Source organism: Pseudorasbora parva, chromosome 5 (assembly GCF_024679245.1).
Source record: "Pseudorasbora parva isolate DD20220531a chromosome 5, ASM2467924v1, whole genome shotgun sequence".
Taxonomy (NCBI): Eukaryota; Metazoa; Chordata; class Actinopteri; order Cypriniformes; family Gobionidae; genus Pseudorasbora; species Pseudorasbora parva.
Genome location: NC_090176.1, coordinates 42,980,129 through 43,124,307, shown reverse-complemented (window position 1 = coordinate 43,124,307; position 144,179 = coordinate 42,980,129). Strand labels below are relative to the sequence as shown.

At 38.1% G+C, this 144,179-nt stretch overlaps 2 protein-coding genes across 8 annotated transcripts in view; both read left to right on the top strand.

Moving 5' to 3' along the window:
- The window catches only part of znf385b (zinc finger protein 385B), a 206,337-nt gene extending 138,305 nt beyond the window's left edge, over positions 1–68,032 (top strand). For 5 of the 7 annotated variants that reach the window (XM_067444429.1, XM_067444432.1, XM_067444433.1 and 2 more), the window contains 8 exons: positions 14,078–14,217; positions 36,870–36,980; positions 45,970–46,008; positions 47,836–48,019; positions 55,179–55,490; positions 56,912–57,096; positions 57,386–57,487; positions 67,015–68,032. In XM_067444429.1, coding sequence (XP_067300530.1) covers positions 14,078–14,217; positions 36,870–36,980; positions 45,970–46,008; positions 47,836–48,019; positions 55,179–55,490; positions 56,912–57,096; positions 57,386–57,487; positions 67,015–67,227 — 1,286 coding nt within the window. In that variant the 3' untranslated portion in view covers positions 67,228–68,032. The remainder of the gene's footprint in view (positions 1–14,077; positions 14,218–36,869; positions 36,981–45,969; positions 46,009–47,835; positions 48,020–55,178; positions 55,491–56,911; positions 57,097–57,385; positions 57,488–67,014) is intronic. The other 2 variants (XM_067444430.1, XM_067444435.1) reach the window with 2 other exon arrangements.
- A 26,193-nt stretch (positions 68,033–94,225) lies between these two features.
- sestd1 (SEC14 and spectrin domains 1) lies at positions 94,226–142,648 on the top strand. The gene is made up of 19 exons (XM_067444428.1): positions 94,226–94,345; positions 96,111–96,174; positions 100,600–100,685; positions 103,961–104,069; positions 105,788–105,878; positions 107,731–107,844; positions 117,259–117,372; positions 122,849–122,943; positions 123,075–123,130; positions 125,116–125,336; positions 128,937–129,059; positions 132,756–132,950; positions 135,027–135,141; positions 135,840–135,999; positions 136,098–136,179; positions 136,268–136,390; positions 138,332–138,523; positions 139,747–139,868; positions 141,489–142,648. The coding sequence occupies exons 3-19, from the start codon at positions 100,631–100,633 to the stop codon at positions 141,643–141,645; spliced, it is 2,124 nt and encodes a 707-aa protein (XP_067300529.1). The 5' UTR covers positions 94,226–94,345; positions 96,111–96,174; positions 100,600–100,630; the 3' UTR covers positions 141,646–142,648.
- The last annotated feature ends 1,531 nt before the right edge of the window (positions 142,649–144,179 follow it).

The following is a 144,179-nucleotide window of genomic DNA, read 5'->3' as shown; positions in this document are numbered from 1 at the left end:
TCCTTTTGTTGGCATAGGAAATTGTCCTCAAACTGTCAGCAATGAGGGTTTCTGCGATTTCAGAGTGTTCTCCTGTTGTTTAATTCTGCAAGCTGCATCCCACCGTAGCCTTTTTTTTAGTTCCCCGTTCAGTGGGTTTCTATGCTTCCAATAGTAACAGCCAGAAAAAATATGAAGTCATAACCACAGTATCTCTTTTCCCCTGTACAAAAGCTTAAGAAACATTACCCCAGTCTAATAACGTACACTCTTTGGAAAGGCCTTTTTTAGGAATTAGTGATGAAATCATTCTCTGAGGGCTATTTAAAAGGAAAAGTCACTCTCACAGTTGGGTTTGGAAGACAATCAAGATTTAGGAGGGCTTAATTTACTCAAAGTACTGGACTTGCTTGTTTTTCCAGCTAGATCTTAAAAGCTTTGCCACCACCCTCATTACTGTACTTTACTATAATTGCATAAATTCAGCTGCTATGTTGTCTTGTGGATGTCAGTATCTGCCAAATCAGGACTGTACTTAGTAAAAAAACACATGCTGTGTTTATGATCTCTAGAAACACCCTTGCTGTAGTGTTTACTGAAATGAAAAGATGTGGTTTTTCATTACAGCTTGGTTTAGATTAGGTTTCAAATGACATTTGAGCTGGAGCAGGTTCAATATGATTTCTCTTCGCTGCTCATTTGTTGCAGCAGGTGGCTAGAGACCTGCAGGGTGCAAGTGAGTGACCACATCTCAAGATCTCCCTCGCTCACTCTATCTCTCTTTCTCAGCTTGGTTTCTTGCTTCCAGTACAAGGATTAAACAGATTAAATCCCACCTGCCAAAGATGCACCCCATACCTGAGGAGACCCCCTTCCCATGCAACCTACCTCAACATTTCCATTCCCGCCTGGGAGAGCGAAAACCTAGAGCTGACAAACGGCCTGAACTCAGAGACCACACATTATTGTGAATGAATCGTTTTTTTGAGAATGATCTTTTCAGTGAATCGTTTGAATCAGTTTGTGGTTTTAAATCATTTGTTTATTAATGATTCACAAATTACATTATTTTAATATAATACAATGTATAAGAAATATGACCTGGCTGTATGATGCACTTATGCAAAAGAGCTGGTTTTCATAAATTAATTTTTATTTCAATTTTTTTAAACCAAGAGATCAACATTTAATTTTAGTTTAAAAATAATAATTTTGGGTTGGTAACATTTTTTGAAAGCAGGCTGCATTTATTTAATCGTAATAGCACTAATTGTTATATATTATTATAATTTAAATCTGTTTGCTATTTTAATATATTTAATGCATTTTCAACATCATCAGTGTCACATGATCCTTCAGAAATCATTCTAATATGCTGATTTTGTGCTCAAGAAACATTTTTTCTTATTATCAATGTAGAAAAGAGTTGTTCTGCTTAATATGTCTGTGGAAACTGTAATACATTTTCTCCGGGGTTCTTTGATTAATAGAGTGTTCGCAAGAACAGCATTTAATTAAAATGCATCCTTGCTGAATAAAAGTATTAATTATGTCATCTAGTATCACACACACACGCTCTCTCTCAGCTGTAGTATGACTGAACCGTATCCCTTAAATGTCAGTCTAGTTTGAACTTGCCACTTGCTAGCAACTCCTCACTCAATGTGGTAGTTTTGCATTTAAAGACCTAATAAAATATTTCAACCTAATATTGTCTAATTATTTACTTATATGGCAAGTAGTCGTGTATGCAGGATAATGTATAGCAAGCTGGTTGTTATCGCAGAACAAAACCCTTCAGGGTGATGCAAGACCAGCCGGTTGTTATCGCACACACTTAGTTTGGGATCTAAATAACTATACCAGCTGAATCAGGTCTGCTACGAAATGAGCTAGAAAATATGAAAATACTTTATTGTCTTTAATGTAACATTTTAAAGCATGCAATATACCATGCTGGGCATCAGGGCATAAAGAATAATTTATTCCTTTTTTGAACCAATTTATTAAGACAAACTGTTAAAAAGAACTGGTGTCAGTTGCATTAATGTAGCCACATGTTGAGACAAGAGGTGATCAGTCTTTTACAATTCATATGAGACCGATCTACCTTTTTATGTAACAGACTTTAAAAAGTTATAAAAAATGGTCTGAGCAGTTTATGCAACCAGTCGCTGATTTGCAGTGAGTCAGAATTCCCATCATTGACAACGAAAGTTCATGTATATCCGTAAGATTATTCACAGAGTTGTCTAGTAGACTCCAAATAAGACACACAGAAAAGTTACCCAAACTTAGACTTTTGACTCCAAAAGCTCTGCACCATTCCATGAGTTGTTCCAAATTGTTACAATTCAGTCATTGTGATTAATGGAGAGTGAATTTTTGGCAGTTGTTGTTCTCTATGCACTGAATTAATGTTAGGACTCTATTCAAGGACACATATCCTGTGTTTTATGCTGCAGGCTTCTTTTTGCAGTCACATTTCTTTGATTCATCAGCAGGTATTTATATCGTGTTTCTTGCATTGTGTGCTTTGGAGGGTAATTTGGATGTGGTTCACCGGTCAATTTAAGGTGAAATGTTTAAGATTTGTGTATGGAAAACATAACAGATAGCAAAATGAGTTAATCGTTTATCCTAATTTTTGTCAAAAGTGAAAAGCTTTTTGTGAGATTTTGACTTTCACGTCATTAGAGCATGCCCTCTTTTGAAAATAAAGTTGCTGTAGAGAATCCCTTTGCCCAACTCTTAAGATGGCTAAATTCAGAATGACGTCTCTAGTCGTGTTTTTTTCTCCGCTTATTTTTATCTCCCAGAGTGCCCCAGTGAGAGAAGGTGCATGTTGGCTAACCTTTGGGAAAAGAGCAACCTCGCACAGCACACCATTTGATTTGCCGTTGTCAAATACAATCAGACGGAGGGACTCAAAATCGCAAAAGGGTGAAGGTGAGCCAAGGGGCTCTCACCAGCTTTCGTTCCTGCTCTGCGGGAGTGTCCAACCTCTCACTCCATCAACACTCCAAATGTCACGGCGCTCCACCCGACAAGGCAAAGTACTGATAAGCACTCCCGCACTGACCTACGGTCGCCCCAAAAAGGATTTGGACACTTAAGGCACACTTACAACTGTACAAATGTCACTGTGTTAGATAGCGAAATAGGAAAGAAAGTATCTGCAAACAACTTTTCTCAAAACTTCACTATTTTTGACGTTTAACTGGCATGAGGGTGATTTTTTTTGTTGGTACAATCACATAGGCATGGGTCCTTTCCAACTGGAAGTGTCCATTTCCCTTTTGTTGTCCTTTTGCACAGTATATCTATTATTTTGTAATTTTAAACCCTGCTTGTGCTGTTTTTCTTTGATAATTGTAATACAATGCAGTTATGTTCAAATATTTTTGAGTGTTACTGTGTCCAAATGTTTTTTTGGCTACTGTATGTTGCAATTTTATTAATACCACTAAAGTCTGCTGGCCGTTTGCTCAAAGAGGAAACCTCTGAGAGACAAGTGGCGCTGCCAGATGTTGCTCAGGCGTTTCATTTCTCGAATCGGACTTGGATACACGTGGCTAGATGATGAAACGGAGTTGAAAGAGAAACTTGGGTCAAGGCTGAGTTGAATATCATTTTTTCGCTTCTCGATTTCAGACTTCATTCTCTGTGAAAAGACAGACAACTTTGAGTTCAAATATCCCATTCTTTTCAATAGAAGATCTTTGACTGGTTCTGTGAGCTTTGGTTATAGACTCTTCAGTAACTCTTGAATAGAAGTCATCCACCTAGACTGACTTTTGAACTAGTTTTCATGGCTGTACACCTTGGTATGCATGCATTATGGCAGACTTGCTGCTTTTTTTCACCATTAGAAATGGCCTGTGATGGTTTGTTTCTTTGTGCGTCTGTGGCTTACGAGTGCTTTGCAACTCAAAGTCTTTCAAGACGAATATAGTCTGACGCCTATATAGGCTTCTCAGACTCCTGACCGTCTGATGCATATTGCAAAACACAAAACGGCAAGAGCTACTGTAGATGGAATCGCAAGATATTCTGATCGCTGGAAATAAGGAGTGGAATCAACCTGGAAACAAAGTCATGTTTACAGGGTGTAGTGAAGCACTTTTGAGGTAGAAAAGTCAAAATACAATGCGTTTCTCAACAGCATCATGAGCTAAATTGGTCATGGAGACCATTAGTGCATATGGTTCTACATACCAAAGATGATAATTATAACCACAACTACGACAATAATGGAATATCAAGCCGTTTTGACTTTGAATCATTCACAGGATATTAATTATTGTTATCCAAATATTCCTATGTGAAATACTAATTTTAGATACCAGAAATACAATTCTTACTAGTACACTCTAATATGGACAAACCCAGCAACTGGGTTGTTTTAACCACTTAAACTCTACGAACCCTGTACAGGGAATGACATCATCATGTATATACTTTCCATTTAAAATGTCTGTGGAGGAGCTCTGACCTTATATATGATACCATTTGAAAGCGTTGAGTCTCTTCTTTCTGGAGATATAAATCACCATTTGTTTTAGACAAAGTAATGTATTTAGACTAAATTACTCTGGTACCATTTTCACCTGGATTTGGCCTACCCAAATTGAAAAGCTTCCCATACACACATACAGTGGTCTAAATTCAAAATTGTGGTGTCATTTTATAGGAAACCCTTTGATGTTACATAAAACACTGCTAAAAGTGATAAACATGTAAGTATAGGTTGTCTGAGTTTGATATTGAACGCAACAGAATAGCGCTACAGCCAACCAGAGCAACGAAGGAGGTGAAGCGGAGCAAGATGATAGATTAAACTTTTCCCGTATCCAGTCGGCACAACTCCGAACACATCCTCCTTTTTTTAGTAGTAGCACGCAGAACCGTCACAACTCTGCCATCATTATGTTAAGCCCGCCCACCGACTCTATACACAATGTGATTGGCCTGACTTGAGTTTGTTTTTCCAGCTCGCAAGCCAACAGAGACTTGCTAGACTACCCTGGCTGCAAATGACATGTGCTGCTGCTAGGGTGCGTCTAGATTTCTATGCTAGGCTTTGCCACTAGTAACCACGTAATTATTGATATCAACATTTATGGTTTCTACTTGTAAGAGTTCTGATATATGAAACAAGAATTAGCCTTTTAAGCCATCCTGTGAATGATTAAAAGTCAAAAACATAAAAATGGCACAGAGAAATTGCACCATTGGAAGGACTTTTTTTTCCCAATTGATGAACAATAAAAACATTAACAACCATTCAGAATCCATCCTGCTTTAAGATCTTGAGCATTTAAATCAACAGACAACAAAACTACAGCGTGCTTAGAATGAACAGTATGATCGTTCGCTGGTGTGGATGCTAATATTGTAATCTATGGTGTTTGGTATGAATGGGCATTTAGGCCTTTAATTTTGGTCATACAATGTTTTTGAAAAAAGGAGCCCTGTATATTCTGATTTTATTACAATAACAGACACAAGTTCTGATCAGAAAGTCTATATTTGCAAATGTCTTTTTGTCCAATAAATTTTTCCATGGTGCTTTTATATTGCTAAACTTACCATTTCAGATCAACCTGCTGCTAAACAGCACATAAAGCAACACTTTCATGTAGATTTCTAATCGAGTAGATCTTTGTCAGAATTTCTTTTCTTTTTTTTATTCTTTTTTTTATAAACAAACGTTTTACATCTTCTTTACACATGAAACACCTTTCCCTTTTTTATCCAATTTTACAGCACATTTCCACAAATATTTTTTTACTTTTTTGAAAGAATTATGTTCACCAGGGCTGCATTTATTTGATCAATAATACAGTCAAAAGATGTTGTGAAATGTTATTACAATGTAAGCTATTTTAACTAATTACAAAATAAAATAATAATAATTAATTCCTCTGTTGGTAAAGCTTAATTTTCAGCATTTTTACTCCAGTCTTCAGTCACATGGTCCTTTAGAAAGCATTTCTAACATGCTGATTTGGAACTTCTAAATTGTCTAAAAAGTCAAGCTGAGACGTCAAACCTCATATCCTCTAAAACTGTTAATTTTTGTTCACATTTACCATAACAGATCTTTTCCTGTGAGCAGCTTGCAGTTTAATGACAAATAAGCCTTTACAAAGTGTATATAACAACACGTTGCTAAACATAATGCAATAATGTGTTGAAAGGGAAAAAAAAAATGTTGTCCAAGGAGGCTGAAGAATACCTGCGGAAATCTATTCAGCTTTGCTAACAAGCCAAAAAGCAGCAGGCTGATAACACTAGAGGGTCTTTGTGTTGTTGTTTAAAAACCACCTGTTGTGTACCTGGCTGTGGTATTTCAGTTTTGGATTATATGCTTACATTGATTTTAACCTTTCGTTTACCTTTACTAATGACATGCAGCTCACAAGCTTTCGAGACTGCAGCTGATTTCTTCAGCATCGTTAGGAGGAGCTAACCTTGGAAACAGCTAACAAGTATGATCATTACCTGCATCAACAACTGAATGCAGTTGATGTTAGAGTGCTCTGTGAGTGTACAAGGCTCTATTGCCTGATTCGAGAGCCTTTGGTGGTGTATTTCTCTTTTAAGAGGTTAATTATACGTCATAAACAAACATTTTAAGAGCTTTTACCCCATTTTACCTGTTTTTTAACCTCTAAAGAAAACATGCCCTATGCTCAGATCCAATTATTATCAGCATACGCAAAAACAGAATGGATTCGAAAAGAGAAATTAAGAGTTTATTTTTACCCTCTCCATAATCAGGGGAAATGCAAATCCTGATGCGGCCTTGTTTAAATCACAAACCCAGAATCCACGTCATTTACACGGAACTCGATCTCTCCTCACAACATGCTCTCTGGCCGTCACCACCGTTTCCCAGGTAACAGTCATTACTTTCATCGGTTTCATTCTCAAGATGCTGATGTTGTTTAAGAGATGGTGCTTTTGAATCTATATGAATGACAGATACATTCTGTGCTCCTATACATTGCCTTATAATTGTTGCTCTGAGAGAAACAAATTGATTATCACAACAGAAGCTCACTGTTGATTCATATTCGAAGTCTATAATCTTCTGGAATTAAATAGAATTTCATATTTTACTAAGTGCATTTTGACATGACAATATCTATTCATAATCATTATTCATTATATTTGTGTTTAAATTAGGGGTGTCACGGGTCAAATTATTCACGGTTTGGTTTTTATCACGGTTTTCGGGTCACAGTTTTGGTATCCTTATTTTGGAAAATAAGAACAAATGATCAAATTACAAGCAACAGAGCAACAGAAGATAAATACAATAGAGTAAAGGTACAAATCAAATAAACTGGTTAAAATCAGGTTTTTCAGTTATCTTAACATGCATTGTCTACTTTCACTTAAATTTGGACGATGTCTACCAAATTGGCATCAGGCGATGTCTACAGTTAAACACAGCGATAGACGCTGACACTGGGGGGTTGTGTTTTAGCGTTAAGCTCTGTTAATGTAGCGTGACTGGAGAAAGAGAGAATACGCACAGAGTTAAACTGGCTTGAATAAAGTCTGTGTGGCTTTATATAAAACTACTAGAGGATATAGTGCTGAAATTTTTTTCACAATACAATCTTTTGAGTTCATTGAAATATATTGAATGTAATTTGTATTGTATTGCATTAGGGGTGGGGTTCAACTTCATAAAATTCAGGGGACGGGGCGGAGAAATCAAGATGCCAGCTCAGCATCGTGATGTCTGTCAGCCATCGGTGATGGCCGATGGCATCGTCTATCGGCCCATAACTAACTTAAACCTACTAAGATACTCGCCATGTGAAGATGGTGTAAATGACTGGTCTGAACCGAGGGGGAAGAACGATATTGTTCGTGTATTTTAATGACTTTACTTACTTTTTATACATGTTTTTTTTTTATGACTCCTGCAAATTACATTGTAACACCAGTAGGTGGTAACAAATAAATAATTGAATTAACTGATTCACAAGCGATGACTGTTGGCTACTGCCTTAACCAGTGAGTCATACAATCATTCACTCAAGAGATTCGTTCAAATATTGCTGATACATTCAGGAAGTACACATCTCTACTGTGTCTCACGTAGTATGGAGTTTGTTTTCAATGGCAGAGTTGCAAAAAGTAATTTTATAAGTAATATAGCCATGACAAAACTGAGTGCTCTGAATATTCTGAACAACAATGCATACTCATGTTGCTTTTTGGTTAAAACATATAAAGAGCTTATGTATATTTTTTTATATTGGCTAACAATGTGGTAATGCTTAAATTGGATATTCCAGTGAATTTTAAATGTAAGGTACCGCATCCAAATATATTATTTAGTCTCTTTATTGTGTTAGAATTTTTTATTCTTTTTATGTTTACATTTACAGTGAACATCATAAATCAACACTGACTCTCATGCTGCAGTTTTCTCCCAAACTCTTTATCTGCTGCTTTATAACACCTGATCTGGCCAAACACAGCTCTTTGGCTTCAGAGTGCACAATGAAGAACAGTAATTACTGTAGCCTATTTCACACACACACACTTTATCCTGTCATCAGTTTTAATGATTGGCCCTGACCACAGTCTTCAAACACTGGCATGTCTGCCCTGCAACACAGCATCTTGTCTTTTTGTAATGGTCCTCCAGTATTATTCCCTGCAATTTAGCCCAGCGTTGAGGTAGAGTATAAGAGTGGTAAAATAAGTAGAGAGAAAAAGAGAAACTGTCAGGGGAATACATTTTCCTTTTTTTCCCCTACCTTTTACCTTTTGTTTGATGCATGGAATCCAGCACTTTTCAAAGCCAATTTGACCATTCACAGGAAAAATAATGCTGCCTTCACATGCTTTCAGGATTATCATAAATACCTTGTTACCTAGTTAGTTTCCTAGTTAAAAGTTGGACATGGACGTCCTTTCAAGTCCACTAGAAAGCTTGGTGACAATTTTGATACCCAAGTTCCCAAGTCAGGCTGGCCAGGCCATAAACTTTAAACATGGCGGAAGGGGGAATGATCGCTACTGTGACTATTCGGTTTTAGTTTTTTCCAAGCTACATCACCTTGTTTTATTATTCAAATATTTTACATATTAATAAGCATTTTTTTCACATATTGTATGTTTTATACACAGCGAAAATAGCCTGTATTTTGCACATGAACACCACAAAGCCCTAAATACAGAAGACTTTTGGCTAAATGGCTGAAATAAGGTCTGTGTTGAACAAAAGGTCAAGACATTTTCACCTTTTATTCTACGACATAAAATACACCTGTATTACACCCACATGTCTTGGAAAAAGGCGGTTTCTAACAAATGGCTAAATGGACTACAGAGGCTGTCAGGGAGATTGCACCAACAAGGATTAAATTAAGCTCAGTTTAGAGCTGATCTGGGATTTGTTGATCTAGGCTTTATTTTAAATTGAGTTGTGTTGTACCACTTAATTTTAAATTGAACCTGGCATTAAAACCTACATTTGTATTAGTCATAAGCAACTCTCTGAAACCTGACGACACACCCACTGTTTCTATCTCTGTTCAATCATCTGCGTAGTTTAATTATAGGTGCACTTTATTTTATTTAAACACATGCAAGTTTAAAATGAATCCATAATTGAGATTTAAAGGGATAGTTCACCCAAAAAAAGGAAATTCTGTCATCATTTACTCAGCCTTAAATTGTCCCTAATCTGTATGAGTTTCTTTCTTCTGCTGAACGCAAAAGAAGATATATGGAAGAATGGTTGTAACAAAGCCGATAGAGCAATCACTGACAACTTCTGACTGACTATATGGTGCTTCCAAATATTTAGTTTAAAGTTATGGAGCAACAGGATTAAAGTTAATCTATTTTAAATAGAAATTAAATCCAGGATCAAAATGATGGTTTAAATGTAAACCTGCTTATTTATAAACAAGGTTTAAAGTTTGGTGCAACAGAATTATAAAATAAGCCTTGATTTAATCTAGATTTAAGAGTAATCCTTGTTGGTGCAACCCACCCTTACCCTTCAAAATTCATAAAAGTTGTTTATCTTTGAAAATTATCTTGATGGTCAAAACGTATATCATAAACTTTTGTTGATCAGAGAATTTTTTTTTGTTTGCCTGTGGAAAAATCCTATTGGGTGACTACAAAGTAACGTCATACCTGCACCACTCTATATTCATAGGTCTTTATCAGTGACATTGTCAGGCTTTTTTGTTTACAACAAAATAAGCTAATTCTCTGCACAAAATATAATAGCACTGTAATATAACAGTATAATATTTAACAATAAATAGTTTATAGTGGCTTCATAAATTAATAAAACATGTTAAAAAGCAATACATCCCTGATGCACATTCTTTGTTCTTCATTTTCTAGAAGTAGAGTTTACAACAAAGCACTTAAATGCAACAAGCACGTAATCACAACTTCAGATGTGGGAAGTAGGACATTTCCGATAGCACCTGAAGGCAGCATAATACTTCCTAACCAGCATGGGTGTTGACTTTTGACCCTTAGCCATGACTTTTGTCTTCATATGTCACAGTGGCAGTGTCTGATTTTGCATACCCTCTGAAGTACTGCTTTTTAATAAGTAATCACTTATATCTATATACTATGAATGGGTCCAGTATCCATACGCATTACATTTGCCAAGCTGTCTTGCTGTCCTCCAGTGTCGTAAAGTGTCCACCTGATTCAAAAACGTTTTATGAATACTGTGAATTCTGTGAAATACTATTCACATGCAGTGAAAGTAGAGAAGTATGTGATTTTGGATGCAGCCTATGTTTTTTATTGTATGACATGATAGAAATGGCTGAGAATATTATCTTTGAAATACTGTATTTTTATAGCAGTGGCTAAATGTACAACTGTCTTCAAATGAAGCATTTTGCCAGATAAAAAAAAAAAATCATATTGCTAATGATTCTAGCCTTATTTTGAAGTAGAAATAATCACTGAGAATATTTCCTTTGTGATTAGACAATTCATGCATCAAAGTGGTTAAACTAATATAGTGAGTCAAAACCTTACTGATGAGGACAATCATTACCCATCTGAATCTGCACATCTCTGATGGTTTCATTAAGCTCTGAAATATGCAGCACTTTGCCTTATCTGAACCATGAAAACGCAGTTGTTTTATTGAAACTGAATGTTCTGGTCGGGCCACAGAGCTTCAAATCACGGCTATGAATTTTGATGCCAGTCGGAGGGCCAAGTTCAGTTATTGCATGTGGTTCTCATTAAACTCAGCAAATGGGAATAAAATAAGTCTGTTTCAGCGCTCAGATGTACAGGTGGAGAGGGAGACATCTGTCTAGCGGTGGAGTGTGTGAAATTGTAATAAAGCAAAGTGGACTTGTTCAGGCCTGTGCATGTTTTGAAAAAAAAAAACATCTTTTACATGTAAATTACAGGAGATTTTATTGAAATTGTTGACTTTGAAACACTGAAAAGACTATTTTGAACATCTCTATAATTTGATTTTGTTTTACAGCCACAAATGCAGTTTTATATAACCAAGCAATGTTTGAATGGCAGCCACAAAACATACTACAAGACGCCTCATTGAGCTTGTCTAGTCAGCCTTGACTTGTTGAATGGCATCTGAAAAGAAAGCCAAAAGCATTCCTCATACTCTGCCTTACTCATTTTGCTGTTTAGCTCACACTGACAGCCACGGATTCCTTGTTTATTTTTCATACTTTTGTTCAGACAGACCAAATGACAAGAGAAGAAGCGCATTTGCAGTGTTGTTGTTTTTTTTGGTCTGCAAAGAGCACAAATGTGCCACGCTAGCTTATGATTAAAGCTGCTTTAGTGTGCATTATACCTCCCGGGGTGCCGTGCAGAAGCTTTAGATCCCATGCTAAAAGCATGTTTGCCTTACTGTTGCCATATTTTTTACGAGCATTACAAGGATTTGTTAACCATTACATAAAGAAATTCAAGACTAAAACGACACAGCCGTGGTCTGCAGTTTTTTGGCCGCACTCAAGGCTGATTATGTTTCGCAGCTTGACCTTTGATTCGTACAACGAAGGATCTCCGATCTCTTTTAATTGTGCATCGAACTTGAAATAACCCTTTCCTTTCGTCACATACATGATTAGATATCTCCATGGCACATTACACAAGTTCCTTCTTCATTACATGTCCGATTGGAACTGTCATTGTGTCATATAAATGGACATGGTACTGCTCACACTTATCAAATCATATTAGAGGCCAATTTATTCAGTCATGTCGCACTAACATTACGACTTGGTTCTATTATAGTGGAAGTACGTGATCCAGATGTCCAGTCAGGATGAATAACTGTGAGTAAATAAAAAGAGACTAAGTAAAGGTGGGCGTACAATGTGTTCGGGAGGTTGTGAGCCATTGATAATCACTTAACCTGTGTGTGTGTGTGTGTGTGTGTGTGTGTGTGTGTGTGTGTGTGTGTGTGTGTGTGTGTTCCTTGTTTGGCAATACTTGTGAGGACACAAATGTCCTCACTTACATAGTAAAACATGAAAATGACCCACTAGTGAGGACATTGGACTGGTCCTCACTAGTTAAAAAGGCTTATAAATCAGCCAAAACATGTTTTTATTTAAATCTGTTGATCTGCACATGTTTCTGTGATGGGTAGGTTTAGGGATAGGGGTTGGGTTAGGGGATTGAAAGTATCATTGACCTGATATAAAATCAATGGAAGTCTATGTAATGTCCTCACTAATATAGTGAAACAAACCTGTGTGTGTGTGTGTGTGTGTGTGTGTGTGTGTGTGTGTGTGTGTGTGTGTGTGTGTGTGTGTGTGTGTGTGTGTGTGTGTGTGTGAGTCAAAGCAGGTACACGGCATGCCTGTACTGCACGGCAAGCCGGTGCAATGGTATGAGCTTTTGCACTTAACAGAGACTGGGGCTTTCAGTGTTGCTGCTGTAGTTTCGGACAGATAAAAGAAAGAAAATAAAAAGACAAGTGTGCAAATTATTTAAATTAATGATTTACTTGTAACAAATGTGCATGCTAAAATGACAAGTCACTTAGCAGGCACAAGTCCCTTACTCTAGACTTACTACTCTTGGAATATAACATGGGGTTGCACTGTGTTTTAAGGTATCTTTGTTACAGTACAATTATTATTAATGCTCACATTAATAACAACATTTACTTATTATAGGGTTAGGGTTTGGTTTGTTGGTTAGTTGCATGTAGTTTTGCATAATTTGTAGTTATTAATTTAGTAACTACATGTAAAGTGTAACAAGGACACCAACAAGGGGGTTAGACATCTTGGAAATGACACAATATTAAGAATTCATGGATTATCCCTGACTGGGCTCAAACCTACAACTGTCAGCCTTTAAGCCAAGATCATCAAACACTCCCTCACTACACCCTATTGTACAAATAGTGCTCCTTACATGAGCTTCTTAAATACAGGTCATTTGACGTGTTTTCACTGTTATCCGGTATGAGGGCGCTGTGATGTATCTTCTGAAAGAGTAGAGAATCTCCAAATCAAAACACAGGCGAAAAGAAGCATGAACAAGGGATATCATATAGTTATGTAAAATAACACAATCATCAACATTAAACTACATATAAATCAAAATTGCTTAATACCCTTAAACATGATGCGAAACAAAACAAACTGTGATTGGTTGTGTCTGTCTTTTTGGGCAGTCCTTGACCGAAGAATGCTGCAATAGAGTCCAGACCATTTCTATTCAGCTTTGTAAAATTGTAATGCTTGAACAAATTTTATTTCTACTTTATTTTAACTAATGAAAAGTTTTTAACAGTTGGCGCATACTCTAATCAACAAATGCTTAACACAGTTATTGGGTAAAGTCTCTCACTCATTTCTATCTCTTTTGTGCCAATCTTCCTCCCCAGAGCGCTCAGGTATTCTGCTTCTTTGGCCGACAATGATGAGTTCTTCTTATCACTCTCTAACTTACCTTCTCTTGCTCTCCTCGTCTGTGCACGAGTGAGTGCAGGAAAGAGTATTTTGTCCCTTGAGCTTTGAAATTTTTGTCTTTGCATTGTCTTGACTATCTGCCTCTTTTTCCACTCCAGGAAGTTCCTGTCATAGCAACACGCTCCCCGCGTTGGTTCGGACTCCTCTAATGATGCAGTCCGGTCTGGACATGAAGCCTTTCATGACCTTCCCTGTGGAGAGCTCCTCTCCGGTCGGCCTGTTCCCTAATTTCAATACGGTAAGCAAGCCTGCTTTCATCTCCCTTCTCTTGGCCATCTGCCCCTTTAATGTTGGCCTCGTTCCTGTGTGGGTTGACACTGATGGAATTAAAACCTTCTCTGAAGGTTTAGAAAAACATTGAGTGAGGGTAGATAATGTTCTTTATGCTAGGTGTATATCGTCCTTCACAAACTGCAGCTTGTGTGGTTGTTTGGAAGAGTGTCAAATAATGCTAGCGGCGTTTTGGGTGGCATAGTATACTACACTGGAGCCTTGCCCAAAAATGAGCCATGAGGTCAGCAAACAGCAGGGAATGATGTCGAATGCAAATAACAAAATTTAGCTAATCATATAAACCATGCATTGTCAGGACAGCAAAATAAACTGGCTTTTCAATGTTTAAAATTTTGAAATTTGGGATTTTGTGGCTTGCATAAACCTAGAAAATGTAGGCAATTTAGGCAGATGCCAAAGCGGACAGGTGGGCAGATCCTTCTGAAGGATCGTGTGACACTGAAGTCTGGAGTAGTGATGCTGAAAATTTAACTTTATCTTTACAGGAAAAAATTACAAAAATATATTCAAATATATCTAAATGGGAACAGTTATTTTAAATGTATATTACAACTAAAATTAATATAATACGTTATTTTATGTTATATTTCACAATATAGCATATATTTTGATCAAATGCATGAAATCTTGGTGAGCATAAGAGACTTCAAAAACATTAAAAAAAAATCATACCAACCCCAACAATTTGAACTTTAGTGTACTTGTTCACTTGCAGCTAGAATAAACTAGGATGTTTGCGCCAGACACAAAGTGTTTGTGCAATGAATTAGCCAAGAGCATACAACCAAATGTTATCAATTTTGTAAATAAACTATGCAGTTTGTGGCAATAGTAATACATTTAAGTGAGAATTCAATCTCATTTGAGTTCTTTTTCAGTCAGTTCACTTTTACGTCTACACCAGATTGAAACAGTGTGACGTGGTGCAACAAACCAATGCCTATTATAATCAAATGTACTAATTCCATGCCCTGCTTGAGCTATTTCTGAAACGGGAGAACCAATAGATTTTGAAACGGTCACTTTGTCACATCTGGTTTAGACACGGTGTTAGTTCACTTCTGGATCATTTGTTATTGGTCTATGTTTTTTTTTTTAAACATCCTTAAGCGGTTACTTTTTCTATTCCTAGCATAGCGTAGGTAAATATGACAAAAAGCATTGGAGGCAAGTTGGAATACACAAAAAAGATAAAGATCAGATTCAAAGGCTTTAATAATCCACCCTTGAAAACTCGAATAACTGAAGGTAGGCATTAACGAAAACGGACAACTGAACACTGAAAAGACTTCAACTTAAGTAGCCTACAAAGCAAATGAATGAAATAATGATAAACACCTGGGCTGATTAAATTACCATGAAAACAAAAGAGTGTCTGGAAAACTGAACAAAGGAAGACTGGAAACTGGTGAGAACAACTAAAAGTCTATGATAATGAAACTAAGAATCAGTGTCTGTGACAAAAGTGAGATTTGCTGCTGCTATATTTTCAGCTTTTTGTTCTTGTAACCTTGATATTAAAAAAGTAGCAATAACAGATGTTCAGTTTATCAATTAATGGCAGGTTTTTTTGTTTTGTTTTTTTGTTTTTTTTATTAAAGTATGCAGCCCTTGACGCTGTACATTCCATTCTGAACGTAGCCAGTCTGCAGACGTGTCGACCCCTCACACATTGATTCCAGCCCCTGATCCAACCCCCAAAATGAGGGAGCACAATCGATTTGTGCTTTTATCTCCCCAAACACAGACTGCTGTGGTAGTGGCAATGAAGGGAGACGGAGAGAGAGAGGCTGATGGGATCTGAAATAGAAAGAAAGTCAGTCTGAATTTAGGGCTTGTTTAACCGCTGCTGTTTTATTGTGCCGCTCAAAACCTTCTTCTTTCTTTTCACTCTCTCCCTCTGTCTCTTTCACTTTCTTGTCTTTCTTCTTAGTCTCTGCTATGCACTGTCCTGCTGTAATTCAAAGTGACAGTGCTCTTTAAAGTGGTTAGTGGAGGACAGCCTTGGGTCAGTGTGGTATGAGGGTGATGTGCCATTCAGAATTCAATTACAATTACAATGTCTTATAAAGGTAGTTAATTTTTTTTATTCAATTTCAATTGAGATACCAGACAGTGTGCAATATTAAAATGATATAAAATCTGGTATAAAATCCCAAAATCTGAAGACCAAAAAAGTGCATCCATCCATTATAAAAGTAATCCACACGACTCCAGGGGGGTTAATAAAGGCCTTCTGAAGCGAATCGGTTTGTGAAAGAAAAATATTTATATTTAACACTATTATATTTTATATTTATGCTAGATAAAATATCTAGCATATTGGAAAAGTGAAATAGAAATAGAAAGAAAGTCAGTCTGAATTTAGGGCTTGTTTAACCGCTGCTGTTTTATTGTGTCGCTCACAGTTCTCACAGTTCAAACCACTTACGCTACATCCGACTTCATTATTACACCAGTTACACTTTTTCACGCTATGTCTGGTGACGTCATAGTAAAAATGTAACCTTTCTTCGTATGTTGAATATGGAAGGCTGTCCGCCGGACATGTTAAATATGGATTAATTTTTTTTAAACACACCCATCGATTTGCTTCTGAAAGGCCTTTATTAAAGGGGGGGTGAAATGCTGTTTCATGCATACTGATCTTTTTACACTGTTAAAGACTTGGAATCCCATACTAAACATGGACAAAGTTTCAAAAGTTAAGGTGGACGTTTGATGGGAGTATTTCTTTGTCAAAAATACTACTTCCGGTTAGTCATAAGTTTCGGCAAGTTTTTTGCGATCATGCGTCCCCTTTGACGTTAATGGGGGCGGAATTTCCTTGTATGGGCCTTACGGACAATTCTACCGGAAGCTTGTGAGAGAGAGAGAGGGAGAGAGAGAGAGGGAGAGAGCGAAAGCAACAGGCTATGCCCATCAAAGCGCTGGCTCGTAGGCTGTGTTGCACAGGTAATGTGCACAATTAACAATGACATCAAAAAGTGCGTTTTTGGTTGCCAGACCAAGACAGTCCTGCACAGATTCCCCCAAAACCCCGCGGTAAGGCAACAGTGGATGTAATTTGCTTTTCCGGATCAGCAACTGAGTTGCGCGAATGTTTATATCTGTTCGCTGCATTTCGGTGCCGACTGTTTCATAAATAAGGCCCAGCTTGACGCCGGATTTTCCAATCGCCTAATGCTGAAGGATGGAGCAGTCCCAACGTTAGAACCGCGGGCGGTGAGTTAGACTGCTTCAAATGTCTGTGTCTATGCTCATCAAGTAGCCCAAACATGATCACGTATAGTTACTATATATATTACTATATATAGAAATTGATCAATGGAGCATGCGATGTGTAGTGCGTGTACATTTGTTTAGCTGGCCACTATATGTGTAACTTTATGTTTGTGTATTGTAAAAGCACTCAACAATACACAAAGAGGGGGGAAATATGTTGAACTAAATAAGCACGCTTCTTCATTCAAATGCGCTACTATTCCGTGTCTTTCTATGTAAACACTAACTAATCCTGCTGTGCAAAACCGGTCCTCTTACTGTCTACACAAACCACGCGTAAACACACAAACACACGTGCACAACTGCACTTCCCACATGTACACCTTCAAAGACAAAAATACGACGATATAATTCAAGTATAAATATGTAAATAACACAAGCCGCTAAGCATATTATATAGTTAGTGTATAACTTGTACCACATCCGACGTCCTGCTCTAGTCGTTTTTGCTGCTGCTCCTGTTCAACAGCAGCCTCTGGGTCTGATTCCGGATCATAGATGTATGGCTGTATCTGATTAAAAGCCATATTTTTATTTTGAATAAAGTTTTTTTCCCGCTGTTAGGGATGACAGCTTTACGACGCACTCAACTCAACTCAACACAATAGCAGCGCGCTGCTGCACACGTCATTATTTAGCTCCGCTCACACGACACGCCCCCACCCGCTCTGCTTTTTTCGGAAAGACTCGGAACAGCGCATCTTTCTTATATAATTATAAAAAAAATAAAGACTTTTCGGAGATATGCAGGATGCAATGCTACTCTATAGGTACTCAAGATTGACATGACACTGACTGAAACTGAGTGTTTCACCCCCCCCCCTTTAACTTCCCGGAGCTGTACGGATTACTTTTGTAATTGATGGATGCACTTTTTTAGGGCTTTAAAATTTGGTCTGCCATTATAAAGCTTGAAAGAGCCAGGACATATTGTATTATGACTCCAATTGTTTTAAAAAGAAAAAAAGTAATATACACCTAGGATGGCTTGGGTGAGCTATCCCTTTAATGTCATCATCCATATATATATAATCGAAAGTAAGTGAATTCTTCTTCCTGTCAGTGCAGCATGGAGAACTGTATCGTGTTGTTAATTAAATTCTAATTCCAGCTTTTGAGTTCAAAGGAAGTAAATGTTCTTGAATTCTAACTGATCTGTCTGCAGTTGACCGCACTGTTTTTATGGCCCAGCACCCAATGGACTGCACCAAAAATAAACAAATAAACATGGCAGAAGCTGTCATAATTACTGCTTGACTGTTGGTGCAAATCAAGAGGTTTCTCCAGGCTGCAATCAAGCCACCGCAAAATTAGCGTAATTATACCATCTCCCTACAAGGCCATCAAATGAATTATTTTCTCCTAATGAAGCTAATCACAGTAGTCTCTGTTGAGCTTCCCAGGAATAGCATAGGCTAATGATAGTGAGTGGTGCACACGATTTGCCGAGGTATCACTTGATCAGCGCTGTTGTTTGTTTGTCTCTTATACTAATCTCACCTCTCCTACCGCTCTTGTCAAGCTGACTCCCCTCCAATCAACATCTAAGGTTGTCAGCTGGCTCATTTTTACTATGCAGTACATATTCACATGCCTTTCTCTTAATTAATTAAATAAAACATTAAACTCATTTTTGAAAAAAAGGATTTAAATCATAGGAGTTTTATTTTTATCTAAATATCACAATTAAGTAAACAGATTAATTTTAATCAGCGTATACTATATTTTTTTTCCTAAGTGAATTAAAAATGTACCTAACCCTAACCTTCTAATTAAAATATTTCAAACAAAGTGTATTTGTAATATTGTTTTAATTAATAATCAAGTGATCAACCAAATAACCAGTTTCGCTTTACATCCTGTTAGTCTTTTGCAATATTCATTTATAAAACATTATTCATGAAGTGATATCATTTTGGAGGGAAAACATCAGTGACTATTAAATGTGTCATGAACTGGCTTTTTATTTTTTTTATACTGTTGACTTTTATACAGAGGTCAACTAATTATATTTGTGTTGTTTTTACATTCAAAACATTAGCCAGCTATTTTCTACACTGGTTTTGAGGCTCTCTCCTAAACGCTGGGTTTTGATGGGCGTGCTGCACTGGAGAATTGGAAGTAAACGCCCACGGATAGGATTGGATAAGATTTGCATGTTTAATGAGCTTCTGTTACCCTGTCAGTTGAGGGAGGGTTTGTTTTGAAAGCAACAACCGGAATTATTCTCTCACAGGCCTCAAAAAACATCTTTATCAAACAAACACAGTGATTTATCTCTCATACGGTCCGCGATTGATTGGAATATTGTTTTTTTTATTACTTGGCCCGCCCAATCAGAGGATATAAGCGCGAATTACAAACACACACACACACACACATACATGCACACACGCCCTTCAAATAACAAGTCAAGATAGTGAACAATGCAGAACAAAAAAATATATTATTCCACTTTTTAAGATTCACCGGCCTTACGTTTTGGTAGTCGTCTGGAAAACACTTGGCCTTGGACGTTGGGCTTTGAGAGCCCTGGCCGTACATGTCCGAGTCTGATCCCGAATCACAATATACCAACACCACAAATAAAGGATTATCCAGCCTGTGACAGCGTGCTAAGGTATGTTCTGTTAGACATGTACACATAATCAAAACAATCTGTAACAATGCAATACGGTCACATTTTTACTTTTACAGTTTTACTCACATGTTACACCATTCCTGTTGGGTCCAATATAGAAGGCACAGATTCGTTTTAATCTCAATATGTCTGCAAATCTAGTATCAACCTGTGTTTTATTCACAAGCAAAAAAAAGAAACAAAGCAATATCTTGCTATATTCGGCATGTTTATTGCTCGGTAGGGCAATCCGTTTAGCTCCAAGAGTCAGTGGGTGAGGCTACAGAAGCAGGCATACATATTTATCTGTTGAGGCGGCGTTTCCCCGTTCTATTGCGTCATTGATCAATATATATTTAAAGGCTCTCGTTTTCTGGGCCTGTTGTCTTTAAAAGCTCTTCTTTGACTAACAAGGAAGTTTTCAGCTTTGAAACTTACTGGATATTATTATCACAATGAACTTTTGTATATCAAAGGCTCAAGGGAAAGTTCATTTCTCAATTCACATACACACTGCAGTTTAATTCATTTGTCAGTTTAACTTTTAGTGCTTAATCCCGTTCTATACACATACTGTTCAAAAATTTACAGGAGTGACATTTGAATTAACTACAACTGTATGAATTCTGAATTGAGCAGAACAACTAGTTGTTAATGGCATATCTAAACGTGCATTACAGATGTATCTCTCTTCTGTATGTGTGAGGTACAAGAGAACTACTGGGAAAGTGGTATGAGTGTTGACTCATTCGCGTAGCTAGATCTTTTTAGAAAAAAACAACATACAAGAACATGCCCACAATAAACCAACATGAGTCCAAATGCTTTATTTTGAAAACAACCCACACCTGCTAGCTTTAATATTCCCATAAACTTGATCGCTTTATGAATCAAACCTAAACAAGCCCAAAAACGCTTATAATAAGTGCACATGGCAACACTTCAAAAGCTTGCTTTTCAAAGCAGCCTTCCAAACAGAAACAAAACACGACGCCTCTGTGAACGGAGCTTTATTTAAAATTGCAGAGCATAATCGCTGTAATTTTACTTTTGTCAAAAATAGTGGATATCAAAGATGTGAGAGGCCAGAACTTGGTTGTCATGCTGTCAATCATTGCAGATTTGGGAGCAAATATTAAATGTGGTTGTCACTCCTGGATATTTACAGTGTGTACATGGCCAATGTGATGCATTCTGTGATATTTTGTGAGATTATTGTTTTATCTAAAACATTTCATCCTCCTTTATAAAATCACAGAAATTGGTATGATGTCATAATTTTGAAAGTTAAAAAATATCAAAATTATCTTCAGTTGAGTCCTTGCTTCAGTTTTAGCTCTTTCTTTATATCTTGTTAGGAATCATGTTTCTTTTCTTGCCTTTGAGTAAAATCAATTGTTAGATTCTCAGCCTCAGCTTCTTATCATATTTCTAAATGTTTGGTGTATATATATATATATATATATATATATATATATATATATATATATATATATATATATATATATATATATATATATATATATATATATATATATATATATATATATATAATTATTATTTATTTTTTAACATTCTTTAAATTCTAGCATAAATATTCTTTTAAGTTACAGAGTTTTAAAAGTCCTGAATAACACTGCCATTGTGTCATAATAACAAAGAGTTCTGCGTGTATGTGCTCTGACATATGCCTCTCCTGGCACACCGTCAGAGCTGACTGTTTGTGGAACATTATGAGCAGGTGTCCTTATGTATAATTAGTGCTTCTTCCACTCCACATGCAGAGAAAGCCTGCAAGTCCTCCCAAGCTGCTATTAACACCGTCTTACTGAACATGATATCTAAAAAAAACACTATGTACACTAAAGATGTGATTCAAGAATGTAATCACATTATGGATCCATTAATGATTCAAAAGCACCCCCCAAAAAATAATCACAATTATTATTCTATTTACTATATTTTGTTTAAATACACTTCTGTTTAAATGTTTGGGGTCAGTAAGATTATTATTATCATTTTTTTTAAGTGATACTTTTATTCAACAGTAATCTCCTATCGTCAGGGTTGTTATTTTGGTCTGTTTATTCTTGGTTTAGTGACAGATCTCTGACACTCTTATTGTCGTTGACTCATATTGTTGTATTGAGTTCAAGGGCCGTGCACCCTTCTGTCCATGTGAGTTGTTTTGTGTGAAGAGCGTGGTGTTCGGATCCCGGCACTTCTGTAGTTTGGTTTTGGTTCTGTGTCAGGGTTCGGACATTCATGCTCCGTGTATTTGTCGTCCGTCTTCATGTTTGTCTTCTGCATGTTCAGTCTCCGTGCTCTCTGTGGTATTCTTGTTGTTTGAGCTGTGGGTTTGAGTTTGCTCAGGTCGTTCCCTCTTCTGTCCACTTGTGGTGTTGTGTTCTGTTGTGTTCTGTGTAACACGTGATTTATGTTTACATCGGCCGCATGCTTTCATGTTGTCATGTTTTATGTGGATATGCAGTCGGTGACGGCTCTCATTGGCTGTGTGTTAATGTCTTGTTTTGTTCGAGCGCATGGCTTGTGATCGTGTTCGCTGGCCATGTGCTCTTGTTTTTGTTTGGTTTGAGCACATGGTTTGTCAGGTTTGCATTGTTGTGCCATGTGCTCTCATGTTTAATGTCTAACCCGCCCTGCTTGTTATCTGATAACATTATTAGGTTATTTTGCCCCTACTTATCCTCCCTTGCTACATACTTTGTTTGCTGTCCGTGTCCAATCCTGTGCCAGTTTGTCATTTAATGTACCAGTGTTCCCAGTCGGCTCCTCTCTGGTCTTGTCTTGTCCTGCCCAGTCCAGTCCAGCTGCCAGTTGTGTTTTACCCATGGATCAAATGTTCTGGCCCCATCCCACACCCAACTCTGACTCCAATAAAAGGTAGCTCAACCATTATCTTCTGTAATAATAATAAGAAATATTTCTGAAGGATCATGTAAGAGTGGAAACTGGAGTACTGGTTGCTAAAAAAATATACAGCTTTGCATCACAAATAAATTAATGTTTAAAATATATTAAAATAGAAAACAGTCATAACATTTACATTTCATAACATTTTAAATAGTAATAATATTTCACAATATTACTGGTTTTACTGCATTTTTATCAAACAGATAAAACCTTAGTGAGCATAGTATTTTTTCAAAATCATTACCATTCAAAAGATTAAGGGACGATTTTGTGTGTGTGTGTGTGTGTGTGTGTGTGTGTGTGTGTGTGTGTGTGTGTGTGTGTGTGTGTGTGTGTGTGTGTGTGTGTGTGTGTGTGTGTGTGTGTGTGTATAATATAAACAAACAAACACATAAAATGGTAAACAAAAATGACCATTCATCATTTTATCTGTTTATGTTTATTTTAAGCGGAATACACTGATAAAAAAGGTTGCTGCCTAAAAGTTTTACAATCAACTTCTAATCTAATTCATTACAATTTAAATTACATTAAACTGTTAAATTTTGTAAATTTGTTGATTATTTTGAGTTAAATTAATGTACAATTACCATCACACACCTGTAGCTAATGAATAGATGCCTGATGATGGTCATGAGACCGAAACGTTGCTAATAAAAAGTTTCTGAAGTATTTTTAGTGTGCGGGCTTTCCTTTTGTTTGTTTATTAAGTTAAAATAATGTAAAAAAGATTTGCTGTCATAAGCTATTGATTTTTTTTTTTTACAATGTACTAATGAGCAAACATTTTCTATATCTGTGACTTAAATGAGAGTTGTTTTAATGCTTATAGGAGCCATTCATTTGCGAATAAAAAAGTGGCATTTTTACATGCAAGATGTGCTGTACAAGCAATATGGTTTGTGTTCAGTGTTTTATTGTCCCACAATGGCGAAATAAACGTTTAAGAAACAGTAAGACAAAAATCACATGGTTTGGCTATCGAAACCATTTCAGAAGAACCAATTCTCAGTTTGCAAACATAACGAACACAAATGATAACAACAGAGTAGAAACTGACTAATTTGTCTCATGATGATTTGTGAAATATATTGAATAAATCTCTGCAATGGAGGCAGTTGAGGCAGCATTGGATAAAGAGGAGTTAGTCATCAGTGTGATTGTGTTTATGTGCTTGAGAGGACTGCGCCCGATGAAGGATTCCAGCGTGATTACAGCGGGCGCATAGTCACGGCTCTCTCTCTCTATGACTGAAATCAATGCTGCCAGAGTCACAACAGACTGAGGCCAGTTTGTGCTCAGCCAGGTGTTCTCAGCCATGAAGAGAATCACCACATTATCCATCTGCTGTGCTTTCTGTTCTTCAGAGACGGTCTCCGGCCTTGGCAAGGTCACAGCTATCGGCTAACTTTAAGATATTCTTGCTAAAACAGAGCAACAGATATCATTAAGGGAGCTCGTAAATAGGTTCATAGACAGCGACAGAGAAAGAAATAATAGGAATAAGAGAGATTGATGTATCCTAAGTGTTGTCGCAAGAGATGGTGGACGTTACGTTAGTGAAAACTTTGCTTCTCTGGCTGTTTTCTCTTTCAGGTCAACTAATGTCATGGTCTAGCAACACTTTGAAGAGAATTTCATAAGATTTCAGGTTTTGCGTTTGTTTTCGTACTTGATATTGCAGGTATGTGAGTGCACTCTTGTCAGGATGATTTTCCCTATCAAATTTCATGTTTGTTTACTTGATAGTAATTGACAGAGAAGTGCAATTTAAATCGATTCGACAGCGACTAATTAATTAAAACAATATAAGAATAAAAATAAAAAATATACATAAAAGAGAGCCTGTTTTCCCATTCATTTTTTGTAAAAATTGTATAGGGTCGCTAATGACCCGAGGTGTGTGAGAGTGTATATATTTTTTTCTGCACAACAATAATTGAGGAAAAGAACAGGGTTAACATTAACATTACTATTCTGAAACAAGTGCAGTCATTGCCTACATAAGCCATCATATTTTCTGTTTAACTTTTATTAGACTCCAGGTCGAAAGAAAAGTGTGTTTTTACACTGATCACATTCTCTACAGTCCGAGTGCGATGCACGAATACACTGCAAGCTCATTTTCGCTCATATCCGAGTGGTTATTCATTAACACCATCACCACTTACAGTACATGTGTCTTATTAAACTAAATAGGTGTTAATCACAATCGGCTAATCTGCTCCCGAGTCCGTGGTTCTCACACTGTTCACGTGAATTGCGGCACAGCTCTTAAAGGGGCCACACTACATTCCTACTCGTTACAACCTCCTCCAGGTATGGTGTGGTACTGATGCGCTCAAGCTTTCACATTACCAATTTTTCATACGAACTGTGCCCTGTTCTGAACTAAACTGCCAGTGTAAAAACTCCCTTTATTTATATTCTTAAAATGAGAGAAATTACTGCTTATTCAGAATTTTTAGGCTTAGGCTTAAGAGACATGAACATGAATTCTTTGAAAAACATCTGTGACCTTTGATGCATGTCTAGTCTTTATGCTCTGAGTATGGTTTCACTAATAATAAATGTACATTTGCATAAAACATGCATATGTGTACATACCCATGTTGATTAAAGTATTAAAAACTTGAAACATATTAATTTAAGGTACATTTACAGCTGATAGAAATGTGTGATTAAGTTTAGCCATTAATCACGAGTTAACTCATAACGTCATGCGATTAATCGCGATTAAATATTTTTAGCGATTGACAGCCCTAGTAATAATGATTGACCACACAGTCATGCATTTAAGGGTTAACAATGCCTGATTGACCAGTAACTCTCATGATATGGGGCTCCACCCACAAATTGTGATATTGTTGTTTGAATCAGAGATAAACTGTTACTGTTGGAGTCACTCATGTTGATTTGAGCAATTTAGCCCTCTTCAAATTATTCGAAGGGTGCTCTTTGCAGCCTTTATGAAATGTAGTTCAGCTTCACATGTACGTAGTAACGCCCACAGACCTGAACGTGGCTGAACGTTTGAGGCATATGGCACACAATATTGGAAACAGATCAGGAGTTGAATTCTATAAGAGATACAGAAGATGTGTGCGTCATATTTCCACCTGGAAATAAAGCCATCATGATGCCGAACCCCCACATGGAAGAAGAAAGCTGTCATGTTTATATCTGTGATAATGAGTGCTTATCAGGAGCAACTAAACATGGGATTTTCAAAGGAATTTGAGGTATGGGACATTTTAGAGACATCGATTTCATATTTTAACACCTCTAGACATGTTGTTGAACAAAGCAAACTGTGACTTTACATGTTAGTCAGATGGTCTCTGGGCGGTCATTGTCCAATGAAAGCTGCTATTGAGTCCAGACTTTCTGTCGTCAGTCTGAAGGCCAGACTACGACCTAGTCCACACGGACAAGGGTATTTTTATAACTGGAGTTTTTCCTCCTGCGTTTAAAAAAAAAATCCCATCCACACATGCTTGGTTTTAAAGAAATCTCTGTCTGCATGAAAAACAAAAACCCGCTATCAAGCGCTGTCAAGAGCATGCCACATCAGCAGGCAGCGATATCACCCTAATCATAAAGGCATGTTGGCCAATCAGAAGCCTAGGATTTCATTCTGACGCCTCTGTTCCGCAATATAATAATATACCAGAGCTGTGTACATGATACAAGCAGCCCTGTTAGCACAGTTACTATCAGCAATATGTGGGCTAAATCCGTCATTGCACAGAATCGTCAACCATAGGGTCGTCATCAAAGCAGTCAGTGGCAAACAATCTGACGTCAAACACAGCGGATAACAGCGCACACTCTGACGTCGCAAGGCAAAAACGCCGGTTTTACTGTCCACACGACAACACTGCAAAATCCTCACCCTGGCAGGGGTTTTCAAAAAGGTTCGGTTTCAGTGACCTGATACTGCGTTTCCGTGTGGACGAACAGCCGAACCGTGTAAAAAAAAAAAAAAGTCACGGTTATAAAAATACCTGTGTTCGTGTGGACAAGGCCTACGTGAGACTATATGCAGTGTGGTCTTTAAATATTGAACCTACATTACTGATTAAGGTTGTAGCTCTTGTTTTAGTATTATTTCAAACAGTTAAAGTTGTCTTTTTGCCTATGCATAAAAAAAGTCTAAATGTTTTCGATCTAGACAGTTTAAACATAAAAAAGGAAAATTGTCATGTTCAATTGATCTTGAATTGAGCGAAATTACCAAATTAATTCAAAAGCAAATTCAGTTTACAGTTCTGATGGTTTAACATTTATTATTTTATGATTTTATTATGTTATTTCTGATCTCATAGTATTTTGACGTTTGACATTTAAAAAATTGATTGACCATTTAATGTGCAATCATATTGTTGACATTTCATTTTTGGAAAACTCTTAGCAATGTCAGTACAAACTGATTAATATTCATGAGCTCATTTTTTTGCCACATTGCCATCCATCTTCATCCCCCCAGAGCCCCCACCCCTCACCCCCATGCGGAAGAGCGCAGCAATCCCGCCAGCTGTATCTTCTCACCTGACCTCTCCACCTCCCACAGTCATTATATCTTTAGCCTGTTACTTCCCACACTGATAGCTGTTGTGGTTGTTGTGGTGGGAGAGCGAGATTTTAATTACAGATTACCGCTGTTCGGCGTCATGCACAACAGGTAGCGTGTCAGAGAACTGTCAGACTGCAAAAGTATGGACAAAAAAAAAATGACAGTCAGGTTTCTGTAGTTGATTCTGTAGTTCTGTGGTGGGTAGAATGAGGAACAGCATTAGTGACCCACAGAGGGCATAAATGGATGGCTGCTACTCCACTGTACCGTCCCCTAATCAAATAGAGAGCACTCTTACCCAAGGATAAAATGGCATCAGCAAAATGTACCAAGTCTACTTGAAAAGGTATGGTTCATGTGAACTCACAATTAGTGCAAAAGCAGTCTGGCCTAACTCACAGAGGTGAACTGATACGGATGACATCATTTATATGTACGCTCTAAACATGTTGGGTTAAAAACAAACCAAGTTGGGTTGAAAATGGACAAAACCAGCAATTGGGTTGTTTTAAATGTTTGCTTAAAACAACCCAACTGTTTTTAACCCAGCCTTTTTTTTACCCAGTATATATATAGATAGATAGATAGATAGATAGATAGATAGATAGATAGATAGATAGATAGATAGATAGATAGATAGATAGATAGATAGATAGATAGATAGATAGATAGATAGATAGATAGATAGATAGATAGATAGATAATTTTATTAATTCATTGTTTAATCTGCTCACTCTCTGCCACTGTAATTGGGGCTGAGATTAAGCTAAATATCTAGCTGGTTAATGCAAAATTCAAAACATCCATTTTAGTTCAATAAAGTCAAGGCTTTGGGTGCAATCCATCCAACACGAAGGGTGACTGTCGTAAATTCTTAATGGACCAAGTTCATACAAACTCTTATCAGGAGTGAACAGAATTTGCCATGTAGAGTTGACTCCTGTTTACCCAAGCTCATCAGTTATTCAGAACTAATCAGCCTGAGATGCGAGGATCAGCAGGCAGGCAGGGTGACAGCGAGCGAGCGAGTGTGTTTTTGAGAGAGAGAGAGAGAGAGAGAGAGAGAGAGAGAGAGAGAGAGAGAGAGAGAGAGGTGTTGGCGTGAGAACAGTCCTCCAGTCCATCGCTGCCGGAGCGCAAGCCACACCAAGTCTCTTTCCATCTCCCTCTCCACTGGACTCCTCTTTCGGTTATTTTACACAAAAGTGCGCTATGGACACTCTCCATTTGCTCCAGGTAAAATATGCCAGAATTGTGTCTAAAGTTGAATATGCAAGTTTTTTGTGTGCTTTTGTCTCTATTTTAAATGAGCTATAAAATGCCTTCCTATTAGAGAGACGGCTGTTGTGAGTGTGTGAAATGGTTAAATTACTTGGAGGCAAACTCAGAAGTCAGCTCTCTCATGCCAGGGTTTCATGCATGGCTTCTAGAAGTAGTGAACTACTGTGCGTAATCCTATTGGATGCTGCACAGCACATTTTTTAGAGCTTGTTAAATTTTGTCCGTTTATTTTCTTGTCTCATTAAATTCTCAGATCCATGAGCATAGATTTGGGACAGAATGGGAACGTGTCCCTACCACAGTTAGAAACTACTGAATAATTCCAACATTTCTGATCATTTCTGCTGCAACTTTGTTATTTACGCATTGAATGTTGTTTTGGCATACTTTTATTTGTTAATGGGGTCAAGAACTGCATTGATTTATTGTTTTATGTTGTTTCCTGGGGTGCACTTATAATGTTAGAATGCTTTTTACATCAAAAATGGTCAGAATTTATAAATAAAAGGCATTTTAGCCCTCTGGTCTGAACGCTCTGTTTTAAGGGGCGTGTCTGCTGTGAGAGTTCAGTGTAAACGCCCACTGCTGTTATTGGCTAACGCCTTTCCATTTACTGTAGTATTACTCTCTCTTTTAGTTTCTTTTTAGAAGTACAGCTCTCATGGTTAGCTAATCGTGAAAAGTGTTGCATTATATTTAAATCTTTGGCATTTACATTCAGATCTATAGCATTATATTAAGATCGTGGCATGAAAGGTTGCAGTGATGATTATTGTAGCCGATCACACACACATCTCGAGCTCATGAAAGCAGTGATCTCATCATTGATCTCATCATCTCTTTTTGATTGACAGCTGCAGTGTGCGCTGCTCCAATGATTCCAAAGGGAGCTTTCTTTAATCATTTTGTTTATAGAATTGAATTCTGTTAAATAACAGATTATTTTCATAAGAGAAAAAAACACAAGGTGATGTTTAGTCACTGGTTTGATTTACTGACACACAGGCAAAGAACATCTGACTGTAGCTTACTGTATCATTACATTTCCAGATCAGGCATTAGAATGAACACAGTTATTACATGTTGCATTACTGTCGACCCCAGGCACTGCACAATATTTTTAAATCCTCAACGGCATGTTTATTGCTCGGTAGCTCGATCTGGTTTAACATTAGTCCTTTGTTACACGCTGACGTCAAGGTGTGGCATATTCTGAGATTGAGCTTTTGCGTGGCCTGGTGTCAATAAAAGCTTTTCTTTGACTAATAAGGAGGTTTTCAGCTGTGAAACTAACAGGATATTCTTATATCACAATTAACTTTTATATATTAAAGGGATATTTCACCCAAAAATGAAAATGTAATGTGTATCTGCTTACCCCCAGGGCATCTAAGATGTAGATGTGTTTGTTTCTTCAGTAGAACACAAATTAAGATTTTTAACTCCAACCGTTGCTCGTATAATGCATCCCAATGGGGTGTAATTCTAATTAGACCCCACTGAAGTCAAAAATCTTAATTTGTGTTCTACTGAAGAAACTTTTTCAACAAAAAACTAGTTTTTTTGTTTTTTACTCTTTTTTCATCTTTTTTTTAAATTATCAAGCAGTATCGGCTCCTGACTGTAAATGACGGTAGAGCAGATTCAAGGTCTTAGCACTAGTTTATGTTAAACATTTTTGAGCTTTATATTCTAATCGCTGAATATGTAAACCCAATTTTGAAAGCAGTCTAGTGTTTTTGCGCAGTACAGCCTGAGGGTGGCGCTCTAATTTTTACTAGGCCTACACACAACATACGCATATAATGATTTATTATAATTGCTTCAATGTAGTATTGATTGCTTCAGATTATTGTTTTAGAAAATTATTAGAGGAATTCCAGGGAAGGAAAAGAAAGCCATGTCTATTCTCAGAACAAACATAAAAAACGAACACAACAGAACTATATAAAGGCTATTCACAAGAACATGTTAATCAGCTTAATACACATTGCTGAAGCGGTGTCATATTGTCTGGGTCTTAAAGGGGTGATGAATTGAGAAATCAACTTTCCCTTGAGCTTTTGATATATAAAAGGTCATGGTAATATAATAATACCCTATAAGTTTCAGAGCTGAAAACTTCAATGTTAGCCAAAGAAAAGCTTTTATAGACACCAGGTCCAGAAAACGATCGTGTGTGCAAATGTCATCGCGCGACGAAACACGCCTCTGCAGAATAATAATCACGTCTAATTGACCCTTCGCTAAGCCCTGCCCTCCTTAGTTACTGTTGCTACGCCTGTCAAGCTTTCGCTTTCGCTCCTGGCACGTGTATTACAGTATGGATGCGCCGGTGTCAGACATTTCCAAGCCATTCTGAGCCATTCATCAAAAAAAAACACATTTACTGAAATACAGCCTTATAACAGAAAGTCACTCTCTCAAACATGATGGGTTTCATTAATTTTTATAAACACAGCCACTGCAACAATTCTTATGATGAGGGTCTTAATTTGCACACAATTTATCTAAACAAACTATAATACAAAACTATAGAGTTTTGATAATAATAATACTTTTTATAGTCTATAATATAATGCATCATATGTAATAATTTGCATCAATCACGTTTTTTTCAATTCGTTGACGCAAACGTAGGTGATTTTGTTAATCCTGTTGATATTTAACATTACTTGTGAATGCGGCCCACACACCGTTTGATTTACACCTGGCATTTCTTACTTTGGGTTTCACGTTTGGGGAAGGAAAAAAATTCCACCCTCCATCCAAACTTGTAGGATAGGTATCAGATTTGCACAATCCACATGCACAAGTTCGCATCGGCATGTTTCCCTCGCTCGAAAGCTTGACAGACCTTCCGCGCCTAGTAACGGTGGCTAAGCCACGATCGGCCTGTGATGGTTTTCGGGCATGGCTTAGCGAAGGTTTAATTCAGTAGCCCCACCCACCGACTCATGGAGCTAGCCAACAACAATAAACATGGCGAAGAATATAGAACACAGTCACTGCATAAGCTTCCTTCGGATCCTAATCTTAGGAATGCGTGATTATTTTTAATGAATTTCCAGCTCATGTGGGGAAGACATGTACGTGTGTTTACTTCATTTCACTGCGGAATCGTTTGTAAACAAATCTCTGGTCGATACTGGATTTGCAGACATTTGAGATTAAAACACAATGCATTGCCTTTTATATTGGATCCAACAGGAATGTTGCAACACACTTATGAGCGTAAAACATGTTTTCTTATATATGCAATAATATTGTATTGTTATAGATCGTTTTGATTATGTGTACGTGTGTCTAACAGAACATACCTTTAGCTCGCTGGACTCAGACATGTATGAGTCAGGGCTCACAAAGCCCAACATCCCGGGGCTGTGCATGTGTTTTCCAGACGGGGTACCAAAACTTAAACCAGTCGGCAGGCCGATTAATCTCAAATAGTGAAATAATATTCCTTTCCTGATCTGCTCGTTTCACCCTTTCTGAAGTGCGCATGTGTGTGTGTGTGAGTGAGTGTGTCTGCGTGTGCGTGTGCGCGTGTGCGTGTGTGCGTGTGTGTGTGTGTGTGTGTGTGTGGGTGCACGTGGTTAGCGCTTATATAGACCGATCGGGCAGGTTAAGTAATACAAAAATAATAGTCCACAGTGATAACCCACTATATCAAGGCAAATGCCAAAGAAGAAGCAGCTTGTTGTGTACATTGTTGGAGACAGCAGCAGTGATTTTTGTGTCGAATTCCGATCCTCGCCAAATTATTACCCCCTAGTATTGGTAGGTTTAGGGTTAGTTGTGGGGAAGGGGTTAGAATCAGGGGAGGGGTTAGGATTAGACAATCAGGTAGTGACTTCAAAGAGGAAGCTCTTTTAGAGAGCCATTTTTGCACATCAGGCTATGTATGCTACACACAGCCTGTGACGTTGCTATGGTGTAGGTTCGACACAGAAGTGTAAATCAGCATTAAGTGGGGCATGCAGTCTGAAATCTGACCCAATGGCTCTTAATTAGAGTGCGCTGCAGTTCTATTGTTCACCATAGATTTACATTGGAAAATTGTGGGGAGCTGTAGAGCATGCCTGCCAAAGCCATTTGTTAATTAATATATCCCGCCCACTTTATGATTTAAAATAATCTAGAAAATCTGAATAATATTTGATGCAAAATGGAGGTTTTTATTCAACATACAGACAGAAGCCAATATTTATATAAATTAACTGGTTTGAAAACTTCTGTTTCACTCTTTTTCTGAAAATATGTGTTCATTTGATTACATGTTTAAAACCAATGCTAAGCTTCTTGTTTTGCATTAATAAAGTAAATATGTGGTCATTTGCTCTCATATTTTTAGCATCCAGAATTTCATTGAAGAAATTGAGTACATATTTGTAAAGGTTTATTAGAGGCCTTTGTTTGCTTGGATTTCTAATTATTGTTTGATGAAAGTATAACAAGCTGGCATAACTTCAGGAGCTGCAATTGATCGTCCACAAAGGTGCTTGGTTGCTCTCCTGTGCTGATTGTGCCAGTGTTCACATTCGCTTCCTAGTCTTCATCCTCCTTGGTTCAGTAATCAGAGTATCTATTTCTATCAGGTTGAGCCCAGGAGAACAGCAAGGCTGCCATTGATTCTCACTGTTAAACAGCTGTCTTGCCTGCAGCTTGGGATCCTTATTGCTCTCATTTCCACCTTGCGTTCAGGGTCGTGAAGACTGAATATTGCAGAGGACACTCCACTTGTGTCTGATTCATGTCTCTCTAACTCACTATCCTTCTAATGCTGTTTTCATACTTAGTTCATTTTGTCTTCAGTTAATTTTAATTCTCTCTTTGCAAATTATACTTTTCAGTCCAAATCGTGGTGCGTTCATCGGTGTAACTGCATTGTGAGTACTAGCAGCCGTTGTGTACCACTGTAACTAGGTAATGACTTGGGAGAGGAAGATGCCATCACTGTTTTATTTATGTTTTTGTCACTTTAAATTTACCACTAAAACTTTACATTCACAGAACACAGGTGCAGATGTTTTACAATAGAAGCAGCTGTTGAGCAGAGATGTGCCCCTTTCACACAGAGATTCCATGGGGAAAAAAATCACTGACAATATGTCCCTAAATTTGTCTGTCGTTAATAATTTTTTTGTTTATTACCACTGCCATTGATTTTCTGGAATCTGTGCATGCATTCACAAACATCCCGTAAAGGTCCCGTAAAGACACGTGACATAAGAATGTGACATGTAATGTCTAAATACACTCACTTAAAGGGTTATTAGGAACACCACACTAATACTGTGTTTGACCCCCTTTTGCCTTCAGAACTGCCTTAATTCTACGTGGCATTGATTCAACAAGCTGCTGAAAGCATTCTTTAGCAATGTTGGCCCATATTGATAGGATAGCATCTTGCAGTTGATGGAGATTTGTGGGATGCACATCCAGGGCATGAAGCTCCCGTTCCACCACATCCCAAAGATGCTCTATTGGGTTGAGATCTGCAGACTGTGGGGCCATTTTAGTACAGTGAACTCATTGTCATGTTCAAGAAACCAATTCGAAATGATTCAAGCTTTGTGACATGGTGCATTATCCTGCTGGAAGTAGCCATCAGAGGATGGATACATGGTGGTCATAAAGGGATGGACATGGTCAGAAACAATGCTCAGGTAGGCCGTGGCATTTAAACAATGCCCAATTGGTACTAAGGGGCCTAAAGTGTGCCAAGAAAACATCCCCCACACCATTGCACCACCACCACCAGCAGCCTGCACAGTGGTAACAAGGCATGATGGATCCATGTTCTCAGTCTTCAACTGTCCAATTTTGGTGAGCTTGTGCAAATTGTAGCCTCTTTTTCCTATTTGTAGTGGAGATGAGTGGTTTCCCCGGTGGGGTCTTCTGCTGTTGTAGCCCATCCGCCTCAAGGTTGTGCGTGTTGTGGCTTCACAAATGCTTTGGTGCATACCTCGGTTGTAACGAGTGGTTATTTCAGTCAAAGTTGCTCTTCTATCAGCTTGAATCAGTCGGCCCATTCTCCTCTGACCTCTAGCATCAACAAGGCATTTTCACCCACAGGACTGCCGCATACTGGATGTCTTTCCCTTTTCACACCATTTTTTGTAAACCCTAGAAATGGTTGTGCGTGAAAATTCCAGTAACTGAGTAGATCGTAAAATACTCAGACCGGCCCGTCTGGCACCAACAACCATTCCACGCTCAAAAATGGTTAAATCACCTTTCTTTCTCATTCTGACATTCAGTTTAGAGTTTAGGAGAGTGTCTTGACCAGAACCACACCCCTAAATGCATTGATGCATTGCACTGACCCCATGTTACATCCCAAAATCGATCCCGGGATCAATCCCAGCATGTCTGTGGATTCGCACAGAAGGCATTCTAGCAATTTTCTGAGATTGACGCTCTGTGTGAAAGAGGCTATGGAAAGTCAAATCTAGTGGCACTTTTCACAAAATTGACTTGCAAATCACCAACTTATAGGCAATTTACTTGGGCTCCAAATTAGTGTGTTTTTTTTGTTTTACAAGGAATAATTATTATTGTTATTTACATGTAATATTTTTTAAATATCTCTTGTACTCGACAAAGCTGCATGTAGTTGATCAATAATACAGTACAAACATTCATTTTGTAAAATACTGTTGCAATTTAAAATAATCATAGTCTATTTTAATCATTTGAAATAAAAATTGCAAATCTGAATTTTTCAGCAGTATTTGGTGCTCAATAAACTTACATTTTATAAATAAATTGATTATTATCAATGTTGAAAAATGCTGCATAATAATTTTGGATAATCAATTTAGTGATTTTTTTTTTCAATATTCCTTGATGAATCAAAAAAGTTCAAAGAATAGTATATATTTTAAATAGACTTTTTTTGTTACATCATAGATGCATTTACTGTCGCTTTTGATCAAATGATTGCATCATTGCTGGTTATGAGCAATGCTATGACCAGTATGACCAGAAATTTAAATATTTTAATTCAACATTTATTAAAGCTACACTATGTAACTTTTCCGTCCGCTAGAGGGCGCCTATTCAAAACAAAGTCGTAGTTTGATGACGGCAAGTTTGAGTGCAGAATCTTGGAACATGTGGTCTTCACCTCACAGCTGGTGGAAAAGAATTGGGATAGGACTCGGGCAGAAATCAAGTTTATGAATGTGATTATTAACGTTGGAGAGATTGTTACACAACATATGGCTTGCGCGAGTCTACACTTTTATTATGAAGGGACATAGTCGCTGGCACTATTGCTGCTTTTCTGGTCATGAGTATAAGGTAACGCAGCTCTGTTTATCATATTAGATACATTTTAATATGACGTTACTCTGTGTGTTCGCTCACACAGCGGCTGCTGTGGCACTTGTTGCACACTGCTAAGAGTAAAACGATTCTGCCCAAATAAACCGGAATCCGAGGGTAACGCATATATGACGCAATTGACAGGCGACTCCCTCAGACGCTATGCTCAGACGTCCCAGCTCCTTGGTTAAAATAGCAATTTTCTCACAATTTACAAATAGTTGGAAACATTTGGGATATTGTAAGAACTCGACTGAACAAAATATATAAAACTGGCCTGGTGGTTTTTGGATATTTAACTACAAAAATATTACATATGGCACCTTTAATAGTGTTGTATGTCCATGAATTCACATATTACCTTTATACCATTTTCAAAATGTACCCCAAACCAGCTTTTTTTTTTTTTTTTTTGTTAAAGAAGTTGGTTAAAGTGCACACCCAAGTCTAGAAAACCCCTTTCACATCGGCCACATGATTCACACTCTGACGACAAACAGACTCTGGTCCACAGCAAAATCTCTAGTGTGAAAGCACTCTAAATGTTCCTCTGCTCTTTGTCTTCCAGATGGACCCTGTCCAGAAAGCGGTAATCAACCACACATTTGGAGTCTCCATTCCTCCCAAGAAAAAGCTAGTTATTTCTTGCAACATCTGTCAGCTTCGCTTTAATTCAGATGTGAGTACAAAAAACAAACTCTCTGGCTATTCATGTGTGTTTATATGAGGGTGTGTAAATGTTTGTCTTTGGTTTGTGCATGTGCTGCATCTCCTACTAGTATACCCCTTTCTCTTAAATATGGAAAGAGAAGTGAACTTAGCCCATTCCAGTCCTGCCTGTGTATAAGTGGCTGTTATAGTGCTGTGTTTCGCTCTGCACGCTGATGGCTGATTAAAACTAGTCCCAGTACAGCCGTTTAGGGTGCAAGTGGCAACGCTCTTCATTAATCATACAAAACAAGGTAAGTGCGCTAATGTATGGTAATTTTAGCAGACGTGATGCTGCCAGTTCACTCAGCCAGCTTCTAATGAACACTTCTCAACCATTTTCAACAAGAAGTATACTGGATAATTTAAACCGTTTCATTTAAATCAATTGTTATGTTTGAAGTTTTTCAGAGCTCTATCACATTCACTTCCTTTACCTGTGTTGATTGCAAGCCGAGCCATTGAGCCCATAATAAACAATTCAGCACAGATACTAAAGTACGCCTTTATAATACCTTTTTATGTTATTGGTTGCATAAACAAAGCCTAAGGGTTTACATAAGGTTGCGAATCAAGTCTCTTTCTTACTTAATATAACTGAGTTAGAAAGGGTCTTGATTCCCAACCTTACACTCTAAAAAATGCTGGCTTGTTTTAACCCAATGTTGGGTCAAATATGGACTAACCCAGCAATTGGGTTATTTTAACCCAGCGATTGGGTTTTTTTAATCCTGCGGTTGGATTAAATATTTGCTTAATACAACCCAATCGCTGGGTTAAAACAACCCAACTGCTGGGTTAGTCCATATTTGACCCAACATTGGGTTATTTTTTACTCAGAATTTTTTAGAGTGTATGTAAACCCTTAGGCTTTGTTTGTGCAACTAATAACATCAAAATTGTATTATAAAGGCATACTTTAGTAAAAAAGTGGAATGAATGAAAATGAAAATCCAAATCATTTAAATGATGTTCGGTCCTTGATGCCTTTGAACACTTCTTGATTTCTGCATCATGAATTATGGCCAACATTTATGTAAAAAATAATGATGTTTTAACTAAGTTTACAGATTATAATTTAGTTCCTAAATTTAAATTAAAGTACCAAATAGAATTGCAGAATTGCAATTCAAATTTGAATGCAAGGAAATGAATTCACTGCAAAATATGCTTTTCTTACTTAGTATTTTTGTCTTATTTCTAGTCCAAACATCTTAAAATTCATAAAACAATTATTTAATAGACAAGCAAAAGTAATTGTCTTGTTTCGGGAACAAATAACTCAAAATTAAGTGAGTTTTTGCTTAAAATAAGATAAATAATCTGCCAGTGAGGTAAGCAAAATTTGCTTATTTTAAGCAAAAACTCACTTAATTTTGGGTTATTTTTTCTCCAAAACAAAATAATAATTTTACTTGTCTAGTAAATGTTTCTTAATGGAAGAATTTTTAGATATTTGGACTAGAAATAAGACAAAAATACTAAGTAAGAAAAGCATTTTTGCAGTGTTGATGAATTGAGAAATTATTCATAAAACTAATTTTTAATTAGACGTTTAAGTTATTTGCTTAGTAATTGTTTTGCCTTGTTTGAAAGCTTCGAAAACAGCATAAAAGCCGTGAGGTTTTATAGTTAGTTGACGTTTCTGAGAGAATTTCATTTTATATAATTCCAGTTCAACTTTTAAATTCACACTCATGAATTTTAAAAGTCTGACAATCCTCTTCATTCTGAATTTTGCACAACCCTGGTTGTGAGCTTGAAGTAGACTGAATATTATCAAAGAAAAAGAACAGCACTTTTGACAGCACGTCTTTATTTTGCATTACCATCACTATTACACACTGTAGTAACATTGTAGTCCATTTCATGAATTACTATTTTGAGCAGATTATTTTTTATTATACATCAAAAACTCTGTGAAACTACTTGTATAGTCACCCAATAATTTAAGTTGCCATCATTTGCCCACCCTCATTTAAAAAAGAAAAGAAAAGAAAAAATATATATTATATAAAAACGTAGTATGGTTAGTTGTGGTCCTCAACTCTTGATTGGCTGCGAGTTCATCAGCATCATGCGATATTCCTGCAGCATCAGCACTGTTTACCATTTGATCTTAAAAAGTTTTTATTAGTATAGTACAGTTAACATCGGTTTTATCCGAATATTTTATGTCCCATAGCACCTAATTATATTTCCCCTTACATTTTGTAATCTATAGTAGATTTGAATGCCTAATGTCCAAAATAAAATGTGCCATTGTTTATTCACTGGCAGTGCAGTAAAATCCCGGCGGTTGCATTTAACAGTACCGTTGTGTTTACGAATGTGCACACAGGTGTTGGGCTCTGTGCAGAGGTAGCTGGCAGAGGCTTGTGTTGTGTTGTTCTCTATGGGAGAGGGGTAATTACTTACTGTACTGCCATGTTGTTCCACTCTGTCTTGGCATTGATTAAGCCATTTAACTTAAGATGAATGGCACAGGGTGGCAATAAGCCCTGGCTGACAGAGGGCTCCCACTGCGAGCAGTAATTGAGAAAAGGTTTCTCTCAGAGTGGAAAACAGACGCAGGAGCACCATTGTGCATCTGTTTTGTCTCCTCAAGGTCTTTTTCATCTTTATCATGACAAACAGGCAGGAATGCGGCACAGGAACCCGGGGAACCCCTTTGGACATCTGAGCAAAGGCAGACGTGGTCCTGTTGGACTCTGTGGGGTGGCCACTGGGTGTCCCAGCCGGCCTGTTGTTCCCTCCTGCGGTGCATAATTGCTTGATTGCGATCGAGTTTGAAACCCTTGTTTCCAGCAAAGCCTATGTGCTTCTGAATTGAAGCGACTGTTAGAGATTAACTTGCCTAGGCTTCCTGTTATCGTCTTCCACTCTCTCTCTCTTTCTCTCTCTTGTCCTCCAAACAAGCACAATAAAAGCGGAAAGTGAAATGACTGCCATTCTTGTGATAATTTAAAACAGTTTCCTTTCGCAATCGCCCATTTGAACAATGCTTTTAAGATTAAGCGGCGTATCTGAGCTAGCGTGGGGCGAGCAGAAGTGTCAACGGATGTTCCCCAGACTGCCAAGCTCTTTGATGCTAATTCTGGGTGCATGTGTTGCCACGTTGTGATCTCCACCGATAGAGCTGTCTCTCCTGCTCTCCGTGCTCCCTGGAGATGCTCATCTGCAGGCCCAGTCCAAAGCGCATCTTGCTTAAGTGGAAGTGATGCTCTGGTTGGCATGTCAGAACGAATCAGCCCGCATCCCATGTTTACCTTCGTTCTCCGCAGGCCTGAAGATGCCGTGTTTGTCAAGCGTTGTGCGGTTACTATTTCATGTTCCAGAAGAACAGAGATCTGCACATATTATGCACAGGCAAAACGGCCCGTATTTGGTCTCGCAGCTTGCTCACGTATATTAGCTTTCACCCTCGAAATCTACAAACATTATACTCGACTTTATTAAAAGTCAAACGCCTCAGTCCGGCGATGTAATTTAATCCCATACTTTAGCGCACGCTCTGGACTCACTGTGTCATCCAATCCTGTTGCCAGAGGGGGAAAACATTGTGTAACTAAAGGTTGAACACATCCTCGTCCAAGTTTCGAGGGAAGCAGTAGCTTCACCGTGTGTTTCTTTTCTTTCCGTAATTAGTCCTGTGTGCTACTGTGAAGTATCTTATTGCCATTTTCTGTAAAATAAAACGGCATAAGCAGATGAGATAAACAGGGTGTGATATTCCTCTCTTCTTGTACTGTGAAATATGCCCATAGTAGCGTAAAATAACAATGATATTCAGATTTGTTCAGATCAGTGGTTTTCAAAAAAATGCTGTATAGAGACATTTTTTTTAACAGATTGCATATTTATGGAATTCTGTGCATATTTTCTAGCATATTAGTATGTCTTCTTATTTAGCTGTACATTTATGCTATGTCTATTATTTTTGCATGTATTTTTTACATTGTATAATGAATGCATGTTATGAATACATTGCAAGCATTGTTTGCCTGTGAAAAACGTTAAGGTGTTTGCTGCATGGTATGGTGCTAAAATTTAGGATAATTTTTTTTAAAGAAATTAGTTACCAAATAGAAATTAGTTTTTAAAGAAATTACTTTTCTTTCTTTTTTAGCAAGGATGGATTAAATTGATCAGAAGTGACAGTAAAGACGTTAACATTTTTACACAAAATTTGAATTTCTTATAAATTATCTTCTCTTAAACATTCTATTCATCAAAGAATCCTGCAAGCAAATATTCCAAACTTGAGTTTCTTTCTTATGTTGAACACAAAACCATATATACTTTGAAGAATGTTGGTAACCAGACAGCTGACGGCACCTATTGACTTAAAATATAGGAATTTGTTCAACAGAACAAAGAAACAGCTTTTTTGTATAAAGTATCCCTTTATAAAGCACGACTGCCAGTTTTTTTCACATGAATTATTTACATATATTAACACACAAATTGCACAGTTTGTACTGTATTTTTGTTCAAATAAATGCAGCCCTGTTGAGATATTTTTCAACGCTTGTGTAAATGCTGTCAAACTACACATTTGACTTGATGGTGAGCATAACCAATGCTCTTGGGTTAATGTGTACTTGGAAACAGTACATGTTCCCTGAATCACTATAGATTAGCTCTAATTAATGGCTCAGATCAATGTGTGCAAAAGCCAAAGCTTAAATGGCATTAATGTCCATTATGAAACTTTCCTAGGCGTGTAATTACGGACTTTAACTATTCAAAACCTTCACGCAATTTACTGACCCCGTGCAACTTTACAGTTCAACTCCAGCCTCTAAAATGCCTCATATAAATGACCTTACCATTAATGTGTTCTGCATTATATTTTATGTTCTTTCCACAAACTAAACATGCTCCCATTTTCTGTTGAATGCAACTTTTTTAATGCCGTAATTACACTTCAGGCGAGGCCTACAGGCAGCTGACAGTTCTATTAAACTGTTTTTGGTTTGATAGGGTTTTTTTATTTCATATTCTGTCTCAGAAATCTTGGACCTCGGTTTAGCTCTTAAAATAAATTTTTGCAGATGTGGCCTGAATAAACTTTGGGATTGTGGGAAAATTGCTGCTGAATTTTTAAGCTTTTCACTCCACTGGCTTTTTCAAATACATAAAAACTGTTTATACTAGAACTTTTTCCCCCGTTGGCTTTGTCTTACATTACATTGTCTGAATTTCTTTTTTGCCTTCATAAGGTGTTTGTTTTTGAAGGTGAAACAGCCATTGTGTGCTCTTTTGAAGACTGCATTAAAGAAATGAGAATAATGGCTGGAGTATGCTCTTAGGTTTCCCTTATCTTCTGTAAATGAGCTGTTTTATCTCCATTTGCGCTCAGTGTAACAGAGAAGCCCCGGCCATTTCATTTGAAGTTACCTGATCTAAAGGTGTGTGTCCTGCTGTGATGTGACATTAGGTGAAGTGGAGGCTTCTCTCCAGAGACCTACAGCCCTTATGTGAGAACAAGTCAATATGGCCGATAACCAGCACATCTCATTAAAGCTTTATGGTCTCTTATAGATGCTGTGTCATTACAGCCCTCACACCCCCGCAACACGTGTCTCTGTTGAACTGGTGTGTCGTTGCTCGACTAGCGTTACCCAGCAGCATAAGGAGAGCTTGGTTTCAAATTTCAACACAACTTAGACCTCATTTACATCTATCTATCTATCGATAGATAGATAGATAGATAGATAGATAGATAGATAGATAGATAGATAGATAGATAGATAGATAGATAGATAGATAGATAGATAGATAGATAGATAGATTTCTGTTGATTGTTTCATCCATCCATCCATTTTATATATTTGTACAATTTGATTGTTAAATTGATCAAAAGTGACGGAAAAATATTAAGCAGCAAAACAATATCAACAATTGATAATAATAGGAAATGTCTCTTGAGCAGCAAATCAGCACATTAGAATGATTTCTGAAGGATCACGTGACACAGAGGACTGGAGCAATGATGCTGAAAATTCAGCTTTTCATCAAAGTTATCATGTCTAGGACTTCAGTCTGCCAGATTTTAGGGTTCCTCCACCTTCAAAGCCTTGAAACCATGCTAACAGGTGTACACTGTGATATTTTACGGATGACTACTTAGGATCAGCTCACTGAGACAGATCTTAATGCCTTGTAAGTACGGGTCTTACATAGGATGAGATAAGAAGAAATCTGGAAATGGGCATCTTTCACTACTTTGAGATTTGTAGCAGTTCTTGTGAACTTTATCTGTAGGTCAGGAAATCACAAATCAGTTCCATTTAATACTGTTATTTTAAACTTTTCTTCTAGTTGTTAACAGGCTTTTCACAATCTGCATTCTACTTCTGAAATTAAAATATGCTACTAGTATACTGTAAAATGGCTGCATTCAATTCAATTCACATTTATTTGTATAGTGCTATACAATACACATCGTTTCAAAGCAGCTTCACATAAAATGTATCAGAGGTGATGTATGTATTTAACAAAATACAAATCACACAGTTGGCTAGAATCATGTGTTCACTATATATATATATATATATATATATATATATAAAATTTGCCAGTAGTGTATGTTGATTCAGAGTTGGCATCATCTGAAGTCCTTGCTCATCAATTCACAGGTGTTGCTATTAAATCTACATTACACAGCAAAATTAATCATGTGGAATTTAGTTATAAAGACTTTTATAAAAAGTTATAAATAACAAAAAGCCTAAATATATTGCCAAAAGGTATCTTTTTTTGTTTAATATTTTTAGTTTAAGTTTTAAAGTTAGAACAAATTATAAGAATAGGTGTTTCTTCAAAAGTACTAAAAGAATCAATAAAGGCCTTGCAATTCCAATCCCTATTTAAGAGCTAATTCTTTTGTCTTTTTAAAGTAGTTATTTGAAAGAAGGGTTGCCAGAGGGAGTTCAGATCAATGTTCTGCTAAAAGATTAATCTGGAGTTCACATATGTAAGGAATCTTCTGATGTCTTGAGCTTTGAGTAGAAGGTGGAAATGTAAAAAAAGGAAAAGGAAAAAAAAGTGCAGATTTATTATAAGCTGAAAAAAAACACTTTTATCTGTGCTCTGAGATTTTAAAAAAAGTCTGGAAATGGTCTAATAATCAGGTCTTAGCATTTGGCATGTTTTTCATCAAATTAAGGTTGTTTTTGTGTTTAAAAATTATTTTAAAGGCCGAAGAGAGGGATGAGGGAAAAGAGTAGGTCATAATTGCTGTATGACTTCATGCTTTGAGGGAGTTTGTTAGCAGATGTTTTGTGGCAGGGACCTGTGGCCTCGGAAAAACAACAGAAGTAGGCACTAATAACGCTTGTATTGCATAATTGGCTAAATCATTTGAGACTGCTATTGCAAGACTAAATTTGTTGCATGCACAACTAAAAGCACACACACCGAACCAAGAATATTACATATAAATAGTTTCCAAACAGGGTTTCTGAGCCCTCCACCCATCTGCAAAAGGAGCTATGCTTAAAGTATTTCATATGGCTCACTTATAGGCCTTTCTGCAACTAGGACTTCCTATTTTAACATAGAAGAAAAACTTGTATAAGACATATTGTAGTGGGATCAAAAGATGAGAGAGAGAGAGAGAGAGAGAGAGAGAGAGAGAGAGAGAGAGAGAGAGAGAGAGAGAGAGAGAGAGAGAGAGAGAGAGAGAGAGAGAGAGAGAGAGAGAGAGAGAGAGAGAGAGAGAGAGAGAGAGAGAGAGAGAGAGAGAGAGAGAGAGAGAGAGAGAGAGAGAGAGAGAGAGAGAGAAATGGGAAAGCAAATACATTTCTGACAGTGATGCCCCATCTGGGACCGGTCTGTGTATTGCATCAGCCAGGCCTGTGAAAATCACAAAGTCAAAGCATGTATGCATGAGCAGCAAATAGACTCCCTAAAAGATCAACTGTGGACTTTCATACAACAAGCTGTTACAATGTGTAGGTGTGTATGTCTTTGACAGGTTTCTTGTACAGTACATGAGCGCTGAACGGGAGGATACAGAGACAGCTGTAGGGTAATGCACTGATATTGCTGGCAGCTCCTATTTGCAAATATCAGCAGAAAGGCTTACTGGTGCTAATTGCCTATGCAAGCCTTTTTATGTTTGCTCGTTCGTGTCCTGCTCTTGTTGCAAAGACATTTTTGCAACATAGCTATTAATAAAACTTGTATATGTCTGACTGTTCACGGAAGAATGTCATATACGCTCAATGGGCCTCGTTCATGATACACGAACGGAACAAATTTCGGAGTGAAAAAATAGTTCTGCAACCCATTCTCGCATAAATTGATTCATTTTGATAATCTGTATAGACCAAGTCTGGGGTCAATAAGATTTTTATATATATATATCATAATACATTTGGAAATACGAACTGCGTCCTTGCTAAATAAAAGTATATATATATATATATATATATATATATATATATATATATATATATATATATATATATATATATATATATATATATATATATATATATATATATATATATATATATATATATATATATGAATATATATAGCGTGAATTTTTAATTTTATTTTAATTACTGACCCCAAACTTTTGAATAGTAGACTATATCAAAGGGTTGTTTGATTCCATGATTTTTTTGGGAATCAGCTCCCAGAAAATTTCCAAATTATTTTTTGCAGTTCTTAGTGGGGTGAAGTGAGAACTTAAAATAAACAGTGAGATATAAACTTTACACATAAGATTGATATGGACGTTAATATATTGTTTAGCTACTGTGTGTTTAAAATCTGGAATATTAAATTTATCGGTGACTTTCTTCTGTGAAACACAAAAGAAGATGATTTGAAAAATGCCTCAGTGTTTTCCCCCCATACAGTTCCATTCAGTTATAGTCAATGGAGTCCAATGTTGTTTGGACCCCAACATTCTTCAAAATATCCTCTTTTGTGTTTTGCAGAAGAAAGAAATGTGCATACAGGTTTGGAACAACATGAGGGTGAGTAAATGATGACAACATTTGAATTTCTAGGTGAACTATCCTTTAATGTTCACAAAACATAAACAGGTTTGAACGCCCGTTCTATGTTTGAAACAATTTACAGAAACATTTGTGCTGCTCATGTTCCACGAATGAGGCCCTGTAATTGCTAGAGCTAAGTTGAAAGACACTTGATGTTATAAAGACTGAAATTATGGTCCATTTGTGAATGTTTTTGTAAATATTGAAATGGGCTCACACTTAGCTTGGGAGAAAGTCCATTCATAAATGTCAAGTGCACTTAATCCAGGTCACAGGAGCTGCTAACATTTGCACAGTGCAGAGAAGACAAAACGCCCCAGGTCGTCACATCATTCTCTCCTGTCACTGTCTGCAGCAGCGTCCTGCGTGTCATTATGACTCTCATGCCTGTCACTTGAACAAGCTATCTGTGCTGTTGGTGCGATGGATGTTACGCACCTCATTTTCGCTTGGTCTGTCTTTGTCTTTCTTCTCTCCTATCATAAATCATGTTTTTTCAGCTCTGACTCAGATGGTTCAACACACATTCACAAGATCATAAGAGAACGGCAGCCATTTTGTCTTTGTGACAGAAAAAAGAATAAAAAAGCCCAATCTTTTTAATCCCAGCACCTTTACAACATAGTGTTAGTCGCATGCTTTTTAATAGATATTCTTTTGTCTGTCTGTTTGTGTTTTTTGATCAAATGTATATATGTATTAACTAGTAAAGTTAATGTTTCTTTCAATAGAGGCACATCCAATACTGTTCTGAAATCACTGAACTTAGTACTTAGTACTTAGAACTAAGTTTAAAAAAAAACTTTTAGTGAAGAAAAACTTTCTAAAACTCTTAGTGTAAGTATAATATAATTCAATGCAATTATAATATATATAATTGCAACTATAATATAATATATATATATATATATATATATATATATATATATATATATATATATATATATATATATATATAATTAGCTTTAAAAAAAAATCTCCAGCTCTGTCAGTGTGAATGGCCTTTATCTGAGATGCTTGTTCTTTGATTTGTGATTGAAACCTTAATGATTTAAATGTAATTCTGTTGTTGTTATCTCATTTCGGAGGGACAATAATGACTATAACACAGCAGTGGCATGTCATTACATTCCTGTAATTGCTATTTAAACACCTCACAAGCAGAAAACTGCAGGCTTCCTCTTTGAATAATCTGCAGGAAAAACATCCGTGAGCAGTGCCGTCTGGCTTCTCCCGGCACTGTCAGAAATCCCTTAAACTTGCAGTTCGTGAATGTGACAGAGTATCAGCATTTGTAGAGAAAATCCATCTGCAGGTCTTTTGGGACTTTGTCACTTTTGATGTCATAAAAATGAGAAATTGAGCCCCTAATTCTTAGCAGTCAGATATTCAAAGGAATCCTAATCCCTCATAAGCACTTTCTCTCTCGCTCCCTCTCATTTTATTTAAGTGTGAAGTAGTCATTTTCCCTTCAAATCTTCACTTGGAAGTCAAACAGCTAAAGAAATGAGTAAACTCTCTATTAAAAGCCTCAATGAGTGCCAACTATTGATGTCCATTTAGTTTTGCTCCATTGAGAATCAATTCTCTCTGAACGCACCATGTCCGGATCTGTTTCTTAGGCTCTGGAAAATTTGCTCATCCCAATCTCATCTTTACCTTGATTGGAACAGTGCCTGCTATTGAAAGCATGTTTGAAGTGTGTGTGTGTATGTGTGTGTGTGTGTGATTGCAGTCCATGATGGTAGAAGCTAGTTGTGAGAAATGAGCCTGATTGGATGGTTCATTTGTTCTCCTTTGTAGAGCCAAGCCGAGGCGCACTACAAAGGCAGTAAACATGCCAAGAAGCTCAAAGCACAGGAGTCCACGAAAAATAAGCAGAAAAGTGCAGCCGCCCAGGACAGCGGCGCTAAGACAATCACCACCACCACCACCACCACCACTTCCTCCTGCACTGCAGTCACTGCCAGCTGCTCTGACCAACCAGGTTAATAGCTCCTTTTGTTCTTGCTCCACATCACCTGTCCCGTCCTCTTTCTCCTATCCTTCCCTCTCCATGTGTGTTTACTTCCATGCTTTTCTTCCCGCAGCTCTAACCCCGAACCCTCGCCACTGTTTACACACTCCATGTGCTTGTGTTTGTGTGCACTGCATGTAGTCGTACCTTTTCTCGTGAAAGCTTCTAGACCACTATAAAGTGACCAAGGGCATCCGTCAAATTCTAAAACGTGCTGGTTGATCATGTGCCGAGGTAAGGAGCAACCCTGCTGCGGCAGTAATCAGCCATATGCTTTATCATGCTAACAACAGATCACTTTTCCTGCAGCTCTGTTCACTTGTTTCATCATTGCCTGCATATTGAGTTTCCTGCACATGATCTTTTTGTCTCTTTTTGTGCTGAGTTTATATATTTAATTATGGAAAACATACGCAATTCGAACAGGCGGTAGGATGCGTGCTGGGATGCTGTTATTTTCTCTTTTTTCTTCCTCCCTGGCCTTTGATTCGACTGAATTAGATTTGTGTTACATTTCAAAGAACATAATCATCTGATCTTTGCTTCATGCTGTGACCCACTCAATTTCAGGCCCTTGTGTCTGATTAAGAATCAAGACTGGGATGTACCAAGACACATGCCCTACGGGGTGCAAACCCAATCCAGCGCATACTTTCCAAATTTGCTTGTTCTCCAGCTACAGACTCTGAGACAGATTTGGGTGCGCCTCATTTATTAGGCAGTGGTGGTCCTCATTGATATGCAGTGTCTTTGCACAAATCAGGCCAAATGAATGTCAGCCTGATTCACAGATGGCTTATGGGTCCTCGCTGTCATGCCGTCGTATTAGCACGGCGTTGAGCTCGGACTGAGACTCGGGAGGGGGCTGCTGCTTTCGTCTCTCCCCGAACCCTGGCAACACACAATGCAGTCAGATTTAGTTTACATGGGAAAACTTCAAGCACTAAATCATTAAAATTGCTAGCTCCAGTACTTTACGTAAGAGCCTGGTTTATGTAATTTTTCAGAACTCTGTGTGTTGGATTATTCTGGGATGTGTGTGCATGGTAATTGCTCTTTTTTAAAATTCTTTCTTTCTTTCTTTTTTAAGATCCAAGAAATGTTCCGCATTTTTTCAGAAAGGATATAGCAAGGTCATTTCAGCATTGAGGTCACTGCTTGATCTGCATCCAAACAACAAGTGCCGAATGTTATCACTGTGGCTCTTTTCCAAAACCTAGGGAGCGGCATACATAGGCTGTATTTTAAGGCATCATATACACACTTTCTTTTAAAGGGTATTGCTTCTTTTAGCCAAATTTAGTTGAAATTATTTGTAACCATTCAAAAGTTTGGGGTCAGTAAGAATTTTGGTCCAACTTTATATTATGTTATTACTTTAAATACTGTAATATCATTTTAATTAATTGTTTGATACAATCAATGCACTTATTGTGTGCATACATGTTTTTATATTCTACTTATAATAAAAAATATATGTCATTAAAAAAATAAAAGGACAATTATGGTAACTCTGAATTTGTCCCCTGCATATAGCTCATTCAAGTTAGTGCACACACTAGGAGTAGTGACTAGTGAACACACTGAAAACCATGGACACACACACACCCAGAGCAGTGGGTAGCCTTTTTTGCTGTGGTACCCGTGGTACCTTAATCATTTCCTGCCAGAATTGAGAATCACACCCGCAACCTTTGGGTTACCAGTCTGACTCTCTAACCATTAGGCCATGACTTCCCACATCTATAATTACACTGTTGAAATATCAACTATACACTATCACTGTTGCAAATGAACTGCTGCTCCCGGCCTGCTCTTTCAAGAAGAGGGTGGAGATTCAATAGCTTGTGCAACAACAGAACATGCCAGAAGCTAACAGTGTTCAGTTCAAACTGGACAATAATACCTTACAGAGCCAGGCAAATTCCCTGTCCAAATGATGGCCAAAACTTTACTGATGAATTTTATGAAGTTCATCACACAATTGTCCCTCATTCAGGCAATGCACCTGCATTGCTTACAAGACATTGTTGTCTCTACATCTGCTCGAACATGGGGAAAATGGCATGTACAACTGGCTGAGGGTGGAAACTATGCTAATAAGGAACAGTCCATCAGCGCCATGGGTGAAACGTGCATATTAATGGGCGGTAATATTAAAATAAGATTATTGTTTTTGTGACCACCTGTATATATACCCTTCACCGTTGGACTAAACACCGTTTGGCACTGTAAATAAATCTCACTTTGCACAGTAGTGCCATTGCGGACTGAGCCATCAGTTTTTCTTTACATCTCACGGACATTCACTACGTCCCCAAGCGAGCGAGCTGGTACTCGCTTTATCACATATACACTTTCTACGTAGGGGAGACAAATCTGAGCGGCTCGTTTTTTCACATGATTGCAGGCTTACCAAAACAAAGTTCCTGGGTTGTCGTTTTTCACGTTTTCTGGGTTGGTAGATGCACCAACATAGCTATGACATAAAACTTGACATAAAAGGGCTCACTGGCAGGGGGTTACACATACAATAACAGACGAAGACTATGGCAACATCAGGGCTTAAATACACAAAGACTGAGGACTAGACAAGACACACATGTGAACAGTGATTAACCAATAAACCAGGGTGCGTCTCAATCTGCTCCCTAGTTCAGATAATCAGTGCACTGTTCAGGGAGTCAGCCCATTGACTTATGTCCTAATCAGTGCCCTGAGTAGTGAACTAGGGAGCTGATTGAGACGCAGGGAATGACAACATGACATGGAAGCACAAGACAATGGAGCACATGGAAGGATCCCATGACGAACCAGTGAACATAACCTAAAAATAAGAAACATGAACCATAACCCAAAACACCCTGTGACACATAGTTCCACGAAAAAAATGGAACTTAAATACCCAATTAGACTGATTTCTGAAGGATTGTGTGACTAAAGACTAGAGAAATGATACTGAAAATTCTGCTTTGCCATCAAATTACATTTTAAAACATATAAAAATACAAACATTTAAATTGTAATAATAGTTCACAATATAACTGATGTACTACATTTTTACTGTAAATAAATCCAGCCTTGCTGAACCCAAGCTTTTTATGAATAGTGAATACATTCTTCACAAAGTAGGCAATCCCATAATGCACTGCATTGAAACAAAGCTAGAGAAATATCTATTGCAGCATTTTACACATATGCATTTTATTATGAGATATATTCAAGACATAAATGTTTTATTATATTATACATTTAAAAAATATATTTTTTATTATGTAATGCCATGGGAATCTATCTCATTACCCTGGTGCCAGTTTCTGTAGTTTGAGCTACAGTATAATATACTTAGAATTCATTCAGTACCAAAAACTTTGATTATAAAAGTTTAATCTAATTAAAAATAGTTTGCGCTGCATATTTTTATGCTTATTAAAGTATCACACCGTTAGTTCAGCAGCAACTATAATTCAAGGCTGTGTGCTTTTTGATTTTTTTAATGGCGTTGTTGGGCATTTCAAATTAGCAACTGCCTAGACAGTGAGGAAGTTTACTACGTTTTAATACAGAGCTAATAATGCTGATAATTAATAGTGATTTCTGTTAGTTTTGAAAAGTTTTCCAAATAAGTGCTTTATCTCTGATCTGTCTTCTTATTCAGTTACAATAAGCTCTTTATGACTCACCGCAAAAAAATAGTGAGAACAAGAACAAAGAGGCATATGTCTCCATATCTACCTACCACGATTTGAAATATAAACTGCAACTGGGAGAGAGGAAAAATATGCAAAAGAGCAGCAGTCCCAGCCTAGAGGTTCAGGTTAGTGTCAGCGGGTGTAATGTCACTGTATGGGGGAACATTAGACTGTTCTGGCTGCTTTGAGTCCTCAGGGAGCAAAAAAAAAAGCATGAGCAGAAAGTGACATTCATATAAACCAGCGGAATATTCCTTCAGAAGCCTGTTAGAGAGTGGGTGGAGAGTACAGGCATCCCACATCAAGTGCTTCTAGGACCTCCCGCAGCATGTGATGCTATGACAAGGGCGTAAGGGTGGTGGGCAATCCAGGGGTCACGTCCAATCAAATTACAGCATGCTGGAACAAGCAGTCATTGGTGTTAGAAGGGAGCCTGACCCTACCCAGGGCTGGGTAGTAACTAGGGGATTTACAGACTAGTCGACTAGTCAGTGTGTCGACTTTAATGCCTCGCTTTATAAACTTGATGTCGAATAGTCACTGATCATGTGATTTCGACACTAACAACGCCGCCATGCAGAAGACGTTTAGACTTTTCTGACTTAGGGCCCTATCACACACCTTGTGCAATGCGGCTGGCGCAACTAGTGTTTTTCGCTTGTTTCAGCCCGACGCAGTTATCATTTTCACATCCAGCGCCATGCTGTTTAAGTCCTCATGAAATCAAAACCGATCTTATTTACTTTGTTAGCACATATTACAGGTCTTAGGGTGAACAATTAATCTGTGCAAGTAAATACACAGAAGAAGAAAAAATTGCTATGTAATATTTAATCAATATCTGAAAAGTTAGGTAAAAATCTGGAAACGGCGTGGCTTCTCAGATGATGTCAGTTTGACGGCTTGTGTTTTAAAATGCGTAACCACTCTCCTCCAACCGTTAGTCTGCTATGAGCGAGAGATGGAGAGGAGGAGCGCAGAGGTAAAAACCCTGCCCTCTGTTCAATATTCCGTTTCACGTGGAAATACGTCACAGCACTGAAGAAAACTCACTCGCTACTTCCGGTTCAGTGGGACTTTAAATTGCAAATGCACTCTCGCCCATGGACGTGCTGGTCTGAAAAACGATGTGTGTTCAGGCGCATTGTTGGCGTGTTGCTATTTTGAGACAACTGAAAACGACTGCGCCATTGACCTGCAAAAACCTGGTCTAAAGTCAATAGCACAGTATTTTTTGTGTTATTTAAAGGGTGCGTTAGTAATATGCGCCTATAAGCGGATGCACAACACGCATACACTGCTTATTACACACACAGGGATTACTGGACCCATACCGCAATAAACGCTCCACTGTCGATGCCATAGCATTTTCAATACACACTGCTCTCTCTCACCTGGAAAATAGGAACACATATGTGAGAATGCTGTTTGTAGACTTAAGCTTTCAACACCATAGTGCCCTCCAAACTTGATTTGAAACTCCAGGCTTTAACAGCTTGCTGTGCAGCTGGATCCTGAACTTCCTGTCAAACAGACACCAGGTGGTCAGAATGGGCAGCAACACATCAGCCCACTCTTGTACTCCTAGTACACACATGACTGTGTGGCAACCAACAGCTCCAATACCATCATTAAGTTTGCTGATGATATACGACGGTGGTAGGTCTGATCACTGACAACGATGAAACAGCCTACAGAGAGGAGGTGCACACTCTGACACACTGTTTTCAGGAGCACAACCTCTCCCTCGACGTCATCAAGACCAAGGAGCTTTTGGTTGACTTCAGGAGAAATGACAGAGAACACATCCCCATCACATCAATTGGGCACCGGTCAGCAGCATCAAGTTCCTCTGTGTCCACATCACAGAGGAACTCACACGGCCTGTCCACACCGAGGCCATTTGAAGAAGACTCATCAGCACTTCTTCCTGAGACAGCTGAGGATGTTTGGAATGAACCAACACATCCTCACACGGTTCTACACCAGGAGTGCTTCTCAATTCTTATTTCTGCATCCTCGTTTCTTTTCCTAGCTTCCTTTCCTTGCACCTTAGCTCCACTCCTTCAGGATGCAAAGGAAGGACGCGAGGAAAAGACGTGAGGATGGAGGAATTGAATCAAAGTGTTGTCAATTAATGTTGACTGCACCGCTGGATTTAGTCGGGATTATTGAACATTAGATTTATTTGTAAACTTCAACCTTCACAAAATACTGCATTTGTCCATATTTTATTTAATATTACCAGTTATTGTTAAGGACATTGATATAATTCTGCAACTGTCAGTTGTTGTTATTTGACATACATTTGTCTTGTACATAATAATAATGAATAAACTGTGGCACGATGTGAAGGGGGAGGAGAATTGATGCGTGCATGACGTTTAGTCGATAAAACACTTCCGCAAAGGATACACCAGTGTATCCTGGCTCACGATTCCTCAGGAAGCCTCCTCGATCCTCGCCTCCTCGCGGGAATTGAGATGTCCTACAAGATGGCTGAGCCCCATCGGTTTCCGGGTCATAGGATGTAGGACAGAGGAGCGAGGAAACGAGGAGGGATTTTGAGAAGCACCCCAGCACTGTAGATAGCATCCTGACTGGCTTCATCACTGCCTGGTACGGCAATAGCACCACTCGCAACCGAAAGGCCCACAAAGGGTGGTGCATACTACCAGTCGCAGCATCAGAGGTGAGCTTCCCTCCCTCCAGGAAATATATATGCCAGGCGGTGTGAAAAAAGCTCAGATGATCATTAGAGACTCTAGCCACCTAAGTCATGGGCTGCCCTCACTGCTACCATCAGGACACGCACCAGCCGACTCCGTGACAGCTTCTTCCTCCAAGCAATTCCATTTCTAAACGCTATAATAATAATATACAATATACTCAATAATAATAATAACAAACTTTATATTTAAAATAATCTCAAAGTGCTACTTTTGGGAGGGGGGGTATAGAATATATTTTCTGTTATGAATATAATGCTAAACAAACCTGTTAAAATCTGAGATTAACAACTTGGGTCAAATGTAATTTAAAAGTAATCAAAAAGTAGTCAGAATGCATTACCTAAAATATGTAATCAATAGATTGCAAACTTTAGGCGATGCAATCTGTCTACATTTTGATTACTACATTAGCATTTCTTTAGAATACCTTTTTTAAACTAAAATATTTTTTCATGTAATTCGTCATCAGTAACGGACCCCAATTTTTGTAAGTAATCTTCCCAGCACTGTTTGTAACTCATTTGACATAGAAACAAGAGTGCTTGCCTGCGGCCATAGCTTGTATCAAACCTTTACACACAAAATAGTGGGGGGAAAACAGACAGGAAGATGAAATGTGGCCGTGCACAATAAAACATGCTGAGCCTTTCAATACTAACTATCAGTTTTGCTCTTTCCTTTTTTCTCTTTCTCTTATATTCCCAGAGAAAAGTGCAGAGCCGCTGGCTGCGCACATAGTCCCTGCCTCCCCGCAAGCCTTTGTGCCAGCTCTTGCTGCGCCCGCGGTGGCATTAGTGCCCAGCCCTTGCAAGACGGCCCCCGCACATGCCAGCCCACCCACCGAGCCGACAGGGCACGCGGCAGCCCTGAAGAACACCTCCAAACCAGCAGCGGTGCCAACGGCCCCGTCAGAGCCCAGCGTGGAGTCCGAGGAGGAGAAAGCCAAGAAGCTCCTGTATTGTTCGCTGTGCAAAGTGGCTGTCAACTCCCTCTCGCAGCTGGAGGCGCACAACATAGGTCGGGTGAACATCTGCCTCCGCATCGCAATGTCTTTCCCACGGCTTTCTCGCCGTTATACGTTCCTCTTTATCATGAATGTTTCATGAAGTAACCCTCTGAGGCTTGGGAGTGTGGAAATGTACTTGCAGTTAAAACATAAATCAAAACCAGCGTAGAGATTTGAGGCTCATCATTGATAGTGTATGAAGAACTGGAAAATGTAGACGGCTTTCCCACAGTCATGGAAAACCTGGACATATTGCGGAATTTTAAAAAGCTGATTTCTGAGCCTGGAAAAGTCATTGGGACTAATCAAATATTAAAAAGTCATGGACATTTATGTAGTCAATATAAATTTTTTTCTAGTTATGCACAGCTTTAAAAAATTTAAACAGCAAGACATTCTTTAATGCTTAGAAAACATTATCCAGACACACAATAGAAGAATTTGTTCAGATCTGTGGGATGGAATCAGACTAGGGCAAGTGATACAGCTACAACATACCTTTATATTTTTCAGCATTCTGATAATATTCAGTATATACAATACTGTTTAAAAGTTTGTGTATATTATTAATTTATTCCAGTAAAATTCAAAGCATTTTAAGCATCATTACTGAAGTTTACAGTGTCACATGATCCGTCAGAAATCATTGAAATATGATGCTTTGGTGCTCAATAAATATTTCTTATTATCAGCTTTGAAAACCTTTAAAATTTGTGGAAACTGGAAAAAAAAAATTCTGGATTCTTTGATGAATAAAAAACAGCATTTATTTTAAATGGAAATATTTGTAGTATTTGTAGAAAAATATGTATTATAAATTATAAATGTTTTACTGTACAGTTTGATTAGTTTAATACATATTATAAAAGTATTCATTTCTTCTTCTTTTTTTAAATCATACTTATCCCAAACTTTGAATTGTGAATAATCTTAAAAATGATTCATGGAAATTAATAAAACTTTGTATATTCCATAACTTTAAGTTGTAGAAATATAAGCATAAGTACAATTCAAGCCCTCATCTGACTTAAAGGGATAGATCACTCAAAAACGAAGAATTTGTCATCATTTACTCAATCTCATGTTGTACCAAACCTCTATGAGTTCCTTTCTTCCGCTGAACACAAAAGAAGATATTTTGAAGAATGTTGACAGCGCACATTGGCTTCCATGGTATTTTTTTTTCCTGCTATGGAAGTCAATGGTGCCGTCAACTATTTTATTCCCGACATTCTTTGAACTATCATCTTTTGTTTTCAGCAGAAGAAAGAAACTCAAACAACTTGAGGGCGAGCAAGTAATGACAAAATGTTCATTTTTGAGTGAACTATCTCTTCAGTTGAAATATTTGGTTTAAGAAATTGTCAAAAGTCAAAAGCCTTACAGGTGCACTGAATAAACTGATTTTTTTCTGCTCCGTCTGTTTCATCAGGTTCAAAGCACAAAACGATGCTAGAGGCACGAAATGGAGCCGGCCCCATTAAAGCGTACCCCAGACCCGGGTCCAAACTCAAAGTTCAGGCCACACAACTTAACAAAGGCTCAGGCTTACAGAACAAGACGTTTCATTGTGAAATCTGTGATGTCCACGTCAACTCAGAAATCCAGCTTAAACAGGTATTCAGTTCTAGCACAAGAGGATGTGTTCTTGTTAGCATGTGTCTTTGGTTGCATTTGGCATGATCATTACTTATGCAGTTTACAAGAAAACGTAACACGTGCAGTGATGAATAATGAAAGCACTATAAATAGTAATGTGATTCTGTGGCTTGATCTTACCATATTGGCATGTGAACAGTTGTGCTTGCTATTATGCATGTTTTAATAGTTTGGTTCAGTGTTAAGCTTGTATATTACATGTGCATCACTTGCATAACACCGTTAATGAAGTGTGTTTTCTTCACAGCATATCTCCAGTAGGCGGCACAAGGACCGAGTGGCAGGCAAACCCACCAAACCCAAATACAGCCCTTACAACAAGCAGCAGCGGAGCTCCAGCTCTCTGGCAGTAATGCATTATTTATGCTCTTTATAATCAAGCGCTTTCATCAAGTGTTACTCGCATCTCGAGTATCAGAGCTGTGAGGAGTTTGTTCCACTCTTTCCAGGCTGACAAATACCTCTTTGAGATGCTAATGCAGCACAAGTGCTTAATGCTCGCTTGTCATTTTTTCGAATTCTATGCAAAATATGTACGTAACAACTTACTATTGCAGGACATTTTTGGCCTTTCGCTAAGCTCCTACTCCTGCTAGCTCAAACAAGCATTACAGAATGGCATAAGAATTCATTTTTAATTTTTTTATTGTTTTGTTCTGTTTACAATACTTGAGGATCATTTCTGTATATGTAAATCCCATTTGAAAGTATCCAAATGCACAGATCCTCCAATCCATATACTTGCATTAGAAAATAACTGTTATATTTAAATAATTACTAATATTTTGACTTGTAAAGCATTCAAATATTTGAATCATTATAGTTGTTGTTTGTTTGTTGTTATTACTATTATTCATAAAGTATGAAACTTAATAATAATATAATACAAAAAAATATTGCTATTATTGTATCATCATCATGAATAAAGTATTAATAATAATAATCATTTCTAAAGTATTAAACTAACAAAAATATTATTACCAGTAAAGCATTAAAATATTTTTAATTATTATTATTACTATTAATAATGATGATAATAATAATAATAATAATAATAATAATATTTCCTTGATGATATAATAATATTATTGATATAATTATAGTCATTAAGTTTAATTAAAAAGTATTGTTAATATTGTAATGTTATTATTATGATTGCGATTATTTACCATTTTACAAATAATAATAATAACAGTATTGTGTTTTTGTTATAATAATTATAATTATTATTATATATTAAATTACATATTATTAGTAGTAATAATTATAATAAAATTATTATTGTTATTTGTAAAATATTAAACTAATGGATTATTATTATTATTATTATTATTATTATGTAGTGATTTTTACTTTTGTCCACCCAAGGACACTAAGTAAGGTAGTGATTGGTACTCACGTCACCGCTGACGTTGTGAATTTGGATCACACATCACTTAAGGTGTGGTTATGAGTACATCAGATGACTACCTTCCCCCCTGTTAGTTTGGGACACTAGTCAAGGCCTTTTACCTTGGCTGTATGAGAACACTCCGCACAGGAGGCTGCCCAGTCATTTATAATGAATGTAAAGGGGGAAGAGTTGGTCAGCTGATTTATCTGAAAGATTGGTGAGATTTCTAACTTGTAGAGCCTTTTCTGCCTTATCAGCACAAGGAAGACACAATTGTAATAAAATAGATTTTATTAACAAAAGATAAACAGAACAATTAACACAACTACTAAATGAATACAATGAATGATAAAGGAATAAAGTGCGTAAAATGCATAAAATACATGTGAGTAAGTTAAGTGTGGCTATAGAAGAGATACGTTATCTTACGGAAAGATAAACTGTTGTTTCTCTGAAACTAAGGTGAAGAACCTTATTATGTATCAAACAAATAAACGAAAGATTATTTGTTATTAACTAGCATCAGTTATATTACCTCTAATGTAAATTAGAAAATCATATACTGATAATAATCAACAATGCCAAGGTCTCTAGAAAGAGGTTTGGTTAAGTGATATTTACGTTCCACGTGGTTGAGTAAGCAGTCCGATGGTGATGACTTCTTCCAATGGTTTTGCTGGGAGACAGTGCAGTGAAGAAAGGAGCTGGAATCTGTTTCAACAGCCTTGAACACGAAGATCTGTGGGATGCTGATCTCCTGGGGCACCAAAGGGTCCTAAAATCTGGAACACGCAGATGAGGCCCTGAAGTAGGTGCAGAAGGTCCTTAATCTGGAACACGCAGATGAAGGAACCTTGAAGTAAAGGTTTGCTCTCCTGAGCTTAACCTTGTTGCAAATGTCTCTGTGTGTCTTCTGCCTCTTTGGACCAGACACTCAGAAGTTGGTCAATCTGCTCTGTTCTCTTTAGCATGGAGACTCGGGACGTGCTGTAGTCGTCTCGCTGGACTAAAACTCTGAACGTAGTGTTGGTAAATGTCTCTTTCCTCACAGGCTGGAGGCTCAGAACGTTGTCGTATCTGTTGCTGCCTCACAAGCTGTAGATTCAGATCCTCGGATCTTGTGTTGTCTCTCTGGTTAAACCAGAGGCTCAGAACTTGGTTGCTTTGTCACAGTCTAATCCTCGGCGGACAGACTCAGAACTTGGTGAACTGTTTGTCTCTCGGATGTGGAGACTCAGAACTTGATTGCTCTGTCACAGTCTAATCCTCAACGGACAGACTCAGAACTTGGTGAACTGTTTGTCTCTCACATGGAGAAGACTCAGAACCTGGTTGCTCTGTCACAGTCTAATCCTCAAGGGACAGACTCAGAACTTGGTGAACTGTTTGTCTCTCGCGTGGAGGAGACTCAGAACCTGATTGCTCTGTCACAGTCTAATCCTCAAGGGACAGACTCAGAACAAGGAGTGTCTATTGAAAGGGTACCTTTATCCTTTTCCGAATAGGAGGAGATTGCAATTTGGCGCTTCTCCATTCCAGTGTTGCTATTGGCTGCTGGCATCAGAGAGGGCACACAGTGTGGCCCACCCTTCTTTCCCCTGTGGAACTCATTTGCATACTGTACACAGTTAGAAGTCTTTAAAGTGTCTTTAAAGTTCATCAATGCATTTCTCACTTTCCAAACCACCATCAGAATACCCTTGGCAATATACTAAACACATAGACACCAAACATGATGGAAAAAGATTGAACTGTCATGTGTTCATTCATTTGTTCATTAACAGCTGAGTTTGTGGAAGATGTTGCATTACAAATAGCTGTCACTGAGAATACTTATTTTTCTGAATAAGTATGAGATGGATATGTGTAGTTTACATCAGTCTTAAGGTTTCCAAACATAGTTGTGAATGGATTTGGATGGATCAGTTTTGGTCTTTCTTTGTTTCACCCACTACTGCTGAAGTCCTGAAGAATGTTTATGGCCGTCACAAATCAGGACATTAGGGATCCATCTCTAGATGGGTGAAGGGCAGAAACTGCATGTGGACCAATGAGAAGTCCTGTTCTTCCTGGGCTTGGAACTAGAGGTCTTCTTCTTGCCCTCAAAGAGGTGTCTGGATGTTGTCCAAGCATCTTTATCTGATGGGTTGGACATCTTGTTTGTGCTAGTCCAACAAGATCCAATCAAAATGGAGCAAACCTTTGTCCACTGTTATGGGCAAAGAGGGGCCTGGCCATAAACTGGGCCCTGGAATTCTGGTGTCCACTACATACCCCCCTGATCGCCTTGATCGAGGACCTGAAGTCGTTGATCTGGGCGATGCACTGAAAGGGAACAGCAGGAACAAAACACACACACCTCACCTCTCCCTTTTAACCAATGGCATTGGAAATAAAATTTGGCTCAGTATGTTCTTTACAGAGTTAAATGAGCCAAATAAAAGGTTTGGTAGAATAATTTCTAAACAGGTTAGAAGCTTTCTAGAGAAGGTACCTATGTGTGGATGGAAATTGCATTTCCTAAATTTAGCTTAAACAGTTTAGAATATCAAAAGAGTATTCGTTGTGAGAGTAAACACTTGAAATGTTTGATCAGATTTAGCAGGAAACCAATTATTTAAATGTCTAGATTGACATAATTTGGTATAGCACTATCCAAGCTGTAAGCTAAGTGCACCTGCTTGGTTTACTTGCATTGCCTGATTAACAGAATCCTCAACTAGTTCACCTGGTACCACCAATGACAAGATTTTATCTTTCATCGCCTTATCAGGAGCAAAGCTCACAAGTAATAATTGCATTATTATACAGACTAATTAATGGGAGTAGTCAGGTTGTATGACATCCATTATCTTGGCTATGCTAGAAGCTCAAGAGGCTGTATGTTGACCAGTACTGGGGGTTGGGAATTTGATTGCTCTGCCTGACGTCTGCAGCTTCCTCTGGAAGAATGCACCACAGGTCTAATCCACTATCTCTTATTTTTGGAGGTCTCCTATAAGAAAGATTGAATGGCTGGAATAGAGAACAAATTATCTAACCCTGGATCGTAAATATCATAGGAGGTTTTGACCCCCCTTTCATGACATCCAAAGGGATTGTCATGGGCATGCAAAATCATAACCTTGCGATTTATAGATTGACTGAAAAGTCTAAACTGAAGCAAAACTAAAATAGAAATTTATGAACCCTTCTTAGGCTGAAGTTGAAGTTTAAAAGGTAACAGGGACTTGATGTCTATTGAATCTGAAAGACCCTGTTTAGTTATGGGCTACTGCTTTCTCCCCTGACGCTTGTCCACAGTCTGAGATGTTAGGTGGAGGGGGAGGGCCCTGACCTGATCATGCTTAGAAGACCAAGTCTCTGTCAGTGGAGTGGTACTCCTCTGACTTGAGGTCTTTGAGGGCTTTAAGAAGTATGTGCTGGATCTCTGCTAAGTTCTCAGCATCCTTACGTTCAGTCCCTCTAGATTTCCAATTCTGACCTCTCTGTTTTTGGCCATTCTCCGAGTTATTTCTACTCTTCTTCTGTCCTTGCAAACTATCCTCCCACTGCCACTGCTTGCTCTCCTTTCTGGGGGCATACCTTTGATTGTTATGACCCCTGTAACCTGAGAGTTTAGGGCTCTGGGAGCTCTGCTGGAAATTGCTGCAATGGACTAATCTGTTTTGGGGAAGTTCTGACTCTACCATATGAATGGGAGTCTTACAGTCATGTCTAGATTCAAGCACAGATGAACATGGCTGCCTGTCTTGTCTGTCTGAGCCTATCTTCCCACTGTCCCAGGCTCGCATGGCAAGCTGCCTCAGTTCTCCTGCAGACATATTTTCAACATCTACCAGTAGTATGAGTGGTTTCCTAACAGTAGGGTAAAGATTACTTACAAACAGACTCTTAAACATGACATCCTCCTCTGCCTTGGGGTCATCTTTGCCAGCAAAATACATTTTCCTTAAGCGCTCATAGTACTCTCTGGGAGACTCATGGCGGCCTTGCTTAATTCGGAAAGCTGAGAGACGAGAGGCAGATGGGTTCTGATATAGAGTATACTCTACCAGAAGAGCTTTACACAATTTGTCATAATTGTTAGCAATATCTGGGCTTTGTCTATCCATGAAGCCATGGACAATCTGTGATGTGGTCTTTCTCAGAAGAAAGACTTTGTCAGTCATGCTGGCCTCAGGAAAGTATGTCAAGGCTGCATTTACATCCTTTAAATACAACTCTATGTTGTGTTTAGTTGTCTCAGGGTTAAAAACCTCTATGTCACGTGCTAATTCTCTAAGAATACACAGTCTGTTGCTAGATGGTAGCATGTTAGGAAGCTTAGGTAAGGAGCGGAAAGTTTTAGGAGAGTCACTCACAGTTAGGCTGCTTGAGACTATGACATCACTGTCCTGATGATGCTTTCTCTGTTCAAAGCTATACAACAGGGGGTCCCTACCAGCTGAACCAAAGGAGCGGGGGTGCACACTTTGTGGTTCAGGTTTCTGCTGGGGGAGGCACTTGACTCTATCCAGTTTACTTATCCTGTCTGTATGCTCAATTTGTTGGAGCTTCTTCAGCTCAGAAATTTTGAGCAACGCTGAACTTAACTCAGCTTTAGTCCTTGTCTCACTAGAGCTCAGAGAATTTAACAACTCTGTCTGTTCTAGCAGGTCATTTTGGGTATGGGCCAACTCTGTCTGCAGAGTGGCCATGTCAGTTTTGACTCTTTTAAGTTCTGCTTCCTGAATCTCAGTAATGGACTGTAAGCTTTTTGTCTCAGATGACAATCTACATATTTTAGCCCTTAATCTCAAGTTATCCCTACGCAGATCAGACAGCTCATTTTTGAGTTCCTGAAACAAATCTTTATTCTGTTCTTGGGCGAGGGATATTTTGTCTGTGGCTTGGGTTTGTTGTACAGGCCAATTTAGTGATAGGCTAGAAAGAAGCTTTATTAGTGAAGCGCCCTTTAAGGCCTGGCTCACTGCTTCAGCGGTCATATCACCCATCTTTATTTAATATATATACTTGTGTTGTATATATAATAAATAAATACACCACCCAAACCAGCTAAACTCTGAAAGTTTACCACAAGTGTAAGCAGCTCTAAGCCACTACGACAATGAATGTCACACACACTAGGGTGTAAGAATTCTAGCACTTGTCTTCAATTTGTCAGAAGGCACTACCCTTATCTGACACGTTCATAAAAATTATAAAACAGTATGGTAGACTTAGGTGAACACCATATGCTATTCTTATATTAGCAATTAGTTATAATCAACAATTACAACGTGTGCTAAAAAAAAACATTGCAAGCTTTGTGCCACAATACAATTCTATACACTTTGCAACTAATCCTAGTCATCAATTGTACCATGGAGTTGAGCAGGGAAACTATCAATCAGGCTTGGAGGGAACCACTCGTTGCGATGCAATTGGTTTCTGACTTGGTGAAAGACTTAGTTTCCTGCTAAAGTTACTTCCTTATTTATCTTTCAGTGTATTAACTTGTGTTGACAAAACAGAAGGCTCTTTTCATTCTAAGTTAGCCCACCCAGGGACGCCAATTATGTAGTGATTTTTACTTTTGTCCGCCCAAGGACACTAAGTAAGGTAGTGATTGGTACTCACGTCACCGCTGACGTTGTGAATTTGGATCACACATCACTTAAGGTGTGGTTATGAGTACATCAGATGACTACCTTCCCCCCTGTTAGTTTGGGACACTAGTCAAGGCCTTTTACCTTGGCTGTATGAGAACACTCCGCACAGGAGGCTGCCCAGTCATTTATAATGAATGTAAAGGGGGAAGAGTTGGTCAGCTGATTTATCTGAAAGATTGGTGAGATTTCTAACTTGTAGAGCCTTTTCTGCCTTATCAGCACAAGGAAGACACAATTGTAATAAAATAGATTTTATTAACAAAAGATAAACAGAACAATTAACACAACTACTAAATGAATACAATGAATGATAAAGGAATAAAGTGCGTAAAATGCATAAAATACATGTGAGTAAGTTAAGTGTGGCTATAGAAGAGATACGTTATCTTACGGAAAGATAAACTGTTGTTTCTCTGAAACTAAGGTGAAGAACCTTATTATGTATCAAACAAATAAACGAAAGATTATTTGTTATTAACTAGCATCAGTTATATTACCTCTAATGTAAATTAGAAAATCATATACTGATAATAATCAACAATGCCAAGGTCTCTAGAAAGAGGTTTGGTTAAGTGATATTTACGTTCCACGTGGTTGAGTAAGCAGTCCGATGGTGATGACTTCTTCCAATGGTTTTGCTGGGAGACAGTGCAGTGAAGAAAGGAGCTGGAATCTGTTTCAACAGCCTTGAACACGAAGATCTGTGGGATGCTGATCTCCTGGGGCACCAAAGGGTCCTAAAATCTGGAACACGCAGATGAGGCCCTGAAGTAGGTGCAGAAGGTCCTTAATCTGGAACACGCAGATGAAGGAACCTTGAAGTAAAGGTTTGCTCTCCTGAGCTTAACCTTGTTGCAAATGTCTCTGTGTGTCTTCTGCCTCTTTGGACCAGACACTCAGAAGTTGGTCAATCTGCTCTGTTCTCTTTAGCATGGAGACTCGGGACGTGCTGTAGTCGTCTCGCTGGACTAAAACTCTGAACGTAGTGTTGGTTAATGTCTCTTTCCTCACAGGCTGGAGGCTCAGAACGTTGTCGTATCTGTTGCTGCCTCACAAGCTGTAGATTCAGATCCTCGGATCTTGTGTTGTCTCTCTGGTTAAACCAGAGGCTCAGAACTTGGTTGCTTTGTCACAGTCTAATCCTCGGCGGACAGACTCAGAACTTGGTGAACTGTTTGTCTCTCGGATGTGGAGACTCAGAACTTGATTGCTCTGTCACAGTCTAATCCTCAACGGACAGACTCAGAACTTGGTGAACTGTTTGTCTCTCACATGGAGAAGACTCAGAACCTGGTTGCTCTGTCACAGTCTAATCCTCAAGGGACAGACTCAGAACTTGGTGAACTGTTTGTCTCTCGCGTGGAGGAGACTCAGAACCTGATTGCTCTGTCACAGTCTAATCCTCAAGGGACAGACTCAGAACAAGGAGTGTCTATTGAAAGGGTACCTTTATCCTTTTCCGAATAGGAGGAGATTGCAATTTGGCGCTTCTCCATTCCAGTGTTGCTATTGGCTGCTGGCATCAGAGAGGGCACACAGTGTGGCCCACCCTTCTTTCCCCTGTGGAACTCATTTGCATACTGTACACAGTTAGAAGTCTTTAAAGTGTCTTTAAAGTTCATCAATGCATTTCTCACTTTCCAAACCACCATCAGAATACCCTTGGCAATATACTAAACACATAGACACCAAACATGATGGAAAAAGATTGAACTGTCATGTGTTCATTCATTTGTTCATTAACAGCTGAGTTTGTGGAAGATGTTGCATTACAAATAGCTGTCACTGAGAATACTTATTTTTCTGAATAAGTATGAGATGGATATGTGTAGTTTACATCAGTCTTAAGGTTTCCAAACATAGTTGTGAATGGATTTGGATGGATCAGTTTTGGTCTTTCTTTGTTTCACCCACTACTGCTGAAGTCCTGAAGAATGTTTATGGCCGTCACAAATCAGGACATTAGGGATCCATCTCTAGATGGGTGAAGGGCAGAAACTGCATGTGGACCAATGAGAAGTCCTGTTCTTCCTGGGCTTGGAACTAGAGGTCTTCTTCTTGCCCTCAAAGAGGTGTCTGGATGTTGTCCAAGCATCTTTATCTGATGGGTTGGACATCTTGTTTGTGCTAGTCCAACAAGATCCAATCAAAATGGAGCAAACCTTTGTCCACTGTTATGGGCAAAGAGGGGCCCGGCCATAAACTGGGCCCTGGAATTCTGGTGTCCACTACATTATTATAGTAATAATTATTACTATTGATAATAATACTTCATTCATAATATAATAATATGAATAATTATTATTATTAATATTATTAAGTTTGATAAAAAATAATTATTGAAGGTGTTATTATTATTATTATTATTTAACATCTTACAATTATTATTATTATTATTATTATTATTATTATTATTATTATTATTATTATTATTATTATTATCAATTAAGTTAATTATCAATTAATCAACCATATAGAACTAAGCTTTATTTATTTATTTATTATTATTATTATTATTATTATTATTATTATTATTATTATTATTATTATTATGTGCATTACCTCGGTCTGATTGGTGAACTGAAGGAAGACATTTTAGTTTCTGCTTATAATTGTCTGTTTTTAATATGCTTCTTATTCCACATGTAAAAAATAAAATAGAACCTCAGATGCTCAAGGTGCATGTGGACTATTTATTTAATTACATCACACTAGGCCATGTAATCAATGTCTTTTCGGATTAATTGTGCAGTCCTAATTTCTTTATTGACACAGACACTGTTCTTTCTCCTTCACCAAAGTGACTGAGTGTTCTCCTTCCTCCTCCAGGCCAAACTTGCCCTGCAGAATGACTTGGCGAAGCCCATTTCACCGGCTTTCCTCCACACATCCTTCTCCCCCACCTCTGTCCCATCCATCTCCCTCCACCCTCGTCCCAACACCTCCATCTTTCAGACGGCCTCACTTCCGCCCTCCTTTCTCCGCGCCGCTCCGGGGCCGATCCGACACACCGCGGGCTCCATCCTGTTTGCGCCTTACTGAGCAAGCGCCCAAATCGGAGCGGACATTGCAGAACTATGCCACACTAAGTTCAGATCTTGAAACAATGGTGTATTTATTAAAACTTTATCCTCGACTGTCCTCACCATCACAAAACCCAGGAAGGATATGCCGTCTCAGTGAGGACATCTGCATTTGAAAACACTTAAAATACACAAGAAAAGTGTTGAACTGCTTCCTGAAAGACTTGAATTATCACGGTCTTCCTTTTCAACTCAACCAACCCCGGACAAGCACACACCCCAACAATCCCAAATCTCACCGTAGGACAGTACGTGTTCAGTCAACGGCTTGATGTTGTCAGGGAGCCTGTGATGCAGTTTTTGGCCTGTGTGCTGTCTTGTATCGTGTAGTCAATAAGCTCAATCATCAGTTCTTCAATGCCGCCCACTCTTATCCTTTTATCTGACAGGAAACACAGCATTTCTCTTCTCCACATGTGTTTGGGTTCCTCATTTGTCATAGTAGTAGTTTCAAACTTTTTTAATCACGAAACAAACTCTCTTTTGTGTAATAGGACAACCGTGGGCCATTCATCTCTCTGTGATGTCCTTATTTGTCATGAGACTGTACTCGTTTGCAGCTCTCTGATGATGCAATAATGTATAGATCATTAATAATATTAATATTCTCCATTGTGTATTTAATGTTTCCCTTCCAGGTTGCAATACTAGTTGTATTTTATGAGCTGGAGGAGAGCTAGGTACGTCATTTGGTACATTTATTTTTAGAGATCGAGAGAGAACAGTTTCCATTCACTGAGAATTCTTTATTTGGCTGGAATTTCATTATATAAATATATATATATATATATATATATATATATATATATATATATATATATATATATATATATATATATATATATATATATATATATATGGATGTATGTATGAGAGGCTGTACAAAAAGATACATTTTCAATAAAATAATATATTTAAATGATTTCTTCATTAATTTATACTGGATATTTCTTTAAATGAATCATTAATGTTCATTATTGAATGTTTAATGAAGCATACTTTATGAATCAATATCACATTAATCTTTTTTTATTTATTTTCAGGTATTTTTTAATCACGCTGTTTCTACTGTACATTTCTCTGAGCTTGTTCATTTGTGCAGGACATTTGTTTGCTAAATTTGATTAAATCCTTCAGTTCAGTGTTGTGTAATTTGATTATTAGTTGTTTTCATTTTTTCATAGTCCCTAGTCTTTTCATATCCATGAATGATTGAATGAATGACTTGTTTGCTAATGTAAACTACATGATCATATCGCAGTTCTCTGTTTGCACAGTACGACTAACTTATCAATCAAATATATTCATTTATGTATTTTTTGTTTATCAATAATTGAATCTATCAATGTGGCCTTTCATATTATGGGCTGCAAATGTGTGAAAATTAATCTGTTCTTTTGTTTTGTTTTGTTTTTTACTAAGAATTTGTTTCAGGCTTTTTTTCATTACAAATAATTTTATCAAAATTGTCCTTGAACTTCAGAAAGTCCACCACATCCCAAAGGTGCTCTATTGGATTAAGATACGGTGACTGGAGGTTATTTGAGTAAAGTTACTCATTTATAACTCATTTTCATGTTCAAGAAATCATTTGGAGATGATTTGAGCTTTGTGACATGGTGTGTTATCCTGCTGGAATCAGCCATCAGAAGATTATACACTGTAGTCATAAAGGGATGGACATGGTCAGAAACAATACTCAGGTAGACTGTGGTGTTTAAACAATGCTCAATATGAGACCAAGAAAACTGAACTGTTGATACAAGGCAGGATGGATCTATGATTTCATGTTGTTTATGCCAAATTCACACCCTTCCATCTGATTGCTGAAGCAGAAATCAGGACTCATCAGACCAGGAAATGTTTTTCCAATCTTCTATTGTCCAGTTTTGTTGAGTGTGTGTGAATTGTAGTATCAGTCTCCTGTTCGTAGCAGACAGGAGTGGCACCAGCGGTCCTCTACTGCTGTAGCCCGTCTTCTTTGAGGTTCCACATGCTGTGTGTTCAGAGATGCTCTTCTGCAGACCTCGGTTCAGACGAGTGGCTATTTGAGTTACTGTTGCCTTTCTATCAGCTCCATCCAGTCTGACCTCTGGCCAACCAGTCTGGCCCACAGAACTGCCGCTCACTGGATATTTTCTCTTTTTCGGACCGTTCTCTGTAAACCCTAGAGGTTGTGTGTGAACATTCCAGTAGATCAGCAGTTTATGAAATACTCAGACCAGCCCATCTGGCACTAACATCCAGGCCATGTTTACAGTCAGTTAAATCATCTTTCTTCCTCATTGTGCTGTTTAGTTTGAACTTCAGCATTTCTTCTTGACATGCCTAAATGCAGTTGATACCATATGATTGGCTGATGATTGGATATAGTATTTGCATTAACAAGCAGTTGAATGGGTACAACAAATATAGTGGCTGTAAGTGTAGATATCCATTGTGATTATCAGTAAATATCAAGAACAATGTCCTCGCTGTTTGTTTATATTGGTATTTTGATTCACCACCTCACTATTTCTACCATATTGTGACTTCATTTGTCATGATAATTTGCCTGTGATTATGTATGCAATGACAACTGCAATAAGGCACAGATCAGGACGTCTAGCCAGTGATTTCTGATATAATAGGACTGCCCTTCACCTCTGCTTTTCATTAGGATGGTGATAGTAATACTGACTGACAGATGTCCAGCTCTCAGTGAGAGCAGAGCCACTGAATCCTTTCTGACATACTCGCTTCAAACATCCAGATGAGCCAATCAAAATGACCAGTTCACTGGGTACAGAACACCCCACTGACCTGTACAGCATGTCATCCTCGGCATTATTAAAATGAAGGTGGTACATTCCATGTACAGTACTTTTAGGTCAGTCGTAGGTTATATTTCAGGATGGCTAAAAGAAAACCAGTCTCAGTTGACATGGGTAAAAAAAAAAATCAACCAGCCGTAAATGTGACAACAACAACAAAATAATCCTTTTAAAAATACATTCTATGAAGCTATGAAGTCATTTTGATCAAAATTAAAAATAAAATTAGCTCTAAAGACCAAGAACTTGAAGACCAAACATTTCAAAAATGGTAGAATCTACCAGCGGATAGACTTATTACAAAAGCTTATTATTATTTACAGCTATATGACTATATTTACTTATTTACTTAGCATGACATGAATAATAGTCAGGAAAAAAAGTGATGGATGATATAGGAGCTCATTATGGAGCTCATTCTCAAGGAGAGAAACACACCTCAGTTATATTCAGAGGCCCAAAATGAGCAAATATATGCAGTTTTTGGTGCAAATAAAAATTTGGTGCAGTTGATGACAAAAAACTATGAAATTCTGAGAGTTTTGTAAATCAATGCAATCTTTACAATACAGCAGACTACTAATATAAAATGCATATAACTCAACTCTATATTTTCCCAATAAAAGGTTTTGGAAGACATTGAAATGATTTTCATGGTGTTGCTTTTTATTTATTTTTTATTAATGCAAAGCAATACAATGAAGATTGAGAGATACATGTTCCTCAAACCCTGATGTATCATATTTGATACTTGACATTTGAACATTATTTTTCTAAAAAATGATGAATGGATAATCAAATAAAGTTGCTGCAGTATTCATCTTGAAATATTACTTACAATATAAAAGTCTATTTTTACAAAAAATCTGTTAAGATTTTCACGACCTGTAGGAGGACATTTTTAGAATTTAAAGGGTTACTTCAGCGATTAGCATATGGCTTTGTATCAGTAGAAACCCTGGAGAATATTCAAATTATTGTGCTTTCCCCTCTCATATCTCCCTGAGATGAGAGATTTATGCATTTTATTTCTGGAAAAATTCCTCCTATGATGCAAAATGACGATTTTTGCATCATAGGAGGAATGTTTGCCCAGAGGCTAAAGACTACAGCCAGCAGAGGGAGCCATTTCCGCATGTTTTGAATCCGGCATTGGGGGATGGGCGATTACACTCAGCTTGCAGGGAGAGCTCAGCTTGCAGACAGGATCATTTAAACAGCGCTATGGTGAGCAATGTAAGTCTTTTAACTTCTCAAATTCATTTCTATGAAAGTTAAGCTTGCAAAGGCATGAACTGAAACGCGGCAGACTGAACTTGCGTTGTGAATGTGTGCCGCGAGTGTAGTCGCGATTACCTCAGCTCTCATCACTCCTGCAGTTAGTGCTCAGTGCTGTGAGACTCGCGCGATGACTCACTCATTATATTGAACAGACACGTTCAGTTTTTAATTGTAGTGTCTCTAACTCAGTCACAGTAATGAAGTTGGTGGCGTTGGGAATGGCCTCACAGGGCAGCGAAGCATTCTGGGAATTGTAGTCTTTCATCCCCATGGGACAAAAATACATTTTCTGTCTTTTCTCAGTCTAGAAGACACCAAATTCAAAAATAATTTCACATTTCTACTGCATTGATGGCCCAGTTTAAATACAGATTCATCTTCCCAGCGCTGAAGTACCCCTTTAACTAAAGGCCTTTAAAGTCACAATCTGTATTTTTTCACCACTAGAGGTCACTTGTTCAAAACAAAGGTGACGGTAGCTTGATGACGCTTTTATTATGCTGCAGTCGGCCGCTTCCGCTTCTTCCGGTCAAAAGAACCGGAAAGGGCGGCAGTGGCTCAGTGGTTCATGTAGGTTGTCTACAAACCGAAAGGTTGGTGGTTTAATCCCCGGTTACACCTGACCAAGTGTCGAAGTGTCCATGAGCTAGACACCTAACCCCAGCTGCTCCTGACATCGCCTTCGGTGTATAAATGGGGGAATGCGAGGCAAAATGTAAAGCGCTTTGGATGGCCATAGGGTCTGTTAAAAGCGCTATATAAATGCAGTCCATTTACCATTACCATCCGGTCATGCGTATGTGGGGTAACGCAGTGCTGTTTTCTGAATGTATCAATTGTTTAATAAAACACATAATATATTAAAGCATCTTTGGTGTTTCCATTCAAAAAAGAGTGTATCACGGGTATGGTGTCACTGATAGATGACAAGCACGCGGTCCGTGTCCTGGTTAAAGGGGTGATGAATTGAGAAATAAAATTTCCCTTGAGATTTTGATATATAAAATGTCATGGTAATATGATTATCTAACGTCCTTGTTAGACAAAGAAAAGCTTTTATTGACAGCCGGCCCAGCAAACGATTGATCTCAGAATATGCCAGGCTGTGATGTCAGAGTGTGGTGAAACATCCTGCTTGTTCGACTTCACCCAGCGATGCGCAGACCGATCGGCGGCTGACGTGAAGCAGTGCATGCCGGTTAGAAATTTTGTCCGACTTGAGACAGCGCCGACGGCACGTGACTGTGACGTATGTCAACAAAGCACCACGAGAGTGATTCGAGAGCAGCCGCCGCTGCAGATTCTCAAGGGGGACTGCAGTAGAGTGCGGATCGGGCCGCATTTTTCTGTCCGAGCCCGACCCGCGTCCGACAGACCAGTAACCGAACCCGACCCGAGCCCGACAGGCATTAAAATATTTATGTCCGAGCCCGACAGTTAAAATCTATTTTTTTCCCCCTCATATACTAATGACACGCACGTTTGTTTGTGTGGAAAGTAATAAAAGCTTTTATTAAGCAACTGTAAGGAAGGCATTCTGAAATGTTTAACGTTACAGACGAGCGCATCAGCACTCGCATGGGGCATCAAACCTCACACAGAGCCCAATCAAATAGCCAACTGAAATTAAATGAACAAAGGTCTGCTAAAAATGGCCCAAGCTAACAGAACAAAACATTAACTTAACACAATTGACATGCTTATTGAAATGAAAGTCATCTTACCAATTTTCTCAAACTGTATGGTTCCTAAACTGCAACATGGGATCTATTTACATAATCTATCCATCAAAGTTTAGGCTAATCGAGGTTTTATGCAGAAAAAGGATTGCATCAACTGTGGATGGCTTCAAGGCTGTCCTGCTGCCAGCAGCGCTGAAGTTGCGCTCACTGGAATGACGAGGATGCCGCGGGCAATATGCACGCACGTGTTGCGCGTTGTTGTCACGGCGACATAAACAAATTTCTGCATGCTGGAAGACGGATGTTAGGGTAATATTTTACATTTATTTTAGTCACAGAAACAAACCATTGCATCAAGTTTAACAGGCCCATTGGCTACTTGCATAATAAGCAGTTTTAAATTTAAAAGGTTCAATGCCTTATCGCGCTGACGTGACCGAGCCCGACCCGAACCCGAACGTCATTTCTAAATATCTGTCCGAACCCGGCCCGACCCGTCGGGTACCGTCGGAACCCGTCGGGCTCGGGTCGGGTATCCATCCTCTAGACTGCAGGAGGCTGCTCGAGCTCTGATGATGACACAGCTGATCCACGATTGGCCGGATTCACCGTATGAGAACGATCACGTGTGCTTCCTGTTTATTCTAAAATGTTATGCTAATGCTCACAAATCATTTATTTATAACAGTAAAACCTCTTTTCATGTAGTCGTGATGTTATATTGTCATGTTTATCAAACTAAAACTGATAAAAACCGTTGACAACACTTCATAGTGTAGGTTTATATTGAACTTTAATCTTGTCCAAATAGACGCTTTATTAAGCAGTGCATAAAGTGTTGAATGAAAATGTAATTGAAACATCTGTGTGTTTGAGAAATATTGCCTTAACTTCAGCTGTGATAAAGTTTGCAAACACACAGCACAAGCGTCACTGCGGGAAGCAGAAAGTGTCCGACTTCACGTCTCCGTTCCAAGCCTGCAGTCTCCCTCTCATTTACTGAAGCTTTCGCGCCTCGATCGCCCCCCGGTGACCGGTCCCAGTATAGCCGCCCCTCTGTGATTTCTAATGGACGCGAGGCAATCTAAATAATAAAATTACACTTCAAAAATGTTTTCCCCAAAGTTAGTTTATGTCACTGAAGGCAGTTATCATCACGATGATTTCATTTCAGGTGTTCGTTTTAAAAATAAGTTTAGTTTGAGTTAGTTATTTGATGCTATAAAAACGGGGGGTGTGACGTCATGATTGACAGCTGAGACTGACGTCTTCTCTGAGTGAAGTTCTCACTGAGGCGCTAACGGACTTTTTTCGAAATTTTTGGGAGCAGATTAGAGCTTTAGCTTTAATTTCTACATTTCCATAACTGTTTATTTCACACCAACATAATTAATTGTTCTGCATCCGCGAGAGTGTGGGCGGGCTTTTGATATCGCGACTGTACTTCCTGCTCTACTTCCTGCGCTCTACTGCGCAACTCCGGTCCCGAAATCGCTACTGCGCAGACTCGATCCCAAGATGTCCGCGCCGTGCAAGGCTGCCTGAAAGCTTCAAATATGGCAAGCGGAAACGGATGATCGAGTCGTCCATATTTTTTTACGGTCTATGCTCCGTTCGCAGCTCCTCCCCGCCTGCACTCGGCTACTCTCGCCGATCGCATGCATCCAGCCGCAGACGATGTCGAACACACCTCAACAGAATAAGAACAACGCCTGATTCTGTAGCCACGCCCACCGACTCGTGCCTGACACGACACAGGCCTACATAGAGCTAAACCCGACCCAACTTCTTAGCAATAAACATGCCACACAAGCTTCATTTGGATTCTAATATTATGAATGCATGGATGAACTTTAATTTTAATGATGATCCAGCTCACGTGGGAAAGACTGCGCATTTGTTTCTTCATTTCTGATCACGGATCCGTTTGCAACCAAGAGACTGGATTTGCAGAAAGGATGAGATTACATAAAAAAATGAAGCAACACTAATGTGAGTAATACATTTGTATATAGTATTGCATTGTTACTTATTGTTTGACATCAACTGATTATTGTGTACGTGTCTAACTGAAAATACTTTGTGTGTGTGTGTGTGTGTGTGTGTGTGTGTGTGTGTGTCTGTGTCCACTTTTCAAAAGGCTTAAAAAAAGTTTCCTGTGATGGGTAGGTTTAGGAGCAGGGGCAGTGTAGAGGGGTAGAGCAGTTTGTACGGTATAAAAACCCCACAAAGAGTCCCCACAAAGATAATGAACCAGACGTGTGTGTGTGTGTGTGTGTGTGTATACAGTTCGCGGTTATTAGTTGAATGTAAAAACCACACGAACATCATACGTTGACCTCAGACAACAGTATAAAAAATGCCAGTCCATGGCACCTTTAAAATTGCTTATTTCTCTGGATTTAAACATTCTAGGAAGTCTTTTATATTGTGCCTTTAATTAACTTGCTAAAAAATGATCAATCTGAGGACAGAATTTATTCACATTAGTAGGTTGTGTATAACAGGATTTTTTTTACTTTATAATTTAGAGGCTTATACATTTGTATATCAAATATACAGAAGGATTTATAGGGTTAAGTTCATTTGGTTTTATAATGAACAGCCATAATTGTTGACACATATAATTTTTCTTTCAGTTAATTAGTTAAATCTGACACAAACACACACTGTAAACAAATATTCCCACATAAGAGCCTGAGAATCAGTTCTAGAGTGTAATAAAAAGGTGCTTCTGTCATTGCTATTAACGTCAGACTTTGACAGTCATTTATTTGGGTTTATGCTATCAAAGTATGCTGTAACTTCCATGCCCAAAATAAATCCCAACATCGAAGGAGAGTCGTTTTGAGCAGAATGGCTCTGCGCGGAGCGGGTGCTTGGTAGGCGCCTGCATGGTCTCATCAATTCTACAATAGCTTTTAGTCTTTTTTCATATATATATATATATTATTATTTTTTTCCCTGTAGGCAGAAATGTACTGCAACTGCTGATCCAAAAAGAGGTTTTCCAGACTTTTTCATTTATAGACCTACATCCAAACATATATTTGCTTGTTAGATAATATGTTCAAAACAATGTACATGATGTTCTCCATTGACTCTTACAGCACTTTTGATGCAGAAGCCAAATGTGCCATTTGCTCATTTTCAAAGTCAGAGAGCATTTGCATCAAAGTCGTTGAGTTATTGAGACATTTTGGTACATTTTGATAGTTATTGCTCTTGATGCTTAACATACATCTTTTCTGTGCCTATGTATAGGTTCTGAAATCAGTGTAAAAAAAGAACGGCAATTATTGTCAGAGGATATGACTACTGTGTCCAGATCGCTCCAGCCTTATCCGAAAATACATAAAGAGCTGCTGGCAGTGAACTAATGAAATACAATATGTGGCCACTAATGCGGGCTGACTGTAAATCCTCTTGATGGACAGTGGGGGGATATTTGAGAGGCTGGTGGAGATCCAGCTCATGTTTTGCTCTCTTGTGTCTGAACTGGACAGAGTATAAATCAACTGTAGAGATCTTTACATGGAGACAACATTGTGCCTTGGAGATTGAATTTGTGAATAAGTGCAGCTGTGTCACTCAGCTCAAATGAAAGGGCAGCTAATCCTCACTGTTTGCTCAGCATTTCAATAAGAACAGAAATCATTTGTCTGAAAGGATTCATCGCCGTCTCCTGTGGCCCTCTCTAACATACCTGGAAAATGTTATTGCACTAAGGATGGTCATTAAGGAGTTCAGTTTCTTTTCTAAAATGTGTCTCTTTAAATTCTTTAGAAGACAAAACACAAATGAGTTAACTGCAGACAAAAAAAAAACATAGTATCCAGAGACATATTTTGACTTCAAAGTATTTGAAATCATGTCAACTGGCATCTGCGGTTGCCAAAAATGTAAGTGTGCAGTTTCAGAACAATCTGTATTTTTTATATCTACAACACATTTTGAATCGGTTAATCTGACATTTTCTGCTGAATTAAAGCCATGCTACAACTAAAAACTTTTTAGTACAAAAAAGATTTGTACCTTTAAAAATACTGACATCCAGCATAATCAAAGATCATCACACGGTTTTCCACGAGCTGAGGGAAATTATAATATGTACACAAAAACACAAAACACCACCATGCATGACACTAAAATAACACAATAAAAGTTTATTTTACAACATAAGATTTAACATATACCTAATTTGCATAAATCATAACAATAAAAAAATACACATAATTATTAACCATGACAAGTGTCACAAGTGGAATGCTGGGATTGTCAGGTTTTTACTGTAAATTATAAGATGATTTGTTCTGTTTTACTTCCAAAAAGGATAACACTATTTTACTGTAAATGATTTACTGTAAAACATGTAGTTAAATGTAACTACAAGTTAAATGATAATGTTAGATCTAAATTACAGTTTCCCCCATATATAGTAACAGAACTTACTGTTATCCAGTTGTAGATTCCAGGTTGATCTGTAATAATAATTTTGAATATTTTATTTTGACAAACAAGATAATGAAAGTGTAGATTAGATTGTTCTAGATTCTTACACAGTTCTTGTGTCTATGTATAATTTCTGTAAAATTGCAAGTTTAAATGTAATGTCTATTCATTATAAACAATAACTATAAAAAAAAAACTACACAAGAATGCTTGTTTTTCCATTCTTTTTATTTATTTATTTTTTAGTAATGACCCAAGGTGTGTAACTGTCATAGTGTTTGCAGGCAGGAAGACGAAGACAGGCAGATACTCAAAGGAGATTTTAATGACAAAGGTACTCAGGTGAGCAATACAGACAGACAGGTAGCAACACACAATAACGGCGATCAGACAGACTGGGAGAAAGGGGAGAACTAATGCTGCCTTCACATGCTATCGGAAGTTTCCTACCTCCCACTTCAGAAGTCGTGATTGCGAGCTTGTTGTGTTCAGGTGCTTTGTTGTCGGAAAGAATTGGAGGACGTGAGATTTATACTCTTGTGGGTCTTGGGAAAATGTTATTTTAACACTATAACCATTTCAGTCATTTCTCAGCCCCAGAAAATGATAGAATCACTGTCAAACATAGCAGCACAACACGAAAACATTGTTCACATTCACAATACAGGCATAATGTAGACAAGATAAGGCTGCTTAAAGACTAAAACGGTAATAGTTTTCAGCCATACATGATCCTATTATATAGCTACTTTTACTGCACTATCTAGATAGTCAGCTTGCTCACTAATCTGGAATGATGGTCAACTACATGCAATTTTTGATGTGTTTAAAATACACAATATGCTTCACATGATTATTAATTTATGTAAATATGTAGGCTACTAGCCTACTTTAACGACAAGGCAAGACAATGCCATTGTTGTGAGAGAAAAAAAACCTAATAAAACACCTGTCACAGCAGAAATTCGTCTCCCATCCGCCATTTTTAACGGTTATATACCACGCCCATCTCCGGAACTTGGGTATCAAAATTATTTCCGAACTTCCCAGTGGTAAACACGACATCAGAGGGCGTTCATGTGCAATTTTTACCTGGGAAACTCATATTTACGATAATTCCAATAGCACGTGAAGGCAGCATAAATAGGGAATACAAACGAGATAATTAACAGGACACAGCTGGAAGGAACTTAACTAATGGGGGTTACCATGGGGACAGATAAAGGGGGGGGGGCTAAACAAGGAGGCGTGTGACAAGGAAATAGGAAGACAACACAAACAGAAAAGCATGTGACTAACAGTGTAAGTATATTTTCTTCTGTACAACAAAAATGTTATCTTTGATGAACGAATAAGTGCAATTCACCTTTATTCCACAAAGTTGCAATGTCTGATATTCAATGATGAAGTGACGTTTCACTCATAGCTATCGCAGACTCATAGCTGTATCATCAGCAAAACATGAAACGGCTCTGTGATTTACTGAGCGCATTAAGTAGTACTAAATGCAATCAAATATTAGTGTCACTGTCACTTGATTATTGGTGAAGAAGCTGACAGCGATCAAAATATTGATTTTGAAAATTATTGTTTTGAGAATTTGTTTGAGATCGTAGGCTACATATGAGCCAAATGCTGAACAGGAAAATTAGCTCCAAAAGGTAACAAAATATGCTTGCCATTGTTCTATAATTATTACTCTGATATCAAGAGAGTTTTATATTATCAGTAGGCCTGGAGAAGAGATTCATCCGTGTAGCTAAAGACCCAAATATGTAATGATTGGTGAAGCATTCATGTATTTAAGGGTTAAAGTTACAATAACAATAATTGTTTTACAGTTTGCTTTAATTATAAATTTGTTATATTAGTAAAATGTGAACGCAATGTGAAATATGAGAATACTGCCGTATTTTTCTTAGGAAAAGCAGTAACGTCATTGCTTTCTAGAAGAAAAAGGAGAGAAATATTAAAGAGATTTGTTTGTGATTATTCATTCGGGTAAAGAACTTGCTCCTTAGGCTCGTTTCATACTCACAATTCCCCTCCGCTCAGAAGCATACAGCCTACACAACTTGATATTGCTTGTATTCAGCTCTTCTCTGACAAGCACTCTTGAAATCCTTGTGTGCCAACATATTAACTCACTAAGTACACTGACTGTAAGGCTGTTAGTGTAAATCAAGCTCACTGTCACTTAATGCAGAAAGACAGCTAAACGCTTTCACAAGGGCTCTTTACTATCAGTCAGCTCCTCTTCAGATCACATCCTAAATGTACTTCACTGCAATAAAGCGTACAAGATGCATAAGGATGTATGTAAGTGTTTAGAAAATGTATTTGGTGGTTAGGTATGATAAAATAAGTTCTATCATTTTTATGACAAATCAGCTTGTATTCCAGAGCATTTCCGACGTTCACGTCTGCATGCTGAGTAAATACTCATACTCCATATAAATCAAAACTGTCATCTCTCACATTGGAAAAATAAATGACTCTATTGGCTTCTAACAATAGCATTCTTCTAAGTCTTTAATGTAATTCATTTCAATTTGTAAGACTGATCAATGCTGTTTTATTCCTAAAATGATATATTCCAGTGCTACCCTACAAAATTACACTAAAATTCCCAACAGATCATCTACAAAGATGAATGGATTTCATTCAGACTTGTTTGTTCCAATTTATTTTGTAAATTAGATTTGTGAGATAAATTGGAATTTCATGAGACTTGGAAACTGCAGAAACTTTGTCTGTAATCATAAAAGACTTTAGTTTGCATGCTATAGATTGAGGCGTACACGTGTTGCAAACAAAAGATTTGTCATCTGCACACAACTAAGATACATTTGAAGTCAAGTCAGTTGACTTGGTGTCCATGTTGGTAATGACCAGTGCCCTTCTTCATGAAAAATCTTAATGCAAAGAGTAGCTCCTAGTGACAAAATTCTTAGAAAATTCTTAGAAAGGTGGGTGTTTCCTCTTAAAATTAAAGAAAAAGTCCTAAGTAAAGAAGAAAGCATATTAACCCTTTGTAGCGAGTTTGCTTAAAGGGGAAATATCAATAATTATTCATAACTCATTAACATTTTTCATTATGATTAATTATGAATATTTGAATCAGATAAATTTGATGAAGCTACATTAACATTAAAATCAATCATTCAATCAATCAATCAATCAATCAATCAATCAATCAATCAATCAATCAATCAATCAATCAATCAGTTAATCCTGTGAACGCGCAGTATTGATTATTAATTAATTCTAAGAGAAGGATATTTTTCATGGCCACAAAAAAAATCTTTCTTACCATTGGAGCTTGGAGTGTGTAACAAAACCAATAATTTAATTTATTTGCAAGCAGGGAATCAAAACCAAATATGTATTGTGCACAAGTTTTATTAACTAAATCATTAACACATAATTAATCTAATAAAAATGCATACACAATTTTTATTATTTTTTTTATCCTCTGAGGATAGCCTCTCAGTGAGGGAGGGTCAGTGAGCCTATCGTACTTAGGCTTTCAGAGGGAAAGTTTTACGATCCTTTGTCCTCAAGAAGGGCATTTGAATATGTCCTTTGATTGGGTGCTAAAGAAAAGAACCTTCAAGATTCTTATAATACTAATGTGGCACAGAGTTAGCAAAAATGTAATGTAAATTAACAAATTGGGAACGACATTTGGAGTTCGTAGAGATCAATCATGCCATAGACATGATTTTAGTAAACTATAGTATGCAATATGGATATTTTTCATTAAAAACCCATCGATTCGCTTCAGAAGCCCTTTATTATTCCAATCCGAAGCAGTGTGGAATACGTTTATGAAGGATGGATGCACTTTTTTGAGTTTCAAACTCAATGGACCTCGTAACTGCCTTTTTAAAGTTTGGAAGCATCAGGATGTTTATTAATATAACTGATTGTGTTCATCAGACAGAAGAAAGTCATTTACACCTAAGATGGCTTGAGGGTGAGTAAATCATGGGCTGATTTTCATTTGAACTACTCTTTAACAATAATGTACTGGTAGCCTACTTGAAATGGGAAATGAAACATAATGAAGTAAAACGCTACAATGTAGGCTATTAAGCTACGTCACTACGCCAATGTCTTTATGAAAAAGGCGAGTCTTGCAGTTGTCTAACAAAATGAGGTTGGCTTTTTAACTAATTTATTTTTCTTCTTTTCTTCTTTTATTTATTTATAAAGTCTATTTTTTATACAACCGAGGTTGCCCAATTTCTCATAACAAAGAGTCTCGCAGGCACATCCCTGTAACCCATTTGGTTACCTATTAGCCTGTTCATTCACAACTCACTGAAAATACTCCAATTCTGATATGAAGTTGACCAAGTCACATAAATGCTCTAATTATGGCTATTTGAAGTCGCCAGGATCCTCAGAGAATGAGGCTCAAGCCTGCCCCCTGTTGATTGGATTTAGTCTGCTGTTCTTTAGGTGAGAGTTTTAAACTTCTATCGACTTTTACTGAGAAACTTACAATACACAACAGATAGAGAGAGATTTTTTAATATATTTTACTTTGAAAAATGCCTCTTTTTTTAAAGATAGGGCTACATATTTTATTATAAAAAGAACGATTCAAAAGTACTAGCACATTATCCACCCAAAGCAGAATGAGATCCGATTTAGCTGATGCCTGAGGAAAACAGGGACAGCACTAATAGTGGCTGGACACACTGTCCTTGCAATGTGAGTTCCAGTAGAACCCCCCCCTGTGTGGGGAACACAGATGCCCTGCCATTCTGCTCTTGTCAAACTGTCCCCAGGGATGACAGGCAGTAATTACATATCAGCACAATTACTGCACACTGGCATGAGAACAATACGCTGAGCTGGCCCGTATCGTTGCATCTGCTCATTACCACAATAAGCTCTGTTATCCAGTGGCAAATGTCTCACTATGGTGACTGCATATAATTTCCTTCTTCAGTCCACTTAGCCCATCACCTTTATTTGACTATAAAGGCCAAATCACTAGATCTGGCCAAATCATTTAAATTGCTTCAAACCAAGTCAACAAATTTTATCAAGTGTCCAGTTGCATATCAACCAGTTTAAAGCTTAACAAAGTTTCACACCAAAGCATATTACTTAAAATGTTTTGTCATGATGGAAATTTGTAGGTTGACATCAAAAGCTATTTTTTAGTCTGGAAGTCATTCCCAAATAGAATCAATTCTTCAGCTTCACTGCAATAGAGTTGATTCCACTCAGGAGATTTGATTCTGAAGAGCCAAATATTTCCAGCCGTGAAAGATTTCAAAACAACTCCATTGAGGATTTGATTCATCCCATTGGCCAAAAAGAAGCATTAAGATTCATTCACTGATTCATTCTGAGATTCTTAAAGCCCTGTCCCAAATGGCACCCTAAAACCTTGCAGTCTTTCTCTGAGTCCACACTTTCAATGCCGCTTTGACTTTTGGGTAGAAGTCGGCTGGTAGCTCACAGAGGCCCTATCACAAATGGCACCCTAAACACTCTTGTGGTCATCCTTGTTTGGAGTAACACCGCTTTGACTGTCGGGTGGAAGTCTGCTGCGGAGCACCAGTGCAGGCTCAGCAAAAGTGCCCATCCAGGGTGCATATCAACTGCAGGGGGCACACGCAAACTTTTAAATCCTTCTGAAACCGTTCTGAATCCTAAAATGACATGTGAGACAACCTATGGTCTCATGGACGTAATGGACATGCGCACGTGGCAGCATTGTAAGTCCACAAGTTAATAAGTGCATATGAAGTGTGCTATTTGGGACAGGGCCAGGCTTGTGTGCTCAGCGGAATCAAGGGTGCATAGTGGCCTGTATGGGGCACTTGTGTGAGCACCCTTAAAGCTTAAATAACAAATGGGACACCCTACAGTTGTCAATGGCCATTGTAAGTTCAACCCTGCTCCAGGGGTCCCACTGTCCTGCAAAGTTTAAATCCAACCTGCTTCAGCACACCTGTTTATCAATTTCCAACAAGTAATCCTGAAGATCTTGATTAGCTTCACCTGTCTTTAATTGGGGTTGGAGTTAAACTGCAGGACAGTGGGTCCCCAGGAGCAGGGTTGAAGGCCTCCTGCAGTGTGCCATTTGGGACAGGACCTCTCTAGCTTCCGTCCTATCTGTGTCTGAAATATTAAAAATACTGAATTTGAAAGTAAGGCAAGGCAATGCAAGGCAAATTTATATAGCACATCTCATACACTATGGAATAATTCAGAGTGCTTTACATAGAAAATTAGTTAAAATAATCACAAAACACCGCCAACGTTTCCGGACCCTGACCCTGGATGTGAAGTGGCTGATGGCCGACGGGAGTGACGTCGAGGGAATCATCGACCGTGTGGCACTGGAGCAGTTCGTTGCAAGACTACCGAAGAATACTGCACAGTGGGACCAGTGCCACCGCCCGATGTCGCTAGACCAGGCCATCCAGCTGCCGGAGAACGAGATGGTGGCGTACCGTGGGGTCGGCGAGCCCTTACCAGCGGCTTCTCTCTCTCTCTCTCTCTCTCTCTCTCTCTCTCTCTCTCTCTCTCTCTCTCTCTCTCTCTCTCTCTCTCTTTCTTCCCCCTCCCCTTCTCTCTCTAAACCTGTCCCTCGCAAGGGGGTTTACTTCCCCAGCCGGCACCAAGGTGGAGAGGGGGTGGTTCGGAAGGATCATCTCCCACATTCCAGCCGGCACAGAGGGGAGGAGCCCAGGAAAAAGGCAACACTAAACCGTTTCATGGCCAGGTTCTTCTGGCTGGGCATTCACAAGAATGTACGCCGGTGGTGTGCGTCTTGTCGTGAATGTCAGTTGGTGAATCCACCGGACAATCCAAAAGCAGCATTGTGCCCTCTTCCACTGATGCAGGTCCCCTTCGAACGAATTGGGATGGACCTCATCAGGCCATTAGAACGGTCAGCGCGTGGACATCGCTTTGCTTTAGTTCTAGTGGATTATGCAACGCGATTTCCGGAAGCAGTGGCACTACGCAACATTTCGGCAAAAAGTGTTGCGAGTGCGCTGTTTTCGTTAATCTCCCGGGTGGGAATCCAGAAAGAGATTCTCACCAATCAAGGCACAGCGTTCATGTCATGGACAATCCGCGAACTGTAAGAGTTGTTGGGCATTAAATCTATTTGCACCAGCGTCTATCACCCACAAACAGGCGGGCTGGTGGAAAGATTTAATCGCACGTTGAAAACGATGATTCGGAAGTTTGTTCACGAGGATGCCAAAAAATGGGATAAATGGCTAGAATCTCTCTTATTCGCTGTCCGCGAGGGCCCCCAAGCCTCCACAGGGTTTTCCCCCTTTGAGCTTCTCTATGGCCGCCAATCCCGCTGGGTTTTGAATGTCATCAGAGAGGCTTGGGAGGACGGACCATCCGCGGGCAAAAATGAAATTCAGTTTGTCTTGGACCTGAGAACAAAACTCTACACTTTGGGGCGGCTATCTATGAAGAATTTGTTACAGGCGCAAGACAAACAGAGAGAGTTGTATAACAGAGGAGCTAAGCTATGTTAATTTTCACCGGGAGATAAAGTCCTTCTATTACTGCCCACCTCTAGTAAATTACCTCTAGTAAATTACTCGCAAAATGGCAAGGGCCCTTTGAGGTCACAAGGCAAGTCGGAGATTATCTTTGTCTCATCCGAAAGACGGTGCTCTTTTGACAGTACAGTGTCCCCATCGCTATACTGGGTTGTGTTAGGACCCACACAGACCAGAGGGTGAGTACCCACCTGCTGGCCTCACTATCACCTCTACCAGCAGCAACCTGGTTTTCCCAGTTGGTCTCCCATTCAGGTACTGGCCAGGCTCAGCCCTGCTTAGCTTCAGTGGGAAACCAGTCTTGGGCTACAGGGTGATATGGCTGCTGCCGACCACAGAGTTTTTGGACAAACTAGCAAAATTTAAATGGATAGTTAAGTGCTATTCTTTATTGGTCAGGTGCAATTGGAAAAGATGTGTCTTATGATGTTTTTAAAAAATGGCTACAGACTCAGCAGCACGAATTGAGATCGGCAGTTCATTCCACCAGGTGGGATGTCTGTGAGAGTGATTTCATGCCTCTTTGGGATGGAACCACGAGGCGTCGCTCAATCGCAGAACGCAAGTTTCTGGAGGGTGTGTAGGTCTGAGCAAGCGAGTTTAGGTATATTGGTGCAGAGCTAGTGTTTGCTTTGTAGGCGAGAACCAGTGCCTTGAATTTGATGCCTTGAATTCTTCGGCCACATGCTGCATATGCCGCTGCCTACCTAGATGATATCATCATCTATAGTGGGGACTGGCAGCGTCATATGCAGCATTTGAGAGCTGTCCTCAGGTTGCTGAGAAGAGCGGGGCTCAAGGCCAACCCGAAGAAGTGTGCAATTGGGCGGGTGTAGGTAAGATATCTGGGCTTCCACTTGGGTCACGGACAGGTGCGTCCCCAAATTAATTAGACGGCAGCAGTTGTGGCCTGTCCGAGATTGAAGACCAAAAAGGAGGTTAGACAGTTCCTGGGGTCGGCGGGATATTATAGGAGGTTTGTACCTAATTATTCTGACCTCGCCATCCCGCTGACTGATCTAACTAAAAAGGAAGAACCAGATACAGTTCGGTGGACGGAGCGGTGCCAGCAGGCTTTTACTGAGTTAAAGGCGGCTCTGTGTGGTGGTCCGCTCCTACAAGCTCCTAACTTTTCTCTCCCTTTTTTACTGCAGACTGACGCCTCGGACAGGGGACTGGGCGCCGTCCTGTCCCAGGAGGTGGAGGGTGAGGAGCGGCCGGTGCTGTACATCAGTCGGAAGCTCTCTAAGAGAGAGACGATGTACAGCACCATAGAGAAGGAGTGTTTGGCCATCAGGTGGGCAGTCCTCACCCTTCGCTATTACCTCCTGGGGTGGGAGTTCACCCTCTGTTCGGATCACGCCCCCTTGCAGTTGCTCCACTGCATGAAGGATACCAACGCGCGGATCATCCGTTGGCATCTAGCTTTACAGCCATTTAAGTTCAAGGTGATCCACAGGCCGGGTGCTCAGATGGCTGTGGCCGACTTCCCCCCCAGGAAGGGGTTGGGGGGCTGCAGGCCGGATGGCTCCCCGACCTGAGTCAGGCGGTGGGGGTATGTGGCGGAGGGGGCGTGGTTCTGCAAGGTCTGCAGCGGGAAAGAGAGAGCAGAGCAGAGCGGCGGGTAAGTAGGTCACGCACAAATGATTAACACCTGTTTCTGATTGCAGTAATTGGCGTGGAGAGACCACTTATAAGCCGCTGCCGGGAGAGAGAGAGCAGAGAGAGTTGGACTGGGACTATGCAAGACACTGGCTGCAGAATGACTGATGCTGAACCTGAGTGAGAGAATTCCGGAGAATTTTTTGAGTGTGGTCCATCGACCCCTAGTGGTCCGCGAAAAGATGACCTAAACTAGGCAAGTGTTTATAAAATTGTCACTTATTTAAGTAGATTTTTAATGTTCATGCGAAACAGTTCTTGCCATTCTGTTTTAATAACGTAAAAATGGATCTAAAATCTACAAATCTATTAGTTTTGTATTTTACTAGTTTTTGTTTCATGTGTAAAATCCCAGTAATTTCAGTGATATTGGACATTAAAGGCCCTTTCACACTGGACGCGTAACGCATGCGAATACTTCGCGTCAAAACCATTCACATCAGCCGCGACACGAATTTGCAACGTTCAGAGCTCCAACATTCGAAAACATTTGCTGCGTCAGCTGAGAAAACACGGACAGTGAAGATTAGCTTTTTATTTGATTTAAAAGACGGTTTCGGGTGCAACCCAGTCTTGAAGGACAGAGAGTCTGAAGGGGAATATGCTAATCATGTACAGGAGCTAAATCTTTATCATGGCCGGTTCTGCACTTTAGTACTTTCTTTAGTCTGTGGGACAATTTGAGGATCTCATCCCGAGACGCGCTCTTCAGGAACCAATCCATCCGGTCTGTTTCCAGTTCAGTCACAATGTAAACATTTAAGTGCCACAGACATACTGATGGCAACACATTCACTTTCCATAATCGTGGACATAAGGTTAAAAAAAAAAATGATATATAAAAAGTTAACTTAGGTTATTGCTGTCTGTAAACACAGTAGTAAACACAGCTGCAGATGCACAGCTTTGACTAGTCCTACAGCTGTAATCTCATGAGATATGCCATACCTGGCAATGGTTAATGTTGAGTGAATAGCTCATGACATCAACTTGACATTTCGTCGCCTTTGTTTCCTTGTATGTGATTGGTTGAAGCCGTTTTTGACGCCGCTAGAGTAAAAAATATCGAAACTGAAACGAAAAAAAATAAATGCCGTTTTTTCGCCGCAGCACATTCGCGTTCGGTGTGGAAGCGCTCATTACACAAACAGCTGACCAAAAAAATAAAACCATTGTGCTAATTATTCGCGCGTCAAAATCGCGTCCAGTGTGAAAGGGCCTTAAGGGGAACATTCTTTTCAGCATTTTATTGTTACCATAGTTACAACCATAGACTTCCTATACCCAGCACAGTTTTAAACTATTGGCTCTTTGGAATGGCATTAAGTGGGACCTAGGCTGTTACAGTAGCCTATGTTTAATTGCAGTTTTTTTTTCTTCCACATGTGCAGTTTGTTGTTCATATTAAGCTGAAACTCATTTCACTTTTACTTTTTCAAATTTAATAAAAATGTATATAATAATTTCTGATCATATCATTGCATTTGTGTTTGAATAATTAGTTTTTGACTTGAAACAGTTGCATATTAAACTTAAATTTAGCTTATCCTTCCTATTTTGTTGGTTTTTGGGGGCGCGTTAGAGTGGGATTCTGTAGGTGGTCCTCAGAAAAAAATTGGAAGATATAGTGGTCCTTGGGCTGAAAAAGTTTGAGGAACACTGGTTTAGAGTTATACGCCCATGCGCGTGCTATGTGTTGATTATTGTGTGAGAAATAAAGAAAGCAAGTCCCAGTCACGCCGACCCCTGTCTTCTTATAATATATTTTTTTATTTTTTCCATATTGCTCCTTTTTTACATTTGAGCCCCTGCCCCTAAAGAACTCTCTGCACGCCCCTGCTCTCTCCTGTGGTCCTTTTATTTGTTCGGTTTTTAAAGGCCACATAGATGCATCCTTCAGTGCCTTTCATATCCCACAATCCTGTGCAATCACTCTGTGACAGTTAAGCTAAAAAATAAAGATATCATTACGATGCCCTGAAGTCTGTATGAAATCAGTTTTGTGAGGTACCTTTGTGCGCAGATGCTGCCATTGGCTTTAAGAATGCGAGGCAACAAAGTTTTCGGACGCAGCCATAGGTGGCGACATGATCTTTTTTATTCTTTTCAAATATTAGGTTGAGGGCCATAATCCCCACATATATTTGTTAATCACATCTAGTATTCCCAACGCCATTACTTCCATTGAATAAGGTCAAAATCTCGCTGTGATCATAGAAATATTTACATAGATGCCTCATTCGACCAAACCATGCATGCACTAATGAGGAATCTATAAATATATCTATGATCACGCCGAGATTTTGACCTTATTCAACAGAAGTAACGGCTAGAATTGGGAATACTAGATGTGATTCTATGAGAAATATGTGAAAACTAGATGAGATGTGTCTGATATGAGGTATTTTTTTTTACATAAATACTGTTCGTACTGTTTCTTGCAGAAAATGATTGTTTTGTATCTTAAGACATCAATGTGTCGCCAAGAGCCGCAGGGTTGAATATGGATTTGTATGTCTTTTTTTTACTCTCATAATGACTCATAAAAATACAACCCATTGACATGCATTATTCGAGCAATGGTTGAAGTTAAAAATCTTCAGTTGTGTTCTTCTGAAGAAACAAACACCTACATCTTGGATGCCCTCTAGGTAAGCAGATAAACATCAAATGTAAATTTTTTTAATTAAAAAAATGAAATTGATGTCATTAATGACTCACCCTAATGTCATTCCACACCCGTAAGACCTCAGCTGTGCTTGCGTGCTACTACTAAACACAGAAACTGGCGAACAGCGTTTTTTAAATCAGCTTTGACCGCGACACTGGAAGACTTGGGGTTAAGCTTTTCTCTGGGAAAAGAAAAAATAACGGCACCAAAGTCATTCTTATGAAGGGAAGATGTGTTCGGAGTTTTGCCGACTGGATACAGCGAAAGTTTAATCTGTCAACGAGCTCTGCTTCACCTTCGTTGCTCTGATTGGTTGTAGCGCAACTGCTATTGCGTGCACGCCATGCAGAAGGAGTTTGAAAGACAACCGTTTATCCCGCCCCTCTGATTGAGCCCTGTCAATGGTGAGTTTCCAGACTAAACATCTTGATGTGGGTCTGGCTTGTCAGGCAAAATTTTTGATGATTCAAGAGATTCTAATGAACTAACTGATGTCACATATGGACAACTTTGATGATGTTTTTATTCCCTTTCTCGACATGGACAGTGTGCATACACTTGGATACGCTCCCAGACTAAATATAAAATATCTTAAACTGTGTTCTGAAGATGAACGGAGGTCTTACGGGTGTGGACCAACATGGGGGGGGGGGGGGGGGGTCATTAATGATATAAATTTCATTTTTGGGTGAACTAACCCTTAAATGTTAATAATCTCATCTTTAAACATGATTTCTGCCCGTGTCCTATCCCCTGTTCACCATGAGGTGAAGATGACATCTCCCATTATTCCACCCTCAATCTTGGCATCATCAAGCTACGCTTTTGTTTTGAATAACAGCACTCATCAATGTCAAAATGATTGAGATGTCCAAGCAAATCAAAGGCGGGGTTCACTGCTCACAGAAGCATAAAGTAATGCTTTGTTTTAGTGGTAAAAATGCAAGGTAAGAATACATGTTAATTTTTAGGGTATATAAAAACTTGAGCATTGGTGCGTGTTGCTGCAGAGCTGCGTCATCTAAAGTCCCTGCAGGAGTTGGAGCCGTCTCTTCACAGGTGATGGTCATCTGAAGTCTTCATAAGAGGCTGGATCCAGACAGGAAAATAATTAGCGGAGCTGCTGTTCAAAACCTTAAGCAAAGACAAACATGTGCACTGATATAACTAGAGCACAAGGTTATGAAATACATTATGTGAATCCATGGCTAAAGTGATGTGTCTTTTATCTAGACTTAAATTGGGAGAGTGAATCTGACCCGCGAACATTATCAGGGCTGTTCTAGAGTTTAGGTGCCAAATATAAAAAAAACCTACCTGAAGCCCAGGGTGTTGTCATCATAATAACAGGACTAATTTCAAATAAATACCAGTGGCTAAATTATATTTAATGACTCTGAAATGTGTTTTATGACTACACTTTAAACAATGAAATGTTTTAAATGTTTTTCAGATTTGACTGAAGTTGATAAGAAACATGCAAAGAAAAAAAATAAGAAAACATGCATGACTTCTGCGACTCAGTTTTGAAGCATATCATAATTTCGAACGTATCTTATTGTTGTAAGTTTTTGTTTTATGCACTGAAATGACAATACAGTTTGATATATTTGCAATATTTATTTACTTTTGGCCCACGGCCACTCAATCAAAAGTGATCTTTGGCCCTTTGTAGTGAAAAGTTTGGGAGAGAAGCTACAAGGACTGAAGAGCAACCAAAGCACAAAATTATTCGTCTCTAACTCAATTGACAACCCAGAATAGCACTATGAATAGCTTTCAGTACAGTGACTCAATGAGCAAACAGAGACATCTAGTGGCATCTTCTCACGCCTTTTCAGATAATTAGGCTACTCTGAGCTAATATTATTACCATAGCAACTGAATCTATCCATCCTCTTCTATTTTTGGAAACCATACAACATTGGACAGGCCTACTTATCTTAATTTCCATTTGCATCTTTTTATTTAAATGAGTAAATCAGGCCTATATATATATATATATATATATATATATATATATATATATATATATATATATATATATATATATATATATATATAAGTAAATCTGTTTGTATATTTGATTATATTTATGTTAGTTAGCTCCATTGAATTATATGTTTATTAAAACAATGGCAGTGACACTGTAGTATTCCATGCAAATTAGCACATTTCCCATATTCCCCACAATACGTGTGTTGCTTATTAATGCCTCTTATATTACTGTTTACAATCCACAACATCATGTTTTTATCTTGAGCTAAAATTATTGAGAAGTGCATAATTGGCGACTCTATTTTATGATGGCATTCAGCTGAGGGATTTTCGACTGCTTGTCATCGTCCCTCTAATCGGTTGTCAGTTATACTAGATAGAAGATAGAGGGTAATGAAAAACATGTGATAGTGATTGCGAGAGTACACTCAATGAACTTGGAGCGCTCAGCAAGGTTTAGTTTACTATATCATTTGTAATTCTTTTATTTACTCTTTTGGGAAACACTTTAGTTTAGGGTCCTATTCTCACTATTAACTAGTTGCTTATTAGCATGCATATTACTATGATATTGGCTGTTTATTAGTACTTATAAAGTGCATATTAATGCCTTATTTAGCATGACCTTATTCTACACCCCTTAATCCTATACCTTAACTACCTTATTGATTATTAATAAGCATTAATAAGGAGTTTATTGTGGCAAAGGTTGTAGTTAATAGTTAGGTAATAGTGAGAATTGGACCCTAATCTAAAGTGGGACCCTCTTTTTTATGCTATTTATTCAAAGTAAATAATGCAGAACCATTGAGTGTAGCGTACAGGTCAGCTGTGCACAGTGTGTCTGTTTGGAGTGACAGAATCAATTTGTCTTTGTTTTGAAACATACAGATACAGTCCAGTTTAAACAGATGTGGGCCAGTTCTGCTTCATGCGTTTTGTTCATGGCTGACATGCGGCGTTGTTATGGCTTGATTGTGGCCTAAATCTGACAAACGGGAGTGGACCGCCCAAGTGCCATCATTCCACGCGGGTAGTGGGCCAGATGAAAGTGTAAAGTGTGGGCCGGATCTGGGCCAGAGCAATTTTGCTATCTGGGCCAGATGTGGGCCAGTTCTGCTTCATGCGTTTTGTTCATGGCTGACATGCGGCATTGTTATGGCTTGATTGTGGCCTAAATCTGACAAACGGGAGTGGACCGCCCAAGTGCCATCATTCCACGCGGGTAGTGGGCCAGATGAAAGTGTCAAGTGTGGGCCGGATCTGGGCCAGAGCAATTTTGCTATCTGGGCCAGATGTGGGCCAGTTCTGCTTCATGCGTTTTGTTCATGGCTGACATGCGGCGTTGCTATGGCTTGATTGTGGCCTAAATCTGACAAACGGGAGTGGACCGCCCAAGTGCCATCATTCCACGCGGGTAGTGGGCCAGATGAAAGTGTCAAGTGTGGGCCGGATCTGGGCCAGAGCAATTTTGCTATCTGGGCCAGATGTGGGCCAGTTCTGCTTCATGCGTTTTGTTCATGGCTGACATGCGGCGTTGCTATGGCTTGATTGCGGCCTAAATCTGGCAAATGGGAGCGGACCGCCCAAGTGCCATCATTCCACGCGGGTAGTGGGCCAGATGAAAGTGTCAAGTGTGGGCCGGATCTGGGCCAGAGCAATTTTGCTATCTGGGTGAATTGAGGAGAAATATTATGAAAATAAATTCTTGTCTTGTTGGCATGCAAGTAAACTTTATACTGCATACACTTTATGTAAATAGGAACGACTAGGCTTACACTTTTCCAGTGAAGATTTCTCAGGGTAGGTTTATTTGAAAAGTCAATATATTTAATATTTCAAAATAGACACCTATAGTATTGACTACAGGAAAAACTCTTAAACGCTTCCACTGTTATTACCAATGAAAACTGTACTGTTCGTTGAACACATGTTGACCTGAAATATGTATGGGTGAAGCTTTTCAATTTGGGTAGGCCAAATCCAGGCGGAACTACCAAAAAACGGTCCCAGAGTTTAAGCGGTTAAACTGTTAAAATGTACTTTTTTCTATAAATGATCCACCAGACCTTCTTCCGTTTTCAATTTAAGGAAAAAGCGTGACTGGCACGACGTATACGTATGACGTAGCGTAAGCGCTTTGAACATGCAAGAGGTGTTACATTTTTTTGCGTAAGTTGAATACGGAAGGCGGTCTGCCAGAATCTAGGTATTTTACTTTATAAAGTTTTAAATGACGGACCATGTGTACCCCGTGACTGCCATTATAAAGCTTGGAAACGTCAGGATATTCATCAGTATACTCTGATTGTGATCATCATAAATAAGAGAGTCATTCACACCTAGGATGGCTTGAGGGTGAGAAAATCATCGGCTAATTTTAATTTTAAAGTAAGCTAATCCTTTAAAATTCATTATTATGTAGACTAGAAACTTCATTATATACACAATGGAAAAAGATTGAAATGGAAATTAAGAAAATTGGTTATTTCTTTCTTTAGAATGTCAGGTTTTTATATCTTAATTTTGTTATCTTTACTTGTCTGTTATTAATTGTCTTATTAAATATTTAGTAGCTTTCAGCTGATTCTTAAGCTGTTTAGTTTGAAACATTTTGATTATAGAGAAAAGAAAAAAATAAGAAACTAAGGATTTTTTTTTCTATTCACCTTTATGTTTAGTTGATTTTCTGGCAAATTGTGGATGGTCCATTTGATGTCAGTGCTCCTCTAAATCAATCCACAAATATCAGATATCTATTTAAATGATGCACTGTGAGTTTAAAGAAACTCTAGACCCCGCCCACTACAGCGAGATACACGCCCTGTGCCGTCATGTGGGAGGAGCCATAAGAGCAAGACCTGCCCCTTTCTAACAAAATACAACGCCGAGCGTCTTCTCAGTATCAAAGGCGAATATCAATAACATAGATCGACTCCGGGGCTCTAAACGGAGAAAGGTAATTTAATCTTTTTATACAATAATCCTTCAGTATGATAAAAACAAATGCTGTGACTCTGTGAGCGGAAGCACATGGATCATGCATTCGCGTCTTTAGCGGTGCTAACAATCACAGCATTATTATCGACGTTCACCTAATGTAAGTTAGTCAGGGATTGTCCTTATATTCAACCCCAATATACAACACATCCATGCTAGTGATGCATTAACCTCCACAGAATGAAATATAGGTCATAGCATGCTGTTCATCGGCTCGCGCGTGCCAATAGCCATTCATGCTGCTAGAAAATATGGTTCATGGTCATGTGAAATGAATACCAAACTGCGTTTAAATGTGTATTTTCACGTGGCACCCAGTCTCGTGCGTTGTCGTTAGTAGTGGGGATTGTATTACTGCGCAGATGAGCTGTAATCATAATATAATGTAGGCCATATAGGTGGATCCCAGTCTTTGTCTCGCGCCTGAGCAGCAGAGCCCGAGCGAGTCATTCCTGCAACTCTCTCTCAGCCAGCTGTTGGTTCCAGACACTGTTTCTCAAGACTGGCCGGCCAACTGTTGTCCTTATGTGGCCAGAAAAGACTCGTAAAGACCACAGTTCCAGTCTTGATTCTTAAACTGCACAAGTTTATGTTTATAGGGCTGCACTGACATGTACAATGAATCTCCTGTAAAAAGTCCTGTTGTCCTTTTTAAACACTTAATCAAAGCAAATGAAAAAACAGCTTTGTTTTGCTTAAAAGAAAATAAAGTATTTTTTACATTGCTTGTGACTTGTAAGCACATTCCGATCATCATAAATCTAAATCAGACATAAAACCAAAACAGCCTCACATTAGTACACATTATGGTAGTATTTGTTGTTCTGACTTTCATAGATTCTGATCTAGATTAAAACAGCATCACAGCATTGGTTTTACTGTAATACATTCATTAGAATCTAATGAATGTGAATCGCAGTGTGATGGATTATTTTCATGTTTTTAATTTATTTTAGATTGAATGTTTTTTTTTTTTTGTATTTAAGTAACATAATTCATATTTGACCATGCAATGTTCAAATATGCCACTCCTTACATATTGAAAGCATAGAAATAGTTTTTTTGTTTTTGTTTTGCATATACAGTGACAATGCAGAATGATTATGTCATAGAACACTTACCATTTGGAGATATTTGCACAAGCAGGAATTGCCATAAATTTGCATTGGGATGGGCTAGTGGGTTGCATGGTAATTAATAGTGCAGCAGTGCAATATAATACTTCTAAAGATCCACTTTTTTCTTTTTTGCTAGCACACATCCCTGGCTTGCAGACACATCAGCAAACTGTGTAATCGGTGCTGAGCTGTCCTTTTCTAAATGATGTGGCACTTTTCTGTGCATAAGCTTATGTTAAGATCACTTTGCCAAGCTGTGCTTCCTTTTGCAATCCTCCCTTAAATCCATTATTGCAGTTGGGGAGGATTTTGATAATCTTTTTTTTTGGGGGGGGGTATTGGATTTTTTTTTAATTTGTACTCAGGGGGTAATGCAGATGGAGTGTTTCTGGTTGATTATTGGATGGTTATGTGACCACTTTCATTCTCAGCCGTTTATGAGGAGGTCTTTACCACTCTGATTAATTCTGAATGATGTATTCGGATTGGTTGAACTAAGCTGGATGCTAGAATCCAAATCACCAAAGAAGGTCTCTTCATTTTTCTCTCTCACTCTAACTCCTATTTCCACATGTTCTGTTTTTCCTTCTCCTCCGATCTTTGCAGAACATGGACCAGGAGGGAATCGAATGAGATGGAATGTACTTGATGTGCTGCATCACTGTTGAAGGTGAGTGAGACCGTCATCTTTTTGAAATCTAGATCAGCCTGCATTTTAGAACTCAGATCACTGTGTAATTGAAGCACGCTGTGAACATTCTAGTGTTGCCTAATTATAGTGATTTAACCTACTTTTCAGCTTGTTTTGCCAGTGTTCTTTTTTGTATCGTTCTGGTATTTCTGGCATGGTGAAATGTTGCTTCTGGCGAGGATTTTGTTGGAACCCCTTCTTGTTTAAAATTGTGCTTGTGTGTTTATCATAAAAATTGATCAGGAATGCATTGTATGACTGGGCATTAAAGGAATAGTTCATTGGCTGTCAACCTCTGAAGTCAAATGATCGCTTTTTGCATGAAGGGAGAGTTTACGCGAAAATAAATTATTTACTCACCCCATGTTGTTCAAAACCAGTATGACTTTCTTTCTTCTGTAGAACATCATAGAATATATTTTGAGAAATGTCTCAGTTTTGGTTACCGTTGATTTCCATTTTTTTGGGAAGAAAAAAACGGTGGTTTCCAACATTCTTCAAAATATCATCTCTTGTGTTCCACAGAAGAAACTCACACAGGTTTGAAAAAACTTAAGGGTGATTAAATGATGACCTCAGCAGGTTTGACATTCTGTGACAAAATGACTTCAACCTAGGTTGTTTTTTTCTTATTTTTGGAGCTTGACAGCAGAGTTCACTGTCTTTGGGTAAACCATTCCTTAAAGAGAGAGTTCACCCTGAAATTAATATTCTGTCATTAAATACTCACCCTCATGTCGTTCCAAACCCTTAAGATTTTTGTTCATCTTTGGAACACAAATGAGGATCTTTTTGATGAAATCTGAGAGCTTTCTGTCCATGCAGCTACCACTTTGACACAAAAAAGTTCATAAGAAGATCATAAAACGAATCCATTGAATTAAGCAGTTTAGTCCAAAGTTTCTGAAGAGATGCATTCGCTTTATATGATGAACAGATTGAATTTAGGTTTTTATTCACATAAACATTCATCAACTTACAAATCAGTTGTGGAAAACGGAAGCACAAGCATGTTCGCTTGACGTGTGAGAACAAATGTGTTACATTCTCGTGTTACGCAGCACATTTGAGCTTCCCACAAGAGGTTTGTTCTTGCAAGTCAAGCAGGTTCGGTTCAGCCTCTGTTTATGTTCGCTGATCAATTTATTTTTGAATAAAATCCTACATTTATATTCATATAAAGCAGCCATGTCTCTTCAGAACATTTTGACTAAACTGCTCAATTCATAAGAATTAGTTTTCCTCTCTCTTTATGAACTTTTGAAGTGTCAAAGTGGTAGTTACATAGCTATCTTTGAAGGGACAAAAAGCTCTTAGATTTCATTTGTGTTCCAAAGATGAACGAAAGTCTTTTATTTTAGTAATTTATGGTTATTTTGGGTGAACTGTCCTTTTAACTTATTTCCTATAAATGACTGATTCATTTAAAATATCTCCAAGAACTGCTTTCTATACCTGAAGTATTTCTTAATTCTGTTGAAGTATGCACAGATGTCATAGGCACAGATGTAGTTTAAAGGTGCCCTAGAATGAGTTGAAACAATATTTTTAAAGGTCCCATTCTTCGCGTGTTTTCAAAGCTTTGATTATGTTTACAGTGTGCAATATAACATGAGTTCATGTTTCCCGTGTGAAAAAAACACAGTATTTTTCACACAATTTACTTATCTGTACAGCGCTGTTTCCTCTGTCCTAAAAACAGCCTTGATTTCCTTGTTCTATGAAGTCCCTCCTTCAGAAATACGTAACGAGTTCTGATTGGGCCAGCGCTTCCTGTGTTGTGATTGGACAGCAGCTTAGCACACTTTGCCCGGAAAGGTCCCGCCTCTTACCATAACGGGGAGATGCAAGCGCTGAATGCGCGCTCTTCTCCACGTGGGAGAGCAACAAGACCACGCCCCCTATTTTGCGTGTTCTTGTGGGCGGAGGGTTAGTCAACAAACGGTTCTAGTGACGTCATTACATCCCTGCACTTCCTGCTGTAGTCCAAACCGGCCGTTCGCTGTAGGCTTTGAAAGGGAACTTCTGTTATATAAAATATCTCGCTTGGCATTGAACTTTGAGTTTTATAATTTTACAGGTATTATTTGTACTCTAATGGCAACATTACACACTAACTAAAGTTTGAAAGATGGAATCGCGAAGAACGGGACCTTTTAAATTGTTCTCTGATATCTACATATAGGTTATGTGACTTATTTACATGTAAATATATGCTAGCCTACATGTGAACTAGCATTTAACATTAACTTGATACGTTAACTCGTATCGTCAGCCGTCACAAATTTGTTTTTAGCATTTTAAAAACATTTTAATCACTGTAATGCATCACTGTATGATTTTACAATGATAGCTTCTTCACTTTGAATCACAAACTTTAAACAGCGAACTGGGAAACGTCAGCGCACAAATATGTTTGTACAGTACAGTAGCCTATAGTTTTTTTTTTTTTTTTTTTAAATTGACGCTGCCAAGTGAGTGTCGAGTGAGTGATCTGTAAGCTCCTAACATAGTTAGCTCCTGAGTTATGTGTTGTTGATGAAAATAGCCTATAGGCTAAATTATACGGTTGTATTTTGTAGATTTGTATGACAACACTGGCAGGAAATAATATTAACTTTGACATTTGTCATACTGATGTATACTACTTGGAGTTTCCTATTGTTACTGTACTAGTATCTTGCGTTGGATCTAGACAAAACGGGATATTATCGTTTATGTCGTCTCACTAAGAAACTTCCAGTTTAATCAGAAATTGTTTAGACAGTCAATAAGTGGATAAAATCGCTACACTTACTGCTCGCGGGGATATAGTTTGAATTGCTGCTTCTCCAGTAGCAGACGCTAAGTGAAGCCTGCTATTGCTCAGGTTAGAAAAACTGTCCGTGGTGAAATGGGCCGAGCAAACGAACAACTTTTAATTAAATTGTTGCGGTATCCGGTTGTAGATAAACATGCCTGTTGACAGTTTTATTCAGTGGGAAGTCTATGAAAAGTCCCCATGTCCCCTGCACAGCCTGGAACATAACATCTATTTCCATGATCTGCCATTTTCGCTATCCTCACGTGACGCATACGCTGCCGTATACAAATGTTGGGGGCGTACATTTTAATGATCCCCAGTAGTGCTGCAACGACATCACACTGTTTGTTTACATCTCGCATAATGGCACACAGGGAATGGAGAAAGTTGCATTCTATCACAAAAACAGAGACCACTGTTATCAAAAGTATGGGAATACTTTAAACACAGGACAAATAAAATGGCCCCTTGTTCCCTTTGCAAAACCGATATGGTGTACCACGGCAGCACAACTGCGATGCGCGAGCACCTCAGAGAAAACATCTCGGCGCTCTCCGGTGTTACGGTTTAACTGGTTTCCGTGTGATCTGGTGACTAACTTCCTGGTTCAGGTCGGATATTCTTGTGCTTGCGGCATTCTGAAAAGTTGAGATGTTTTTAACTCGATGCGGTGCGGACGCGCCTGGAAAAGTGTCGCTTTCATTATGAGAGCGCTTATCGCACGCCTACATTGGAAATAATGAACTTGAGCGTGCAAAAGTCGTGATATGTGAACGGCCCCTTAAAAGACAACGCGCCGCGAGACAACAGTCACAAACCACCGAGCTACCCCGAATCAGCTCCAGATCTCTGGAAACCATGTTAAACCATAGCAGAACCCTGACTACATTTTATGGTTTGTGATGCTAAAGAACATTTCATGACGTCTCAGACAACTGTAAATGTATGGCTACTGTGGTTTAATTATAAACGCTATCACAAACTCATATTTACCATGGTAAAATAATTTTCTTTGCCTCTTTATTATTTTATACTGTAAAAACTTCAACCACATTGATTGAAAATGAATAAAGGTTGAAATATTATATTAGAAGTTGTACTTATATTTTTTTTGTAAAGTTATCCAAAGGATTCATGAGCTAATTACAAAAAAGAACATTAGATTAATTATTTATTTTAATAAAAACAATCGTTAGATTAGTCGACTAAGCAAAAAAATAATCGTTAGATTAGTCGACAGAAAAAATAATTGTTAGTTGCAGCTCTAATCCCCAATGATTGTGGCTCAGTTGGCGTTCGCCTGAAAATTGTTTTTCTGTGGTGTTTTTCACGAAGAACATTTACATATGAAGGAGGAAATAATGGTGTTTGAGACTCAATGTTTGTGATGTCTATGTACTGAACTCTTGCTATTCAACCATGCCATGGTTAATTCAATTTTTCATTCTTGGGCACCTTCAGTTAATTTTATGGCTATTGGACATTTGAGGCTATAATCATAAAAATGCATTTCATAGTCATTTGTTTTAGCCCTAGATATCACATATGAATCAAATACATTTTTAATGTGTTATCTAATAGGTTGTTCAAACCTTTTGCAGCTGTGTAAATAGACAATAGACTTGTTCCAGGATGGAGGCCTCCATCATGCTGCCTGTGCTGAAGAAGAAGCTGGCCTTTCTGTCAGGTAAAGACTAATACAGTTATAGATTTGAATTAATTTAATGAAAGTTTTCAAATCATTTTGAGTAGCTTGTCTAGTTGTGTATCACAATATTACATAAATGCATTTGCTGCAGGCTTCTCTCCTCCCTAGGATGTGATGTGAATACATGTATTCTATACTCATGTTTCATGATTAGATGTGACTATAGCACTGAGCCAGAAATAAGCTGCTATCCAATAAAACGGACAATGCCAAGTGATTATTTGAAACCCTTCACTCGCTTTCTTGTTTTCTTTGTGAAAGATTTTGTCTCAGGCAGCATCATCTTTATCTCTATAATGTAGTCAGAGATTATTATATGATCTCTTATTACTTTCTGCTTAAAAGAACCAGAATAGTCTTTTAGAATGATATATTAGGTTTCTGCTTTTCAAATTTTCTTTAGTGTTAGCAAGGCATTTTGTTGTATTATTTGCAAATAATGAGTATTTTTATTTGATTAGTTATTCACTGCTACTTGATGTAAGCTGGACTCTAAGGGTGTGCTCTTGGCGTGTTTGGTTCGATTAAAACAAACACTGGTGCGAAATTAGTACAGTTCATTTTGAATGTGTACGTTGCCATCTAAACCCTGGTGCTCACCAAAAAAGCGGGCCTAGACCCATCTCTGGTGCTGTTCAACTGAAATATGAACCCAACATGGACCAAAGACATTTAAATGAAACAAAAACAGATGTGACCCTAAAAAGGACAGAATGCTCACAAATACAGCTCTGGAAAAAAAGTAAGAGACCACTGCAAAAGTATCAGTTTCTCTTGTTTTACTATTTATCGGTATGTGTTTGGCTAAAATGAACATTTGTTTTATTCTATAAACTACTGACAACATTTTTTTTTCAAATTCCAAATAAAAATATTGTAATTTAGAGCATTTATTTGATGAAAGCAACAACTGGTCAAAATAACAAAAAGATGCATTGTCGTCAAACCTTGAATAATGGAAATAAAATAATATTCATTTTTAAAAAGCACAATACTAATGTTTTAACTTAGGAAGAGTTCAGAAATCAATATTTGGTGGAATAACCCTGATTTTGAATCACAGCTTTCGTGTGTTGGCATGCTCTCCACCAGTCTTTCACATTGATGTTGGGTGACTTTATGCCACTCCTGGTGCAGCTCGGATTTGTTTGATGCCTTGTGACCATCCATCTTCCTTTAGATCACATTCCAGCGGTTTTCAATGGGGTTCAGGTCAGGAGATTGGGCTGGCCATAACAGGGTCTTTCTTGATCTGGTGGTCCTCCATCCACAACTTGATTGACCTGGCTGTGTGGCATGGAGCATTGTCCTGCTGGAAAAACAGTCCTCAGAGTTGGGGAACATTGTCAGAGCAGAAGGAAGCAAGTTTTCTTCCAGGATAACCTTGTACATGGTTTGATTTATGCGTCCTTCACAAAGACAAATCTGCCCGATTCCAGCCTTGCTGAAGCACCCCTAGATCATCATTGATCCTCCACCAAATTTCACAGTAGGTGCAAGACAATGTGGCTGCACAAGACTCTCCAGGCCTACAAAATGCAATGTGGCCTCCGTCTAACCATTAGATGACCAGGTGTTGGACAAAGCTGAAAATTGGACCCATCAGAGATGACCTCACTCCAGTCTTCTACAGTCCAATCCTTATGATCTCTTGCAAACCTCAGCCTGGCTCTTCTTTGCTTCTCATTGATGAAGGTTTTTTTTTTTCCTTTGCACGACTTCAGCCCTACCCCTAGAAGCCTGTTTCGAACTGTCCTCGCCATGCACTTCACCCTAGCTGCCTTTTGCCATTCTTTTTGTAGATCACTTGATGTCATCCTACGGTTGTTGAGTGACATTCGAATGAGTTGGTGGTCATACCGGTCAGTGGAGAGTTGTTTTCGCCCTCTGCCGGTCTGTAGCTTTGTTGTCCCCAATGTCTGCTGCTTGACCTTGTTCTTATGAACCGCTGTCTTTGAAATTTTAAGGATGGAAGCAACCCCCCGACGCTCTCTGTATCCCTCTGCCAGTAAAGCCAGAATTGAACCCTTCTTTTCCACTCTCAAAACTTTCCTTTTCAACTTTTTTGGCATGGTCAACGGCTATTTTTTGATTCCAGTTACTTTTGAGGTACTAATAGCACTGTTTTTGCCATCCAGTGTGGTCATCACTCCAGCTAGTGATGACCACAGAAGTGTTTTTTTTTATACTTTTCCTTATTAAATAAGATTTGGTTCAGTTGATCACCTAATCACCTAATGAGGTGTGCCTGTGCTGGAATTCAACAGACATTGGAATGGAATGGGTCCATACTTGTAGAGATGCTGATTTAAGAAAAAAATTCCAGTGGTCTTTTAATTTTTTTTCCAGAGCTGTACTTGGATTTTATTTTCATAATCATAAATGCCCATCACAGTTCAGTACAGGCATCAACACTGCGTCTCTTTGCAGCAGATGTTTGTGTGACGAAGGGATTCCTGCTGCTGTTTTGACTCCTTTAAACATTTTATAATCTCTTCAATTCTCAACTGGTCAATTCCATCATTTGTAGGTTACGCGCATACATTGAGCACATTTAGCCAATTAGTTCCGTCGCAAAATATATGTAATAAAAGCCGACCAATCAGGTTGTGAACATATATGTAACATATACAAACTACAAGTGTGAACACACCATAACTCTTGTTACTTGAATAAGCATTACGGCTCAGAATGTACTATTCCTTAGGCCACATCTTTGCTAGCAATGCCACGTATGAATAATTACTTTCACTCATATATCCTTTAACTTTTAAGAGGCCATCCTTGAGTCCACATATTATTTTGCCTCCTGCTTCTGACAGTCTGCTGGATGGCTCTTTCATTTTCCAAAATGGGGTCATACACTGAGGTTTTTACAGATTAATTGATTATATATCTATCTATCATTATTTTGTGGAAATGTGCTGTGCCTCAACAATATATTATACCAAGGTCTTTGCACAAAAATTGGATAATGAAAGCTTCTTGGAAAGAAATTACTGAAACATTTGATTGCTTGGTGTCCTTGAAATGGTGCACGTTCCCATGCAATAGTCTGTGAATTAATTACAGTTTGCAATGTCACGAGGCTCTGCTCCACTAAAAGGCTTTTTGTATAACCTCAGTACTGTTTTTGTCTGACTTTCCCTTGAAGACTCACAATCTTACACTGTTTTTCCATTCCTACATCATATTTCACTCTGTGCTGCTGGATTTTCTGCATATTTCCTGACTCTGCCCATTTGGTTTTTCAGGAGGCAAGGACAGACGTAGTGGTTTGATCCTGACCATCCCATTATGTACCGAGCAAACCAGCATGGAGGAGCTCAGCGCCACTCTGGACTATCTACTGAGTATTCCTAGGTAAAAACACAGCTTTGCAAACTTCTCTTGAAGTTAATGTGTCACTGTTTCAAAAGCAGTACATCAAGCACATCATAAAGTGTTGAGAGCAGAAATGGATGCACACTGTTACAGTATTCGCACATGGAACAGAAAGTTGCTGTAATTCATGGTCAGACTGTGGTAGACTAAAATTTGAAAGTACAATTATTGATTTCTCCAGACTTTTGATGTTCTTTTAGCCTCCAAGGCTCTGGAAAAATGTTGTTTATGTTAGTTTGTCCATTTTTGTTGGCTGTTACAGTATAAAGGTTAAACAAATAAATTATTAAATGGATAGATATGATTCTGATTGGATGAGCCATGTTCAAAACACTAGATAAAACTGCACAGTTTGTATCATTCACTGTTGCTTGACAGTCGGAAACTACATTACTTGACAGAATCATTTGTATTCCATTCCGTTATTAGGATTTGTTATTTATTGAACATTGGTGTCTTATCATATTGCTTTTGCTGCATTCTGATAAAATAAGGCACTCCATGACTCAAAAATTTAGTTCAGATTCTTTTGTCACTGCAGATTGTGAATGACTCTATGCATTAAATATTCTTTTTAACTAGGGATGTACCAATATTACTATTCATTCTAGTTACTTTTTAGCATGCATATTACTAGGATATTGGCTTATTTGGTTTATTAATACCTATAAGCCCATATTAATGTCTTATTTTGCATGGCCTTATTCTACATCCCTTAATCCTACCCTTTACCTAAACTTAAGCGCTACAAAACAACCTTACTAACTATTAATATTAAGCAGTTAATTAGGAGTGTGAAGAAAGGTTGTATAGTTAATTGTGAATGTGTTCCCCATATTAAAGTGTTGCCAAGTGAATTCAACATTATTGAATTGAAGTGTTATTAAATTATTGTTTTTAAAGATGCAATGTGAAGTGAACATTATATTAAAAATAGGATAAATGGGCATGCATATTGAAATATCCCTTATTTAATTTTACTAGTAAATAAAATGCATCACTAATATCGGTCAATACCACAAATGGTATATACAGTATATATACTTTGCATTCCTAATTTTTACCATGAAAAAAGGGTTTAGGTGTGTGTTTGTGCCTAAGTACACCTATGCGCCATGGTAAAAATCAAGGTAACAGCCAGTCTTTAATGTGTTTTTTGTTGTTGTTTTTGTTGCTTTAATCTGAGTCTATATGAATGAGTTTACCACACTCTGAGCTGCAGAAGTTTTGACTAAAGTTAAAGTCTGATAGTCATGCCTCACATAACCGCTGGCAGTAAGACTATCGCTTGTTCTGTAGTCTCTTATTTTTCAAAGCTTTAAAAGTGACCTTCTCCAAATTACTTTTCTGCTGACATTTTTAGAGGCATTTTACAGGGTGAGTTGGCTGTTCTTTTTCCCCAAAGAATGAAAAGAAATGTTATTCAGGCCCAAAATGTTTTTTTTTAACAAACCAAAATAGTAATTGTATGATTGAATACATGTTTCTTGGAATATGTGAGTCATTGCAGCTCACACAAACTCAGTTTATTCATTTTAAAATGCCACCACAAAACAAACAAATTAGTCAGTTTAACAACACAGCCACGGTGGAGTCGCTGTAATTGATTCATTGTATCTGTACTGACAACACGTATTGGCCTATCATTTGTGTTATGCAACCAAATAAATATCTTTTTTTTTCTGTTGTATCTGCAGCGAGAAGTGCAAAGCTCGAGGTTTCACCGTTATCGTCGATGGCAGGAAGTCTCAGTGGAATATAGTGAAGACTGTTGTTCTGATGTTGCAGGTAGGATTGCAGGAATTTTGTTTTATTTGCCCACTTTTGGATTTTGTTCAGATTGGCAGAAAGCAACGAAGGAAACATTATGTGAAACATATGTCTGCTCTTGTTTCTTTGACATCTGGTACTTACTTTTTCACTAATGAACCCATTAATATTTGTGGTGATTATTTAATGAGTGCTTAACTCCCCTCTAATACAGATCACTTCTTAAGAAATACCTGTAAATAATAAGATTCAGTGCTATTATCAGAAACCCATGCTGCTTATGTGTTGGCGGCCTTCCCTGGTTTTGTAGAGCGTATTGTTGGAAATTATTCACTTTGAACTGAATGGATGCTTGTTCTGCCCTGTTATTTTCCCCTGTTTATGGGACACAGCATGGAATTGTTGCTTTAAACTCAGGCTGCTACTTTTTGCTCGTGCATTACAACTTATTCTGCATTAAATCAAAGTCCAAAAATGCAAGTCCATTCACTCTGTGGCCATCTTGGCAATCTCTGGATAGCCATTTTCTAGGCAATAACAATTTGGCATAATGCATTTCACCAATATTGTGCTAAGACACTTTTTCAGGCTGTACCAGCTAAGACACTCGGCTCTTTTAATTAAAAGATGGGATTTCCTTGTATTGAGCTTTGCCATTTCTGATTAGTCTCCTTTATACTGTATCCAAGTCAGAATTTCTAACTCCTAAGATTACAAGTTTATTCAAATAGAATGCCACATGAAGCTAAACTTCCAACGTGGACATTTGTTATGTGAAATTAGTGATGCTACAAAGGGATGGTTACAAAAAGACGTAGGCACCAAAAAAAAAAAAAAAGCTTTGCCATCACAATAATATATATATTGGAATATAATTTTTTTTTAGTTGTAATATTTCAGTTTTACTGTATGTATGTATAACTGTACTGTGTTTCACAGTTTTATTTTACGGCCTTGGTGTGGAAAAGAGGCTTCTTTTAAAAGCATAAAATATTGCCAAACCCCAAACATTTGGTAAAGGCCTCTATTGCTGAGGCAAAAATGCAATCACTTGCATTTTTGCACTCGCAATTTTGTTTCCTTATAAATATTTTGTCTTCTGTGCTTCGGGCAATGACATGCCGTTGTGTTTGTAAGTAAGAGAAATTGAGAACTAGATTCCTTGAAGGAAAAAGCAGCTTAAAGGCAGCATAAAAATAGTTTTAGATTCAGGCTTGGGGTGAATCGTTTTATTGTATTTCACATTTGTACGATGCTTTTGAATTTAGTGCTGATAATTATGAAGAACAAAAATGTTTAAGAAACCAATACCTGATTACATCTGATGAAGCATACGGACTGTTATTATAAATTAAAATGGTATAGAGTATAGAGCATATCAAAGTGGTTGTACCTTGTAGATTAGTTATTTGGCACAGTCTGTTGCTGGAGGAGATGGTGAAGGCTCTTCCTGTTATTTGCTTGACATGTCCTCTGGATGACCTGCAGTTTTTAGTTATGAGTGAGTGTTGTACATTTGCAGTGTGCAGATAACTTGATTTTAACAGCTTTAAAGATAGGATTTAAAAATAGAATCAGGTACTTATATCTCTCAGCCTTTTCTCAATTTGAGAGCCTTAGGATGTATGACAGGAAATCTGAATCTTTCAGACCAGTAGGTACAATAACATTGATCCAGACGATTTGAAATGGTTGATTTGGTGATTAAGTGTACTGAATGTTTTCTGTGACCTCGGACCCCTTTATATCTGTTCATTAATGATTGGTCCATTGCTATTCATCAATAACAAGAGTGATCTTGTTTGTAAATGTTTCATGTTTTTGGATGACTTCAACAGCTGGATTGTGAACTCTGATGTTTTTCCTCTAGAATGTGATCCCAGCTGAGGTCTCTCTTGTGTGTGTGGTGAAACCTGATGAGTTTTGGGACAAAAAAGTGACCCATTTCTGCTTCTGGAAAGAGAAAGACAGGCTTGGCTTTGAGGTAAGTGTACTAGAGATCTTTTGTTTTATTTGATAAAGAGCTACATTTTGACATAACTATATTTGACATTAGGGATGGGCACGAGTACTTGGATGTGACAGCAATGATTAAACATGAAAAATGTAGTATTTGTCTTTTAGTTTGTAATTGGCTGCTAGGGGTGTGAACCTACACTCGTCTCACGGTTCTATTACGATTATCATGTCTTCGGTTCAGTTTGATTTCACGATGCATTGACAATGTACCGCATCCTCATGTATACAATTTTGTCAATAAATATAAGCAGTAAGATATGAATTGAACCTTTAATTTTACCTGCTCAAAGAAAATCAAACATCAAATAATACTCAAGTCAGGGCACAGAAGACAACAGGAACATTTAGAACAAATACACAAAAGGAAATAATAAAATCCACTTTAAGAAGTGGTTTGGGCCGCCTTACAGTCAAAAATAAAGTCTAAATGCATCTGGTTGTTGAAACCACATACGTAAAAAATAAATAAACGTATGAGAGCGTGTAATATGACGTTATAGCCAGATATGATGGCGCTATGCAGCACGCACCGCCACAGACGAGTATCTCTTCATTAAGCCAATGTACAAACTACCACAAATTAAACTGAAAGTAAAGTCATAGGTACTCAACATGTAATCATCTTCATTAAAAGTAAAGAAACTGAATGATCTTACCAGTGCTGTGGCCGTGCTCGCTCGTATTGCGGTCTTTTATTTTGAATTTTTCTGATGATCAATAAAACACAGAAATCCTTTTGATAAATCAGATAGCTTTGATTTACACACAGCATGTGTGTTCTCCAGGTCATGGAGGTTGTTCTTAAGAACCGAAATGTGCCCAGATGTCGACTTTTAGTAGTAGTTGGAGATTTTTAATTACTCTCACTCACGTCTCGCCTCCCTCTGCCATTGTATGCTACCCCGAAAATATACGTGCTGGACAAATGACAACAGAAAATAATCAGTACATTATAACCAGTTATGGTCTCTTACCGAAACGATACCGAAACATCCACGCCTGCATCACGATGTACAGTGACTTGCGAAAGTATTCGGCCCCCTTGAACTTTGCAACCTTTTGCCACATTTTAGGCTTCAAACATAAAGATATAAAATTTTAATTTTTTGTGAAGAATCAACAACAAGTGGGACACAATCATGAAGTGGAATGAAATTCTTCATGATGCTCTCTGCGCTTTAAACGGACCTCTGAGACTATCACAGTGCAGGTGCATTTATACGGAGACTTGATTACACACAGGTGGATTCTATTTATCGTCATTAGTCATTTAGGTCAACATTGGATCATTCAGAGATCCTCACTGAACTTCTGGAGAGAGTTTGCTGCACTGAAAGTAAAGGGGGCGAATAATTTTGCACTCCCAATTTTTCAGTTTTTGATTTGTTAAAAAAGTTTGAAATATCCAATAAATTTCGTTCCACTTCATGATTGTGTCCCACTTGTTGTTGATTCTTCACAAAATTACAGTTTCATATCATTATATTTGAAGCCTGAAATATGGCAAAAGGTTGCAAAGTTTAAGGGGTCCGAATACTTTCGCAAGGCACTGTATCTAAGAAATTTTTCATTTTGACACCCTTATTGGTTGCTGGGGCATATTGGGTGGCATCTTGTGGTCTGATTGGTTTGTGTTAGTACTGCAAATGTGTGACAAGGTTGAGTCAGTTTTATTTGTATATGTACAATCAATACATATGGTTCAAAGCAGCTTTACAGGAAATGGTTCCTTAAAAAAAAGACTACTTTGCCGTGTGTATAGTGTGGGAGTGGCATAAACGAGCCAGAAAGTTTGACACGGAGCAGCATGCTAAATCTTGAACCTCTGGGGAATCACCCATTTAAAAAAAACACCAAACAGAGGAGCGTCTGCTTATGAAAAGAGAACACAACAGAGCTTGTAATAAAACAAGAATTAACATTGGCTTGGCTTTTTGGCTAGAACTGAGAGATATGAAATGTTGTAAAAGCGACATGGTAACGTTTTTTATCACACTTAGTTTTTATAAATGCTTGGATTTCTAACATTGTAATATAGTTAATTGTAATACATTATCTATTGTGAAGGGACATTTAAAGCTGTGCTGGAATTCATTTTCAAAAAAGTACCATGTCTAATGGCTATAGCTACAGTAACGTCTTCAGTTAGTCAGCTTTTGCACAGTCACACACGGGGCTCGACAGAGAAACCATTTCACTTGCATTTGTGATTTAAAATAGATTTGTGCAAACTGTAAAATGTATTTTGGAGCCCTGCGGATCAGTTTTCTTAAATGTAAGATCATAACAAGCGTCTAAATTAGCATTTAAGGCATCTAATATTTTGGGAATGATAAAAACATAAATCGTAATACTGCTTAATGTGGATATTAAATGTTATTATTTCCATTTAATTTAAGGTAAACTATTGGAGCTTCTGTCTGGGATGCCCTGTCACAGAAAGGAAAGACTAAGAACATTTATTTGACGCATATTATTAAATGTGTAGATTTTATTTGCATCAGTGTTATTATAGCCAACTAAAAACCATTAAAAAATCGCTTTACTTAAAACAAAATGTTAGCTAAAATATTAAAAAAAAATTTTTTTAATTTAGTTAAAATTAACCTGTTATTTAGTTGCATTAACCTGATGTACCAAACTAAAACAGAAATAAAAATGAATAAAAACTATACAGAAATTCTTAATTTTGTTTCATGTTTCAATTTTGTATACATATATTTCAAATACTCTCCTGCTCCAAACATGAACCAGCTCCATGTATTGTATGCGTACACATTTTATCACGTCTTCACGTGATTCACATCTCCAAATGAAATATATTTGTGCAAATAAGGACACTGATTCAGCGGTACGTTTGATCATGAACGCAAGGACATGAAATATTTTTATACACAGCAGACAATGATGTAGACAATATCCAGTCCTTCAGTAGTAAAAAAATAAATAAAGATTTAGTCAACAGCTTTTATTGTGTTCAAAATAAATGGACTGTTTAGAAAGGTTCCACTGCAAGTGTTTTCCTTACATCAGACCACATATACATCATACAGCATCATCATTTTACTCTTGGTATAGCTGCTCATAATACAATCACACATGACAGTGTATTTTATTAGGGACACCCAAAGGATGCCATGCGTGTAAGTAGGTAATTTTTCCGCATTTGTGGTGAATAATGAAACCTGTATACAAAAGTTGTGCATTCTAATTGACAATGGACTGGGGCTTCAGCATTTGTTATTAAAACTAATGCAATTTCTTCATTTCTCATTCATTTGTCAGGACACACAAAGCTGTGCTGTGAGTGAAATAAGGTTTTCAGGGCTGTTTTAGAGCTTTAAAGGACATAGTACACATCTGGGCTTCTTTGAATGAATCATTTTGGGAAACTAGCATCATGAATTTTGTTTTTCTTTGCGTTCAATATTTTTACTTGGCCTATGTAGACCTCCGTTAAAGCAGAGCTGTGCACTTACATTTCTTTTTAGGACTTTGTTTAGATCTAAAATGAAGCAAAATCAGACTGTATTGTACAGTCATGGAAGGTTTATTTATTTATTGCTTTTTTATAAAAGCAATATCACATTTGCAATCATGCTGCAATCGCCCATGTTCTCCTGCTTTACCTTGCTCGGAGTAGTCCATTGCACAACTTTTTCAGATCTGTTGACTGAAGACATGAAAAGAGAGAAGAAAGCACAGCCCAGCAGCAGTCAAATTTTTATTTATCATGAAATGAGGAGCTGACTGACAAGACGATGGCATAAGATTTGGTGTCAAAGTGAAATGAAAGCGAATATTTGACAATATTTTGGATTCATACCCAATAGGGATGCTCATATTGACCGTTTAACCGTTAACCAAAAGTAAGAATTTTGCGCATGTCATCGGAGGCAGACTAAAGTATGATAAACAAGGCTTGAGAAGGTTTTTTCTGCTGTGAGTCTAACTGTCAAGAGGCTGTGCTCTAGACCTACCCCACATCACTTAGACATGTTCATTTTAAAAAACCATACCAGTTGTAGATTGAGGCTTCTATTTTTATTGTCAGCTCCCTGCTATCGTGATGAATAAGATCTGTCCCCTGCTGCGTTTATGCTTTGACTCTCGTTTGGCTCACAATGTATTGAGGAGACACATTCAGTTTTTAATTGTAGTGTCTGTTCTCTAACTGAAAAAAATAATTTTATTATTATAAAAATCAAGCGGCCTGCGCTGCTATGAATGCCCGCGCGTCTGTCGACATTACATTTTTGAGTTAACGATTTAAAAGCACTGGTGTTTTTACACGCCGATTTACTGCTGGGAAAATTCTCACCGTCACATCCCTAATATGTAGTATGTGTTTTAATATGATTATAAAGTAATTATTGACTAGATGCTTTTTTAGTGGAGAAAGAACAGCAGTTGTTTGGCGACAAGGCGGAGAGGACACTAACATTAGTAGAACCTCAAGCGGTTAAAACAATGTAACAAAAATGCACTCAAGTCCAAACCAAATGTTTAATGTAATGATTGTTACCATCTAATATCCAGCTGGTCACTTTTATGCAAAGTTCTGCTCTATTTTACTTGGGAGTGTTATGGTGGTTTTCATTCAGCATTCAAATTTAAAACTATCAGCTTATTAATTGGTTATCGGAAAATGTGGTCTAACCTAGTTATCGTTATCAGTGAATTCACTATTGGCCGACCGTTAAACACAATCCTTAGCGTGAATGAAAAATTTCAAACTTTGAATTATAATATTAGAATGCCTAAATTCAATTGTAGAATCTGTGATTACAAATGTTTTTTTGTATATGGTTTATTTAAGAATAATATGAATTCTGGAATAATTGTTGTCTTATTAATATTGGTCAAGCATGAAGTAAGTATTTAAATTGCTATACAAAAGAATGTTCCAAATGGGTTGGATTAGATCCTTCACTTTTATGAATCTCTCCATTTCATTATCTCTCCTCTTATATCATAAATTAGAGCCGGTTGCAGTGTTTCCTTGTAATTGGGCCATGAAGAAAATGGGTGAATTTGGCAGGTGGCTGTGTTTGCATTGAATGGACAGTCCTCCGGCATTCACTTTAGGAGCAGGAAATGGGGCTATATGTGAATGTAACCGTAACATGATCGTGCTGATGTGCACAGTATGTGTGCTGATGAAGCCTGGCCTCGAACCACATGCTCATTTGTCTGGATGTCTTGCTTCTTGCTCTCTCTGGGCATTAACCAATAACGCCATGTTGCATGGCAACTATCACATGGATCCAGCCAAGAGCCGAATGACGTGTTTAGAAGGACAGTCGAACCACTGTATCCTAAATAGAAACCTCTGTATGTGTATGTTTGTTGGGGTCATTGTGTTGTTTATGCTGTGATCTGGGCCAGCAGGGCCCTCTAGCTGCCTACAACTACCAGATGGCACAGTTTTGGCTGAATGGAGGTCAGTGTATCAGCATTAGGAAGTGTGGAGGCTTGAACACGGAGACTAGTGAAAACAATCATTACCATACTCTTGACCTACTTGAAGATCCATACTTGAATGGGGGTTTTGTATCTGCAGCCGATCGCTGAGGTGCACGAGGACCGTCGCTCTGCATTAATCATTCTTCCCAAGGACCTCTTCATCACTGATGCCTGGCCAGGCAAAAGTGAGCATATGGGAAGGAAAAGACCCGGAGGCCTTATTAAATAAGTGAATCCTCTTTCACTGCCACTTAGGGTCTATTGGGCCGTCTGTTATAGCACTGCTCATTTGTTATGCTTATTATTGCTGATTTTTCTTTCCTAATGGGCTTCAACTGTACATAAGATGCTGATGATGAGATTCGCTTTCCTTCTGAACAGAGTTGATGGTAATATACTGATATTAAAGAGATCTAGAATACTTGGAATAAGTTATCTCTTAGTATTTCATTTGTTGCTTGCATAAGTGCATGGGCCATGCTAACTAGCCAAATCTTGATCCCTTTACAGGGCCAGGTCCATAAACTGTGTGATATTTAGCCATTGACTGTTGAACATTTCACTGTTTAACTTTTGAACTGTACACGAGAAGCATATCCTGACAAGCCAGACCCACATCAAGATGTTTGGTCTGGAAACTCACCATTGACAGGGCTCAATCCGAGGGGCGGGATAACCGGCTGTCTTTCAAACTCCCTCTGCAAGCGACAGGATAGCGCTACACCAACCAGAGCAACGAAGGTGAAACAGAGCTCGCTGATAGATTAAACATTCACCGTATCCGGTCGGCTAAACTCAGAACACATCTTCCCTGTTTAAGAATGACTTCAGTGCCGTTCTTTGTTCTTATCTCGGAGAAAAGCTTAACTCCAAGTCTTCCAGGATCGCGGTCAAAGCTAATTCGAAAGACCGCCGCCGTTCGCCAGTTTCTGTGTTTACTAGAAGCACGCAAACGCAACTCGGCCGTCGTCATTATGGCCCCCACCCGCCGACTCTATACACGATGTGATTGGCCCGTCCAGATTCTGAGGAATACAGCTCAGACGTGTATTGAGAGTTTCTAGACTACACTTGCGGGCAAATTAAATTTGCTGCCGCTAAGGTGCGTCTAGATTTCTAGGCTACGAGAAGCGTGCATTATACAAAAATAGACCAACTTGAACGTTTCAGTCCATTGCTTGCTTCAGTCCAGAAAATGTGTCCCTTTGCAAATGTAAAAATGTATATAAATTATTTTTGATACTCTTTTTATTCAGTAATTTACAAATAAAAAATCTGTCTCTTGCACCTAAAACAATACAATCTTTAATTGAAATGCTTGGCAGGTAACCAGAATGCAAGCTGCTTTGGGTGGACTGTATTGATCAGAGAGCTTTAGCAGGCCCAGTGTTTAATCTCCTCCAGCTAACCTTGCAGATATGAGGGCACAGCTGGCACCATTCCAAGCTGATACGCTCGGTCCTGCTTCAGCACCAGGCCTGCGTTCAGGGTCACTGGAGGATTTCAAAGAGCGCACATTACTTTGATTAAATAGACTTCAGATTAAAAGTTTGGTGAGCAGATGGTTTTTAAAAAAGAGTTTTCCACCCTGAAATTAAAATCCTGTCATTGATATGCCCACGTCATTATAAACGTATGTATGTTTTGTTTTTTGGCATACATCATGGTTTATAGTGACCACAGATGTCAGGCTTCTGAATCATACGATAGCTTTGTGTTCTCCAAACTGTCCGGTTACAATATATGCTAGAATCAGTGGTGTCAATGAGAACAGAAACATGAATTAGATTGGAGAGCTGCAGTGTAGGAGAAGATTATAAGCGATTGGGACACGGCTCTGTGGAATACTTGATTCTGATTGGTCAAACGTGCCATCCAGCAGTATGTTATGTAAGGGATAATGTACAGCAAGCCAGGCGTTATCACAGACTAAACTTTGACAGGGTGATCAGGACCCCGACATGAAGTGGAAAGGAAGCAGTTTAATCTCAAATCAATATCTTTTATCACCATAATTATTTATGTGGCAAAATGTTTTGTAATAAGTGGTATGACTGTACCGTATTCCTTACATGTCAATCAAGTTTGAACTTGGCGCTCATGTCAAATATCTGTCTAATTATTTATTTATGTGGCAAATAGCTATGTAATGAGCAGGATAATGCGAGTCCTGATCGCCATGTCGAGGTTGTTCAGCTGGATATACATTATCGCTTACATAGGTTTAGTTTTAGATGCCATGTTCATAGATGCTATTTTTCATCTAGGCAGCAAAAATACATTTAAATCTGATTCAAATAATGTTTATGGAGATGGTTTGAAATGCAATTCCGATCAGGATTTTTACAGATGCGTCCGTCTAGACGTTCTACATGTTCAAATCAGATTTCACGTGACGTGACACGGCGATGACTGAAATGCCAGAAGTATTCACGTGATTTTCAATTGGTATGGCTAAAGATTTTGTCATTTTTAGATCGCATTTGACATTTTTGGAGAGAGAGATTTTTTTTTTTGTTATTTTTGTGCATCTGTTTTGAAATCGTTATCACGTATGTTTGCCTACGTTGTTACCAAAGCAACCCATTCAGAGGTTGGTTATGTCTGGAAACAAAACTCTAATTTGATCACTTAATAAATGAATAGTGCAGACAGATCTGATTTTAGAACAAATCTGATTTGCCTGCAGTCTGAACAGCCAAATAGATATTTCATAAGTAACATTGATTATTTTTCATGCTGCTTCTCTGGCTCTTTTTTTCTTTTATTTATCTCTTAAAAAAGCATGCATATTTTGAATGATATGAGATGTGACCATATTTTATTTTGAGTGAACTATTCCTTTTAAAGCTTCTAAGGAAGGGGTTGGGTTTGTTATTAAGTTGTTGTTTTTTTCCCCTTCTCTCTCTTCATGCCTTCCATTTCAAAATTTGCAATGATGTCATGACAGTAGGAGATAAAGAAATCCAGTTCAAAAGCTTTCATGCTTAAGCTGCATTTTAGAATCTGTCACAGAAACTGTACTGCCCAAAACAAGGCTTTTTAGATGCAAGAACACCATTAGTGAGTTTTTGAAACAAACCATACTGTGGCTCATTGAGGCTTTTTTCCCTCTCAAATTGTCCCAGTCAGACAGTCATACAGCAGAGTCAAACACGACTCTGACATCCTGTGAGTAATGTACCCCATATATTATAAATTCCAAATATTTTGCCTCATCTCCTCTTTGGTGTCACTGGGCTAGAGCTCTGTTTGCAGCGAGGCCTTGTCCCTCTCTTCTGTGTGTTGACTCAGCTGAACATTTTTGTAAAGACAGCTGTGCTGTCTCTCTTCCTGTCGACACCCCAAACTGCAGTGAGGAGGGGAGCATGATAAACATTTACATGTAAAGTATACCATAAATCAATGTGTGTGTAATGTTACAGAATAGTTTTTGCGTTGCTTGGGCATAAATAACTTATTCGTCATTATACAGAATTTATTTATAATGGCTAATAATCATAATTCTTATTACTGGTGTTCTTATATAAAAAAGAGTTTTGGGTAATGAGTGGGACTGACATTATGTGACTGTTTGTGATTGTGACCCAGCAGAAGGGCTTTTTCACCTGCAGAGTTTGTCCTATATGCCTTCAAATATCAAATAAATTATTCATGGATTTTAACCTTGCATGACATTTGACTGCTGCAGAAGGTCTTACACGATTTCAGGTTATGCTACGTTGCACACACAGATGCCTGTTTAATTGGTAACATTTGTAAATGGGGCTCTTTCCCCTCTGTTACAACAAATAGTTGTTTGTAAAAAAAAAAAAAATTGGTTTTATTTTCTTGTCTTTTTTACATTCACAGCACAGATAATTAAAATGATTTGGTCCTTGGTCATACCTAAGGTACATTTTCTGTGTTTCAGGTTATTCTAGTGTCTGCCAATAAACTCACACGCTACATCGAGCCATGCCAACTTACAGATGAATTTGGCGGGAGTCTGGTTTACGATCATTTGGACTGGGTCAACAAACGACTGGTGAGAACTATTACTTTCTCTATCGATAGAATATACAGTAATGTATATTCACATGATTTTGCTGGCCATATAAAACTAAGCAACATTGTAAATATTGTGGGATCATTTTAGCATTCTTTTGTGGAGTTTTTAATAGGCAGTGTCATTAAACTACTTCAGTTAATTTGTGAATCAGTTAGTTTCTGGTAATCAAACTGTCTGTTTCAATGAAGTGACTCAGCTCTGATTCCACACTTCTTTATAGGTTTTGCACGAAAGCAAAATTCTAGTAGTTAGTACCAATACCAGTTTCACAATTTCACGGTTCTCTGTACCAATTTCGGTAGCATTGCAAAAACAAATTATTGCATTTAATTAACTATTTGAAAATAAAAATATAAATTAAATGTAATTAATTTTCTGTTTCTGGTGATAATAATTATAAATAATACATTTAAATAGCATGTAGCCTTTAAAAGTTTGTTTAAAGGGGTGATTGCATGCGATTTCACTTTTTTAACTTTAGTTGGTGTGTAATGTTGCTGCTTGAGCATAAACAGTATCTGCAAAGTTACAGTGCTGAAAGTTCAATGCAAACGGAGATATTGTCTTTTAAAGTTATGGAAGTTTATTGCCTACAAAAACGGCCGGTTTGGACTACAACGAGCTTCTTCCCGGGTCGGTGAGATCATAAACCCTTGCTATTAACAGAAACACTGCCCCAGATGTGACTACCGCCCATAATGGTTAGGGGCGTGACATTTCCGGACAACCTGTGCTTTGGCCATTTGGCTATCTTAACCAATAAGGCCATTGTGTTTTTCGGAGGGATGGGCTTCATAGAAGCAGAAAACAAACAAGCTGTTCAAAGGACAGTGGAGACAGCGGTGTGGAATAAAGGTAAATTATACGGAAAATACAGCGTTTAAAACAGTGTTACTCATTGCGCGGCTCGCGAGCCTCATGCGGCTCGCCAAGCTTTAATTTGCGGCTCGCATTATATCACATGTGAATGCGTATCAATAGTACGAGTGTGCAATCTCGTGGAATGTATATGAGTTTTGGCGTGCATATGCTACGGAGTTTTTCACGTGCATATGACACGCACTTTATGGCGTGTATATGACACACTCTTGGATGGGGGTGGGGGATTGCGTATAATACGCGTATCATATGCACACGAAAAATCACTCCTTTATCATGTGGATAAATATCGTTAGTCAATTCTGTTGTTTTTTTCGAGAAAATGATGGATTGTCTTAACAGTAACTTCCAAAAGCCCAGGAGAAACTAAGGCAGAACACCGTAACAGCAGTTACCGCTCTTTGCCTTTGTTTTGGAACGCTCAAACGGAGTTACGGTACTCTGCCTTTGTTTAGTCATGCGTCAAAATTAAGTTACGGTACCGACATGCAGTTATGGTGTCCCGCCTTTATTTTACTGTCTATTAAAGTTTGCCGCGTTTAAGTTACGGTGTAGCCTGTGTACTGTCATACATGTTTTCATAATGCAGAATATTCACTCGGCGCGCTGTCAGGCAGTTTGGGGCTGTATAGGCTGCTCGAATGCCGTGACAGCGTGCGATCACGCATACAATCAGTAACAGTTTGCAATTATATCCATATATCCTACCTTTTCTTGTAAACCCGATACAATCCATGGCAATGAACGTCATCGGAGATGTTTAATCCACAAGCATTCTGAGAATTATTCCTACTTGTCGTTCATATCAATCTAAAAGTTGTCCTTTTAGGCTAGGCGATTTTCATTCAAAGATGTAAAAGTAATTAAGCTATGTAGCCTATTGTATCATTAAAAAAAAAAAAAAAACATTAAAAACATATTGCAATAAATAATTATTCTGTTTAGCCTATGAATGGGCAATCCGATCCAGTCAGCGCTGTCATTAGAGTGTGATAGCCAAACTTAACCCTTGATTAACCAGCGGCACTATTGCTATTTATCTTATTCCAATCCCATGCATTTTTACATGATTTGTTCTATTTTTTATATCTTTGCATTAAATATGCAAATGTTTACTCATTAGAAATAAGCTTATCTTGTTCATATAAGTCAGTGTCACCTATCAACCTGTAACTTTTGCTGCACAGCAATGAAGATACTCTTTACAAGACGTATTGTGTCCTTAATAATGGCATCAGAATGCAACCAAAGCACATGATGGTAATAAGAAGATGGCTATAAATAATTGTAAATCATCCAAAATAAATGCCATGATCATTAGATTTTATACAGGTGTTACTATAATGATTTTGTAAATGGTGATCAGCAACCAAATGTTGATTATATGGAAGTTACTGCCTTTTGCCTTGGCATGACTCCTCATTTTTTGCAAACAATACAAAGGCAGAGTGCAGTAACTAACAAGTTTGAGTAAAAAAAAGTGTATGTAGATAATTTTCATTACTAAAACATCTAAATGCCAGATTTCCAGTGTCCTACCTATAACTAATTTGGCTGGACAACAAAAAAAACTTTAAAGTAATTTTTCTCAGTTCCACACTCCAGTGAGTTAAGGTCTTTTGCCTTTGTAGGGCAGAATGGTTATCTAATTTTTTGGCCTTCAGAACATCTTAAAATGCACATATGTAGATCATAGAAATCAAAATTTTCTCGGGGGAGAATGCCCCCCGAACCCCCCTAACATTTTGGATCTCTGTAATTAGAAACATTATAATTATTACATGTAAAGTATGAACATGCAGTAAGGGGGTAATATTTGCTTTATAAGTAATAAACAGCCAATATCGTATGGGTATGTTTGTAAGCTACTAGTTAATGGCGCAATTTGGACACTACATTATGTTACCATTTTTTCCATAGGCTACCCTCGCTGGGGGCTAAGCTCCCCTAAAACGAAAATCCTAGAAACGCCCCTGCTTTGCAATAAAAGTGGCTCTTCTATTGATTTTGTGCTATCAGTGCGGCTCTCATGAAAAAAAATTGTGATGAAAAAAAAAAAAAGTCTTAAGACATGTTATACTGCCTCCCATAAACACAACCAAGCCTAGAAAAAAAAACACCGAACCACCCCTTTAACATATATATATATATATACATATATACATACACACACACACACACACAACAAAAAGTAATAAAATGAAGGACAAAGAAACACATTACATAGAACAAGTAGCAGGTCTGTTTGTTTGCTGTTACTGTCATATTTAACATGCATCTTTTTTGACATTCAGATTGTTTTGTCCCATCTGTTGCTATGTTACTGTCAATATCACTGTCAATCTTTGCAGTTTTTTTTCAATCACACATTTAAATACAGTTGTAAATCCAGAAACTTTTAAACTGAAAGTGAGCAAAGAGCACACTCACTGAAGCTATCAATCACTTAAAGGATTAGTTCACTTTAAAATTAAAGTTTTATACACTATAGTACAACGATTGTGTTCATCAGAAAGAAGAAAGTCATATACACCTAGGCTGGCTTGAGGGTGAGTAAATCATGGGGTAATTTTCATTTTAAAGTGAACTAATCCTTTAAGTTCAGTGCTTTCTCACTGAGATCTTCACTCCTGCAAAGACTCGGAAAAGCAGTGTTGAGTGGAATCTGACTAACACCTTTTAGTAATTTTTGCCTAAACAAATTTCCCATTGTGTTCACATGCTTAGCAGTCATCAGTCTCAACAGTCTGTGATTGGCTACAATGATAAAAACTTCAAAAAAACGTTGTAAATAGAAACATTTGATGCTCTTCACAGAGCATTTACATGATACACACAGGAGTGTTTTGAAAGCAGTATCTATTAGCAGGTACCAAATATGCTGTAGCGTTGCTTTTTAAAAATATCTAAAGTAGCGACCCTTTTGACCACCCTACTTGTTTACATTATCATTAAAAATGTTCACTGATATATTTCATATATTAAAATACAGTATGTTTTAGAATGTGTATATAAGTATCTTTATAAATATTCCTTTTTTGTACTATGAATTGTTTTATTGGTGAATATTAATTCAACATTTTCTTTGTTCATTGTTAAAGCAGCACTAGGTAACTTTTCAACTTTCATAATATATTTTCAAGACTCTTGTGATGATGCATCGACTTACAATAGGTTGAATGACACGTCTGCCATAGCTTGATGGGGTCTGTATCTTTTTTAATCGTACTTTTAAACTTTGGGTTTCGGCTAGTAACCCGAGAACAAAAAGAACTACAAAATTCGACTGCTTTACGGCATATACGTCACTTCCACCAACACCCACACTTCCTTAAATTCGGACGTGCGAGTCCAACTTTGTTCGTCGGATAATATAGTCATGTCCGAAGCAGCACAGACAAATAAGAAAGAAAAGGTTTTGTTGGAGGAAAGAAATAAGAGGAAAAGAAAAAGTGATGGGATTAAAGGCAGGACGAGGATCAACATGTGACCAGCGTTTGCTCGTCGGCGTGAGCTGAAGGAGGCGTGCCAGACCGATGCTGTCATGCTTGTTACGGTGATTACCTACCACTCAAACATTGAACTGAAGTATCATATAGATTCTGTAAAACGGTAACCAATACACTACTATAATGACGCTGGTTTGTAAACGTGATCATCGTGATTATTTGGCGTTTGAAAAAAATAAAACCCATGAAATTATATTCATATGACATGCTGAAACATATGCCACTGACTGTACCTGAGATGAAGACATTTCACACGCGCCGCCAGAAGAACACCTGCATGTGAACTCCTCCTGCAGTGTTCTGGGTAACTGTTAGTGCTGCACCAACCAGCGGGCCGCTTTTATGAAGTTATTTGGCCCGCCCCGCACCACTGTATATATTTTTACAACCCGCCCCGCACCCGTGACCATTAAATAGACATACGGTGTCCTCGGGTTATGAGACGACCCGCGCATTACTAGTTCAGGGTTATCAGGGTTGTCATGTCAACAAATGCACGCGCGATGGCATCCCCTGTTGTAGGATGACAGTAGTTGAGGACATTATTTTTTCCCAACTGTAGGGGGACCCCGAGAGCAAAAGTTGCCAAGTGCTGCTTTAAAATGGTGTAAAGAATGTCTTAATTTTTTAACTTATTTCACTTTGCATTTTGAATCTACTTGGCAATAGTGGCTGTTGTAGTATGTAGTAACATTTTGAATTATAGTTATTTTATGTAACTTTGTCTTTGCTGTTTTTAAAATATTTCTTTTTAGTTCTAATTTGTTTTTGTTTTATCTTTGTTTTTGTCCAAAAATTAAGTACTACACTTTATAACTTTCAGTTAGTTGCCAAAGCAACACTTCTTATTTTCTTATTTAATTAAAATTAGTTTCCCATCTAATTTATTTTATTTCTAGTTGGTTAAAATGGTGATCCTTTTAGCTGCTTCAGCAAATACACATATTGAGATGGATATTGAATATAATCAAAAGGCTGAAAAATATTTCAGTGTGTAACTATATCAATATAACAGTATGCCGTTTTTAAATGCAGGTCTTATTTGCCATTTATCCCTCATTTAGGTCTTTGAAAAATTCACAAAGGAATCCACATCCCTTCTGGATGAACTTACTGTCATCAATGAAAATGAGAAAGGAAGCCAGGCAGAGAAGGACAGGTATTTTATGTCTCATTATCTTCAGGCATGAACTCCTAATTATGGCTGCTGTTTCATAGCCACCGCTTTTCTATTTGCTGTTCCTAAAGGTGTTATTAAAATGCTGAACAACATCTTTGTTACAATCATAGGTCTTCAGAGAGCAACATCCTGCCTTCATTTGACCCTGAAACGGTCCTTCAGACAGGTCAGTGCTGATATGTGCTGTGCTGAGAGTGTGTCTGTCAATATGGGTGGTGCTTTGAAATTGTAAAATTGCTTCTTTTTTTTCTTTTTTCTTTTGATATTTTTGAAATATTTTGGGTCCAAAACTAGTTGCAAAAGCAGATATTGGTTTGAGAATTTGAACTGCTATGCTGGATCTAGCATGTGATTTCAATGGTGAAGCTGTTTTTCCAGCTGGCCTGTGACTCCATTCAGTTTTATTGGTGGGGTAGAACTTGGCTTTAGTGTTGTTTGACACTAAAGCTATTTCACAGCATTTGCATGAAGCTAAAGCTGAATCGTAAAGTGAGCTGATTCTTCCCTGATCAGTATGTCCCTCACCTAGGCCCTGCACTAAATAATGGCTCCATCTGTTTACTGATGTTGTGCCTCATACATGTAATTTTGCTTTGAATAAACTCTTACAGGCAGGGTTGTGCACCTTTCAGAATTGAGAATGCCCTTTAAATTCATTACATTTCAAACTGCATTGTTTCAAAGTAGAATTCAAATGCAAGTAAAGTCATGCTGCTGCTGTAGTTTATTGTGTAGTTTTTGTTGATGTTTTTAAATATTTCTGTATGAGCTAAACATTTGAATTAAATTAATATTAAATGTGCCTCAACATAAATTAACTATTTTGTTTCTTTTATTAGATTTTTATGAAATTATATCTCATTAATCTTGCATCTGCACTACTATGTATCTTCCCTGTTTACTATATTAAAATACAGTATTTTTTAGAAACAATGCATTTATATAAATGTGTATATAAATATATTTTTTTACTATTGTATTGGTGAATATAAATTCATGTTTAAAACATTAAATGTCATTCTTCCCTGTGTTCGTGAAGTGATCAAATTAGAGTGTAAAAGCATGCCTTCATTATTTAACAAAATTTCACTTTGCATTTTGAATCTACTTGACAATATTGGCTGTTGTGCATGCAGTAACATTTTGAATTTATGTACTTTCATATATATATATATATATATATATATATATATATATATATATATATATATATATATATATATATATATATATATATATATTATATTATATTATATTATATTATATTGATTTTGCAACTGCATTCTACTATCTTCCCAGTAAATCTCTTGTACATTTAACAGGAAAACTTAAATATTCAATTATTTTTGACTGAAGATGAATAACTAAAACTAGAGGCAAACTAAATGCAAAAATTAAATGTAATGAACTAAATATTACGTGTGTAATTAAGATGGTATTTATATATAAAAATACCTCTTTATCTTTGAATGTGAAGATTTATTATTGAATTTTAAATGATGTTATGTCTGAAATGTTTTCAGTTAAAATATACACTATTGGATTTTTTGGTGTTGTTGAAACCCCCCAAAATGCAAGCACTATTAATGCAGTGCCTTTTTAGAATGGAGTATTTCTTTCTTTCTTTTTTACCAAAGACTTTTGTCCTCAGCATGCATTTTGCAACATCCATGCAACATCCATTTTGGCCTGCTTTGTTGCTGTATTGGGCTAATTCTATTCATCCTTTTTTCTGTTTTGCAACTTCAATCCAAATGTCAATGTAACATCCTTTAGGGCCTATTTAATTCGTATTCACGCTCATGAGTTGAAAGGCAACCAGATGTCAATTAATTCTGCCTATCCTTGGTTAGAGGCACAAATAAGAACACAGCGATGGCACAAAACTGAGTCGGTCACTTTGTTGTGGTTAAATTAGTTTGCTGACTTAATATATTCACACTATATTAAGTCAATCCGTACTCCTTTTGTAGTAAAGCACTTGACAGGCACACAATTTGCCATCACATTTGAATTGATTGCTTTCTTTCTGCTTGACATGTTAACTGTGAAACACTTTATTACTGTTTACTGCATTCTTTTTTTCAAGGCTTAAGCCTTGATTTTTCTCTCATAAATGTTTATTTCCCCTGATGTCTTCCTCTCTCACAGGGCATGAGCTGCTCTCTGAGCTCCAGCAGAGGCGTTTTAATGGCTCTGAGGGTGGAGGAAGTGGCACAGCCTGGTCGCCCATGGACGATGAGCTGCTGGCTCAGCCTCAGGTGATGAAGCTCCTGGACTCTCTAAGGGAGCAGTACACAAAGTATCAGGAAGTTTGCAGACAGCGCAGCAAACGCTCCCAGCTAGAGGAAATCCAGACCAAGGTCATGCAGGTAATGCGCTGGTTTAAAGCTGTTCAAAACTGATTTATAGGAGTAGTACATGAATAAAATGAAAGATCACCACCAGGTTGTGTTTAAAGGGTTAGTTCACCCAAAAATGAAAATTATTTCAGTAATTACTCACCCTCATGTCGTTGGTTGTTCGTTCCCTTCACCTTCGTTCATCTTCGGAACACAAATGAAGATATTTTTGCTGATGGCTGAGAAAGGCTTCAAAAAGGCCTCCATTGGCATTCAGTACATTTCCACTGACCCACTCACAAGACCCATAAAGGCACTAAAGACTTTGTTACAAAGTCCATCTCTCTACAGATGAAGATGAACAAATGTGTTACGGTTGTCCAACGACATGAGGGTGAGTAATTAATGAAATCATTTTCATTTTTGGGTGAACTAACCCTTTAAGAACTGTTAACCTTTTCAGCCATCAGATATTCCTGTTTCATAAGGGAGGACATACAGGGAGTGCAGAATTATTAGGCAAGTTGTATTTTTGAGGATTAATTTTATTATTGAACAACAACCATGTTTTCAATGAACACAAAAAACTCATTAATATCAAAGCTGAATATTTTTGGAAGTTTTAGTATTTAGTTTTTAGTTTTAGCTATTTTAGGGGGATATATGTGTGTGCAGGTGACTATTACTGTGCATAATTATTAGGCAACTTAACAAAAAACAAATTTATACCCATTTCAATTATTTATTTTTACCAGTGAAACCAATATAACATCTTAACATTCCCAAATATACATTTCTGACATTCAAAAACCAAACAAAAACAAATCAGTGACCAATATAGCCACCTTTCTTTGCAAGGACACTCAAAAGCCTGCCATCCATGGATTCTGTCAGTGTTTTGATCTGTTCACCATCAACATTGCGTGCAGCAGCAACCACAGCCTCCCAGACACTGTTCAGAGAGGTGTACTGTTTTCCCTCCTTGTAAATCGCACATTTGATGATGGACCACAGGTTCTCAATGGGGTTCAGATCAGGTGAACAAGGAGGCCATATCATTAGATTTTCTTCTTTTATACCCTTTCTTGCCAGCCACGCTGTGGAGTACTTGGACGCGTGTGATGGAGCATTGTCCTGCATGAAAATCATGTTTTTCTTGAAGGATGCAGACTTCTTCCTGTACCACTGCTTGAAGAAGGTGTCTTTCAGAAACTGGCAGTAGGACTGGGAGTTGAGCTTGACTCCATCCTCAACCCGAAAAGTCCCCACAAGCTCATCTTTGATGAAACCAGCCCAAGCCAGTACTCCACCTCCACCTTGCTGGCGTCTGAGTCGGACTGGAGCTCTTTGCCATCTGGCCCATCAAGACTCACTCTCATTTCATCAGTCCATAAAACCTTAGAAAAATCAGTCTTGAGATATTTCTTGGCCCAGTCTTGACTTTTCAGCTTGTGTGTCTTGTTCAGTGGTGGTCGACTTTCTGCCTTTCTTACCTTGGCCATGTCTCTGAGTATTGCACACCTTGTGCTTTTGGGCACTCCAGTGATGTTGCAGCTCTGAAATATGGCCAAACTGGTGGCAAGTGGCATCTTGGCAGCTGCACGCTTGACTTTTCTCAGTTCACGGGCAGTTATTTTGCGCCTTGGTTTTTCCACACGCTTCTTGCGACCCTGTTGACTATTTTGAATGAAACGCTTGATTGTTTGATGATCACGCTTCAGGAGCTTGGCTATTTTAAGACTGCTGCATCCCTCTGCAATATATCTCACTATTTTTGACTTTTCTGAGCCTGTCAAGTCCTTCTTTTGACCCATTTTGCCAAAGGAAAGGAAGTTGCCTAATAATTATGCACAGCTGATATAGGGTGTTGATGTCATTAGACCACACCCCTTCTCATTACAGAGATGCACATCACCTAATATGCTTAATTGGTAGTAGGCTTTCCAGTCTATACAGCTTGGAGTAAGACAACATGCATAACGAGGATGATGTGGTCAAAATACTCATTTGCCTAATAATTCTGCACTCCCTGTAGCTTTGTATTTTTTGCATGTCTTTGCACTGTCATCTTTCAAAAAACCACAATATGATGTTATGGAGTGTGAGGGAGTTTCAATGTCATCTGTGAACCGTTTTGCTTTATTTCTCTGTCTAAATACCACCAAGGTTTGAAAGAGAAGACCGTGTACTCCTAGTTCAGACTGTGGCTTTGGTGAATCAGCAGTCTTTAGTCTACAAATAAAAGTTTTTGGTGAATCTGCACCATACAATCTGAGTTTTTCCACAGAAAAGATTTGTCACATAATTCTCTGACAGACAGTGTGGTGCTGTCATCTTGAAGGGTTTACAAAACACTCCCACCAAATTCCCACTGAGAATCTGATTACCATAGTGAATCGCTGTTAGAGAGCAGGACTGGTGATGCAAGCATACATTTATATATTGTGCTTTTGCTTTCTTTTTTCCCTACTTTGATTGATATTAATTGATTTATATTCTTGTATATAAAAAAATTCACACAAAAGTTTGGGGTCAGTCATTTAAAAATATATATATATATATATTTGGATGCATGATCAAAAGTTACAATATGATTCCATTTTTAAAAACAATCCTGTTCTTTTGAACTTTCTGTTAATCAAATATGCATCATGGTTTTCACACAAATAATTTCTTAGTTTAATATAATGAAGATTGTCTAAAAATGAGTTGGTCATGTAAGGTTTATGCCAAGATTAAAAGTTGTATATCCGATTAAATCCTCCCAAAACCACTCCTGTCAGATGAAATAAAATGTCTGTTTCCATGGTGATCAGGATATTGGGACGTGCACATCTTGTGTGTCGGAAAAGGAGTTTGGCCTACTTCTTACCTTCTGTGAAAAATTGCGCAGGGAAGGGGGGGATCGTTTGTAAGCCGCAGTGCCTGAAGCAATTACAGACAGGAAGCCTTGCAAACTAAGCAGCAATTCTTAACAAGTTCCGGCACCTCAGCATTAGACAAATTAATGACTTTCTTTACAAAATGGGTCCTCTTGCTGTGCTTCCAGGTTCGTTTTCTCCTCTAGTTCATTGACCAACAGAAATTAAATAAATGGCATTTCAGTTGTAATTCCAATATTTAACTCTAAGCCATCAAATTGAGACTGAACTGAAGTTGGTTCACCCATGAATGGAAATTTATTGCATTTGAGGCAGATTTTTTCACCCTCTTGAGCAACACAAAATAATGAATTTCAAAAAAAATTTACAAAGAGCTTTAAAAAGCACCATAAAGTTAATATTATACCATATTTGTGTAAGAAACTGAGTTTTACTGACCGTCTTCAACTTAGCTGCAGCTCTGGGTTCTCATTTTTCTCTAACATTGATGTTCATTCGAAATCTGAGAACTCTTGAGACGTGCAACCTACATTTGTCTTTTTGTAAACAAGTACATATTTAATTAAGTAAATCTTTCATTTGAGCTCTCATCGACCTGATCCTGTCATTTAGTTAATTAGATTTGCTCTTTGTTCCTCCTGATTTATTTCCGATTAGAGTCTGCTCCGTGGCTCGGGGGTCAGATGTGCTAGTGATTCACTAATTAAAGGTTTCTTTGTCTGTGTTTATGTGTCTTGTGTGTGAGCAGGTTGTGAATTGGCTGGAAGGTCCTGGCACAGACCAGCTCCGCACGCAGTGGGGGATAGGAGACTCCATTCGTGCGTCTCAGGCCTTGCAGCAGAAGCATGAGGAGATCGAGAGTCAACACAGTGTAAGTACAGCCATCATCTCTGACTTCTGTATGTGGTGTTTGTGGAATTTATAGCCTCTCTGAAATGCAAATGGAGAGTTTTTAAATACAAGGACAGTTCGGAGTTACCATATCAGTTAAAGGATTAGTTCACTTCAAAATGAACATTTCCTGATACTTTACTCACCCCCAGCTTATCCAAGATGTTCATGTTTTTCTTTCTTCAGTTGAAAAGATAACATTTTTTGAGGAAAACTTCACAAAATGCACTTCAGTTGCAACCAACAAGTTGAAGGTCCAGATAAATGCAGTTTCAAAGGGCTTCGAAGGGCTTCAGAGGCTCGTGATCCCACACGAGTCTTATCTAGCGAAGCCATTGGTCATAATGAACAAAAACAAACGTTTATATACTTTCTGACCTCATGCGCAACTTCTGTGTTGTTACGCCCGTTTCACACATACTCCGCCTGCAGTGCGTGTGCATTGCATATTTTTTTCCGTACCCATGTTAACGGATGACAGCTTTCACACTGCACGCGGATGCGGTCCGTCAGTCCGTTCCAGGTGCGTTGCGTCTGCAGCAGTGCGCCGATCGTTTTCGTACCGAGTCTATTTTTTGCTGCGCTGCGTTGCTGCATAGTAATTTCACCACAGATGCATATTATTTAAAATATACTCTTGTTTCAAAGTCAACACATGGCTTTTTTTCTCAAGTAAAGCAACAAAAAGACACCTTACCTGCCATTTAGGTAAAAACAAAAGTGCCATAATTGATAGCACTAGTACTTTCTTGGAGGTGAAAAGCAAAGTTCTTTTTGACCTGCAGGAATTCTTTTAAAAGGGTGTAAATACGAAAGAAAAGACGAGAGTCGGCTGTTTTTGAATAGACTATTGTAAGTTTCTAATATAAAATGTTTGTGATTTAAGGCTATAATCTATGTTTAAATGTTTTGCCACTTGTGTGAGCTAAATCTAAAGTATATAAATATGAATAAATGAATTTAATAAAATGTTGTTTAAATGTAGTAGGCTATGTAACCTGACTTCTATTAAAGAGTAAACAAAGAGAATTGGAGAATTGGAATCGAGCCATGTTCAGTAAAAACTTTTGGATTTTAAATAATGAATAAATGCTGTGTTTGTGGTATGCAACAGCGGATCAGTTGCAGACTGCAAACGCAGCATATGTAAAAGCACTACAGGGTGTGGGGCTCCTGCAACGCAACACGCACCGCACACGCACTGCAGACGGAGTATGTGTGAAACGGGCGTTATTCTTCAGTCCGTATGACGTCATCACCTCGGAAAGGTTGGGTCCACTTGGGTGGAAGTACCGACCCAGTGCCAAAAAACTCCCTCTCATGTTCTCCTCCAACTTTAAAATTGTCCGACATCGTTGTTTTGCCTTTATTTTTGTAAAGGCGTTTGATTTAGTCTACACATATTCATTTTAACACTGGGTCGGTACCTCCACATACGTCAACAGTGTAATCTTTTCAACGTGATGACGTCATACATACTGAAGAATAACACTGATGTTGTGCATTTGAGGATGAAAAGTATATAAATGTATGTTTATTGTAGAAAATGACAGATGTTTTTGCTAGATGAGACCCTATTCCTCGACTGGCATACCTACAGCACTATTCCAAGCTTCCAAACCTTTTTTTTTTTTTTAGTATTTTGGAACTTAACAACTATGTTCAGTGGTCATAACATGTTCATTACTTGGGTAACATTTTACTTATAAGGTTTAATTTGTTAACATTAGTAACATAACAATGAATGCTTTTTTTCTTGCAATTAAGCTTGCGTCTGAAAGTTGCATCTCTTAACATTAGTTAATGCACTGTGGACTAACATGAACTACCTTTTTTATTTGCTAACATTAAGAAAGGTTCATTAATACTGTAAAAATATACTGCTCATTGATAGTTCATGCTAATGTATTAACTAGTGTTAACAAATTGGTTGTTGTAAAGTTTTACTTATTGACTTTCAACATGCCTGCTGAATGAAATTTGCATTGAGATTTTGGAGCTTAACAGCCATTTTCATTGATTATATTATGTCTGTTACTTAGTCTTTCAGCTTGTCTACTGACAGAAAATCGCTTTGAATTTCTAAATAAAATAAAGATTGGCGGTAACACTGTGGTACTTAATGTTCAGAGTTGGTACTTGGCTTGAAACTTGAGAACAACTGTTGTACCTCATAGAACTCAAGCAATCAGAACTGCTGAGATCAGACATTTCATGTAGATTGTTTTTGTGTAGATATTTTCACTAACTTGAGTAAATTTGTAAGCACAGAAAAGTGACTCTGAAATGCCACAATCATGCAGTTTATGTCCTGCCAGTAGGTGGCAGTATTTATGTATTTTACTTGAGGGAGTCATATTCCAATCTTCTTGAATAATTGTGTATTTAGATTCATGTTAAATCTTTAATTCAGGCTACCTAGGATATTTTAGTACACACAATGTAATGTTTACAGTCTTGATAAAATGCATTTTAATTGCTTTAAAGATGTGGTTTTCACCCACAGTCAGTTTTCCTGAAGGTCAGCTGTTTGGCTGTCTGTGGTTTGTGGTGTGCTCTTGGCTTGTCTGAAGTAGTTACTGCCTCTGCGCCTCTGTAATTCTTCAGTATGGTTGTGGCTCAGTGTGATCACAAACAGCCTCTGTGATTTACAGGGATCTCTGTGATGCAGAGTTGTTGGTATTGATGTGTTGTTACAGGAAGGTGTTGTTTTGGAGTGCGTGACTCAGTGGCTTTATGGTTTGTTGAACAGTGACCTCTTTGTGATGTTGAGTCAGGAACTGAGCCAATTATAGACATGGTTTAAACCGTGGGTTACATAAAAGCGATTTCATGTTAGTCAGCATGCAAAGTGTTGCCAAAGTGGTGTGCTTTCTTGAAAGATGGTGTTATTTCAACATTCCATAAATAGGGATTTTGGACACTACAGTCAGTTATCTAGATATTTTCTAAAGAACATATTAGTGGTCCTTGTCCATGCAATAGTAAAAAATGTGGGGGTATGAGGTTGTAATTGGTTGCCAGAATATTTTGTGGTTGCTATGGCATTCAGCTTGTTGCTAGGTGGTTATTTACTGGTCTCTGTTCTGTCTGTATATACACTACTGTTAAAAGGAGTATCTTGCGCGTACCATGGCTGCATTTATTTGATCAAACGTACAGTAAAACATTATGATCCCTCAAAATTCATAATATGCTGATTTGCTGCTCTAGAAACATTTTCTTATTTTTATCAATGTTGAAAACAGTTTTGCTGCTTTTATATTTTTTGTAGAAACAATAATGGCAGTCATCCTTGTCCAAGTATTCCCCACTTGTTAACTATTGATTTGTGATCACCTTGAAATACAACCTAGTTTTCCTATGAAAATGGTTGTGAAAGCTAACATGGTGCTAATTTACAAACACAGACATATGAATGGCATGTTTGATACAGTAAAAATGATACTGTGATGTTTAGGGGTGTTTTGGACATTCATCAGTCCATAAACTGCAGATGTTCTACATTTTAGAGATTTTGTTGGGTTGTAGTTTTGTGTATGTTTGTTTCATTAGAGCTGTTGTGGCCATTGGCCTGTGGGATTGGTGTACTGTGTTTATGGACCTGTAATCTTTATGAGTGTTGTTGGTTTATTTAACTGTGTCTTAACAGCCAGTGTCATGCTGTTTGCTGCAGGAATGGTTTGCTGTTTACGTGGAGCTGAACCAGCAGATCGCAGCATTGCTGAGCGCAGGAGATGAAGAGGACCTGATGGAGCTCAAGGGTCTGCAGCAGCAGCTTAGCGACGTTTGTTACAGGCAGGCCAGCCAATTAGAGTTCAGACAGAACGTCCTGCAGTCTGCCCATGAGTTCCACATGACCGCACAAGATGTAAGATTCTGTACGACCAGATGATATCTAATCTCTCACAGAATTCTAATTTATGCTCTGCAGATTTCCACGGAACACAAACATCTTTTGAATGTAGATTTAAGTGAAAATGTTGTCTACTTAGACGCTATCTCACTATATGCAGTGTAATACTATCAGATCTGTGTAAAGTCAACATTAAATCAAAATTACTTTTTTAAAATAGTTTTACAGTTCTGGTCTTGTGCACATTTCACCTGTGCATGGTATTCCAAATGAAATGCTGTCAAAATGTAATGTAACTTGCTCAGCCTCTGAAATAACTTAATGGCACAAAATGCCTTATATTTGTATCCCATTCTCTCCAATCACCTGGCTCCACTGTGGTGTTTATCACCTACGCTTCACAATCCACTCCAAATTCCAGAAGGATAAAATCAAGTCTCACCCTTCTTTCTATTTTCCTCTCATTTCACTTTGATTGATGTCAAATCGCATAAGTTAAATGTTTTGAAGTCAACATAAAATGCCATTTATACTTTATACTTTACATATTTAAAGTGCTTTTTGGGGATATTACAGGGTCCCCGCGGAGTCTTAAAAAGTCTTAAAAGTATTAAATTTCAAAATCAAAATATAAGGCCTTAAAAAGTCTTAAATCCGCGGAAGCATTGCGTTCTAGGTCTTAAATAATGTTTAATAGGTCTTAATTTTCCTACGTCCATGTAACGCTACCTCATTGAAATGCTCTCGCCTCCCGCAGCACGCGAGCACGTGTGTGTGTGTATGTGTGTGTTTGTTCCGTGGTGTTTGTAGTTCTTCCTTTCGCTAGACCAACTATTGTTCGCTCTATTACAACTACAAATTAGACAAGCATGCCACGTGTATTGCAGCAAATCAGCTTTCGTGTTATTGGCACGAGCCTCTTTCTGATCGTACCCCACAGACACATAAAGCGGATTTTATTCTTCAGCTGAGTCTGACGGTTCTTGCAGTTCCGCGATCGTGAACGCGAAGGCGAATCTTTCTCACCATCTTGCTTAATGACCAAATAAAAGTATAATATACCCGATTGCACTAAAAGAGTTAGTGATGTAAACGCCGAACTCCGATGTCAGGCTGTGTGTGTTTGCTGCCTGTCAGCGCTCGCGCGAGTGTATTGAATGTGTTATTTCTATGCTCATTATCCTAAGGTTACTCTTGAACGATCAGATATACACATTATGCATATGTCTATATCCTGATTTGAGTTAAAAAGTTTGGGACGTGTCAGTAAGCACTGGATTGAAAGCAAACTAATATAGCTCAACAACAACACAAACGGAGAAACACTTAAAGGAACACTCCAACTGTTTTAGAAATAGGGCTTATTCAACTTTGGTACTTTGCTACATTTAGATATGTGGGGGAAATGCATTTTAAGCTAAGCTAGCGGCGACCCTGCCAAACTAAAACTATGTGATGAGAAGACCACATCTCCCAAGATGCTGCGCTCACACTTTGCGTCATCAAACTACGATTTGTTTTGAATAGGCGCCCTCCAGTGGACGGAAAGCTGCATAGTGCACCTTTAAATGAATGAATTAATGAGGCATTTAAATAGCGCTTCCATATGTACTATTGTACACCCAAAGCACTTTACACTCTTGTCAGGGGTCTCATAGCAGCCACAGTACAATGGCGCTAGTGCGCTCAACACACACGAGCGATAGGTGGAGAGGAGAGAGGGTGATAGAGCCAATTCAGTGGATGGGGATTATTAGGCCATGATTGGTAAGGGCCAATGGAGGGAATTTGTCCAGGACACCGGGGTTACACCCCTAGTCTTTACGAGATGTGCCATGGGATTTTTAATGACCACAGAGAGTCAGGACCTCAGTTTAAAGTCTCACCTGAAGGATGGAATGGCATAATGGCACTTTAAAGCCGTTCCACAGATTTCCTCCCCAAATCATATATATATATATATATATATATATATATATATATATATATATATATATATATATATATATATATATATATATATATATATATATATATATATATATATATAAATATATAAATATAATGCCAGTGTCTATTTGTTTCTCTCAGTTGTCCCAGCAGTTGGACGGGCTGTTGGGAATGCTTTGTGCGGACGTCGCCCCTGCAGATGGAGCTGCAATCCAGCAAACTCTAAAACATCTGGAGGAGAAACTCAAGAGCGTAGGTTAGGAAGCCCTGTTCTCCTACTCATATTCCTGATTTGGTTTCTTGTAATTAAAGTTTGATAAACCAAAACTTCTGGTGCTTATTCATTAGTGTTATATAACCAGTTTGATTTTTCAAAAACCACCCAGACATACGGTTGTTGTTCATTTTGTTATAAAGTTAATTTTGTTATTGTGTCGTCTAGAGCTGTTTTATCTAAATTATATAGATTTAAATAAAAGTTGTTCAATGCTATGTATTATCTTGTCCACTCAGCCGTCTAGTTAATTTCATAAGCTAATTTTGTCACCCAACATCAAAGTCTGATAGCCCCATCTCCGCTTTATAAGAAAAGCTGCGACAGCTGAGTGCACAAAGTGTCTAACGTTCCACACTTGATTTGTTTCAGTTAAATAAGCGCATCATCCGGGTATTTGGGATTTTCAGTGTGATCACACTATTTGCACTATTAAGAGTAAATTATAGGAATTTGTTTTCAAATTTTAGGTGAACTAACACTTTAACTTGCTTATTAGTGCTTTAAACTTAAAAATCAAATAAAAAAGACATAAAAGAGTTATAAGTGATTTTTGTCTTTTTTTTTGCAATATGCATCGAGCAGTCAGTGGGTCTGCTGTCCATCTCTGAGACTACTTTTACATGGATATAAAAGTTTCCTCTCTTTTGGTATATTTAGTTTCTTTCACTGTCTTCCAGAGGGTGCCTTGCAAAGTTTAAGAGAAAAAGGCCAAGTACTGCTTGACCAGATGTCTACCCAGACGTCTTTTTCCTACAGCAAGGATGTAGGCGTTGAGAACAAAGACAATATCGACCACATTCACAGCGTCATGGAGGACATGCAGCTCCGCAAACAGAGGTTCCTCTCCTCTTTTTATGATTTCTCATCGTGGACACAGCACCTGGTGTACCAAGAGAAATGGAAGAGGGTCTTATGTGTTCGCTTGTATTTTATAGGTGTGAGGATATGGTTGATGTCAGGAGACTCAAGATGCTGCAGATGGTACAGCTCTTCAAGTGTGAGGAAGATGCTTCGCAGGTCAGAGCTTGAAATTCAATTGGAAAGAATCTTTAAAGTGGCTCTGTAGTTCCTGAGGAGCTTTAAGGTCTGTTTCATTTCTTCGCAGGCTGTGGAGTGGTTAGGAGAGTTGCTTGATGCTTTGTTAAAGACCCACATCCGACTGGGAGACGATTCACAAGAAACCAAAGTACTGCTGGAGAAACACAAGAAGTTTGTGGATGTTGCACAGGTGTTTGAAACTGATTTAATATATTGCCACATTGACTCATCCACTGCTAAAGACTGCTAATGTGAAAAGCCCCTATTTCATTTAGAATGTATTATTATTATTAATGTATTATATAATGTTATATATTAGTTTTGATCCAATAATAATTTAATCCAAATCATAGATTCTCATAGATTAAATACATTCCAGCACTTTATGTCCTTATGACATATGTTGTTTTAACAAATTTTCATGCCATTATAATCTGAAGTTTTCATAAAAAAGTCTTAAGTTTTTAAGTTTTTTAACTAAATTTAAATTTCTCACTATTAACTAACTATTAAAGGTGCATTATGTTGTATTTTTGCAGTAAATATCCGAAAACCACCAGGCCAGTGTTATATATTTTGTTCAGTTGGGGACTTACAATATCCCAAATGTTTCCAACTATTTGTAAATTGTGAGAAAATTGCAATTTTAACCAAGGTGGTTAAAATAGGTGCCCCTTAATTATGCAGGTGCTCTCAGGTGCCCCTTAATTATGCAGAACTTTAAGGCTTAAAGGGTTAGTTCACCCAAAAATGAAATTTATGTCATTAATGACTCACCCTAATGTTGTTCCACACCTGTAAGACCTCCGTTCATCTTCAGAACAAAGTTTAAGATATTTTATATTTAGTCTGAGAGCTTTCTGTTCCTCCAATGAAAGTGTATGCACACTATACTGTCCATGCCCTGAAAGGTAATAAAAACATCAAAGTAGTCCATATGTGACATCAGTGGGTTAATTAGAATCTCTTGAAGCTTTTAAAATACATTTTGGTCCAAAAAAAAAAAAAAAACTATGACTTTATTCAGCATTGTCTTCTCTTCCAGGTTTGTTTTCAATCCTCAAGTAAATATTGGAACGGTTGTGAATCAGCGGATTGATTCATGATTCAGATCACGTGTCAAACTGCTGAAATCACGTAACATTGGTGAATCATGAATCAATACGCTGATTTATAACCATTCCAGTTTTTATTTGAAGATTGAAAACAAACACCGAAGCGAAGACAATGCTGAATAAAGTCGTAGTTTTTGTTATTTTGGGACCAAAATTGATTTCCGATGGTTCAAGAGATTCTAAATAACCAACTGATGTCACATATGGACTACTTTGATGATGTTTTTATTACTTTTCTGGACATAGACAGAATAGTGTGCATGCACTTTCATTGAAGTAACAGAAAACTCTCGGACTAAATCTAAAATATCTTAAACTGTGTTCTGAAGGTGAACGGAGGTCTTACAGGTGTGGAATAAATTTCATTTATTGGGTGAACTAACCCTTTAATATAATTTAAATGGATGAGTTATAAAAAAATGACCCCCTCACAGTTGTAATGAAGAGCAAGGTTGTTGCACTTGATGCTAATAAGTAACTCGTTAATAGTGAGAATTGGACCCTAAACTAAAAAATGCAATTTCCTGTCTGCACGCGCCACTGGAATACACAATCTTTGCCGGTGTTGTAAAAAAATAAAGTAATCTAATGATACACAGAGTACTTACCCAACATGATCATCATTTCTGAGAGAAATTGTGAAGGTGAATGCATATACAAACAAGCTCTCCGTTTAGGATTCGAACAAATATAATCCAAGCCCCTTTGATGACGTGCATGATTACATTACTGTTGATCATCTGTCCGTCATCGTCTAAAGCCCTCCCTGATGATTTCAATGGTCCGAACAGTTTCTGTTCAGGGATAATTACTCCTCTATGGAGCGAGGCCAGACCAAACTGCCCGACATATAATTTTTGTGGGCAGGGCTAAGTTCAGCTGGCATCCAGGCTAATTTTTCCCCAGTATATGTGTGAGAAATAAAAAAAAAATGATGCTTCTAGGAGTATGTCATAAGAGTATCCAGCCCATGTGGTGGTAACGGTTCACTGTAAAGTTTCCTTTTCTGCTTTCAGAGCACCTATGATTACGGCCGCCAGCTGCTGCAGGCCACAGTGGTGCTGTGCCAGTCTCTGCGTTGTACCACCCGTTCCTCGGGGGACACACTGCCCAGACTCAACCGTGTGTGGAAACAGTTCACAGTAACGTCTGACGAGAGGCAGCACAGGCTGGAGATGGCCAGTGCTTTCCACACAGCTGCTGAGAAGGTTGGTGAAGTTCGGCAGAACTAATGTCATGCCAGCTTTAAGGGATACCTAAAGGAAAAGTCTGTCAATTACTCACTCTCATGTTGTTCCAAATCTGTACGAATTTCCTTCTTCCATGGAACACAACATGAGAAATCTTGATGAGCAGCAGGATTCATTGGATTTTCTCCCTTTTGTGTTCCATGGAAAATGTAACAGCGAATGGGTTTGTACCAGCATGAGGATGTGTAAATGATGAATTATTCATTTTTTGGTGAACCGTTCTGAACGTATAGTTTAAACTATGTAAAGTGAAACAATATTTTAAAGCGTTGCAAAAACTTTGATCTGCTTCTTGACTGCACAGATTCAAAGTTTTTTCCTTTGCATGTTTATTTATGTTAATGGCAGAGGAATTCTGCATGTTGGTCTATTTTTAGACAAATGAAAGCTGAGACATTTATGAACCTACAGTGGGGTTCAAAAGAATATGAATTAGCTTTTTACTTATTTCATACTTTTTTCTTTAGTATCATCATCATCATCATCATTTAAAGGAACTGTATGTAAGAAATGTATTTCAATGAATCATAAAATGTCCCTGATATGTCACTAGACAATAAGAAATCATGTTAATTTCAAAAACATCACTGACAACAGTAGTCCAGCCAGGATATTGTCATTTAAAAGTTGTTATTGCAGCCCTCAACTGATGTTGATGTTGACATGTTGTGTTTTGGCCTGAAGCTCCGCCCTCCACCTATCTACCAATTACAAAGTCAGTAGTGTTTCTGCATCCGGGTTGCCAGCTCTGCTCTAGTTACCACAGCTGCAGTTACAAATGTTCCTGCTAGATGCTGCAGCCTATCTGGCAACCTTGAATCAGGGGGAGGGGGAGGGGGGGTACACCCCTCTACATTCATTTGAAAGTAATTACAGTACCAGTTTTGGCCACAATCTTACATGCACTTCCTTTAAGTAAAAAGTTTATTTTGAAAATATTGTATTCGAGCTGCAATCTATCCAAAGCTTGAGGATTCCAATGTGTGATTGACGAAATTTTCGATGTAGACTTTCAGGACCCCTGTTTGTTTCATTCTAAGAATGTAGAGAACTAGTCTGTCTCATCTACTGCTGTCTCCAAGGTTCCCAGCTGTAATACACTCTCTGAAGTTCCCTGGCTGTGCTCCGAGCCAGAGCTCTGTAATATATCAGACAGTAACTGGCTTTCTCCCTGCCTTTAGATTCTGAGAGAGAGCCCTGAATTAGCCGAGCTGATGGTGGATGTGGAGGCGTATGAAGAGGTGGAGACGGTTGGGAAAGGTTTGCTGGACAGGCTCACTGTGCCAGTCATTTTCCCTGATGGGTAAGACCCGAAAAGCCAAAGTGCAGCACACTTATCATACTCTTCCACTATCACACTTTTCTGTCAGCTATTATTAGTTTTAGCTCGAGCTGCGAGATTAATCGTTAATTAATCGTGATTCAAACCCATGTGATCTTATACTGAATGACAACAATTCAGCTGTGTCTATTACACCTTTGACAAAATCATACCGGAACATTTGAATTCTGCGTTCAAGCTGCTCAGAGGAATCATTTATCATGTGTAGGTATGAAACTGCTTCACAAATAATCTTTGCAACCACACAATATCATTATTTCAGTGCTACAATAATTCATGATGATCACAGAAGTACTGGAATAAAAGTTTATGCTTTGGATATAAACACTGATGTCTACAGTAGCAATCAAAATGGAGATCATCTTTTGAAAGGAACTTGGCACTTTAAATGGTTACTTCGGCAATTTAGCATATGGCTTTGCGCAATCTGCACGTGGGGAATGGGATCTCTCACTCACAGCACTCCGCTCGCAGCTGCAGGCATTCATGTAAATGGAGCGGTGCAGAGCAGAGTGAGTGTTTCAACTTCTCAAATTAATTCCTATGAAAGTTAAGCTTCCAAAGGCATGAACTGAAAACGTGCCAGACTGAACACGCACTGTGAACCTATGCCGTGCCCACGCTTACCTAAGCTCTCGTGATCGTAATCTGACTCTTGCTGCGTTTGTGCTTTGACAAACCAGTAGCAGTGACTTTGGGAGTGACCGCAGCGAAGCAAGTGCATTCTGGGAATTGTTTTCTTTCATCCACATGAGCCAAAAATACATTTTCTGGCTTTTCTCAGTCTAGAAGGCATCAAATTCAAAAAATATTTCACATTTCTACTACATTAATGACCCAGTTTAAATACAAATTCAACTTCCTTGAATCATTAATTTAAGAGATTCATTAAAAAATGCTGATTCATCCAGTAATGAAAAAAGTGAAGTATTTATTTTTATTTTTATAATTCATTCTAATTAATTAAATAGATTACAACAATTAATATTTAGTCAGACATTCTACTAAATTACATTATTTTATTTAGTTGTCTATTCAAAATTTTGAAGAATCATGATCTCTGTTTGAAACAACAAAAAATGTGATTCTCAATTTATGCAGAATCAGTTTATCAGTCAGTAGGCACTAGCAACCCCAAGATCATGGGTTTGAATCCTAGAGAGTGCATGAATTTAAAAAAAAATATATTGTTTGAATGCAGTGATAGTCACTTAGAATAAGAGACTCAGCAAAATGCATAAAATGTTGCCTGTTTTTACCTCACTTTTTTATTTGTCTATTTACTAATAATTTATTCATCCACATTCATATTTAATATTATTTATTAATAAATGTTTAAAAATATGATCCCTTTTAACCACTATTTAAGGAGTTGTGATGCATGCTGTCTGCATTTTTTACAGTCTGTTCTGATTTTTTTTCCATTACAAAAAAAACTATTTTATTTTTGTAATGAAATTAATTTCTATTTGCCTCAAACTAATTGTATGCATTAAAGGATATTCTCTTTCGACAGTCACTGAGATTGATATGTGTTGTTTTTGTCATCATTTCCCTCCATCCCGTTCGCCCCGGTTGCAGGAGCGAGCAGTTCTTCGGCAGCCCGGGCGACATGGCCTCCTCGGCCGAAAACATTCGCGAGCGTATGAAGTTAGTAGAGGAAAAGAGATTCCTACAGGAAGAGGAGCAGCAGCGGCTGGACGAGGAGGCTCTGGAGGTGGGGCCCAGGGAAAGTTGAGAAGTCGGCAGCAAAGCGCCTGATTCCTCACGTGCTGTCCGGTCCAGAAGTGACCCCGATCATCCACCGTCTCTGTTGTATTCCACCTCACCAAACCATCTTAACTTACAGAGCGCAGTTAAAGATAGACTCCACAGGCTCGCGTTGCATTGCCTGTGTGGACAGCTGATTACTAAATTGTCCACGTTACTTTGAACTCTTGCCTCCCTACAAAGCTTTACCTTACCTGTCAACTTTTTCTCCTCCCAGTGAGGCGCCTTGAGCTTGTAATGGTGCTACTAAACCTGTAGAATGTACATAAAGCGCCATCTTTACCCCATTTGTACCTGGTGCTCTAGATTTGTAGGCCTTTCCTGACCGCAAGCATTGTATTTTCTATTTCTTTCCTTCAGCTGCTTTCTGTTGAGAACTACCAAACCTTCTCTCTTGTGCCAGTATAACTATCCATCCAAAAGGCCTTTGCTGAAATGGCAGGAGATGGTGTCTAATGTAAGAACCGGTATTAAAACAAAACATCAAAAACTGAAGCTGTTGTAGTTCAACCATGAAGGTACAAAACAAAATAAAGCAGAGCTTTAAGGTCCAAATGTAGAATCATTGTTTAGAGCTTTGTTTTGATGGTAAAATGTGAAACGCAAGTTTCATCTCATAAATTGTCAGTCTAATGCATACGCTGCTTGCATGCATGTTATAAAATATTAATGCCATATTTATTTTCCTTTTTTTGTACCTTGCATACCATAAAATGTATAATGCTTTTGCCATTTTTTTAAAGGCTATAGTGTATTTTATGAAAATATAAGTTGTATAAAATAAATGAAGAAAGAAGTTGCGCCATAAGACGAGAGGAAAGACTTTCTCTTTTACGATGTCATAAAGCTGGCAGGTTGTTACAGTTTACAGGACTTTGTTACTGTATGTATGCTTTGCATAAATCTGCCTCATGTCCATTGCTGTACAGGAATATTCTAGCACCCATTCAATAAACATGGGCAATATTGCACTTTGTTTGCATTTTTTTTTTTTTCAGTGCGATGCCAAATAATTAGCATGTCTGGCTGATTATAGCAGTACATTTGTGCATACTGATTTAGGTGTGTGTGTGTGTGTGTGTGTGTGTGTGTGTGTGTGTGTGTGTGTGTGTGTGTGTGTGTGTGTGTGTGTACACTTGTTTATGTTACATTGTGGGGGCACAATGTCCCCACAATTTAATATAAACCTGAGATCACCTACATTGTGGGGACCAGCAAGCATGTAAATGGATTTATAAACATACTAAGTTATGTTTTTTTAACAATGTAAAAATGCAGCATGTTTCTTGTGATGGGTAGGTTTAGGGGAATAGAATGTACAGTTTGTACAATGTAAAATCCATTACACCTATGAAAAGTCCCCACAATTCACAAAAACATAATGTGTGTGTGTGCGTGTGTGTGGAAAGATGGAGTGTGAGGGTTCTGGCTGCTGACTGGTTTGTGTGCTGTATAAATATTTTACAAAATCTGTGTGTATTGCTTGAACTCTGGCTTGTTTTTTGTATTGATGATTTCTTATAACTTCCCAAGAAGAAGTGAATGAGTCAAGCAGGTCATTAGTCACCAGAGGTGTTACATTCTCTTTGCCCTGTGCAGCATTTTATGAGAGAGTCCTTGGCAGTTATGGTTAAGAAGTTATTTTATATACTGAATATTTAAAGGTGCATCAATGTTTTACAGCAGCTTGTCTCAATCTCTTGCATTCTGTTTTTTTACAGGCCCTAAATGCTCCCATTGGCATAACTGGGAGTCATTTGAATGGCATTCTGATTTTTGATCTCACAAAACCTGTCCAGAACTTCAGTTCATTTTTCATTTTGAAAATCTTAAGAAATGTTGAGAAATTCAAATGTAGAGAGAATGTTTTTTTCAATGCAATATCAAAGCATAGTCACAGAGCTTGTGTGATGACTGGCCTAAGAATCTGATTTAGTCTAATAATAAACTTTAGTTTATCAGGGCCCTCTGACAGATGGCATGGGTGCCATCAAGGGCCGCCTTAGGTCCTGTACTGGCCATTGGTGCTCTCTAAAGTCTATTGAATTTCTCAGCTGTCTTAGCAGCTGCTGCCTTTGTGCTGGGAGTACTGATGGTATGCCTAACAGTGGGGGAAAACAGACCCTCTGGAAACCTTTATATTAGTTTGGAACAGGTAAACTTTTAAACAGGCCCCAGTCTTTGTTGTACATTTGTGCCGTGGATATATTCCTATGCTTTTGTCTAAAGTTTTTAACAAAATATATCTCTCTCTTGTAGAGTAAAACTTAATGTTTGAAGTCTGAAATTGAGTGATTATAAAAGTCTTATCCAGAAAACAACTTCAATATCATAGAAATGCAGTGGTTAAAAATTGTGGAAATCCTGTTTAAAGATGTTGGTAAAATGTATGATCTACTACAATATGTATTCTTGTGAATTCTACAGAGAGTCTGTAGATTATTTTTTCTATTTTCTGTTAGGGTTGAAGATGAAATGGCATCATTTTCTCCATGTTCACTG

Bases quoted from the DNA above. Each gene is read 5' to 3' on its own strand.
- sestd1 (XM_067444428.1), top strand. From the start codon at position 100,631: ATGGAGGCCTCCATCATGCTGCCTGTGCTGAAGAAGAAGCTGGCCTTT. The intron at 100,686-103,960 runs GTAAAGACTAAT...TTGGTTTTTCAG, and splicing joins GAAGCTGGCCTTTCTGTCAG to GAGGCAAGGACAGACGTAGT. The intron at 104,070-105,787 runs GTAAAAACACAG...TTGTATCTGCAG, and splicing joins TATCTACTGAGTATTCCTAG to CGAGAAGTGCAAAGCTCGAG.